At 42.7% G+C, this 106,437-nt stretch overlaps 2 protein-coding genes across 6 annotated transcripts; one reads left to right on the forward strand and one right to left on the reverse strand.

Annotated features, from left to right (window-relative positions):
* The first annotated feature begins 28,870 nt into the window (after nt 1-28,870).
* On the forward strand, nt 28,871-62,498 carry LOC139376873 (mutS homolog 6 (E. coli)). The gene is made up of 20 exons (XM_071119843.1): nt 28,871-29,249; nt 31,271-31,476; nt 32,356-32,534; nt 38,025-38,711; nt 38,975-39,127; nt 39,294-39,491; nt 42,221-42,367; nt 42,812-42,902; nt 43,245-43,504; nt 43,839-44,079; nt 44,215-44,513; nt 44,734-44,936; nt 45,107-45,221; nt 45,404-45,590; nt 56,570-56,859; nt 57,146-57,263; nt 57,566-57,655; nt 57,934-58,088; nt 59,231-59,433; nt 62,206-62,498. Exons 1-20 carry the CDS (start codon nt 28,990-28,992, stop codon nt 62,285-62,287), a joined length of 4,164 nt encoding a protein of 1,387 aa, XP_070975944.1. The 5' UTR covers nt 28,871-28,989; the 3' UTR covers nt 62,288-62,498.
* On the reverse strand, nt 62,460-93,834 carry LOC139376874 (F-box only protein 11-like). 5 transcript variants are annotated; one of them, XM_071119847.1, is made up of 22 exons: nt 93,404-93,705; nt 76,803-76,933; nt 76,209-76,290; nt 75,752-75,893; nt 73,894-74,023; nt 70,568-70,651; nt 70,179-70,311; nt 69,803-69,909; nt 69,396-69,507; nt 68,949-69,055; nt 68,694-68,831; nt 67,521-67,738; nt 67,169-67,349; nt 66,592-66,714; nt 66,378-66,463; nt 66,118-66,194; nt 65,598-65,852; nt 65,142-65,249; nt 64,841-64,949; nt 64,462-64,560; nt 63,998-64,158; nt 62,467-63,631 (listed from the first exon to the last, which is right to left on the reverse strand). In XM_071119847.1, exons 1-21 carry the CDS (start codon nt 93,489-93,491, stop codon nt 64,029-64,031), a joined length of 2,640 nt encoding a protein of 879 aa, XP_070975948.1. In that variant the 5' UTR covers nt 93,492-93,705; the 3' UTR covers nt 62,467-63,631; nt 63,998-64,028. The 5 variants fall into 5 exon arrangements, 4 of the variants coding, with proteins under 4 accessions (XP_070975945.1, XP_070975948.1, XP_070975947.1 ...); XM_071119845.1 differs by having other exon boundaries at nt 62,470-63,631; nt 75,752-75,896; nt 93,404-93,713; XM_071119844.1 differs by having other exon boundaries at nt 62,460-64,158; nt 75,752-75,896; nt 93,404-93,834.
* Between the last annotated feature and the right edge of the window lie 12,603 nt (nt 93,835-106,437).

Consider the following 106,437-nt stretch of genomic DNA (forward strand, 5'->3'; position numbering starts at 1 on the left):
CCCTGTGCACGCCGTAGATAGTCAACCATTAGGGTCAGGGCTAATTAGGGAGGCCACCGCTCAGTCCCCAGTACGGGGTTTCCAGCAACGGTCCCCAGTCCGGAGCCTCTGGCGATGATCCGTAGTCCAGAGCCTCCAGCAATGATCCAAGGTCCGGTTCTACAAAGGCGGAGGGATCAGTGTAACGAGGGGGGGCTGCTTCCAGAACCAGAGTCGCCACCGAGGCCAGATATCTCTGTTTTTTAAATATTTTGGTTAGGTCAGGGTGTGACTAGTGTGGGTATGCTAGTTTTTGTATTGTCTTGGGTTTTTGTATGTCTAGGGTTTTTGTAAGTCTAGGTGAATTTGTATGTCTATAGTGGCCTGATATGGTTCCCAATCCCAATCAGCACTGTTTATCATTGTCTCTGATTGGGGATCATATTTAGGTAGCCATTTACTTTTTGTGTTCGTGGGATCTTGTCTATGTGTAGTTGCCTGTCAGCACTCGTTTGTATAGCTTCATGTTTCGTTTTGTTATTTTCTTAGTTTGTTCAGTGTTAATTCTTTCAATAAATAAGAATGTGCGCAAACCACTCTGCGCCTTGGTCCGATCCTTATAACGAAAGTGACATATATTTTATCTAGTCACTGATTCTGCAGTGATACGCCATCCCATCTGGTTTGCACTTAGTGGGACTAAAATTAGCTTTTCAGCAGGACAACACACCTCCAGGCTGTATAAGGGCTATTTGACCAAGAAGCAGAGTGATGGAGTGCTTTATCAGATGACCTGGCCTCCATAATTACCCGACCTCAACCAAAATTGAGATGGTTTGGGATCAGTTGGACCGCATAGTGAAGGAAAAGCATCCAACAATAGAACTGTTTGACCATAATGACCATTCTTATGTTTGGAGGAAAAAGGGGGAGGCTTGCAAGCCGAAGAACACCATCCCAACCGTGAAGCATGGTGGTGGCAGCATCATGTTGTGAGGGTGCTTTGCTGCAGCAGGGACTGCTGCACTTCACAAAATAGATAGCATCATGATGACGAAAAATTATGTGGATATATCGAAGCAACATCTTAAAACATCAGTCAGGAAGTTAAAGCTTGGTCGCAAATGGGTCTTCCAAATGGACAATGACCCCAAGCATACTTCGAAAGTTGTGGCAAAATGGCTAAAGGACAACAAAGTCAAGGTATTGGAGTGGCCATCACAAAGCCCTGACCTCAAGCCTATAGAAAATGTGTGGGCAGAACTGAAAAAGCGTGTGCGAGCATAGAGGCCTACAAACCTGACTCAGTTACACCAGCTCTGTCAGGAGGAATGGGCCAAATTTCACACAACTTATTATGGGAAGCTTGAGGAAGGCTACCCAAAACTTTTGACCCAAGTTAAACAATTGAAAGGCAATGCTACCAAATACTAATTGAGTGTATGTAAACTTCTGACCCATATTCTTAAAATAAAGAGGTGATCCTAACTGACCTAAGACAGGGGATTGTTACTAGGATTAAATGTCAGGAATTGTGAAAAAACTGAGTTTAAATGTATTTGGCTAAGGTATATGTAAATTTCCGACTTCAACTGTACATGTAATTGAGATGTTGTGTAACTGATCTACACACAATACCCCATAATGTCAACATGGAATTTTGTTTGCATAACATTTTTGAAAGTAATAAAACATTTAAAGCTGAAATGTTGTGAGTAAATAAGTATTCAACCCCTTTGTTAAGCCTAAATAAGTTCAGGAGTAAGAATGTGCTTAACAAAGTGCATTATAGTTGCATGTACTCATTCTGTGTTCAATAATAGTGGTTAACATTATTCTTTTGTAACTACCCCATATCTGTACCCCATATACACAATTTTCTGTAAGGTCCTCAATCGAGTAGTGAATTTCATGCACAGATTCAATCACAAAGACCAGGGAGGTTTTCCAATGCCTCAGAAAAAAGGGCACCGATTGGTAGATGTGAAGAAAAAAAATTATGCTAGTGTACTGTACACCCAATCACTACAAAGATACAGGCGTCCTGCCTAACTCAGTTGCTGGAGAGGAAGGAAACTGCTCAGGGATTTCACAACAAGGCCAATGGTGATTTTACAACAGTTACAGAGTTTAATGGCTGTGATATGAGAAAACTGAAGATGGCTCAACAACATAGTTACTTCAAATTACTAACCAAAATGACAGAGTGAAAAGAAGGAAGGCTGCACAGAATATAAGTATTCTAAAACATGCATCCTGTTTGCAATAAGGCACTAAAGTAACACTGCAAAAAATGTGGCAAATAAATTCACTGTTTGTCCTGAATACGAAGCATTATGTTTGGGTCAAATCCAACACAACACTTCACTAAGTAACAATCTTCATGTTTTCAGGGATGGCAAAATCCTAGAGGAAAATTTGCTTCAGTCTGCTTTCCAACAGAGACTGGGAGACAAATTTATGTTTCAGCAGGACAATAACCTGAAACACAAAGCTAAATCTATGAGTTGCTTCCCAAGACGATACTGAATGTTCCTGAGTGGCCTAGTTATAGTGTTGATTTAAATCAGCTTGAAAATCTACGGCAAGACATGAAAATGGCTGTCTAGCAATGATCAACAATCAACTTGACAGATCTTGAAGAATTTTTTAAAGATAATGGTCAAATATTTTACAATCCGGTTGTGAAAATCTGTAATCTCAGCCAAAGGTGCTTCTAAAAAGTATTGACTCTATGGTGTGAATACCTATGTACATTTGATATTTCTGTATTTCATTTTCAATAAATTAGCAAACATTTCTACAAACATGTTTTCACTTTGCCATTATGGGGTATTGTGTATAGATGCATTTTGAATTCAGGCTGTAACACAACACATTGTGGAATAAATCAAGGTGTATGAATACTTTCTGAAGGCACTGTATTTAGGGATTAGGGTGCCATTTGGGATGCAGCCATATCCAGTCCTTGCATCAGCCTCATTTGCATACAGGCTGTTCCATTTTAGAACATTTTGACAGTCTGATGCTTTAAGCGACAGCCATCGAACTCATTTAGGGAGCAGATAGCTGTACTTGCAATGAGTAGGAACATGCAATCTGCATGTACGGTAAAGCAATGAGAGGCTAGATCTTCTCAATTATCTTTGTATACTGAATATGAAATAGAAATGTACATGGTGATAGGTCTGGGATTAGTAAAGAACACTTAAATCCATGCAAATAGTCAGTGTTTGAATGTGCCAAGCTCTCGGTCACCACAACCTTCATCAGAGCAAGGTTATAACAGGATCTAAACGTCATCATAGTTACAGCAAGCATGCACACACACATACACACACACACACACTCACACTCACATACACATTCAGTAGCTAATTTTGAGTTAGTCGAATCCTGTCACATGACAACAGCATATCCCAGCCAGCCTAATGTCAGACCATGTTTGTCAATCAATCAATCAAACATATTTATTACATGCACTTTTATATCAACAGCAACCCAGCCTAGACGCCAGCAGAAGAGCAAGCTGAAGCAGTGCCAAGAAAGAAACTCCCCAAAAGGAAGAATCAATCATGTTTGTGAATTATTATAACAGTGTATATGCAAAGTAGTTCCCTACCACTGAGTAAAACCATATCTCTACCCTATCATGCATGATATTTAATATGATGTTAATGATATTTCTATCACCCACATACCATATGGTTACCGAGTGGGAGGATGGTAACTTGGCATAACAAGATGTTCAAGGTTAGGTGCTGGCGTGCATCTGGACTGCATAATACAAAACTATATGTCCTACAGTAGGTAGCATCCCAAATGGCACCCTATTCCCCACATGGTGCAGTACCCTATGGGCCCTGATCAAAAGTAGTGCACTACAAACAGTGCTTGACTTGGACGGAAATAGGTTCCGGTACTCATTTTGGGTGCAGGTACAGTTAATATGTAGGTGCAGGAGCTCCACAATGCTTTTGAGCTAATATTCAACAAGAGGAACAGCAGCTCAATCAGGAGAACATTTGAGGTGCCGGTACTCAGTCAAGCACGGACTATAAAGGGAATAGGGTGCCATTTGGGACGCATTCCTTTACTGCAAGAAATGTCCAAGGAAGGTGTTTCATTTCATTGTTTTCTTCAGAGAGAGAGAGAGAGAGAGTACGAGTGCGAGAGAGAGAGAGAGAGGGAGAGAGAGAGAGAGAGAAGAGAGAGAGAGAGAGAGAGAGAGAGAGAGAGAGAGAGAGAGAGAGAGAGAGAGAGAGTGTGTGTGTGTGTGCGTGTGTGCATCCTTCCTCTCTCTCGCTCTCGCTCTCTCTTTCTCTGATTTAATTTCTCACAAATGGATATGGGAGACATTCATTTGGAATGCAAGGCAATCAATCTCAGCACAACATGACTGGAAATATATACATATATACAGCCAGTGGACCATTTAATATTTATCCTCCTATATTGGATTCCTGCAAGTTCTAACATGTTGCACAAAGATTATATGCTGCATGATAGCATGTAGGTTGGAATAAACCACAGGGGTAATTCTATATTTCATTTAACTCTATGGAGGACACTGTGTCTACCTAGGTGTCTGGTTAGACTGTAAACTCTCCTTCCAGACTCATATTAAGCATCTCCAATCCAAAATTAAATCTAGAATCGGCTTGCTATATCGCAACAAAGCATCCTTCCCTCATGCTGCCAAACATACCTTCGTAAAACTGACCATCCTACCGATCCTCGACTTTGGTGATGTCATCTATAAAATAGCCTCCAACACTCTACTCAACAAATTGGATGCAGTCTATCACAGTGCCATCCGTTTTCTCACCAAAGCCCCATACACTACCCATCACTGCGACTTGTACTCTCTCGTTGATTGGCCCTCGCTTCATACTCGTCTCCAAACCCACTGGCTCCAGGTTATCTACAAGTCTCTGCTAGGTAAAACCCCCCTTATCTCAGCTCACTGGTCACCATAGCAGCACCCACAAGTGGCACGCGCTCCAGCAGGTATATCTCACTGGTCACCCCCAAAGCCAATTCCTCCTTTGGTCGCCTCTCCTTCCAGTTCTCTGCTGCCAATGACTGGAACGAACTGGAAAAATCACTGAAGCTGGAGACTCATATCTCCTTCACTAGCTTTAAGCATCAGCTGTCAGAACAGATCACAGATCACTGCACCTGTACATAGCCCATCTGTAAACAGCCCATCTCCATACTGTATTTATTTATTTATCTTGCTCCTTTGCACCCCAGTATCTCTACTTGCACATTAATCTTCTGCACATCTACCATTCCAGTGTTTAATTGCTATATTATAATTACTTTGCCACCATGGCCTATTTATTGCCTTAAAACTTTTTACGGATAGGCGGGATAGTCGCGTCCCACTTGGGAAAAAAATAGGGAAAATGCAGTGTGGCAAATTTTTAAAAATGATATAAAAATCAAACTTTCATTAAATCACACATATAAGATACTCAATTAAAGCTACACTCGTTGTGAATCCAGCCAACATGTCAGATTTTTAAAAGGCTTTTCGGCGAAAGCATAAGAAGCTATTATCTTATGATAGCACAACCAGTAAACAAAGAGGGTAGCATATTTCAACCCTGCAGGCGCTACACAAAACACAGAAATAAAATATAAAACATGCATTACCTTTGACGAGCTTCTTTTTTTGGCACTCCAATATGTCCCATAAACATCACAATTGGTCCTTTTGTTCGATTAATTCCGTCCATATATATCCAAATGTAAATTTATAAAGCGCGTTTGATCCAGAAAAAACAGCTTCCAAAAAACGCAACGTCACTACAAAATATTTCAAAAGTTGCCTATAAACTTTGCCAAAATATTTCAAACTACTTTTGTAATAGAACTTTGGGTATTTTTAAACGTTAATAATCGATCAAATTGTAGACAGGTCTATCTGTGTTCAATACAGGAACACAACAAATCAACGCTACTTTTCACGTCTTGCGCAACTCTCAACAGTGTTACCCAGTTCCTAGTTGGCCTACTTCTTCATTGCACAAATTAATAACCTCAACCAAATTCCAAAGACTGGTGACATCCAGTGGAAGCGGTAGGAACTGTAAACCAGTTCCTAATAAATATTGTTTGCCAACGAGAACTCACTGAACAGACAGAGACCTAAAAAGAAAAAAAATCTGAACGCTTAGTCCTCAGGGTTTTGCCTGCTACTTAAGTTCTGTTATTACACACAGACATGATTCAAACAGTTTTAGAAACTTCAGAGTGTTTTCTATCCAAATATACTAAATATAATATAATATAATATATATAATAATATATAATATATAATATAATAATATGCATATCTTGTATTCTTGGCATGAGAAGCAGGAAGTTGAAATTGGGCACGCTATTTATCCAAAAGTGAAAATGCTGCCCCCTAACCCCAAGAGGTTTTAACTCCCTTATCTTACCTCATTTGCACTTTTTTTCTCCTACTGTATTATTGACTGTGTGTTTTGTTTATTCCATGTGTAACTCTGTGTTGTTGTATGTGTCGAATTGCTATGCTTTATCTTGGCCAGGTCGCAGTTGCAAATTTTAACTTGTTCTCAACTAGCCTACCTGGTTAAATAAAGGTGAAAAAAAACGTCTTTATGTCCCAGTTGTAGAAGAGCCAGGGTATTGAAAATGGTAACCATCAATGATGTGTGACAGAGTTAGATCAGACCAGTAAGCACACTCAACAGCTTGAAATGTTGCCAATGGAGCTGCCTTTTTGGTGGTGCAACTGATTAGAATGGTGTCAAGCAGGTTGGTCACGTGTGCTTCCTAAGCAAAGGACCACTAGTTCCAGTCCCTGTACAGACAGGGGCAGTGGAGTAGCCAAACTGTTAGCACCACAGTATCATTCGTCACATGTGCAATAAGGAGAATGAGATACAGTGGTGATACCTCTTCAAAACTGATAAGGCAACTGTATCAATACAAGCCTCTGCCTTTCTACTGTATCAATACAAGCCTCTTCCTTTCAACTGTATCAATACAAGCCTCTGCCTTTCAACTGTATCAATACAAGCCTCTGCCTTTCAACTGTATCAATACAAGCCTCTGCCTTTCAACTGTATCAATACAAGCCTCTGCCTTTCAACTGTATAAATACTGTCATATACAGTGCCTTGCGAAAGTATTCGGCCCCCTTGAACTTTGCGACCTTTTGCCACATTTCAGGCTTCAAACATAAAGATATAAAACTGTATTTTTTTTGTGAAGAATCAACAACAAGTGGGACACAATCATGAAGTGGAACGACATTTATTGGATATTTCAAACTTTTTTAACAAATCAAAAACTGAAAAATTGGGCGTGCAAAATTATTCAGCCCCTTTACTTTCAGTGCAGCAAACTCTCTCCAGAAGTTCAGTGAGGATCTCTGAATGATCCAATGTTGACCTAAATGACTAATAATGATAAATACAATCCACCTGTGTGTAATCAAGTCTCCGTATAAATGCACCTGCACTGTGATAGTCTCAGAGGTCCGTTAAAAGCGCAGAGAGCATCATGAAGAACAAGGAACACACCAGGCAGGTCCGAGATACTGTTGTGAAGAAGTTTAAAGCCGGATTTGGATACAAAAAGATTTCCCAAGCTTTAAACATCCCAAGGAGCACTGTGCAAGCGATAATATTGAAATGGAAGGAGTATCAGACCACTGCAAATCTACCAAGACCTGGCCGTCCCTCTAAACTTTCAGCTCATACAAGGAGAAGACTGATCAGAGATGCAGCCAAGAGGCCCATGATCACTCTGGATGAACTGCAGAGATCTACAGCTGAGGTGGGAGACTCTGTCCATAGGACAACAATCAGTCGTATATTGCACAAATCTGGCCTTTATGGAAGAGTGGCAAGAAGAAAGCCATTTCTTAAAGATATCCATAAAAAGTGTCGTTTAAAGTTTGCCACAAGCCACCTGGGAGACACACCAAACATGTGGAAGAAGGTGCTCTGGTCAGATGAAACCAATTTTTTTTGGGCAACAATGCAAAACGTTATGTTTGGCGTAAAATTAACACAGCTGAACACACCATCCCCACTGTCAAACATGGTGGTGGCACCATCATGGTTTGGGCCTGCTTTTCTTCAGCAGGGACAGGGAAGATGGTTAAAATTGATGGGAAGATGGATGGAGCCAAATACAGGACCATTCTGGAAGAAAACCTGATGGAGTCTGCAAAAGACCTGAGACTGGGACGGAGATTTGTCTTCCAACAAGACAATGATCCAAAACATAAAGCAAAATCTACAATGGAATGGTTCAAAAATAAACATATCCAGGTGTTAGAATGGCCAAGTCAAAGTCCAGACCTGAATCCAATCGAGAATCTGTGGAAAGAACTGAAAACTGCTGTTCACAAATGCTCTCCATCCAACCTCACTGAGCTCGAGCTGTTTTGCAAGGAGGAATGGGAAAAAATTTCAGTCTCTCGATGTGCAAAACTGATAGAGACATACCCCAAGCGACTTACAGCTGTAATCGCAGCAAAAGGTGGCGCTACAAAGTATTAACTTAAGGGGGCTGAATAATTTTGCACGCCCAATTTTTCAGTTTTTGATTTGTTAAAAAAGTTTGAAATATCCAATAAATGTCGTTCCACTTCATGATTGTGTCCCACTTGTTGTTGATTCTTCACAAAAAAATACAGTTTTATATCTTTATGTTTGAAGCCTGAAATGTGGCAAAAGGTCGCAAAGTTCAAGGGGGCCGAATACTTTCGCAAGGCACTGTAAACTCCCTCTCCGGCCTCTAGGTCAGCAGGCTGCTAACTATCCCGCACACCTGTCACCATCGTCAAGCGCACCAGTGTCTCATGACTCCATCACATCCTTGATTACCTTCCCTATATCTGTCACTCCCCCTGGTTCTTTCCTCAGGTGTTATTGACTCTGTTTCATGTCGGTGTGTTTTTTGTGTTTATTGTTTTGTTTATTTATTAAAACACTCACTCCCTGAACTTGATTCCCGACTCTCAGCGCACATCGTTACAAATACAAGCCTCTGCCTTTCTACTGCATCAATACAAGCCTCTGCCTTTCAACTGCATCAATACAAGCCTCTGCCTTTCTACTGCATCAATACAAGCCTCTGCCTTTCTACTGCATCAATACAAGCCTCTGCCTTTCTACTGCATCAATACAAGCCTCTGCCTTTCTACTGCATCAATACAAGCCTCTGCCTTTCAACTGCATCAATACAAGCCTCTGCCTTTCTACTGTATCAATACAAGCCTCTGCCTTTCTACTGCATCAATACAAGCCTCTGCCTTTCAACTGCATCAATACAAGCCTCTGCCTTTCTACTGCATCAATACAAGCCTCTGCCTTTCAACTGCATCAATAGAAGCTTCTGCCTTTCTACTGCATCAATACAAGCCTCTGCCTTTCTACTGTATCAATACAAGCCTCTGCCTTTCTACTGTATCAATACAAGCCTCTGCCTTTCTACTGCATCAATACAAGCCTCTGCCTTTCTACTGTATCAATACAAGCCTCTGCCTTTCTACTGTATCAATACAAGCCTCTGCCTTTCAACTGTATCAATACAAGCCTCTGCCTTTCTACTGTATCAATACAAGCCTCTGCCTTTCTACTGCATCAATACAAGCCTCTGCCTTTCTACTGTATCAATACAAGCCTCTGCCTTTCTACTGCATCAATTCAAGCCTCTGCCTTTCTACTGTATCAATACAAGCCTCTGCCTTTCTACTGTATCAATACAAGCCTCTGCCTTTCAACTGTATCAATACAAGCTTCTGCCTTTCTATTGTATCAATACAAGCCTCTGCCTTTCTATTGTATGAATACAAGCCTCTGCCTTTCAACTGCATCAATACAAGCCTCTGCCTTTCAACTGTATCAATACAAGCCTCTGCCTTTCAACTGTATCAATACAAGCCTCTGCCTTTCTACTGTATCAATACAAGCCTCTGCCTTTCTACTGCATCAATACAAGCCTCTGCCTTTCTACTGCATCAATACAAGCCTCTGCCTTTCTACTGCATCAATACAAGCCTCTGCCTTTCTACTGCATCAATACAAGCCTCTGCCTTTCAACTGCATCAATACAAGCCTCTGCCTTTCTACTGTATCAATACAAGCCTCTGCCTTTCTACTGCATCAATACAAGCCTCTGCCTTTCAACTGCATCAATACAAGCCTCTGCCTTTCTACTGCATCAATACAAGCCTCTGCCTTTCAACTGCATCAATAGAAGCCTCTGCCTTTCTACTTCATCAATACAAGCCTCTGCCTTTCTACTGTATCAATACAAGCCTCTGCCTTTCTACTGTATCAATACAAGCCTCTGCCTTTCTACTGCATCAATACAAGCCTCTGCCTTTCTACTGTATCAATACAAGCCTCTGCCTTTCTACTGTATCAATACAAGCCTCTGCCTTTCAACTGTATCAATACAAGCCTCTGCCTTTCTACTGTATCAATACAAGCCTCTGCCTTTCTACTGTATCAATACAAGCCTCTGCCTTTCTACTGTATCAATACAAGCCTCTGCCTTTCTACTGCATCAATACAAGCCTCTGCCTTTCTACTGTATCAATACAAGCCTCTGCCTTTCTACTGCATCAATTCAAGCCTCTGCCTTTCTACTGTATCAATACAAGCCTCTGCCTTTCTACTGTATCAATACAAGCCTCTGCCTTTCAACTGTATCAATACAAGCTTCTGCCTTTCTATTGTATCAATACAAGCCTCTGCCTTTCTATTGTATGAATACAAGCCTCTGCCTTTCAACTGCATCAATACAAGCCTCTGCCTTTCAACTGTATCAATACAAGCCTCTGCCTTTCAACTGTATCAATACAAGCCTCTGCCTTTCAACTGTATCAATACAAGCCTCTGCCTTTCAACTGTATCAATACAAGCCTCTGCCTTTCAACTGTATCAATACAAGCCTCTGCCTTTCTACTGTATCAATACAAGCCTCTGCCTTTCTACTGTATCAATACAAGCCTCTGCCTTTCTACTGCATAAATACAAGCCTCTGCCTTTCTACTGTATCAATACAAGCCTCTGCCTTTCAACTGCATCAATACAAGCCTCTGCCTTTCTACTGCATAAATACAAGCCTCTGCCTTTCTACTGTATCAATACAAGCCTCTGCCTTTCAACTGCATAAATACAAGCCTCTGCCTTTCTACTGTATCAATACAAGCCTCTGCCTTTCTACTGCATAAATACAAGCCTCTGCCTTTCTACTGTATCAATACAAGCCTCTGCCTTTCAACTGTATCAATACAAGCCTCTTCCTTTCAACTGTATCAATACAAGCCTCTGCCTTTCTACTGTATCAATACAAGCCTCTGCCTTTCTACTGTATCAATACAAGCCTCTGCCTTTCTACTGCATAAATACAAGCCTCTGCCTTTCTACTGTATCAATACAAGCCTCTGCCTTTCAACTGCATCAATACAAGCCTCTGCCTTTCTACTGCATAAATACACGCCTCTGCCTTTCTACTGTATCAATACAAGCCTCTGCCTTTCAACTGCATAAATTCAAGCCTCTGCCTTTCTACTGTATCAATACAAGCCTCTGCCTTTCTACTGCATAAATACAAGCCTCTGCCTTTCTACTGCATAAATACAAGCCTCTGCCTTTCTACTGCATCAATACAAGCCTCTGCCTTTCAACTGTATCAATACAAGCCTCTGCCTTTCTACTGCATCAATACAAGCCTCTGCCTTTCTACTGCATCAATACAAGCCTCTGCCTTTCTACTGCATCAATACAAGCCTCTGCCTTTCTACTGTATCAATACAAGCCTCTGCCTTTCAACTGCATAAATACAAGCCTCTGCCTTTCTACTGTATCAATACAAGCCTCTGCCTTTCTTCTGCATAAATACAAGCCTCTGCCTTTCTACTGCATAAATACAAGCCTCTGCCTTTCTACTGCATCAATACAAGCCTCTGCCTTTCTACTGTATCAATACAAGCCTCTGCCTTTCTACTGTATCAATACAAGCCTCTGCCTTTCTACTGCATAAATACAAGCCTCTGCCTTTCTACTGCATAAATACAAGCCTCTGCCTTTCAACTGTATCAATACAAGCCTCTGCCTTTCTACTGTATCAATACAAGCCTCTGCCTTTCAACTGCATCAATACAAGCCTCTGCCTTTCAACTGTATCAATACAAGCCTCTGCCTTTCTACTGTATCAATACAAGCCTCTGCCTTTCTACTGCATCAATACAAGCCTCTGCCTTTCTACTGCATCAATACAAGCCTCTGCCTTTCAACTGTATCAATACAAGCCTCTGCCTTTCTACTGTATCAATACACGCCTCTGCCTTTCTACTGCATCAATACAAGCCTCTGCCTTTCTACTGTATCAATACAAGCCTCTGCCTTTCTACTGTATCAATACAAGCCTCTGCCTTTCAACTGTATCAATACAAGCCTCTGCCTTTCTACTGTATCAATACAAGCCTCTGCCTTTCAACTGCATCAATACAAGCCTCTGCCTTTCTACTGTATCAATACAAGCCTCTGCCTTTCTACTGTATCAATACAAGCCTCTGCCTTTCAACTGCATCAATACAAGCCTCTGCCTTTCTACTGCATCAATACAAGCCTCTGCCTTTCTACTGCATCAATACAAGCCTCTGCCTTTCAACTGTATCAATACAAGCCTCTGCCTTTCTACTGTATCAATACAAGCCTCTGCCTTTCAACTGCATCAATACAAGCCTCTGCCTTTCAACTGTATCAATACAAGCCTCTGCCTTTCTACTGTATCAATACAAGCCTCTGCCTTTCAACTGCATCAATACAAGCCTCTGCCTTTCTACTGCATCAATACAAGCCTCTGCCTTTCAACTGCATCAATACAAGCCTCTGCCTTTCTACTGCATCAATACAAGCCTCTGCCTTTCAGCCTCTGCCTTTCTGACTGCATCAATACAAGCCTCTGCCTTTCTACTGCATCAATACAAGCCTCTGCCTTTCAACTGCATCAATACAAGCCTCTGCCTTTCTACTGCATCAATACAAGCCTCTGCCTTTCAACTGTATCAATACAAGCCTCTGCCTTTCTACTGCATAAATACAAGCCTCTGCCTTTCTACTGCATAAATACAAGCCTCTGCCTTTCTACTGCATAAATACAAGCCTCTGCCTTTCTACTGCATCAATACAAGCCTCTGCCTTGTATTGTATCAACTGTCTCAATACAAACCTTTCAACGATATCCTGATCCTGGGCACTTTTATCCAATTAGTGGGAAGGAGGATGTCCCTTTGAGCTTGAAGTGTGTTGAAATTACTTAAATCTGTCTAAAAGGTGAATCCCAACTTCTACTCAAGTCAAATTTTAACTTAGTCTAACATTGACATCAGTGCATTACTGAGTAAAAATAAGACTATTGTGGAAGGTAGGATTCACCATCATCTGAATAACCTGTCCATGTCAACACAAAGGCCATGTGTCTCAGAGACAATTGTCACACACACACACACACACACACACACACACACACACACACACACACACACACACACACACACACACACACACACACACCCTCCCTCTCTCTTTTTCTCTATCTCTCACTCACTCTCTCTCTCTCAAACAAACACACACACACACTTTCTCTCTCTGCAATGTGTCACAGAGATAGTAGTTTATATATCATTAGGAGGATTCCTGACTGGAAACACCACGGTCTGCGATCAGACAGGGTGTGTGTGTGTGTGTGTGTGTGTGTGTGTGTGTAGGAACATCCACCCCTGGCTGTCTAGTGTTCAACATCAGGTTTATCTCCTTGATTCCTGTTCTTATTGCCTCCCACACCTGCACCAGTTCCCCATCAATCACAGCTGTCATGGGCTGCCCCCCAAATAGCACCCAATTCCCTATACAGTGCACTACATTTGGCGCTCCGGTCAAGAGAGGGAGAGTGCACTACTTTTGACCACAGTCCATAGGGTCTATATAGGGAATAGGATGCCGTTAGGGTTATGGTTATAGAGCAGAGTCAGCAGCCTGAATGAAATCTATAATTTATCTGTCGAGCTTCATAACTAGCCAAAGTTAGGGTCAGAGGCTTGGAAAGCAACGTTGGGAAATGGGAGATCAAGGCAATTTCTTTCTATTGCAGTTTTTTTTATGGGGGACTTTGACACCAGTGAAAGTAACGAGAGAAGAGGAGAGGTGTACGGGGGGAGGAGAGGAGGTAATTGAGAAAGGCAAGTGTTACCTTGTAAATTATCATTTTGTTTTATCTCACATTTACATTATCATAAGGCCCTAGTTATAGACGAAAACATCCTCAATGATCCCATTTTTCGAATGATAGACCCTCATAGACTGCTAGAGGGTAGAGTTAATATAGTATTAATGATTGAAGAAAGAGCGAGAGCAAGAGAGAGAGAGAGAGAAAGAGAGGGAGCGAGAGAAAGAGAGAGAGAGAGAGAGACAGAAAGAGAGACAAACACACAGTGATCCAGTTACAGAAGACATGTCTTAATCCTGGGGTTGATATGTCACATTAACTGCAATTACACTTGTTGAGCTTTAATGAGAGTGGAGCTGAGGCAGGGGGCCCTTATGGGCCCTGATCAAAAGTAGTGCACTAAATAGGGAATATGGTGCCATATGGAACATATCCAAGCCCTTATGGAAAAAAAAGTTTTAATGTGATCACATGTGACATCAAATCAAATCAAACGTTATTTGTCACATGCGCCGAATACAGCAAGTGTAGACTTTAACGTGAAATGATTACTTACAAGCCCTTAACCAACAATGCAGTTCAAGAAGATGAAAATATTTACCAAGTAGACTAAAATAAAAAGTAATAATAAAAAGTAACACAATAAGAATAACAATAATGAGGCTATATACAGGGGGCACTAGTACCGAGTCAGTGTGCAGGGGTACAGGTTAGATGAGGTCATTTGTACATGTAGGTGGGGGTGTAAAGCAACATGTGATAACATGTTTTTCACATGATTTAAAAAAAAATTGTGAGGTAGGTCTCTCACTGCTAGTAGCATGTCATTTTCCCTTCACAATGACAACACAACAGCATCTAGCAGCAACAGCATCTAGCACCAACAGCATCTAGCACCAACAGCATCTAGCAGCAACAGCATCTAGCACCAACAGCATCTAGCAGCAACATCTAGCACCAACAGCATTTAGCAGCAACATCTGGCACCAACAGCATCTAGCACCAATAGTATCTAGCAGCAACATCTAGCAGCAACATCTAGCAGCAACATCAACTAGCAGTAGTAGCTCTTTCAGCCCAGCCAATCAACCAAAGATGGAGTTGGTCTCCTCTCCTCTCCTGTGCATACACACCCAAACACACACACGCTTGCACGCACACATGTGCGCACTTACACACTCCCGTCCGTCTCCAGCAGGTCTCATCCAGGATGCGATGCAGTCAAGAAAATGACATGTCAAGTATATGAGGAGGGGGAGGGTGGTATACGTGGAGGGGGGATATATTTGGAGGGGGAGGGGGGGTATTTTAGGAGGGGGGTATATGTGGAGGGGGCGGAAGGGTATATGTGGTGAGGTGGGGTATGTGGAGGTGAAGGGGGGTATATGTGGAGGGGGAGGATAGGGTATATGTGGAGTAGGAGGACAGGGTATATGTGGAGGGGAAGGACAGGGTATATGTGGAGTAGGAAGACAGGTTATATGTGGAGGGGGAGGACAGGGTATAGGTGGAGCGGGAGGACAAGATATATGTGGAGTAGGAGGACAGGTTATATGTGGAGGGGGAGGACAGGGTATATGTGGAGTAGGAGGACAGGGTATATGTGGAGTTGGAGGACAGGGTATATGTGGAGTTGGATGACAGGGTATATGTAGAGTTGGAGGACAGGGTATATGTGGAGGGGGAGGACAGGGTACATGTGGAGGGGGAGGACAGGGTATATGTGGAGTTGGAGGACAGGGTATATGTGGAGGGGGAGGACAGGTTATATGTGGAGTTGGAAGACAGGGTATATGTGGAGTTGGAGGACAGGGTATATGTGGAGTTGGAGGACAGGGTATATGTGGAGGGGGAGGACAGGGTATATGTGGAGTTGGAGGACAGGGTATATGTGGAGGGGGAGGACAGGTTATATGTGGAGTAGGAGGACAGGGTATATGTGGAGGGGGAGGACAGGGTATATGTGGAGTAGGAGGACAGGGTATATGTGGAGCGGGAGGATAGGGTATATGTGGAGTTGGAGGACAGGTTATATGTGGAGGGGGAGGACAGGGTATATGTCGAAGGGGAGGACAGGGTATATGTGGAGTAGGAGAACAGGGTATATGTCGAGGGGGAGGACAGGGTATATGTAGAGGGGGAGGGCAGGGTATATGTCGGGGGAGGACAGGGCATATGAGGAGGGGGAGGACAGGGCATATGTAGAGGGGGAGGACAGGGTATATGTGGAGTGGGAGGACAGGGTATATGTGGAGCGGGAGGACAGGGTATGTGTGGAGCGGGAGGACAGGGTATATGTGGAGTAGGAGGACAGGGTATATGTGGAGGGGGAGGACAGGGTATATGTGGAGTGGGAGGACAGGGTATATGTGGAGGGGGGAGGACAGGGTATAAGTGGAGCGAGAGGACAGGGTATATGTGGAGCGGGAGGACAGGGTATATGTGGAGGACAGGGTATATGTGGAGGGGGAGGGGGGTATATGTGGAGGGGGAGGGGGTATACGTGGAGGTGGAGGGGGGAGTATGTGGAGGGGAAGGGGGTATATGTGGAGGTGGGGGGGATATATGTGGAGGAGAGGTATATGTGGATGGGGGGTATATGTGGAGGGGGGGGACAGGGTATATGTGGAGGGGGGTATATGTGGAGGGGGAGGGGGGAGTATGTGGAGGGGAAGGGGGTATATGTAGAGGGGCAGGGGGGGTATATGTGGAGGGGGGGTTGTATATAGGGAGGGGGGTATATGTGGAGGGGGTATATGTGGAGGAGGAAGTCAGGGTATATGTGGAGTAGGAGGACAGGGTATATGTGGAGGGGGAGGACAGGGTATATGTGGAGTAGGAGGACAGGGTATATGTGGAGGGGGAGGACAGGGTATATGTGGAGGGGGAGGACATATATGTGGAGTGGGAGGACAGGGTATATGTGGAGGGGGGATATGTGGAGGGGGCGGAGGGTATATGTGGAGGGGGAGGGGACATATTTACTTCATAGGAGGAGAGAAAGAGACAGGCATTTACTTCATACAAGGAGAGAAGGAGACAGGCATTTACTTCATACGAGGGAAGGAGACAAGCATTTACTTCACACAAGTAGAGAAGGAGACAGGCATTTACTTCATAGCTCTGGGTGTTTCAGTGCTGCTGCTCAAGCTTTTCTCTCTCTCTCTCTCTCTCTCTCGCTCTCTCTCGCTCTCTCTCTCTCTCACTCTCTCTCTCTCTCTCTATCTCTCTCTCTCTCTCTCTCTCTCTCTCTCTCTCTCTCTCTCTCTCGCTCTACATTTAAGTGATTGAGAGTTTGAATGACAAAGGATTTTCAGTGTGGACAGGAGTTTGTAGTGCTGTCCCAACATAGCAGAGGCCAGTCCAATAACAGTAAACAGGAGAGGGGGGGGGGGGGATAGGAAGAGTGAGAGTAGAGAGAATGAGAGAGAGAGGTGGACAGCGAGAGGATTAGTGAGAGTAGAGAAAGATACATACACAGAGAGGTAGAGAGAGTAAGAGTGAGAGAGAGAAATTAAGAGAGAGACAGGGTGAAAGAAACCGAGACGGAGAAAGAGAGCAGTGCAAATGTATTGCATTGTCAGTATCAACAACAGCTCTGGAGGACTAGCTAATAGTGAGTTTGAGCTCTTTAAGAAGCCACAAAGAGTGGCACCCTGACTGACACACACAGAGAGAGAGACACAGAGAGAGAGAGAGAGAGAGAGAGAGAGAGAGAGAGAGACAGAGACACAGACACAGAGAGAGAGAGAGAGAGAGAGAGAGACACACATAGAGAGACACAGAGAGAGAGACACACAGAGAGAGAGAGAGAGAGAGAGAGATGCTGCCAGATGGAAAAACAACTGTACAGGCCTCATTTGTTTTTTCTCAATACAGCCCACACTGCTACACTGAGTGTACAAAACATTAACAACACCTGCTCTTTCCATGACAGACTGACCAGATGAATCCAGGTGAAAGCTATGATCCCTTATTGATGTCACTTGTTAAATCCACTTCAATCAGTGTAGATGAAGGGAGATTGGTAAATTAAGGATTTTTAAGCCTTGAGACAACTGAGACATGGACTGTGCACTGGTTTGTGTCAAGAACTGCAACGCTGCTGGGTTTTTCACGCTCAACAGTTTCCTGTGTGTATCAAGAATGGTCCACCACCCAAAGGACATCCAGCCAACTTGACACAACTGTGGGAAGCATTGGAGTCAACATGGGCCAGCAACCCTGTGGAACACTTTCTACACCTTGTAGAGTCCATGCCCCGACAAATTGAGGCTATTCTGAGGACATACAGAACCTTTTCTTCTCTAAACATACAGTACCCTTTCCTTTCGTACTGCCCTGCCTGCCGTTTCCGGGATGCCTTCATCCATGGTTGCTTGATTAAATTATGGCTCTGACTTGTACCCAGAGAAAATTGTCTGTCTAATACTTAGAAATATAAACGCTTTTCATCTAAAGCATGTAGGCTGCATTTACACAGGCATCACAATTCTGACCTTTTGCCCAATTATTGGCAAAAGAGCTGATCTGATTGGTCAAAATAGCAATTAGTGGGAAAAAATCTGAATTGGGCTGCCTGTGACAATTAGGCTACCACATTGCATAATTATGTATACTTTTACGGCAGAGAGAGATCTTTTATTTAGTGAATCATTGTTCAATGGAGGTGATAAGGCTGACTCATCACTAGGGCCAGTTGTTTTTGGTTGTTTTTTCTTTGACTGGTAGTTCCAGCATTATCCACTAGGTTTGCTGCAGGTTGAAAATCCTATTGAAAATGTTATTTAATTGACACAAGCTGTCTCCAATCAGTCAATTAATCAATGTCTGCTTGTGCATGAGTGTTTGGTGGGGGGATTGCCTAAGTCAGGGGAGCGATAGCTTTACCAATATTAATTGCACAAAGTCTATTATTCGGCAGGGAAAACTTTTTTCAAGCTGATCCTCTCCAACGGATGAAACCAACCATGGAAGTATATTGTAGCTAACTCGGGGGTAGCCCTGCCCGGGAATCAAACTCTGGTCCAGTGACTTTCAAGCCAACACCTTAACCGTTACACCAAGAGGTCCGAACCTTTTGTCCAGTGCCTTAAAGAGATACTTCAGGATTTTGGCAATGAAGCCCTTTATCTACTTCCTCAGAGTCAGATGAACTCATGGATACCTTTTTAATGTCTCTGCATCCATTATGAAGGAAGTTAGAGGTAGTTTCGCGAGCCAATGCTAACTAGCGTTAATGCAATGACTGGAAGTCTATGGTATCAGCAGTTACCATAGATTTCCAGTCATTGCACTAATGCTAGTTAGCAACTTCCCTCAAACTGCAGTCAGAGACTTGAAAATGGTGCCATGAGTTCATCTGACTCTGGGAAAGTAGATAAAGGGCTTCATTGCCAAAATCCTGAAGTATCCTTTTAACCGTTATGCCAAGAGGCCAAACTGTCAGCATAATAGTCACTGGACCTGGGTTTGAGTACAACGTACTTCTATGGTTGGTTTTATTGGCTCTCCGCTTACACTGCCACTAATTTACCTATTTTTAGCAACAACTTCCGAGTATGTTGGATAGGATTAGCTTGAGCAAAGTGAGGTATAGAATCACTGATCTACAAAACGTATTCCCTGCCAAACAATAGGCTTGGTGCAATTAAGATTTGTAGAGCTTCGCATCCCCTGACTCAGGTAATCCATCCACCAAACACTCACGCACAACCAGACATTGATTGATTGATTTCAGACGGTTTTTGTCCATTAAATACAATTTTCTAGTATTTTCTACCTGCAGCAAACCTAGTGGATAATGCTGGAAGTCAAAGAAAAAACAACCAAAAAAACTGACCCTACCCATCACATACTGTAGGCTGTGTTTACACAAGCATACCAATTCTGATCTTTTTTACCTCTCATTGGTATTTTGACCAATCACATCAGATCTTTTCACATCAGATCTTTTTCAAAATACCAATTAGTAAAAAATAAAATAGTTTTGGGCTGCCTGTGTGACGCAGCCATTGTTACTGTAGTTAGTTTCATGCATACCTGGGCCAAAATACTATTTGAAATCGTTGAAATACTTTGACAGTTTGGTTTAGCCTTCCTGAAGTGCCAGGTGTGTGGGGTTTGAACTTTTGAGGCTTTTCTATTGGTTTCATTGCAACAGGCAAGCTCAATCAAGCTCAATTATTTAAAATAGTATTTGAAACCAGATATGGTTTTATGCACTGTGTTTTACATTGTTAATTTGAGATGACACAGATGTGAGAACACTGAACAGCTAACACGGGACCCAAACCGGCTGCGTGCGTGCGCTATCGTGCACTATCGTGCATAAATTAATTTTGTCCCCCTACACCAAACGCGATCATGACACGCAGGTTAAAATATCAAAACAAACTCTGAACCAATAACATTAATTTGGGGACAGGTTGAAAAGCATTAAACATGTATGGCAATTTAGCTAGTTAGCTTGCTGTTGCTAGCTAATTTGTCCTGGGATATAAACATTGAGTTGTTATTTTACCTGAAATGCACAAGGTCCTCTACACCGACAATTAATCCGCACATAAAATGGCCAATCAAATCGTTTCTAGTCATCTCTCCTCCTTCCAGGCTTTTTCATCTTTGAATTTATATGGTGATTGGCATCTACACTTTCTTAGTATTACCACGACAACCGCCAAAACATTTAATATTTCAATCACCAACTTGCGTATAACCAATGAGGAGATGGCACATGGGTACCTGCTTCTATAAACCAATGAGGAGATGGGGGAGGCAGGACTTGCAGCGCGATCTGCGTCAGAAATAGGAATGACTTCTATTTTAGCCCTTGGCAACACAGACGTTCGTCGGCGCGCGCGAGCAGTGTGGGTGCAATAATGGAATAACATGGATTTCTAAAATGATTTTGTGACGCTCGTGCACGCGACGTGTCCGGTCTGGTCAGCAGGTTGGCTCCAGGGACAAGGGAGCTGGTGTAATTAATAGGTGTAATTTGGTGTAATTATCCAAAATAACTATTAGTTCAGAGTGTTATGAGCAATGATGCCCTCAAACAGAGATGTTCATTATGAGAAATAGTGAGCATTATTTTGGTCTGAGGCTGCATCCTAATTGGCACTCAATTCTCTATACAATGCAATGGTCAAAAGTAGTGCACTGTATAGGGAATAGGGTGCCATTTGGGATGCAGGTTTTGGTCTGAGTGTAGAGATGAATCATGTTCAGGGGGACATCATAATAGTCGTAATAATATAGGAATGGTCTAGACTATGACTTTGACTAGGAGTGTAGAGGGCATTACATAGTAGTAGGCTACAACCCACACACGCAAACAACACACACACACAACACACACACACAACACACACACACACACACACACACACACACACACACACACACACACACACACACACACACACACACACACACACACACACACACACACACACACAAACACACACACAGACCACACTCTGCAATGGTGTTCTTCTAACCTCTACCTTGATACTGGATACTCTCAAATCATCAATATTCACCCCAAAGAGGCAACACTTTCTGTGAGGAAAAACCAAAGTACAAGACTATTGCACCATATTGAGACAGAAATGTCAGCAGAGGAGAGTTGAGTAGAGAAGGGCTAGAACGTCTAAAATGTAGATGTTAGGGGAAAAGCTCTCTCTCTCTCTCTCACACACCAGATTCTTACAGTTTCCAAAGACACCACAGACAGCAAGCATGGGGTTTTGCAAATTAAACCATTTTTTATTATAATTAAATGAATAAACACAGTACAGTTCATAGAGCGGATTACATGAGACTCTGTCAGAGGGGAGATGACAAACATGGGACTTACAGGTTGATACAGGCAATCTGGCAACCTAAGTCCTTTTTTCTCCCACAGAATATCACTACAAACGTCCTCAAATTTGAATCGTTTCAAATTCCACAGCAAACGGTAGCCTATACATCCCTCCCAGGTATAGGGGTTTAAAGCACATCTCAAATACTTTCCACTCAATTATTATGCATGCATAGCAGAGTTTCAATAATCATGCATTCAGTAGGCGCTTCAAAAAGCATGTAATACACAGTCAAGCTAAACACACATGCTCTATGGAGCTACCAAAGAAATTAAACCAGTGAGAAACCAGACTTAGTACGAAGGTTTGGAAGTGAACATTGCTCAACAGTAGAGGTTTAAGGAGTGTTGTGTGATAAACACCTAGAACCTACAAATAGGGAGAAGGGGAGAGGATTAGAACCCTCCAAAAATATGGAGAGAGGTGCAATGAGAAACACATAACCTAAAAATGGGAAGAAAGTCCTACAATATGGAGGAAACACCAAAACCATAGGGGGCACAGTGATTTAATTAATTTGCAGGAGGGAGAGAAGAAGAACAAGAAGTGAGTGGGAGAGACAAATGTGAGAACAAAGCAAGTGAGAACTTACCATGAGAAGACAAATGACTGCAGCTGGGCTGCAACATACTGTAGTAGGCTATTGGCATGGTGCTCACAACACAACATAATGTAGTAGGCTATTGGCATGGTGCTCACAACACAACGCTCACAAAACAAGGCCCAGGTGGACAACTTGCACAACTCGTCCTCTCTCCGCTACACGGGAATTGAACATTGAATTCCATGTAGAGAGGGCGATATTAACAATTTCCTCCTTAGACGAGAATCCTTTTCGATACATTTCCTCAACACTCTGTCTCCAAGTGGTCTAAATGAGAAACAAAATATAAAACATTCTATAAAATTTGTTCTGCTCACAGGGGAACTTTTCCATTTTCCCTATATAATATTGTTTACAAAATGATTGACTCATTTTTTTAATCTATTGTGCTCCAATATCAATAGAAATGGATAAACAAACCAAAATGTATTCACGTCTCCTATGTAATATTTATTATGACGTTAATGTATTATATGTTTTCAGTTGACCGGATGTACATGCCTCTAGAGGTTATTTATGTACAGTAGGTGGGTTTCACAGTATTGTGTGACAGAGGTGGGACCAAGTCACTATAATTCAAGTCTCAAGCAAGTCACAAAGTCCAAGTCTCAAGTCGAGTCCCAAGTAGAATGTGTTAAGTGTCGAGTCAAGTCCAAGTCGTGGATTCTAAGAGCTAGTCAAGACAAGTCTCAAGTCAAGTAAAAACATAACTACAGGCAATGACTTGTTCAACTACAAATCTTTGTCTACTTATTGAGGCTATCAGTCAGCCATTTTCATTATTTTGTCTTCGACACATTTTTATTATGTAGTAACACATTTTAACAACAAATTTCAAATGCAAGCTTCAAAAGCAAATTATCAATTTCAAGCAATTATGACGTACCAAAAGACTAGTAGGCCATTGCTAGTAATTGGTGCCCCATTGCTGTTGTGCTTGCAAAGTAAATGTTTCATATTCTTGATCACCATACTAAACTCAGCAAAAAAAGAAACGTCCTCTCGCTGTCAACAGCGTTTATTTTCAGCAAACTTAACGTGTAAATATTTGAATGAACATAACAAGGTTCCACAACTGAGACATAAACTGAACAAGTTCCACAGACATGTGACTAACAGAAATGGAATAATGTGTCCCTGAACAAAGGGGGGGTCAAAATCAAAAGTAACAGTCAGTATCTGGTGTGGCAACCAGTTGCATTAAGTACTGCTGTGCATCTTCTCCTTATGGACTGCACCAGATTTGACAGTTCTTGCTGTGAGATGTTACCCCACTCTTCCCCCAAGGCACCTGCAAGTTCCCGAACATTTCTGGGTGGAATGGCCCTAGCCCTCACCCTCCGATCCAACAGGTCCCAGACGTGCCCAATGAGATTGAGATCCGGGCTCTTCGCTGGCCATGGCAGAACACTGACATTCCAGTCTTGCAGGAAATCACGCACAGAACGAGCAGTATGGCTTGTGGCATTGTCATGCTGGAGGGTCATGTCAGGATGAGCCTGCAGGAAGGGTACCATATGAGGGAGGAGGATGTCTTCCCTGTAACGCACAGTGTTGAGATTGCCTTCAATGACAACAAGCTCAGTCCGATGATGCTGTGACACACCGCCCCAGCCCATGACGGACCCTCCACCTCCAAATCGATCCCGCTCCAGAGTCCAGGCCTCGGTGTTAATCTCACTCCTTCGACGATAAACGTGAATCCGACCATCACCCCCGGTGAGACAAAACCGTGACTCGTCAGTGAAGAGCACTTTTTGCCAGTCCTGTCTGTTCCAGCGACGGTGGGTCTGATCCTGTGCTGATGTTGTTACACATGGTCTGCCACTGCGAGGACGATCAGCTGTCCGTCCTGTCTCCCTGTTGCGCTGTCTTAGGCGTCTCACAGTACGGACATTGCAATTTAAGGCCTCTTTAGTGTCCTAAGCTTTCATAACTGTGACCTTAATTGCCTCCTGTCTGTAAGCTGTTATTGTCTTAATGACCGTTCCACAGGTGCATGTTCATTAATTGTTTATGGTTCATTGAACAAGCATGGGAAACAGTTTTTAAACACTTTACAATGAAGATCTGTGAGGTTATTTGGATTTTTACGAATTATCTTTGAAAGACAGGGTCCTGAATAGGGACGTTTCTTTTTTTGCTGAGTTTATTTACATAAAATGCGTTTTATGCCTGCATTTTCAGCTGGAAGTCATTCATGTTAGCAGTCAATGTTTACTAGGAATATCATGTCACATTGTCACTTCTCTGGATTCCAGAGCAAGCATGATCCTATCGCTGGGGTGTTGCAGTCTCAGATGGAAAGCATGCTTTGTCTGTAGCCTTTTTTTCTTCCTCACAAATATCCTAGTTAAGTCGCCAGAATGTTACATCTTCATCCCATGAGTATTGCAGGTAGTACGATGTTACAGCTATCTTTAGACATATGCAGTACCACCACGGAGTTATATAATTATAACACACACAAACTAGGCCTATCTGAAATATGAAAATGGTCAATGAAATCACCAGTTAGCCTATTGTGGAAAAGATGCATCCATAGCGGGTTGCTAAACGTTACTTTATATGGAAAATATTAACGTAGGTAAACTACTCTGTTTTTGCCATGCAAAGCGCTTTCTGGTCATTAGAGTTTTTTCCAACTGCTTACACACGTTTTCAAAACTGTCTCCTTTTTTCAAAAGTCTACACACAATTCCCAAAACTGCACACACAAATGCAAAATGCCTCACATCTCCTTCAAAATGTAACACTGCATTCAAAATGCCATAAACACATGTCAGAATGAAGCATTTGCATCAAATGGCAAACACTGCTTTCATAATACTACATGTTTGGATATACCATGTAAACACTGTTGTTCTAAATTGAAAGCTCTTTCATAGGCTTATATCTACATTTCAATACAATGTTCTACAGTGAAAGTAATCTGCTGAGAGGGGTAACAAGTACACTGTAAACACCAATGCAATGTAGAAACAGAAAATATTTATTAGGCCAAACATTACTGTTGTATACATTAGCATACAACAAAACCATAAACATATGTAAACCAAAAGTATATTCTTTAGAATACAGTAAAGATCACAGTTGTGTGTGTGGGGTGGGGGGGGAGGCAGTCACCAGTGCTAAGCTACCCTTCATCTCTTCTCTGGCCTGGGTCTGGCCACAATACTTCGTCCACATCACAAGATACGTTTTCTCTTGCCAAACATCGAGGAAAGTATCTCCTAGCATGGCGTATCCAACCTTGGACAGAGGCAACCTCTATGTCCCCACATGGAGGGAAGTATCTCCTAGCATGGCGTATCCAACCTTGGACAGAGGCAACCTCTATGTCCCCACATGCGTCCTCCATTGCCTGGAGAAGTGGCATGCGGGCATAGGGTTGGCGATCATACACTTTCCAGCGCCAGGCTGAGAAGAATTCCTCTATGAGATTTAGAAAATGTGAATATGGGGGTAGGTACAAAACTACAAATTGTGGATGGGTGGCAAACCAGTTTTGGACCAGAACAGCCCGGTGAAAACTAACATTGTCCCATAAAACCACAAATCTAGCAGGCTCCTGATCTGGATCAGGGACAAGCATTGTGTAAATTGCATCCAGAAAAGTGAGCATATGGCCGGTGTTGTACGGACCCAGTGTGGCATTGTGATGGAAGACCCCATTTTGAGTGATGGCAGCACACATAGTTATACTACCCCCACGCTGTCCAGGGACATTGGTAATTGCCCTCTGTCCTATTACATTTCTTCATCGGCGCCTGGTTTTGGTGAGGTTGAAGCCAACCTCATCCACATAAATAAATTAATGGTGGATTACATGGGCATCCAGCTCCAATACTCTCTGTAAAAGACTAAAGGATATATAGATGAGTAAATATGGTATGTCTGAAGTACTGGAAGTAGTGTTGCGTACATACCTCTACAAAGTCCTGTCGCATATTCTTGACTGTCAGAGTTTCCCTCAAATGGCACCTTGTAAAGTTGTTTCATCGTCACTCGGTGCCGTTGGAGGATGCGTTGTATGGTCGACAGGCTTACAGCATTGATGCTGTTAAATATGGTGTCATTATTCAAGATATGCACTCTTATCTCTCCAGTCCTAATTGCATTGTTGGCCAAAACCATATTTATAATTGCAGTCTCTTGTACATCTGTAAACAAGCGTCCTCGTCCTCCATGATGTCTTTGCCTTTCCACTCTATACAGAATTCAAACACAGTATGTGTTCAGCATAGGAACTGTAAACAATGTACAAATAAATGTAGTACAGCATGATAACCAACCTCATTCATTCAATGCAGTGCAGTAAATGGATGGCTTAGAGTTACAAATGTTTATGCAATACTATGCAGTCATACGTATTTTACAGTACATTACTGTAATGCTAAAAAAAAAAAGTCATTAGATAGTTGCATACCTGTTCTCATTTCTGAAGGTTTGAATTATGGACGCCACTGTAAATCGACTCAAGTTGGGCTGGACTCTCAGTCCAGCCTCTCTCATGGTCAAACCGTGGGTGATCACATGATCAACAAGTGTTGCCGTAATCTCATCAGAGATGGCTCTCCTTCCTTCTCTTCTTTGCCCTCGTCCTCTTCTTCTTCTTACTCCTCTTGCTCTCTGTCCATTGTTGGCATCCATTGTTCAAAACAGGTAATCTGACCTTTGACCTATTTATAGGCCTATACTACAGTAAAGCAGTGATTGGTTAGTGATCAGTTAAGCTATTAGTGTTTGCACATGTGAGGAGTGTGTGTGTGACCTGGTGAATAAGTGTAGCATTTTGATTGGTTGTGTTTGGAAAAGGAAAGCAAGTCAATTCCTGTTAGATTTTTGTGTTTTAGGTAGAGAATTGTGTGTAGTGTTTTGAAAAAAGTGTTTTATGCAAGTGACAACTGGGTCAAAGGCTGAGAAATAGCTTATGGTTTTGGATATTTGGTGTGTAGTTTTGCACTTTGAGTGAGAGGTTTCAAAAATCTGGTGACATGAAAAGATTTTGTGTGTAAGCAGTTGGAAAAAACTGTAATCTGGATACCTGCGACTGCCTTTGCACGCCAATGGTGATTACGCGTCACTGGTCAACAATCAACTTTTTGGTTCTGAAGCACCGATTGATGTCTTTGAAACAATAATTTGGAGCATTTCCATAGGCCTATGTTAGTGACCTGATCAAATAAGCAAAGGTATACATATAAAATATAAATGGTAGGCAACCTATGAAAATTATTCAAATACATATTCAGTTTCATGCTTGCAAGTCCAAATCAAATTTGTGACTCGAGTCAGACTCAAGTCCAAGTCATGTGACTCCAGTGGTTTGACCTGATGATTAAATCACCATGGGAACATACCAGAGTTGTGGACGTTCCTTTTTTTAAAACTTGCTTCTGTTCTGCACCTGTTAAGTTGGATGTGTACATTTTTATATTTTTTATATTCTGACTTAAAAATTCACATTCTCATATATAAAAAATGCATATTCTCATATATATATATATATAGATAGAGAAGAGGGGAGAGATTAGATGTCTCTCTTCACCACTTCTAAAACCAAAGATGTGCCTGGTAAGATATGAAATGTTTTACAAATCTGTGCTGTTTAGTTTGATGGAAGGGTACTCTCAATAAAAAACATATCACCAGATATTTTTTGGGGTGTGGTTAGTTTACACCAGTTTGTTTCCAACAACCAGGTAGAAAAATGAGGGTCCCGGTCCTCATACTGGGGAAGAGTAGAGTGAAAGTGTAGTTATGAAAATATTAGAATGGTAAATCAAAATATAAGGGAAACTCACAGTTTGTGAAATGGGACGAACAATTCACAGGGTGAATTCCAAAGTTATATATGATGAATTACACGTTAGGTTTACATTAGGTTTACACACGTCTCCCATAATCTGTAATCAATTATACAAATACCACGACTGCACTCTGCTGGTGATGTGGATATCGCATAACATAGTCGGTCTGTATCATGATGAAATGTAACTCCTAAATAAATACAAATATGTATTAACTTATTCTTACTCGGGAAGAGAAAATACATGTTTTAATTGTTTGACATGAACCAGTATAAACCCAAAATATTTATTTGATTAATAAATACCAAGAATAAAGATGCTTTGCCATTGGCTGAATTTCCTTGGAGCCACTCCCACATGACCTTTTACCTTCTGAGAATTTCCCGCGAACAGTGCACGAGCACTGATGCCTGCAGACCAGACAGAGTTAGCAGACTCTAAACATTTGATGAACTAAATCACTTTATTATAATTTTTTACATAAACAGGCTTTATGGCGAAGCAAAGCAGCATTTTCAATTTTTTCAATAAGTCTCCGCCACCGGTTCTGAAGGCGAAACCGAGTCCCTCGCCTGCAGAAGCCGACTTGCCATCCTCAGTTCGAAAAAAGAACAGCTCTCCAAAAGAAGAAGCTAAGCATGCATCTCAAACTCCCACCACCAAAAAGACTCCTGCAAAACCCCTTAATGCAAAAGCAAGCAAAGGCGGATTCGGCAAACTCTTTGGGAATAAGACACTAACAATAAAGGAGAGGTAAGACAGGTGGCTCAAATTAGTTAGCTAGCACAAATAACGAGTTGCTTTGTTGTGGCTAGTGGTTTTAGCGGTAGCTAGCCACAGTAGCTAATTATAACTCATGCAGAAATGCTCATTGATTTGTGAAATGGCTAACTCTCGTCTACACAGGACAGACGTTATGTAATGCAATACGATTTAGACAGATTAGTGGCTGGATAAAACTGGCTAACCAGTCAGCGGATTACTTAACTAGTACCGTTAATGTTATTTATCTCAACCCTTCAACACACTTCCTTGTGTATCCGTTGTCTGACAGTGTTGGAGTAATGATACATTTTGATCAAGCATGTCAAAGTGCACAGTAACATGCATGCGTCCTCATTTGGCGGGAGAACGTGTCATGTAATTCAACACTTTCGTGACTGGCATGATGCGGGTGGACGTAGACCCATGGGGACCAATTATATTCAAAGGGGCAAGGCATCATACCATATCTTCAGGTCTATGTGAAACTAGGTTTATTAAGCCTCGATCAGTGTCATTGCATTTTGGAACACCAGAAGTACCAATGATTGTTTTTATAACTGAACCAAGATAGACAATGGGAACAAATTAGTTATAGTGGGCAGAACAAGCAAGGAGATGGACAGAGCCAAGCATGAGTTAGCGAGATCCTATTGACACGTTCTAGCGTGCATCTGCATATTTCCGTTGGGGAAGGCCTACTCTATCAAGTGCGGTGTGCAATAACTGAATTCGCCTTTGCACTCCTACTAAACCACGCGCTTTCTTTTTTTGCAACTTTGGCAAAGGGTAAAGCCTACAAAATGTAGTCCACTCTGTAAATAACATATTTTAGTTTTGGGAACAGAACTGTGTTGAGATCAAATATTTCGATGATGAGAAAGTCTGTCAAAATCCATCTTCTCCCACTGCCAGCCACTGGGCTTCCTCTCACTACCATATTTGGTAGTGAGTGGCAACGCCAAGCAGATGCCTCACATTTATACATCTGGTGAAACATCTGACTCATTGTTCTCATTGTTCTATCTGTGGAAGTAGATTAATTTCCAATGGAACGCTGCGTATGCCCTGCAGCATTGTGTTTAATTTATCGAATGCATTTGTAAAACTATTTGCATAGATGGCTTGACAGAAATGGTAGAGGAAGGTGACTGTTGAACTTTTGTTGCACACACATCCAGATGATGCTGCGTACCATTTTGCGCAAATATGCTGTCGGTGTGAAGGAGGCGTGAGCTGAGTTGATGACAACCGGATGCATCCGCTTTTAACGGATACAGCCAAAGTTGGGCAGGAGCTGCTTTAATATAAATCACCGATCACACTTGTAGGGGACCATTAGACACTATGCGCAGAAACACGTGCAGGCCATCAAATCCAAGGCACTCCTTTGACATGAAGTTGTTTTTGGCAAAAATGTAAACGTGTCAGTTTCACTTTCACAAGGTTGGAGTAATATGTTTAACTACTTAAGACATTTGCTCAAATCTAGGTTGTGCCTTTTTTAGATTTTGAGAATTAACAAGGGAGATTTTTTTATTTATTTTTACTAATCAAAACCCACAACCCGGCCTGGTCTGTTTCACAAGCATTCCCGTAAGTCTCGTGATCTTGCGCCTCTGGGTTTAGAAACTCTGTGATACAGCTTATTCAACCCTATTCAATCTAGATAAATTTTCCGCTGAAAACTGGATATGGAAACGCCGCTCGGGTGTTTTCTTTTACATCTGCTACCTTAGGTTAATGTAAAACAAATGAATGGGACGGATCCATATTTCCTTCAATCTCCCTTTCCTCTTAAAGTGTGCACTCGTTCACTGCTCCCCACATGTAAAAAATAATTGGATTGGAGTAAGCATTGGCTAGAGTAGACAAGGGAGTTACTATACCAGTGATTTCCTTTCAAATCCATAAAGGGAAGTTCAACAAGTAGACACTTGGGTAAACAGGAGAGATTGTTACTAGATAACCTGTTGTCGGATATTTTAATTCTCCATCTTATTTTCTTCCAGTCCAGCACCATGTCCATTCAGTGCCGGAGCCTTGGTGTGGGCCAAGCTAGAGGGGCACCCCTGGTGGCCGTGTATGGTAGCTCCCCAGCCTGTCGGCGGGCAGCAGATGAGGGGTAGGGGTAAAAGCCAGCGCCTGCATGTCCACTTCTTCGATGAGCCACCGACCAGGGGCTGGGTCAGCACCAAATATATCCGCGAGTATCAAGGTGAGAAAGCTATGATTTACCTGTCAAAAACTCCCTTTACTATCTACAGCGTGCTGCGTCACTCACCTAGCCTGTGCAGGTGGACATCTATTGTCTCTCTATTCTTGGTTAGCCAGGTCCCAGATCTGTATGTTCTGTCTTTCCAACTCTTATGTTTGTTGTCATGGAAGACCATGACCATAGGAGTTTGCAAGACGGCACAAGAAAATCTGATATCAGGCTAATTCTAGCTATGCTACAGTTAGTGATGTAAGATGCCAGTTAAGAGGTAAGCTATATTACTACAGCAATAGCTTCTCTAAAAAAGGGTTTTATTGATTCTAAAGCAATGTTTTCGGCACTGAGCAAATTTCAGGTCTGCTGAGAGCAGCTTCCAGCGTGCGTTTACTGTGAACTCTGAGGCTGTACCTGCTTTAGGTTAGTGTTAAGTGGCCATGTAGGCTACTGTGGCTATTTGATCATAACCTACCAGAGTGGCCTTTTCTCTGGAAAATAAACAAAATTGAAACATCTAAAGTGCTCATTGTTTTTGTAATATGTATTCCGCTTAAAATTGTCCTAAAACTGAGCACATTACTTTTTAATGCTTTATATGAAATTAATGTGGGGGGGAAAAGGATCACTGCTTTATTGTTGGGTTTTTTACACAATTGTTGGTGATCCACTATTAATGCCTTGGTGCACTGCTCTAGAAAGTTGAGTGAAGTTCAATCTCGTGCTTCTCTCTGTGGGCTAATATTTCTGCGGACAGTCCAGGGGAGCTGCTCGGCAGTCTCGGAGCTACTGTGAGCGCAGCTTAGACAGAACATTGTTTTCGAGACCTATACACTTTGGAGTGCACTAAAAATAATGTCGCTTCTCACTTGTACTCCATCCCAGGCTCGGACAGCAGTGATGCTAAGACAGGAGGGGTGTTCTTCAGTGGTAAGCCTGTGATCCGCAAGGCCATGGAGCTGGCTGATGCTGCTATGCCAGACAGCCCAGAGACTAGACTGAAGATGCCTGTCTGTATGGACCCATCTGATGCTGAGGAAGACGACGAGGAGGAGGATATGGAGGTGAGAGAATCTTTCCGTTTGTATGTACTGCTGCGAACATTGCATTTCCATTTGATTGATACTTTATTAATCTACAATCTATTTGTCTATCTAGTAGTGGTGCAACGGATCACAAAACTCACGGTTTTGAGTCATGGATCGGATCATTTTTCAGCTCTGCAAAAAAAAGGGAGACAAATAACTTTGCTTTCCATTTATTACTTAAAGAACACTTAAAGCAAGGAACTTTGCAATGTTTAAATAAAATCTTAAAATAAAATATTCAATACTCAATTGTTAAATTAAAGTGCAATATGCGGCATGATGCCTTCTTCCTTTGAACAATAGTGAATGAAAAAATAGCCTGTGTCAACAAAAATAAAAGTTTAAAAAAAGCAAAGCAAACCTGAGCTTATAACTTCTTTTTCAGAAAGATGAGGATGTCTACATTGTCTGGGGAGAGGGTTGACCTCTTTGCATTTAATATGTCCCTTGCAGTGGAAAACACCCTCTTGCTTTGACCTGAAGTGCCAGGTACAGCCAGGTCGTGACTTGCCATCATGGCAATGTGAGGATATTTATACTTATTGCTTTTCCACCATGTCATCCACTGGAATGCTGCTTTCTGCCTTGTAGGATACCACCACCTCTTTGATGGTGTTGGCAAACGTCTTGCCTGTGTCATTGCTCGCAAAAGACTCCCCGAAAAGCTCAGTGGACAAATTATTTTGGCTCTGGCTTGACCCTGCAGAAAAAAGGACTATCTATTAAACTATTTATTTTCAAATTTCATAGAATTATAATTGTGGCAATAACATTTAATAAAAACCATTATTGTTACAACTCAAAAATGGATGATTCTAATAGCAATAGCTATTTTTACCTCTTCAGTGGCTACAATCTCAGTGACAAGGTCACTCACTGTATGTCCTCCAGTGTAGGGCATGGTCTAGGTGAGACGGGTTGAGAGCTTCAAGTTCCTTGGCGTTCACATTAACTTCTTATGGCTAGGGGGCAGCATTTTCACGTTTGGATGAAAAGCGTGCCCAGAGTAAACTGCCTGCTACTCAGTCCCAGTTGCTAATATATGCATATTATTAGTAGATTTGGATAGAAAACAGTTTGAATGATGTCTGAGTATAAAAGAACTCGTATGGCAGGTGAAAACCTAAGAAAAATCCAACCAGTAAGTGGGAAATATGAGTTTTGTAGTTTTTTTTTTTAAACTCTTGGCCTATCGAATACACAGTGTCTATGGAATACACCGTGTCTATAGTGTCATTTTGCACTTCCTACGGCTTCCACTAAATGTCAACAGTCTTTAGAAACTTGTTTGAGGCTTCTACTATAAAGGTGGGGCTCATAAGGAATCTTTGAGTCACTGGTCTGGCAGTGATTAAGTTAATATTTATAATGCTATTTCTGACTTATGTTGACTCAAATGGCGGATATCTTTTTGGGTTGTTTTGGTCTCTGATTGCTGTACTCAGATTATTGCATGTTTTGCTTTTTCTGTAAAGTTTATTTGAAATCTGACAGCGGTTGCGTTGAGAAGTATATCTTTAAATCTGTGAATAACACTTATCTTTTATCAATGTTTATTATTATTTCTGTAATTATGTGGCTCTGTGCAAATTCACAGGATGTTTTGGAGGCAAAGCCAAATGTAAACTGAGTTTTTTTGGATATAAATATGAACTTGATCGAACAAAACATACATGTATTGTGTAACATGTTGTTCCGGGAGTGTCATCTGATGAAGAATATCAAAGGCTAGTGATTCATTTTATCTCTATTTCTGTTTTTTGTGACTCCTCTCTTTGGTTGGAAAATCTCTGTATGCTTTCTGTGACTAGTTGCTGACCTAACATAATGATATGTTCTGCTTGCGTCCCACGTGGCCAATAGCCAGGGAAAATGCAGAGCGCCAAATTCAAATACATTTCTATAAAGATCAAACTTTCATTAAATTACACATGCAAGATAGCAAATTAAAGCTAAACTCGTTGTGAATCCAGCCAACATGTCAGATTTCAAAAAGGCTTTTCGGCGAAAGCATAAGATGTGCTATCATATACTGCACAACAGTAAACAATGAGAGGGTAGCATATTTCAACCCTGCAGGCGCTACACAAAACACAGAAATAAAATATAAATCATGCCTTACCTTTGACAAGCTTCTTTTGTTGGCACTCCTATATGTCTCATAAACATCACAATTGGTCCTTTTGTTCGATTAATTCCGTCGATTATATATCCAAAATGTCCATTTATTTGGCATGTTTGATACAGAATGAAGTGACGTTCGTTCTGAGCAATGGTACTTCTTCATTACACAAAGGAAAAACCTTAACCAATTTCTACAAACTGGTGACATCCAGTGGAAGTGGTAAGAACTGCAGGAAAGTCCCCATGAAAACATATTGAAACGACTGACTTGGAAAAAAAGTCTGAATGGTTTGTCCTCGGGGTTTCGCCTTCTAAATAAGACCTGTTATACTCACAGACATGATTCAAACAGTTTTAGAAACGTCAGAGTGCTTTCTATCCAATACTAATAATAATATGCATATATTAGGATCTGGGACAGAGTAGGAGGCAGTTCAGTTTGGGCACGCTATTTATCCAAAAGTGAAAATGCTGCCCCCTACCCCAAACAGGTTAAAATGGTGTCTAATACTTGTATGTTTGAGAAAATTGAATTGAGATTTCTGTTGATTTTGAATTTGTCGCCCTGCAATTTCATTGGCTGTTGGTGAGGGGTTCCGCTAGCGGAACAGGTTAACAACAAACTAACATGGTCCAAGCACACCAAGACAGTCTTGAAGAGAGCACGACAACCTATTCCCCCTCAGGAGACTGAAAAGATTTGGCATGGGTCCTCAGATCCTCAAAAGGTTTACAGTTGCACCATCGAGAGCATCCTGACGGGTTGCATCACTGCCTGGTATGGCAACTGCTCGGCCTCCGACCGCTAGGCACTACAGAGGATAGTGCTTACGGCCCAGTACATCACCGGGGCCAAGCTCCCTGCCATCCAGGACCTCTATACCAGGCGGTGTCAGAGGAAGGCCCTACAAATTGTCAAGACTTCAGCCACCCTAGTCATAGACTGTTCTCTCTGATACCGCAGGGCAAGCAGTACCGGGGCGCCAAGTCTAGGTCCAAGAGGCTTCTAAACAGCCTCTTCCTCCAAGCTATAAGACTCCTGAACAGCTAATCAAATACTATTTGCCCCACCCCCCCACGCTGCTACTACTCCCTGTTATCTATACATAGCCACTTTAACAACCCTACCTGCATGTACATAATTATCTCAATTACCTCCACTGGTGCCCCCGTTCGTTGACTCTGTATCGGTACCCCCTGTATATAGCCCCGCTGTTGTTTTACTGCTGCTCTTTAAATATTTATTCTTATATTTTCTTAACTGCATCATTGGTTAAGCGCTTGTAAGTAAGCATTTCACCTGTTGTATTTGGCACATGTGACAAATAACATTTGACTTGAACCTTGGATCCAGTGCGGTAGATCTATGAAGGTAGTCCTGTACATTAGGGGGGTATCTGGGGTACCGGTCCTCTAATGGCAGCCTTGACATCTCTAATGATATGGTGCTTTATTCCTTGTTTTCAGAGGTAGGATCATGGACACTGACGATGCAGTTTCGGTGCTCAATAAGGTTGTAACCGTTTTGAGGGGTTTGAGCACCTGGAGGACGACCTCCTGCCACTTTCACAGCTGCCTGCTGCTCAAGATCGAGCTCCAACATGTCATAGGTGGAGTTCCATCTTGTTGTGACATGGTGTATGAGCTTGTGAGTCGGTAGCTGTAGCATTTCTTGCTTGGTGTTAAGTACATGAGTGGCTGTTGTGCTCCGGTGGAAAAAGGAAACCTTCCTGATCTCCCAAGGAGGCGGTCCATCTGGTTTACTGAGATTCCCCTTTGAGATGCTAAATTGATCACATGTGCAATGCAAGCTATCTGTGGCCACAGTCCAGCCTCTATCACTGCATTTACTTAGTTCTTGGCATTATCTGTGGTGATTGGGATATTGCTATTGGGCCTCTCTAGCTTCCACTCTGCTCCTGCTCCTAGCAGTAACTGCGCCAGATTTGTGTTTCTCTCATAGAGGGGGTGTCTATAGCACCAGACTTCACATCTCCCACTCCTCTGGTGTAGTGAGCAGTCACAAAGCTTTCCGTTACCCTGGAGGTCCACCTGTGTGAGGTGAGAGCAACAGAGGATGCCTTGGATATTTCATCGACAATTTAGTTATTTTCCGGTTCCTAAAGATCTGGCATGATCTTCATACTGAAGTGGGTGCCCCAGGGGATTTCGTAGAATGGCTCAAGCACTTTCACCATATTTTGAAACCCTTTGTTTTCCACAACAGAATATGGCCTCATGTCTGCAGAGATAAACATCCCAATAGATTTGGTGATGGCTTTAGCCCGGTCTGATTCTACAGCAACGGGCTGCTTAAATGTTGCGGTGAGAAGTGGTCTCTTGGCTGAGTTGGCTCCCGTCACTTGACACACCAGGGTGATGACGCTTTAAATGTGTGGCCATGCTCAATGTATTTCCATGATCATACGACTTTCTTGTGGCACAATGCCCACACACCGTAATGGTGTTGTCCACCACCCTTCTTCCATCGTCATATTTGACAGGGAGGCCTAAATTCTCCTATCCATGAGACTTAAATGAAGCGGGAGGCTTTTCCTGTTCTTCAGCTCCTCCAACCAGCCATGGCTGTCACTGCTCTTCTTTTCGTAGCTTTTTGCAACGCGAGCATCCAGGATTAATACGTTGGGATTCAACATGCCCCGTTCACGTGAACAGTAAACACAACTGCTTAAAAAAATTATTCAGTCAGGCTTCAGAGCAAAACACAGCACTGTCTTTATCTTTTCACTGCAACTTTGCATCGAGATTTAGGGAATTACTTTAAAAAGTAACAGCGGCAGTAAAACTGTATTTCACACTGATGGTTAAACTTTGCAATTGATCTGCAGTTCACACGCGTGCCGAACCATGGGCGGTTGATCCGTACGGATCAACTACTCTCCTACGATCTCGACACATTTGCATCGAAAAATGTAAGCCAGTATCAAAACTTTCCCATCTTGTAGTGTAGAACATGTTATTTTCAACATTGAACTTACCACTCAATAATGATAAATACTGTATCATTCCTCCGACATATACATATATTACTCTTTGTCTTGTGTGCAAACTGGCATGTGTAAAGCAAATGTGTTGAATATGAAAAATAAAACAACTTTAAAAAACAAACGAACAACACTGGGCCAAATGTGCGCCACCCTATGGGACTTCCAATCACGGCTGGTTTAGATACAGCCTGGATTTTAACCAGGGTGTCTGTAGTGACGCCTCAAGCAGTGAGATGCAGTGCCTTAAATCACTTCACCACTGGGGAGCCCATATAATTTTTTTCTCTCTTGAAAAACTGAAGTACTGTATTTTCATTTGCCTTTCCTCCTACAGCTTGATAAGTCAACATTGACCGACGAAGATTTGACTGAAGAGGAAGATGAGGAGACGGTGAAGTCTAAGCCTAGTCGCCGTTCCTCCCGTGCCACAGCAGAACAGGGCAGCAAGTCCAAGCGTCGCCGCATCGTGGTTGCCTCCGACAGTGAAGGCTCGGGTGACGAATTCAAACCAGAACAGGCCGGATGCAGCAGTGAGGAAGATGAGGAAGAGGTAGTGAACAGTATGTCGGAGGAAGATGTAGAAAGTGAATGTGAGGCTGAACCCGACAGCCCAGTTAAACCGGTGAAACGCAAACGACCCATAGAGAAGCCATCCAGTGCCAAACCAAAACCCAAGACTCCCACTCTTCCAGAAACCGCCAAGAGAGCCCCCTTATCTAGCACCATCACAGCCGACACCAAGTCTCGACTCTCAGCCTTTTCGGCCCCGGAGAGCTTCGACAGCCAGGCGAATGGCTCAGGTGCCGGCGGGCAAGGTGGGGCTACGGTATGGGACCATGAGAAGCTTGATTGGCTACAGGAAGGCCGGAGGAAAGACGCCAAGAGACGGAGACAGTCTGAGGAAGACTACGATCCCACGACTCTGTATGTCCCAGAAGACTTCTTGAACAAAACGACCCCAGGCATGCGGCGCTGGTGGCAGCTCAAGTCGGAGACGTTCGATGCCGTGCTCTTCTTCAAGGTACTATAAATCATTCAAATGCTGTATTTTGGTGGAGGTGCAATGCTTCTTTGTTTAACATTGACTCCCTGGCCAGTTTATTAGGCACCCCCATCTTGTACAGGGTCGGACCCCCCCTTGCCTCCAGAACAGCCTGAAATCTTGGAGAGTCACCTTTGAACATGCTTTTTAGTCTAGGACTAGGCAGAATTTGTGGCTGTGAATCTGGCCTTTAGTGTCCTCATCTATCTTGAAAGGTGCAAGTAAAATGTATTATTACTCAGGTGGGTAAGTTCTATGAGCTGTACCACATGGATGCTGTGATTGGTGTCAACGAGCTGGGGCTGACCTTCATGAAGGGGGCCTGGGCCCACTCTGGCTTCCCCGAGATAGGCTTTGGACGCTTCTCAGATGGACTGGTGCAGAGGGGATACAAGGTGGGGAGCCATTTTGTTTTTAAAAGAAAGCTTAGACTCATCCTTTTTAATAGGCTTAATGTTATCCAAAATAATATTGCGATATGTAACTATTTCCACCCATCACTGCTGTTTTGCTGGCAAACCAATTTCTCCTCAGTCATTAATAAAGTATTTCTTATGTTAGGTGGCACGTGTGGAGCAGACGGAGACTCCAGACATGATGGAGGCTCGCTGTAAGACCATGCTGAAGCCCACCAAGTTTGACCGGGTGGTACAGCGTGAGGTGTGCCGAATCATCACACGGGGAACGCAGACCTACAGCGTGTTGGACGGAGCCCCTTCTGAGACACACAGCAAATACCTCCTCAGCATCAAGGAGAAGGTAGGATGTGTTTTGTGATGCATTGTACAGTATATTCATTTTGTTACCTTATAGCCTTATTCTAAAATGGTTTAAATCATTTATACTTCATAATGACAGAGCAAAAACAGGTTTGTAGACATTTTTGCATATGTATTAAATAAAAAGAACTCACATTTACATAAGTGTTCAGATCCTTTACTCAGTACTTTGTTGAAGCACTTTTGGCAGTGATTACAGCATTGAGACTTCTTGGGTATGACGCTACAAGCTTGGCACACCTGTATTTAGGGAGTTTCTCCCATTCTTCTCTGCAGATGCTCTCAAGCTCTGTCAGGTTGGATGGGGAGCGTTGCTGCACAGCTATTTTCAGGTCTGTCCAGAAATGTTCGATCGGGTTCATGTCCTGGCTCTGGCTGGGCCACTGAAGGACATTTACAGACTAGTCCCGAAACCACTCCTGCATTGTTTTGTCTGTGTGCTTAGGGTTGTTGTCTTGTTGGAAGGTTAATCTTTGCCCCAGTCTGAGGTCCTGAGCGCTCTGGAGCAGGTTTTCATCAAGGATCTCTCTCTACTTTGCTCCATTCATCTTTGCCCCAATCCTAACTAGTCTCCCAGTCTCTGCTGCTGAAAAAAATTTCAACAGCATGCTTCACCATCTGATGAAACCAAGAGTCTTTAGGTGACTTTTGGCAAACTCCAAGCGGGCTGTTATGTGCCTTTTACTGAGGAGTGGTGTCCGTCTGGCCACTCTACCACAAAGGCCTGATTGGTGGAGTGCTGCAGAGGTGGTTGTCCTTATGGAAGTTTCTCCCATCTCCACAAGGGAACTCTGGAGCGCTGTCAGTGACCATCAGGTTCTTGGTCACCTCCCTGACCAAGGCCCTTCTCCCCTGATTGCTCAGTTTGGCCGGGCGGCCAGCTCTAGGAAGAGTCTTGGTGGTTTCAAACTTCTTCCATTTAAGACTGATCGACTCATTTATTTGTAACATGCGCTGGATACAGTAGACCTTACTAGAGGTCAACCGATTATGATTTTTCAACGCCGATACGGATTACTGGAGGACCAAAAAAAAAAAGCCGATACCGATTAATCATTATTTTTAAATGTGTATATATATATATATTTATATGTATGTGTGTAATAATGACAATTACAACAATACTGAATGAACAATGAACACTTTTATAAATCAATTTAGTCTCAAATAATGAAACATGTTCAATTTCGTTTAAATATTCCAAAAACAAAGTGTTGGAGAAGAAAGTAAAAGTGCAATATGTGCCATGTAAGAAAAGATAACGTTTAAGTTCCTTGCTCAGAACATGAGAACATATGAAAACTGGTGGTTCAATATTCCCAGTTAAGAAGTTTTAGGTTGTATTTAATATAGGAATTATGACGCGTCGACTATTTCTCTCTATACCATTTGTATTTCATATACCTTTTGACTGTTGGATGTTCTAATAGTATTTCCAGCCTAATCTCAGGAGTTAAAAGGCTTGAAGTCATAAACCGTGCTGTGAAGCAAGCATTGCTAAGAGCTGCTGGTAAACGCAATAAAGTTTGAATGAATGCTTACGAGCCTGTTGCCACCTACCACCGCTCGGTCAGATAGCTTTATCAAATCATAGACTTAATTATAATAAACAGAAATATGAGCCGTTGGTCATTAACATGGTCAAATCCGGAAACTATCATTTCGAAAACAAACCATTTATTCTTTCAGTGAAATACGGAACCGTTCCGTATTTTATCTAACGGGTGGCATCCCTAAGTCTAAATATTGCTGTTACATTGCCTTCAATGTTATGTCATAATTATGTACAATTATGTCAAATTAGCTCGCAATGAGCCAGACAGCCCAAACTGTTGCATATACCTCTTGTTGCAATTGAACACAAGAAAAGTGACACAATTTCCCTAGTTAATATTGCCTGCTAACACAAATTTATTTTAACTAAAATATGCAGGTTTATTGATTTTAAGGCATTGATGTTTATGGTTAGGTACATTCGTGCAACAATTGTGCTTTTTTTCACGAATGTGCTTTTGTTAAATCATCCCCCGTTTGGCGATGTAGGCTGTGATTCAATGATAAATTAACAGGCACCGCATTGATTATATGCAATGCAGGACAAGCTAGTAAACCTAGTAATATCAACCATGTGTAGTTCATTAGTGATTATGCAAAGATTGATTAGTTTTTTATAAGATAAGTTTAATGCTAGCTAGCAACTTACCTTGGTTCCTTGTTGCACTCGCCTAACAGGTGCTCAGCTTGCAACGCAGTTTCCTCGTGGAATGCAATGTAATCGGCCATAATCGGCGTCCAAAAATGCATATTACCGATTTATGAATCCTTTAAATCGGCCCTAATTAATTGGCCATACCGATTTTTAATCGGTCGACTTCTAATTCAGAGTTTCTCTCGGAATGTTTCGCACAGGGCGCCATTCCTTTGCCGGGCGGGTCGTTTGGGGAAATTCTGGGCAAAATTAGATTACCCACTTTTACCGCTACCAACACACCATTGCGTTCAACTACCACCAAGCTACTGCAAAATATAGTTAAATGACTAGTTGAACTACATGTGTTTTACCACTCCACAACACTGTCCTTTTTACAGGGTTAGTTTATCTAATAATTATGTTTGGGTCAAATTCCTCTAACCTTGAGTTTTCCATATTGTGTGACATGGAGGTTGCAGTAATGTGTTTTGCATCAAAGTATCACCTCTCATCTCAAGGCAGAGGAGGAGAGTTCAGGGCGCTGCAGGACCTATGGGGTCAGCTTCGTGGACACATCTGTAGGGTACTTCTATGTGGGCCAATTCCAGGACGACCGACACTGCTCCCGGCTCCGCACCCTGTTGTCTCACTACACCCCTGCACAGGTCAGTCACTACTTCTACAGCACAGGAGGTTGGTGGCACCTTAATTGGGTAGAATGGCTCATGGTAATAGTTGTCGGTGAATAAGTGGAATGATATCCAATACATCAAACACATGCTTTCCATTCGCTCCGTTCCAGTCATTATGAGCCGTCCTCCCCTCAGCATCCTCCACTGTTCAACAATAACAATTTAAACTTGTTAACTTCGGTCACTACCATAAAAATAGGTTCATGTTTGGACAGCTGAAGCAAGTCACACAATTACACACAATTATTATTTAGGGAAATTACCCTTTCTAGTTTTCACAACACTTACAGCATATCACAATCACCCAACAACAACAAGACACACTACATTGATCTGCTCCATCCTTGTCGTAAAAGTTTTTTTTAGACATAAAGGAAAATGTATATAAAATGCTCCCTTTTATTTCTGTTTACACAGGTGCTCTTTGAGAAGGGGAACCCTTCAGCCGAAACCCGTAAAATCTTCAAGGCTTCTTTGTCCTCTGCTATGCAGGAGGGGCTGACTGCAGGTTCACAGTTCTTTTTCAATACTTTTTTTATTGTGTCAGTCTGTATACATCAATATTTCACTTCATCCACTTTTTAGTACTTTATTTACAATGATACTGATTACAGCTTTACCCCTTCCTCTCCCGTACTTCCAGTGTGTAACGTCAGTGTTTGTTTATGAAAATTGGTTGGGTGTCTGAACTGTACTTTACCAACATTGTTGTTCACTTGCTCTCTCTCGCTCAACTAGTGCGTGAGTAAAACATGGAATGGAATATTGTATATCGGTTATCAATATAATGAAAACATGGACTGGAATAACAGTAATGTTCACTACATTACACCCTCCTCCCTCTCAACAGGCTCCCAGTTCTGGGATGCACAGAAGACCCTGAAGACCCTAGCTGAAGAAGACTACTTTAAAGAGAGTGTGAGGAAGGATGAGGAGTCTGGGAGCAGTGTTCTCCCCTCTGTCCTCAAATCCATGACGTCTGAGAGCGACTCGTTGGGTCTGACCCCTAAGGAGGGGTATGAGTTGGCTCTGTCGGCCCTGGGAGGCTGTATGTTCTACTTAAAGAAATGTCTGGTTGACCAGGAGCTGCTGTCCATGACCAACTTCCAGGTAGGGATGTCAATGGTTAACCAATTAGCCCACCATAATAATTAAGCAATTTAAACCAATTAAGTTATTGGTTTAATGCTTAATTTGTATTATGAACATTTGCTAACCATAAATTAGTGAATGTTGTAGGAAAATAAGTAGTTTGGTTAGTTTGAGCCTTTCAGGCGTAGCCCGGTCCCAGATCGGTTTATGCTTTTGCCTACTCTTTTGTCACTGTCAAACCAAACATGGCAGGACGATTCCATATGGAGTTGTCAAGAGAGCAGAAACAGCCTGGCGCCTAGGCAAGAGGTTCCAGGAGTGCACGAAGTTATGATTTTATCCCAAATTCTAGGAATATATCCCAGTGGACGTGGAGATGGAGAAGGCAGGCGGGCCGACCAGTTTCTTCTCCCAGACCCGTCAGCGTATGGTCCTGGATGGGGTGACCCTAGCCAACCTGGAGATCCTGCAGAATGTGTCGGGGGGTACAGAGGGGACCTTGTTGGAACGCCTGGATACCTGTAGTACTCCATTTGGTAAAAGGTTGCTGAAGCAGTGGCTCTGTTCCCCGCTCTGTAACCCCACATCCATAGGTGAGGGGAACACGTAAATACATTGTTTTGAACCCTTCTTGTTTTCATTGGTTGGTCTGCTATTGTCTTATTTCTTCTGATTTGCTCGGTCATTGAAATGCGCTATATAAACCCCATGTATTATAATGATTATAGGGGAACGCCTGGATGCCCTGGAGGACCTGATGGGAGTGCAGGCCCAGGCTACGGAGGTCTCAGACCTGCTCAAGAAGCTCCCTGATCTGGAGAGGCTCCTTAGTAAGATCCACAGCATCGGTACTCCGAAGGGTCAGGACCACCCAGACAGCAGGGCTGTTCTGTATGAAGAGGTCACCTACAGTAAGAAAAAGATTGTGGACTTCCTCTCGGCTCTGGAGGGCTTCAAGACCATGCAGGAGATTGTGACCATACTAGGACCGGTTGCGGTCGACTTCCGGTCCAGGCTGCTGCGCCAGGTTTGTACACTACACACCACAGCACTACCTGTCACTGTAATTGTGCTTTTTACTATATTAATTCTGTACTTTTTAAATGTCCTGTATTTATTGGTGTTGTCTTGTGATTGTTTTAAATGTTGAGTATTTGTGTTTGTTTTTACTATGGTTGTAACCAAGTATGACAAACTGTTTTCTTCTTGGTGATTTAATAAATTACAATTTCATGTAATCTCATCAGGTGGTCAACCTGAAGGATGACGGTCAGGAGGGCCTCTTCCCTGACCTTTCGGCCGAGCTGAAACGCTGGGACACAGCCTTCGACCACCAGAAGGCCCGCGCCACCGGAGTCATCACCCCTAAGACTGGCTTTGACCCAGAGTTTGACCAGGCTCTCAGTGGCATCAAGGCCTGTGAGAGGGACCTACAGGACTACCTGGACAGGTACCTTAATCTCTTGAGAAACACATTTAGGACACCTTCCCAGGGTCACATTACACTTAGTCCTGGACTAAAAAGCATGCCCAATGGAGAACTGAAATTAGCTTGTTTGCTATATTTTTCTTGGACAAATGCATATGTTAAATGCAGTTAACCAACTTCAATGTTGCCAGGCAGAAGAAGAGGCTGGGCTGCAGGAACCTGACCTACTGGGGGACGGGACGGAACCGCTTTCAGATGGAAGTACCAGACAGTGTCTCGGAGAGGAACATTCCTGAGGAGTACAAGGTCAGAGTGGCTGCTAGCAATGCCATTTTCAGGTGTTTGATTCCCGCTGGGGGCGAAAAAAATAAGCGTCTGCCAAATTAGAAATACTAATTGTGTGTTCCTCAATGTGATTTTTAATCTGTAGTGTGTAAAATATTGTGGAGTGACAGTTTAGCAAACTTTTCTGAACTCTATTTAATCAGGTGAAGTCCACTAAGAAGGGCTGGAAACGCTACTGGACCAGGGAGATAGAGCGTCTGTTCTCAGAGCTCCAGAGTCTTGAGGAGAAGAGAGACGCAGCTCTGAAGGACTGCATGAGAAGACTCTTCTACAACTTTGACAAGAACTATAGGGACTGGCAGACTGGGGTGGAGTGCATGGCTGTGCTAGGTAAGCTTTGATTTATTAGGTTTATTAGTCTTCTGAGTATCCTGGGCAATTGTTGGTTTACATCTGTTGCCTGGTGTAACATTTGTATCTATTTTAAATAGTCAAATCAAATGCACATTGATCAACATCTTCTCATAATCATGTAGGTCTAGTTGAATTCAAAAGAATCAACGATTCCATAAACCTACAGTTTACTCACTGTATTGAGGTGCATTATACTTAATATTGAGTTGCAGCCAGGTACTGCTGGTTACCATAGATACAGTTCATGCACCTGGTGAGCCACAGACATTGGTTTGTCGACAATGCCTGAACACATTTGCCAACTGATATTTTACACCCATTATAAACAGTAGGCTTTATAATCATATTTGGCAGGGGTTTGAACCAAACCAAAAACTGGAAAAGGGAATTTTTTTTCTGCATTGGAACGAAAGTGATCTCTACTGTTCTGGAATAGAACTGTTATTTTAAAAGCATGGGAACTGGTTTATAATTGTATGTTATTTTGCTGGCATTTTTTTCAAAACACCTAAGCAAAGCCCTCACTCAAACCTATTCCAGTGTCTGCCTGCCGCTGAAAATCTTTGCTAGTGTGTGTGTGTGTAAGCTACATGCCCCTCCCCCCTGCGAAGCATAGACGACTAGCCTACTGACTATACAAGCATGATTCAGAAGATGGGGACAGATTTTACAGAAGAATGAATTAACTTTTTCAGTGCTAGTTAAGGATACTTTAGTTATCACATTTCACAATGGATTCATTAACTACAAAAAAAAGAATGTGTTTTTAATTCTGGTGCAGCTCTGCACACACAAGCTTGTTAGCTACCAGTGGTCCAGCGTGAAGTTCAAAGGACATTCAAAGTTTCTCCATAGAAGCTCCAAGGTATAATTGTGTGTATCTAATTCAGATAATGCATGTCATAACAAGATGCCCAGCACTTTAAGCCAAACCTCTCTCTCCACACCCTCAATGTGTGGCATCTCACTCCCTACACTTGTCAGTCCATCATGCATGTAAACAACTAGCTTACCTGCTTCATAGCATGCTGCTCTAGCCGCACTGATGGAATTAATTCAATGAACTGTTTGGTTCTAAACATAGTAAAAACTCAAACAGATAAATAGGAAAAGCTCAAACCCAGTTTATTCCCCACTGGGTGAAACAGCTGCAAAGACATGTTTACACAAGCACATATATTTATACCCTCCTAGGCGGAGTCAGTTTGTTGCACGTCTAGACAGCCAATACATCTGTTGCTAGTCAGGAACTTAAATTGGTTCCTTTCACTGGCATACTCATGGCCCCGCCTCCTGCTAAAACCTGGGAGTGGAAATATGTGTGGTATAGGACTGTTCATCTGACCTGACCTCGGGATGGGTTCCTCGCTCCTCTCTGTAGTATCTGGGATCTACATCTGTTTATATTAGTTACTGTGCTGTTACTAAGCAGTAATGCATTACTGCAGTGTTACGTTACTACACCTAATAGGAAATGCACATGCGCACTGGAATGCCGCGTACTGTAGAGCACGAGGGGTTTTGACTAAACGAAAACTAACTGTACTCCCGTCTCCTGCCTGGTCATTTCTCCACAACACAAATATTACACTCTCCACGCCTGTCCTACCTTATCAGTGACTGAAACCAGACTGTTGCCCTTTGCCTCTTTTAAGAGCCTTGAGATTTAACAATACCATGTTTTAACAGAATGTAAACTTTCTGTACTCCCCCTTCCTCACTCAGTAACTTTCCATACACCTAGTTCTTATCCACCCTCTATTGACCCCAATACATTTCTTACACATGTAAAGTAATCAATATGTTCTAGTATGGTAACATGAATAAGTATATTTCAAGCTAGAATCCAACTTTTTTTTTTTTTTTTTTTTTTTTTATAAACATTTAGCTCTGATTGCACAGGTTAAATAAGGAACTTAAAGGAACAATATAAACCTGTACAGTTTGGGGGGTTCGTACCAGTTCAGAACTCTATTTTTCTGGTTGGAACAGTAGAATGGAACAAGATAAATAGTGGTTCTATTCAGAACGAAACGATTGGAAAAGGATTTAGGTTCCAACCCCTGCTCACTTGGCATGCCTACACTTTTACCACGCCACATTAGCCATACTCAGTTCTGCTCTAATGAAAACAGAAGGGGAAAGGAGATGATTGCATTGTTAATGATTGCGCTCTACTGCAGCAACATAATGTGTTTCACTAACAGCCTTGTCTGGGTCATTACTCTGCTAAGCATGGAATGTTTCCCAAATGGCATCCTATTACCTGTTATAGTGCACTACTTTTGACCATGACTGTTTTTTAAAAAATATATATTTATTTATTTTTCTTCACCTTTATTTAACCAGGTAGACAAGTTCTCATTTACAACTGCGACCTGGCCAAGAATGCAAAGCAGTGCGACAATAAACGAGTTACACATGGGATAAACAAGCGTATAGTCAATAACACAACAGACCAATCTGTATACAGTGTGTGCAAATGAAGTAAGGAGGTAAGGTAATAAATAGGCCAGTAGTGGGGAAGTAATTACAATTTAGCAATTGACACTGGCGTGATATGTGCAACTTGAAATACTGGTGTGCATAAGAGCAGAAAAACAAATATGGGGATGATGTCAGTAGTTGGTTGGATGGGTTATTTACAGATGGGCTGTGTAAGGCTGCAGCGATTGGTAAGCTGCTCTGACAGCTGACGCTTAAAGTTAGTGAGGGAGATATGTCTCCAACTTAAGTGATTTATGCAATTCATTCCAGTCATTGGCAGCAGAACTGGAAGGAAGGTTGGCCAATAGGTGTTGTCTTTAGGGATGACCAGTGATATATACAGTGGGGCAAAAAAAGTATTTAGTCAGCCACCAATTGTGCAAGTTCTCCCACTTAAAAAGATGAGAGAGGCCTGTAATTTTCATCATAGGTAAACTTCAACTATGACAGACAAAATGAGTGAAAAAAATCCAGAAAATCACATTGTAGGATTTTTAATGAATTTATTTGCAAATTATGGTGGAAAATAAGTATTTGGTCACCTACAAACAAGCAAGATTTCTGGCTCTCACAGACCTGTAACTTCTTCTTTAAGAGGCTCCTCTGTCCTCCACTCGTTACCTGTTTGAACTTGTTATCAGTATAAAAGACACCTGTCCACAACCTCAAACAGTCATACTCCAAACTCCACTATGGCCAAGACCAAAGAAAGCTGTTTGAATAATGTATGTGAGTATAACAGAACTGATTTGGCAGGCGAAACCCAGAGCACAATCCATCCAGGGACATTTTTTGGGGGGGGTCAATCTGTTTTCCATGGCAAGCCTGTTTTAATAGAAATATGCTTGCCGTTCCTATGGCTTCCACTAGATGTCAACAGTCTTTAGAAATTAGTTGATGTTTCTCCTTTGAGTAATGAAGAAGTGTCCCTTTCCTTTCTGGGTGTATAGCCAAATGGACTGTTTTGTTTGGGGCGCGTGACCTGGAGCTCGCTCCACTTTCAATTTATCCACTATTGAACACATTTTATCCCGTCTTAAATTTGAACGATTATTGGTTTTAAAATGCCTAAAGTTGGATTAGGAAAGTTGTTTGAAATGTTTGGACCAAGATTACAGGTAATTTATTAGGTACTTTGTAGTCATGTTGGGCGAGTTGGAAGTAGTGTTTTTCTGAATCAAACGCGCCAAAACATTTGGGGATATAAGGATGGAATTAATCGAACAAAAGGACCATTTGTGATCTTTATGGGACATATTGGAGTGCCAACAGAAGATCTTCAATGGTAAGGCATGAATTATATAGTTTTTTTCTGAGTTTTGTGTCGTGCCTGGCGGGTTCAAATATAAATGTATGTGTTTGTTTGATGGGGTGCTGTCCTCAGATAATAGCATGGTTTGCTTTCGCCGTAAAGCCTGTTTGAAATCTGACACGGTGGCTGGATTAACAAGAAGTTAAGCTTTATTTTGGTGTATTGCACTTGTGATTGTATGAAAGTTAAATATTTCTAATTTAATTTGAATTTGGCTTTCTGCAATTTCACCGGATGTTGTCAAATCGATCCCGCTAACGGGATTTGATCCATAAAAAGTTAACATTGTCCAAAGAAGGCCCAGATGTATACAAAATGGAGTCGTCTGCGGAGAGGTGGATCAAAGAATCACCCGCCGCAAGAGCGACATCATTGATGTATACAGAGAAAAGAGTCGGCCCGAGAATTGAACCCTGTGGCACCCCCATAGAAACTGCCAGAGGTCCGGACAACAGGCCCTCCGATTTGACACACTGAACTCTGTCTGAGAAGTAGTTAGTGAACCAGGCGAGGCAGTCATTTGAGAAACCAGGGCTATCGAGTCTGCCGATAAGAATACGGTGATTGACAGAGTCGAAAGCCTTGGCCAGGTTGATGAAGACAGCTGCGCAGTAGTCTTTTATCGATGGCGGTTATGATATCGTTTAGGACCTTGAGCGTGGCTGAGGTGCACCTGTGACCAGCTCGGAAACAAGATTTCATAGCGGAGAAGGTACGGTGGGATTTGAAATGGTCGGTGATCTGTTTGTTCACTTGGCTTTAGAAAGGCAGGGCAGGATAGATATTGGTCTGTAGGTCAATATCCTCCCAGGATACCCGGGCCAGGTCGATTTAGAAAGGCCCGCTCGCAGAAGTGTTTTAGGGAGTGCTTGACCGTGATGAGTGGCGGTCGTTTCACCGCGGACCCATAATTGACACAGGCAATGAGACAGTGATCGCCGAGATCCGGGTTGAAAACAGCAGAGGTGTATTTAGAGGGCAAGTTGGTTAGGATGATATCTATGAGGGTGCCCGTGTTTACGGATTTGAGGTTGTACCTGGTAAATTCCTTGATAATTTGTGTGAGATTGAGGGCATCTAGTTTAGATTGTAGGACGGCCGGGGTGTTAAGCATATCCCAATTTAGGTCACCTAGCAGTATGAACTCTGAAGATAGATGGGGGACAATCAATTCACATATGGTGTCCAGGGCACAGCTGGGTGCTGAGGGGGGTCTATAACAAGCGGAAACCGTGAAGGTCTTGTTTATAGAGAGATGGATGTTTAAAAGTAGAAGCTCGATCTGTTTGGGCATAGACCTGGATAGTATGACAGAACTCTGCAGGCTATCTCTACAGTAGATTGCAATTCCGCCCCCTTTAGCAGTTCTGTCTTGGAGGATTCTGGATTCAGACACGACTAGGATGTCAGGGTTGGCAGAGTGTGCTAAAGCAGTTAATAAAGCAAACTTAGGGAAGAGGCTTCTGATGTTAACATGCATGAACCCAAAGATTTTTTTGGTTGCAGAAGTCAACAATTGAGAGCGCCTGGGGGGGGGGGGGGGGGGGGGGGCAGGGCCTGGGTTAACCTCTTCATCACCAGAGGAACAGAGTAGGATGAGGGTACGGCTAAAGGCTATAAGACCTGTCCGTCTAGTGCTTTGGAATAGAGAATTAAAGGAGCAGATTTCTGGGTCTGGTAGGAAAGATTCAGAGCATAGTGTACAGACAAGGGTATGGTAGGGTGCGAGTACAGTGGGGGTAAACCTAGGTGTTGAGTGACGATAAGAGAGGTTTTATCTCTGGAGGCGCCAGTTAAGCTAGGTGCGGTCTCCGCATGTATGGTGGGTGGGACAAGGGGGGCTTTCTGAGGCATGTTGAGCAGGACTAGGGGCTCCGCAGTAAAATAAAACTGAGAGCTGCCCTAAACAACAGTATACAAGGCATATTGATATTTAGAGAAAGGCATAAAGCAATCACAGGTGTTGATTGGGAGAGCTGAGACAGCAATGGGTAAACAGCTAGGACAACAACGGGTAAATGGTGATGAATGGGCAGAGAGGGTCAGTTAGCGACACACAGGGCCTGAGTTCGAGGCTGGGGCCGACAGATAAACAAAATTAAGTGTTAATGAACAGTCCAGCAGGCATCAGCTCTGTAGCTGAGAGATCATAGAGTCCAATGAGCAGTAAAGCTGAAACGGAGCCGTTCGGTAGTCGATTACTATGCAAGGCGAGCTGGAGACGCAGCGTTCGGGAAGCTAGCAGGCCGAGGCTAGCAGATGGATCAACACCAACATCCACAATGCAGAGGCCGGTTGAGAGCACATCGGCTGAAGTTACGTCCGCAGACCAGTTGTGATGGATCGGCGGGTCTCCGTGTCGACAAAGGGTCCAGTCCAATTGGCAAGAGCGGTATTGTAGTTGGTGTACTTTGTTTGCTAGCCGGGAAATGGGCCTAGCTCGAGGCTAGCTGGTGCATGCTTCTGGACAAGGGCGTTAGCCACAATAGCCACTCGGTAGCAACTAGCTAGCTGCAAAGATCCGGTGGAATGGTCTAGAGCAGGGGTGTCAAAGTCAAATGGACGGAGGGCCAAATAAAAAAATCAGCTACAAGACGAGGGCCGGACTGTTCGAATGTTCATTGAAAAATTTTTAAATGACGCATATAGTCTAGTGAACCTAATTGAACCTACTGAAAACCTAACAAATATATTACAATATGATCAGATAAATAAAGCAATATTTTCTTATGGCTCTGTCAGTAATCTTTAATTTTCAACAGACACAAAAGACAAATTTCCTTTATATAAATATCCCCATAACATGAACATTAAATGAAAGAAACCGGTATTCAAGGCACCATCAGTAGACTATATTTTCTATTTTAGCAAAAGTGGGCTAAATTTACTTCAAAGAAAAAACAATAATAGCAATTTTCTATCATCCACTCAACTGAAATATTTTTAAAATATAATTGGATTGAAATACAAAAAAATAAAGTGCAAAAATCTATTAATCAAAAACAACACTTTGTTTAAGGAGAAGTAACATGCAGTGAAAACAAATATTAAATTTTAACTTTTAAACTTGAACTGAGTAAAAACTCTAAATATGTGATTGCACAGTAATGTTCACTTGTTTGAGGTTGAGGGTGATACTTGGTGGTGTCCCATCTTTTCCACAAGTTCATCAATGTTCGGGGTAAGGCTCTGAGCTGAAGAAATCCTCAGAATTGAGTGGAGGTGTTCAGCAGTAAGTCGACTTCTGTGTGATGTTTTGTTCAGGTTCATCAAAGAAAACAGTTGTTCACACAGGTATGTGCTGCCAAACATAGACAACGTTTGAGCAGCCTGGATGCGCAGCTGGGGCATTGTGCCGGGGAGGAAACGGGCGAACTCCGCAGCACCCACTGCCGCATATTTTGCCCTCAGTGCATCATTGCATTGGAGGTCAATCAACTCCATTTGGAGGTTTGGTGGTGAGCTTTCCACGTCAACAGCAAATGGGTTACCGAGCAGTTCCAACCTGCTTTTTTGTGCTTCAAAGTCAGCAAATCGGCGTCGAAAGTCAGCGGCAAGCATACCTATTTTATCAGCCAACTGTGTGCTCGGGAACGCACTGGTAGAGAGCTTCTCTTTCATGGTCTGGCAGCTGGGAAAGTGGCTCAAATTTTCTTTCCGCATCTGCGTCTCCCACAGAGTCAGTTTGGTTTTAAATGCCTTCACTGTACTGTACATATCAGAGATGACACGATCCCGACCCTGCAGCTGCAAGTTTATTGCATTCAGATGACTCGTAATGTCACACAGAAAAGCCATTTCACACAGAAACATTTCGTCTCGGAGTTGTGTTGTGTCTTTCCCTTTGCTGTCCAAGAACAGACAAATCTCCTCACGAAGCTCGAAACATCTTTGAAGCACCTTTCCCTGGCTTAGCCATCGCACCTCTGTGTGATAAGGCAAATCACCATGCTCCGTTTCTAACTCCGTCAGAAATGCCTTGAACTGGCGGTGATTCAAACCTTTGGCTCTGATAAAGTTAACTGTGCGCGTGATGATGCTCATTACATGCTCCATTTTCAAGGCTTTACCGCACAACGCTTCCTGGTGTATGATACAATGATAAGCTGTCAGCTCACCTGTCGCGTTTTCCTCTTGCATCTTTTCCCGTATCTTCGCCACCAGTCCGCTCCTGTGTCCACACATCGCAGGTGCTCCGTCGGTTGTCAAACCCACGAGTTTTTCCCAAGGCAGCTCCATCTCATTTACACGTCTTGACACCTCTTCATACAAATCATGCCCCGTAGTTGTGCCATGCATAGGACGTAAAGCCAAAAACTCCTCTGTCACGCTTAGGTTGGAGTCCACTCCGCGGATGAAAATTGACAACTGGGCAATGTCAGAAATGTCGGTGCTCTCATCCACAGCCAAGGAATATGCAATAAAATCTTTTCCCTTTTTCACAAGCTGCTCTTTTAGATTGATGGACAACTGGTCTACTCTCTCGGCAATGGTGTTTCTGCTCAGACTCACATTTAAAAAGAGTTGCCTTTTTTCTGGGCAAACTTCGTCACAAACTTTAATCATGCAGTTTTTGATGAAATCCCCCTCCGTAAATGGCCGGGCTGATTTAGCGATCTCTTCTGCCAAAATAAAACTGGCCTTGACAGCAGCCTGGCCTTGTGATTTGGCTTTTTTGAACAGAGCCTGTCGAGATTTGAGGCCTCGTTTTAATTCCTCTGCCTTTTGTAGCCTTTGTTCCATGTCCATATTCTTGTTTTTGTCCGCGTGTTTCGTTTCATAATGTCGTCTCAGATTATACTCTTTCAGTACCGCCACACTTTCTCCACACAGAAGACACACAGGTTTTCCAGCTACCTTCGTGAACATATACTCCGACTCCCACCTTGTTTGAAACCCCCGGTTCTCAGTATCCACCTTCCGTTTTGCCATTTTTGATGGGTATCTGAAAGTTAATTTTACTGTGATGCTGACGACTGCTGTGCCAATAAATATTGAAATGAAGCAGCCTACTGCTCGGTGCGTCACCTTTGCATTGTGGGAAATGTAGTATTGGTGCGTGTAAAAGATCTGCGGGCTGCCGGCTTGCTGCGGGCCGGTTCTAATAATAAATCAAGATCATCCCAGGGGCCGTAAAAAACCTTCTTGCGGGCCGGATGTGGCCCGCGGGCCTTGACTCTGACATATGTGGTCTAGAGCTTGCGGCACGAATCCGGTGATGTAGTAAAGGGGAAAAAGCAGTCCGATATGCTCAGGGCTGATATCGTGCTGTGCAGACTGGCAGGTAATTATCCGGGCTAAAGCGGCTGGAGTCCGACCTAAAGGTAAAGACCGCTAGCAGTGGTTAACAATGACTAAAAAGCTAGTAGCTAATTAGCTGGCTAGCCTCTGATGGAGGTTCCAGTTATAAGGTCAAAAAGTAGCAGATCCGTACCACATTGGGTGAGGCAGGTTGCAGGAAGGTATGTTTAATTTGAAAATGGAAAAAAGAGATTGAAATGTATACAAAAGACAATATTTACATGGGACGAAAACAAACATGTCTTACTGCTCCGCTATCTTGGTCTATTGGGTCAAAAGTAGTGCACTATATAGGGAATAGGGTGCCATTTGGGACACTTCCAGTGTGTGTATAGAGCTACGCTGCTAAAAACAACCCTATAAAATATTGATGAACCTAATGAGGACAGAACACTCTGCCAGTGTTGGTCTAAAGGAGAGGATGATGTGGATGGGGATTTATTGGGCTTGGATGGTTGCCTTGAAGCCAATGTGGTCAATAAGAGGCTATCACAATTAGGGTTGGAAACTTTCCAGGAAAATTTCCAGAATTTTTCCATGGGAAGTTAAGCCTGGGAATTTTGCTTAAATTCATCAAAAAAGTTATAAGCTAACAGTTAACCTTTTTTTGTGGGATACACAAGGCAATTCCAGGTCTTGTGGCATATTTTGGTTAAACTACCCCCAATTCAATGGAATTGCAACCATCTGCATACACAGTGCTTTCTTCCATCACGTGTACAGCTGATTCTCAAGATCTTGCACACTGCCTGAAGCCCAAACACGCCGCAGCATACATGTTGGACCCCAAGTATGCTGGCAAGCTCATCCTGTCTGGTGCAGAGATCATCAAGGCCTACGGTGTCATCACTACCGTGTCTCGCCACCTTGGCTTGGATGAGGGCAAGGTTCTTGGCAGTCTGGCGAAGTACACATCCAAGCAAGCGCTTTGGGATGGAGATGCAATATGGCAGTCGTGCCAACACATCTCATCAGCCACCTGGTGGAAGGGACTTTGTGGATTGGAGGCTCTTTCCCCTGTTGCCTCCATCATCCTCCAAATCCCACCAACATCAGCCACCTCAGAGTGCAACTGGTCCTTGTTTGGGAACACACACCAAAGCATGCAACAAGCTGACCAATACAAGGGTTTAAAAATTGGTGGCCATCTGGGCAAATTTGAGGCTTTTTGAGCCTGACAATGAGCCATCCTCAACAAGGGGGGAAGTGACAGTGAAAATGAGGCCTCAGTCTGATGTTCAAGAGGTGGACATTGAGGAGGTCCAGGGAGAAGACATGGAAGCCTGAGAGGAAGACAACCAAAGCTTTAGTTTCTAGACTATCATTTTACAGATGTTGAAAACGTTTTTGGGAGATGCGATGGATCATTCGATATTCCCTTTTGTTGTTTAGTGAAATCATCCGATGTGAAGAGTCAACTCATTTAATTAAAGTTCAATTCGTAACTAAATAGTCTTTTTTTTCTTATTGGAAGGATTTAATCATTTGTCTACTTATAAGGTAAAATGTTTGTTTCTGTCTCCATATGTTATGGTGAATATATCCAACACAATAAAAACATCTACATTTAAATGGTATTAATTTGCATATTTCAGTTAATTCCCATATATTCCCGTTAATTCCCACGGAAAGTTTCCATCTCTGAATATTCCCCAAAATGTGCAACTCCAATCACAATATTAAATGCATTTGACATTTGGTCTATATTTTATGTTATCGTCATGTGTGTTTTAAATACTATTTTGTAGGACGTAACTAACTTCACATGCATTTATACACAAACAACACATCTACATATATCGAAAACAAAATGCATGTTTATATACTAAGTTAGGGTCTGCTTTTACCTGTGTAGATGTGTTACTGAGTCTGACACGGTACAGCCAGGGGGGTGATGGAGGACCAATGGCACGGCCTCAAGTACTACTTCCTGGTGACATCAGCCAATCAGCAGCCTTCCTGGACTTGAGGGGCTCCCGCCACCCCTGTGTCACCAAAACCTTCTTCGGTGATGACTTCATCCCTAATGACATTGCTATTGGGTGCCCTGGCGGCGAGGAGGAGGGCCAGGAGGATAAAGGACATGCACCCTGCGTGCTGGTCACTGGGCCTAACATGGGAGGAAAGTCGACTCTTATGAGACAGGTATGGGTTTTTCTTTCAACTTTGTTTTTCCCAGAGAGAAAGTGGTTGTGCTGCAAGATCACACATTAAAGACAACAAATAAACATTTAACGGGAATGGCAGTTGATCTTGAACCTCACCTAGGTCATGTGTGTACTTTTGCTTCTCCTGTAGTTGTTGGCTTGAAGTTGTTAGATTTCCATCTGTGGTGGTTCTGTGTTCCTGGCACAGTCTGGACTAATATGATTCTGGATTTCCTTGGTCCTGATGTGTAATTATTTCCTGTGCTTGGTCACTCCTCCCGCAGTGTGGTCTGGTGGTGGTCTTGGCCCAGTTGGGTTGCTATGTTCCTGCTGAGAGCCTGTCCTTTACCCCTGTGGACAGAGTCTTCACCCGGTTGGGAGCTTCGGACCGTATCATGGCTGGTAAGGACTCGTACCCCACTCCCCAGCAAGTGAATGGGTGTGTCCCAATTCTTCTGAAGTGTGGACTTGTGCACTGCTCCCTGTGCATTTTAAAAGTATTTGATTGGTGTAAGCATGGGCAACTGAGAGTTTTGACCATATTTATTCCACCTTTCCTATTAAGTGTGACGTGAACAAGTACAGTACACACTTGGGGCATAAGGGTTGAGAATTGGGATACATAAGTGTTTCCCCGAGTCCCAGGAGTTCCTTAAGATGTCCTCCTGAACTAAGTGAATGTAACCCTGGCCTGTGTGTTCCAGGGGAGAGCACCTTCTTTGTAGAGCTCAGTGAGACTGCAAGTATCCTCCACCATGGGACCAAGCACTCCCTGGTGCTGCTGGATGAACTGGGTAAACAACACATCTCTTATCTATTTGTCTGTCTTAAATCTTTGTGTTGAATTCAACATGGTGTGGGTACTACAAGAAGATGTAGCTTTAGGGTTCATCCTCCACTTCTGAGGCATAGTTCTTTGGCCAGTTTGAGACCCAGAACTAGTTTGGAACTTAAAAGCATGATCAATGGAGATTCTCTTTTGAACATGTTTTTAAGTCAAAGACTTAATCTGTGTCTGGGAAATTGGCCCATAAAGTTTAAGTGAGAAAGAAACTGATCTGTTGTGTTACAGGAAGGGGCACAGCCACATATGACGGCACAGCGATAGCCAGTGCTGTGGTGAACGAGCTGGCGAAAAGGATCTGCTGTCGGACCCTCTTCTCCACACATTACCACTCCTTAGTAGAAGACTACACCAACAACCCTGCTGTACGGCTCGGACACATGGTGAGGAGACGGCACACACACAAGCAAGCTCAATGATAATCAATACAGGACACGGACATAACAATTCAATGACATATTGTGCCTTCGGATTTTATACAGCTGGACACGTTATTTTCAGCTCTGTCAATCAATCACAAATTGTAGACTGTTTTATAGCCATATCAAATAATTCTGGGTAACAATTACGTACTTCTCTAACCAGGTTTCCAGCTAAACTTTTTATGCGAATAAAGTACGGATAACAAATGGCAGGACTGATGGAAACTTTCCAAATGTCCACAAAACACATTCGCTAGACAATGTGGGATCTTTTTGTGTCGGTAAAATCAGTTATGATGAACTTCATAGACTGGTGAAAGTGCAAGGTGAGGAGCTTGATGCTCCTTTCCAATAAGGAGGATCTTATTCTATTCACATGATGATTGATGCTTGGCTGTCGTTTGACAAATAAAAAAATGATTGCTCGTTTGTCCATAACAAATTCATGAAGGCTGTACGTGTGTTCTAGCCAACTGCACGTATATAGCGTTATTCATTGGCTAGACTAGAACGAACCTGCCAGTATCAGAGTGGGCACACTGGCTATATAATGCAAGAAAAATGCAATGGAAACCTATTTGACTTGTATTTTTTTTTATTTGGTACTTACGAATTTAACCGCAATCTATTTTTGTGTCCTACGTCATCACACATCCTTTTAAATGCAACAAGTACATTTTCTGGAAACACATCTCTGGAAGGAACATTTGAATATAGTTTAATGATTCGTTTTTAAAAAATATTTGCGTGATAATCTGTCGCCAATTGGATAAAAACCTAACTACTGTAATAGATTTCCATTTTTAAAATGGCCAAAAATTGCTTTTTAGCTAAACTTATTCTCAAGCAACAATTTTCCTAGGACTGTCTGGGAGGAGAAACTGAGAACTAGCTGTTATTAGCAGAGCAGTTTGGAACTCTTTGCTAATAGTCTATTAAGCAAACAGCAAACATAATTGACTGCACTGGGCCTTTAATCAACCAGTCAGTCTTCCCCTATCAGGCTTGTATTGTGGAGAAAGAAAGAAATGAGGACCCTAGCCAGGAGACCATCACCTTCCTCTAAGTTAAAGCAATTAACCTATCACTCTGTCCCCCCTCAGGCCTGTATGGTGGAGAATGAGGGAGATGAGGACCCTAGTCAGGAGACCATCACCTTCCTCTACAAGTTTATCGCGGGAGCTTGTCCTAAAAGCTACGGTTTCAACGCTGCTCGCCTCGCCAACCTGCCTGAGGATGTTATACAATCAGGCCACAAGAAGGCCAAGGAGTTTGAGAGGAGCACCATTTCCCTACGAGTCTTCAAGTATGTGTTAAACTGTAGTTAGTGAAGTCGGAAGTTTACATACACAGCCAAATACATTTAAACTGTTTTTCACAATTCCTGACATTTAATCCTAGTAAAAAATTCCCTGTCTTAGGATCACCACTTTTATTTTAAGAATGTGAAATGTCAGAATAATGTTAGTGATTTATTTAAGCTTTATTACTTTAATCACCTTCCCAAATGTGGAAGTATGCTTGGGGTCATTGTCAATTTGGAAGACCCATTTGGACCAAGCTTTAACTTCCTGCCTGACTGATGTCTTGAGATGTTGCTTCAATATATCCACATAATTTTCCATCCACATGATGCCATCTAGTTTGAAGTGCACCAGTCCCTCCTGCAGCAAAGCACCCCCAAAACATGATGCTGCCACCCCCGTGCTTCATGGTTGGGATGGCGTTCTTCGGCTTGCAAGCTTCCCCCTTTTTCCTCCAAACATAACGATGGTCATTATGGCCAAACAGTTCTATTTTTGTTTCATCAGACCAGAGGATATTTCTCAAAAAAATACGGTCTTTGTCCCCATGTGCAGTTGCAAACCGTAGTCTGGCGGTTTTGGAGCAGTGGCTTCTTCCTTGCTGAGCGGCCTTTCAGGTTGTCGATATAGGACTCGTTTTACTGTGGATATAGATACTTTAGGGTGAAAAGTACAAATAAAAAAGTTTGTTCATCTCTAGGAGACAGAACGCGTCTCCTTCCTGAGCGGTATGACGGCTGAGTGGTCCCATGGTGTTTATACTTGCGTACTATTGTTTGTACAGATGAACGTGGTACCTTCAGGCATTTGGAAATTGCTCCCAAGGATGAACCAGACTTGTGGAGGTCTACAATTTGTTTTCTGATATCTTGGCTGAGTTCTGTTGATTTCCCCATTGTGTCAAGCAAAAAGGCACTGAGTATGAAAGTAGGCCTGGAAATACATCCACAGGTACACCTCCAATTGACTGAAATTATGTCAATCAGCCTGTCAGAAGCTTCTAAAGCCATGACAATTTTCTGGAATTTTCCAAGCTGTTTAAAAGGCAGTCAACTTAGTGTATGTCAACTTCTGAACCACTGGAGTTGTGATAGTGAATTCATCTGTAAACAATTACTTGTCATGCACGAAGTAGATTTCTTAATCGACTTGACAAAACTATAGTTTGTTAACAAGAAATCTGTGGAGTGGTTGAAAAACGAGTTTGATGCCAACCTAAGTGTATGTAAACTTCCGACTTCAACTGTACATGTAGAAGTAAACTGAGTATACCAAACATTAGGAACACCATAATATTGAGTTGCCCACTCTGCCTTTTTGCCCTCAGAACAGTTTAAATTTGTTGAGGCATGAACTCTACAAGATGTCGAAAGCGTTCCACAAGGATGCTGGCCCGATGCTTCCCATAGTTGTCAAGTTGGCTGGATGTCATTTCGGTTGTGGACCATTCTTAATACACACAGGAGACTGTTGTGTGTGTGAAACCCAGCAGCGTTGCAGTTCTTGACAAACTGGTGCGCGTGGCACTGACATTTCTTGTCTTGCCCATTCACTCTCTGAATGGCACACATACATACACAATTCATGTCTTAATCTGTCTCCTCCCCTTCATGAACACTGAACAAAAATATAAACACAACATGTAAAGTGTTGGTCCCGTGTTTCATGAGCTGAAATAAAAGATCCCAGAAATGTTCCATACGCACAAAGCTTATTTCTCTCAAATTTTGGGCAAAATGTGTTTACATCCCTGTTAGTGAGCATTTCTCCTTTGCCAAGATAATCCATCCACCTCACAGGTGTGGCATATCAAGAAGCTGATTAAACAGCATGATCATGTGCTGGGAACAATTAAAAGGCCACTCTAAAATGTGCAGTTTTGTTACGCAACACAATGCCACAGATGTCTCAAGTGGCGTACAATTGGCATGCTGACTGCAGGAATGTCCACCAGAGCTGTTGCCAGAGAATTAATTGTTTTAAACAATGTGGCAGTATGTCCAACTGGCCTCACAACTGCAGACTGTGAAACCATACAAGCCCAGGATCTCCCCATCCAGCTTCTTCTCCTGCGGGATTGTCTGAGACCTGCCACCCTGACAAAACTGTGTTTGCAAACTGTCAGAAATCGTCTCGGGGAAGCTCATCTTTGCTCGTCATCCTCACCAGGGTCTTGACTTGACTGTAGTTCGTCGTAATAGACTTCAGTGGGCATATTGCTCACCTTCGATGGCCGCTGGCATGCTGGAGAAGTGTGCTCTTCACGGTTGAATCCCGACAATTTGATTGCACAGAGACCTGTACATAATTTCTGGAAGCTGAAACTGTCCCTGTTTTTCCATGGCCGTCATACTCATCCGGAAATGTCATCCATTGATCATATTTGGGATGCTCTGGATCGGCATGTATGGCAGCGTGTTCCTGCTTCTGTCCAGCAACTTTGCATAGCCATTGAAGCGTGGAACAACATTCTACAGGCCACAATCAACTCTATGCAAAGATGTCGCTGCCTGAGCCAGTCAGTATCTGGTGTTTCTGATCCACACCCCTTAAAATGTTTTTTTACGGTATCTATTCCCAGTCATGTGGAATTTATTTCAATTGACTATTTCTTTATGAACTGTAACTCAGTAAAATTAAGTTTGTGTTCAGTCTACATTGATTTAACAAGTGACCATAGGGTTCACCTGGTCAGTCTGTCAGAGAAAGAGCAGGTTTTCTATACACAAGTCTTCAAGTAACTAGTGTTATTTTTCCATCTTTTTGCTCCACAGGAAGCTGTGTTTGTATGCTGAAGACCCCACAGCAGCCAGCACACAGTTTGCCTTGCTCCTCCGGATGATCAGCAACCTGTGAAGATGAAGCCGTTTTGTTTTTTGGGCCTGTTCAAGAGAACGTTACATTTCTAATTTGAGTGTTGTATCGAGTAGAATAGGAAACTGTCTTCAGTCTATTTGCAACATTTAAAACCTCTCATCCATTTTGTTCTTTGTAGTTTGCTCCTCTCCCCTTTCCATCATCACATCACTACTGTATTATGATCAAATAAAGTTTATTTAAAAAAGACCACTTTCCTCTCTAGGAAATTAAACCCTTTTAATTCACACTAGCATCTACAAAATGGTTATTGAATACTCCACAATATATTAAGTCTAGATGTTATGGTACATGCATACAATTCTGGCTGTTTGAGAACCCACAGTCACCGAAACACATGAATGGGAAAGCAACCATATACTGGTTATATTTAAGAGCTTTACTTTAGAAAAGGATCTCTGGCAATGCTTTACTCCAATGTGAAAATATTTGCCTTAACCTGGGCTCAGATCGGTTTGTGTGGCATTGCCAACAGGAAATGACATAACCAGAGGTGTTTGCAAGACCGCTCTGGGACCAGGCTAGAAAAGCTGTGAGTTCACAAGACTTAGGGCTGGATTCAGTCAGTATCGCAGAAGATCTGCATTATATAGCTCAATTTAAATTTTAAAGGCAATGTCATAGGTAAACGCTGCAGGTCGGCTCAGTCAAATGTCCTTTACATTTTAACGCATAAGATACCGATTGAATCCAGTCCTTAATACTTTTGTCATTTATACAGAGGTTTACCTCCAGTGTGGTCCAAATAATAGGAAATATGTAGCGAAGCATTCATGGTTCCTTATCTCCATATTGCAGACAAATGTATTTGGGTGTTCAAAGAGTCAAAACAAAAATGGCCACAGTTCTAGATCAATTCTAAAGGTTAACAAGACCAATGTATTTTTCGCATCTTTTCTTAAAATAGTCAACATTGCTGGAGAAAATGTTGCTTTGTTTTCTTTCACAGAAAGAATGTAGATACTGCGACATTCCACTTACACCAAGTTCATGGGAGGTAAAACCAAAAAAAAAAAACTAAGACATTCAAGTACAAAACTACATGAGAAAAGCATTTTAAAATATTTTTTTTGTAAAAAACCCCCGAAGTGCTAGGTCATTTTTTTTCTGTAACCATACATACCAGCTGCCTCCTCGTATGGCTCTGTACAATAACTGCAGTCTGACTTCACTTGCCCACTTTGCCAAGAAAGGGAGGGGCATTAAAATGTCTAGCGTCCATCCACAACTCCACTATAAAGCTGAAATGCTTCCCATGAATTCTCCAACATGACACACTATTCAGTTCATAGGGTACTTTTGACTAGGACCCTAATACTGGCCCTGGTCAAAAGTAGTGCCTTATGAAGGGAATAAGAATACCCATTCATCACCGACCAAGTCCCATTGCCTCCTCGTCATGTTGCTGGGAAGGAAAATAAAAAGGGAGAAGCTGTGCAGGCAGTCAGTGCATCCACAGCAGAAATGTCATGTCTCCTTTCAGCTTGTCTTTGTCCATCGCGACATCAATTTATTTACATTGTGATATTTATAAGTTTGTATTTTTCATCCTCTCCATAGGTGGACTAGTTAGCTGAGCAAACAGGAGTCTCTGTCCAAAATGACACCCTATTCCCTACAGTGCACTAGTTTTGACCAGGGCCAGCATAGGGTTTGAGTCAAAAGTAGTGCACTATATAGAGAAAAGGCCTGGAAGGGTCTGGGGGGGGGGGGGTCCAGCTCAGTTGTGTTGCAGCGTATTGGACTCTATAGGAGGGGCTGAGTCGTACAGTGTGTCTGTGTCATGCGTGGGCTCTCCGGCTAGCGTGCATGGGTTTGACAACGTCCCGGCTCCACAGTCACAGAAAAATCTACAGTGAAGACAAAAGAAAGAATTATGCTGGAAATGACGTGGAAGACTAAACTACCAACTGATCAGGTAGCCACTGAAATACTAGCAGACATCCAGTTGGATCTGTAGACTACATTTTTAAAAATTAAAGTCAATTACTGACGATATACTAACACGTTTGAATGCAACATTTCATTTGGCACAAGAGGAAGAGGTTCTGCAACAAAACCAGATATAATCTACAAAGTAATTTAGAATGAAGTATCGCTGTAAAATACAGTACGTGTGTATGGGTCTTATTAACAAGAGAAGAGTAACGTACCTATCATGCCTAATGAACTCGACGTCGTGCCCCTGGTGGCACTTCTTGATGCAGTTCACACAGATGGCGTTGCGGTCTGTTGTGTTACAGGTGTGACACCTGACCACATGGAGGGACAGAACAAAGAAACAGGTGATGAGCCAAACGAGTTGTCCAGGTTACATCAATTAAAGTGGACAGCTGGGATCAATGAGTTAGCCAGCTAACTGTCCAACATTGCTTGAAATAATGTTATCTTCAGAACATAGTGTTCTCAAATCAACCAGAAAGTGAAGAGTTAATTGGCTGTTTATCAAAGTTTAAATGGCTAATTTAATAATCCTGCTTTCTGGAAAATCCCACTGGTAGAAGTTAGATATATAAAGTAAGAAATTATTACCTGTAAAAATCGTGCATTGGATAGCTGGTGTAACTTGAAATCTTGTACAGGCACTGACCTCTGCTCACAGCTTTTTCAATGGCATCTTGATTGTTCATTATTTTGTTATCTGGGGAGACAGGAGGTCAGGTGTAGTTGGATCAGTCCAGGTACAGAGAAGAAAAAGTAATGAGGCAATTTAAGATAATTCAATTTTGACAAAGACTAACTGATGTAAGTAGATCCTACAATGCTAGATTCCAGGAATAAAACATCCACAAATCACATCATGGTGACACATTGTCCCCCTCCCCCCTCTTACCTTTCATTGTAACGTTGACACCAGATGCGAGAAACAACCCTCCAAAGCGGTTATTGAAGATCTGATTGCCCTCCAGGGTTGCCGTGGCATGATTGGTGATCTCAATACCTGGTGGACAGAGACAGGTCAGGATCAGCGTGGAGGAAGTGGAGATTCAGGCCTGACCCCTAAGCCCTATACACTTGTGGAGATCCAAGAGGATTTGATTGGTATAAGCAACATGGTGAAACTTCCACATTTTGGATTGGGCCTCACTCTACTATTAATCAAAAGGATACAAAGCAAAATACTGCTAGGCTGTGTTCATTAGGGCACACAATGGAAAACAGAACATTTGGATTTCTTATTGGACAAATCCACGTAGTCCCTCCCTCTCATTTCATTCCACTTTCCACCATATGGTGCCTAATGAACAGACCTGGATTGAACCCTGCTTTCTAGAATTACATAATGCACCTGCAGCGAAGCCGTCAAATATCCTGTTCTTCCTCAGGACGGGGTGGCTGTTGGTGCTGATGAGAACCCCTGCTTGGGCGTTCCTGAAGATATCGTTCTCCTCCAGTAAACCTCGTCCTCCGTTGAATATACAGATGCCTCCGTCTCTCCCGTCGTGGATCTTATTCCTTCGGAGAGTGGGGTTGCTGTCAGTCTTTATCCACACCCCCGCCATGGCGTTGTCAAAGATCTCATTGTCCTCGATGAAGCCCAAACCTGAAACAGAGTCAATATATCAGCCAATGGGTCTCCCTTTCATTTATCCTGGTTAGAAGGTTCATGAGGGAGCATCTGAATTACACAGGATATTGATTGGTCCACTTCACTCAGAACCTGTGAGTCCAGGGTGTCTTCACTGTTCTGCACATGAATTTAAAATGTAGAAAGGTACACGTGTGCTTGCTTCACCCCTATCCAGACAAGATCAAGCAGTGTGAGAGGAGGATGGATAAAGACAGAATAAAAGATACTGGTTTCTCACCTGAGTTGTAAACCAGAATGCCTCCATTTTGACCTCCCCAGATCTTGTTCCGTCTGATTTTGGGATTGCTGCCAGTTCTGTTACAGTGGAAAACATTAACCATCAATCAATCAATGCATATAATAAAACATTGATAGTGCTATTACAAAGCTCATATCACTGTGATGTATTACAACATGCACTACATGATCTACACAGGTTGCCATTAGATCCCATTGTATGGTTGGCCATTCATTTTGAGTTCCTGCTCTATCACTGACCTGATTTGAACTCCGGAGTACATGTGGTTGTAGATATCATTGTCCTCCAACACCCCATGGCCGTTGTCATAGAAGTAGACACCAACCTGTATGACCCACAAGGCCAAGTGTTTAGTTTGCAGGTTATGGTCAAATTTCATTCATTCATCTGTAAGAGATGAGTAGCCCATAGAGCCATCTGAACAGACAGACGGGTCTCTCTCCATCTCCGTACCTGTTTCCCACTGTGTATCCGGTTCCTCCTGAGGACAGGTGTGCTTCCTGTAGTCACCCAGACTCCTGCCAGCGTGTTGCTGTACACCTCGTTCTCCTCTATCACCCCCTGTCCCTTTTCATGCTACAGGGGAGACACACAGATTCATTACATTACTAATACCCTTATCCAAAGAGAACTGCCCGTCTTTCAGAGTCCACTGACTACAAGATGGCTCTGTATCAATTTACATTGTCGTCATTTAGCAGACAGACACTCTTATCCAGAGCGACTTACAGGAGCAATTAGGTGTAAGTACCTTGCTCAAGGGCACATGGGCCGATTTTTCACCTAGTTGGCTGGGGATTAAAACCAGCAACCTTCGGTGTCTGACCCAACGCTCTTAGCCGCTTGGCTACCTGCCTAGCGTTTTAGAGCATTTTATTTACAGACACTAATAAGGTGGGCTAGTAGTTAAAGATGCTAAAGGATTGCAAATAAACCACAGCTAAATGTCTCATAAGTATTTGCTACGTATTTGACTACACGTTTTCTTTAAATACACATTTTTTAAAAGTTAGAAGAAAGCCCTACTTACCACATAGATGCCCCCATGCTGTCCGTCGTGGATCTTGTTGTGTCGTACGATGGGGCAGCTGTTTGTCCTGATCTGGATCCCTGCCAAGGCGTTACCGTAGATGTCGTTCCCCTCGATGAGGCCTCGCCCATCACCGAATATGTAAACTCCACCCTGGTTACCGTTGAAGATTGCGTTGCCCCTGTGATTGACACAACGTGGAAAAATTTCATCAGAGTATCCATTTACACATCAGAATCAATATAAATGAATATCGGTTGTATAACAGACAACAGCGCAAGTGATATAAAAAGTGGGAAAGAGAAGGGAGGAGAGGGCGATAGAAAGTGTTTGACTTTAAAACCCCACTGACCTTATTGTAGGATCACTATTGGAGGTGATCCACACTCCAGCAAAGTTGTTTGCATAGATCTTGTTCTCGATGAACTGTCCTCGGCCCTTCTCGTGCACGTAGATCCCTCCCGTCTGTCCGTGGTGGATCTCACAGCGCACCACCGTGGGGTTGGCGTACGCCTTCACCTCGAAGCCAGCTATGCGGTTCCTGTGGATGTTGCAGCTCTCAAAATAGCCCTGCAGGGGGTGACAGTCAGTCAGTCAAAATAATTAGAATGCCAAGGCTCTTTCTCAATTCTCTCTCCTTGCCTCCTTTTCCAAAAGCATTGGAGAAGATGGTCAGTGAGGAGGAACCTTGGACCTTCTCTAATACGTTTCAGAAGAGCAAGGTGCTAAACGGTTCTTTCCTCTTGAGAAAAGTACCTCAATCCGATGTCTTATGTAACTAAGCTACCGTGTGAGTAGGAACACATTTACATGTTTTAAAAAAGGGAAAAGCTGTGGATTAAGGCTTATGTAACTAAAATCAGTGGTGCGTCTCTAAAACCTACACATGGATCAAACTGCAAGCCAACGCTTCTCTTGAAGAAGAAACGGCTGCAGACTGAGGTTCTACAGTACACTAAGGTTTTCCTCAATTCTTCTTTCCTTGTTACCTCGCATCCTCTCCTTCTCAAAACACATTGGAGAAGAAGGTCAGAGGGGAGAGACCTTGGATTTTATCTTGCAATAGGTGAGAGGATGCAAGAGATGGTAAGATGAATTGAGATGGCGCCTTAAGGTTAGGTCACTACAGTAGACAATGAGCTGGCCACAATTTACCAATATGGAGTGTCATCTCAGTGGTAGCCAGACCAGACCAAGAGACCAGACCAATATGGTGTGTCATCTCGGTGGTAGCCAGATCAGACCAATAGAGACCAGACCAATATGGAGTGTCATCTCGGTGGTAGCCAGACCAGACCAATAGAGACCAGACCAATATGGCGTGTCATCTCGGTGGTAGCCAGACCAGACCAATAGAGACCATACCAATATGGCGTGTCATCTCAGTGGTAGCCAGATCAGACCAACAGAGACCAGACCAATATGACGTGTCATCTCAGTGGTAGCCAGACCAGACCAATAGAGACCAGACCAATATGGAGTGTCATCTCGGTGGTAGCCAGACCAATATGGAGTGTCATCTCACCATGCCGTGGTCGAAAGTGAAGACGCCCACGTCTCTGCCATGGTGGATGTGGTTCCGTCTGATGATGGGGTTGCCATGGTTTTTCACCCAGATCCCAGCCAGAGCGTTGTTGGAGATCTCGTTGTCCTCATAGATACCCTGGAAACAGAGTGTCAGTTTCACAGCAGAATCTTGGAAATGGGATTATTTGAGTTATCAAGTGCCATAAGGAAAGAGAGGTGTGTGTGTATGTGTGTGTGTGTTTGCATTACCTACCTGTGCATGGTCGGTAATGTAAAGCCCCACGTTCTCACAGTCGCTGATGTTGCAGTGTTTAATGGTGGGACAAGCTCCCTGGCCGCTCACACAGACCGCTGAGCCCACTGAAATAAACAGGTGTAGAGCCAGCAAGGTCAGCATGCTAGAGACACGTGAATCGACTAAGTTAGACTTCTCAGACAGATACCAACTGTCTCAATTGAATGTGTTGAAGACACTGAAAATAGCTAGCATCGCTCCAGCATTATTTTAAAGAGTAGAAGCCTATGTGCTATGATAATTATTATGCATTTGGGAGTCAAAATGCAATCCAAAATGAAAAGGCCCTATAAATAACCAAATCAATCAATTCCCCATAATTGGACTGCACTAAGTAGGTCAGAGGGTAATACTATGTTTTATGAAAGGCATGTAGGTCTGGGGAGACATTGTGTTGTAAGGTACCTGTGCAAGTGCTGCGTATGATACAGTGGTCAATGCTGGGGCTGCAGTTGACTGTAATCTCCAGACAGTGGTGGGCGTTGTGGTGCTGGGCAGACTTATCGTCAGGATTAAACTAAAGGACCACAAACATACGGGAGTTAGACAAGTTAATTACATGACTAAGATATTACTAAGACATGACAAACGTCAGGCTAAAAGTCCATAAAAGCTTCTGCTAAATGGCATATATTATATTACTAAGATATGAGTCATGTTCATAACATATGACTAACAACCACAACTGATATGTCAAGACTGCCCTTTGTTTCAGACCAGCTGTATTTATAATGACATGTGGACCACTAATGTACAGAGTTCCTGCATACAGTCAGGCAGCTAGGCTAGAGCCATATTACATAATAGCTCACCTTGATGGTCATGTAGCCAACGTACGCGTCCTCTGAGCCCTCCATGAAGACAAACGTGGAGTCTCTGGTGTTCTCAATGATCACTTTGTCCGCTACTTTACCAGGTGCTGTTGACAAATGAACGTCGTTAGGATTAAAAGGGCGAGGTTAGGAAGACAACATCGAGCTAAAAGGTGTCCAGCAATGACAATCAATTAACCTAGTTAACAGGTCAAGTGGTATAACTCAGTGGGGGTACTTGAGAAGACTCCTGAGACCACAGGCCTACAAGCAGAGCAAAATGTATTTGGTGGTACAGTAACCCAAAAAGGTTGGGAACCACTGGTACAGATAGACAACGAACAGACAGTAGGGCAACTCAATAATGAATACGTGCCAGCTCCGATCATTGTGATGGGTGATTCTATGTAGATCCACTCGTCAGTGTAGACCCCTGAGTGGACGAATATGAGGCCGTCAAAGTGGGCCTCCTGAACACCCCCCAGTGCATCCTCTATGGTGTCATAGTACTGAGGAAGAGGCAGAACAGAGAAGTGTGTTAAAGCCAAGTCACAGTGAACACATGATGACAAATCACTCAATAACAACCTTAAAACAAACAGAACTCTCTGGGCCAGTTTCCCAGATTAAGAAGCCTAAACTAAAAAGTTAGGCCAATATAAATTTACATTCTTCAATCAGTGTGCATTTTAGTACAGGACTAGGCTCAATCTGTGTCAAGGAAACTGGTCCTTAAACTCTCTGAAACAAACAAACAACTCTTACAAGCATGTTCTCTCTTCCTTTGTATCTGGCAGGATTACTGTAGAAGTGTTCTGCGAAGCCCGTCTTCACATGTGCTCCTTTATACTGAAAGCAGAAAAAGAATAAATCTAGCCATTGCTATTATTACACAGTAATACTTATGGTGAGATTCCTTCTAGAATCACAGCAACCTCAAGTGATATTAGACTCCACTGGGACTACTTGCGCCATAGAATTACTGGGACTCTGTTCTTGCATGCATACGTCTGTACAAACCATTGACAGCACGTTTTAGCCGCAGCAGTATCTACAATGCATTCAGAAAGTATTTAGACCCCTTCACCTTTTTCACATTTGTTACAGCCTTATTCTAAAATGGATTAAATACACAATTTCCCTCAATCTACACACAATACTACAAAATGACAAGATTTTTTTGCAAATGTACTACAACCCCCCCCCCCCCCCCCCCGAAATACCTTATTTTCATATTCAGACCCTTTCCTATGAGACTCGAAATTGAGCTCAGGTGCATCCTGTTTCCATTGAGCATCCTTGAGATGTTTCTACAACTTGATTGGAGACCACCTGTGGTAAATTCAATTGATTGGACATGATTTGGAAAGGCACACACCTGTCTATATAAACTCCCAGTTGACAGTGCATGTCAGAGCAAAAACCAAGCCATGAGGTTGAAGGAATTTTCCATAGAGTTCTGAGACAGGATTGTGTGGAGGTACAGATCTGAGGAAGGGTACCAAAATATTTCTGCAACATTGAAGGTCCACAAGAACACAGTGGCCTCCCATCATTCTGAAATGGAATAAGTTAGGAACCACCAAGAGTCTTCCTAGAGCTATCCGCCCGGCCAAACTGAGCAATCGGAGAAGGGCCTTGGTCAGGGAGGTGACCAAGAGCCCGATGGCCACTCTGTCAGAGCTTCAGAGTTCCTCTGTGGAGATGGGAGAACCTTCCAGAAGGACAACCTTCCAGAAGGACAACCATCTCTGCAGCACTCCACCAATCAGGCCTTTTACGGAAGCCACTCCTCAGTAAAAGGCACATGACAGCTCGCTTGGAGTTTGCCAAAAGTCACCTAAAGGACTCCAAGGCCATGAGAATTTTCTGGTCTGATAAAACCAAGATTGAACTCTTTGGGCTGAATGCCAAGCGTAATGTCTGGAGGAAACCTGGCACCATCCCTACGGTGAAGCATGGTGGTGGTAGCATCATGCTGTGGGGATGTTTTTCAGCGGCAGGGACTTGGAGACTAGTCAGTACAGAGAGATCCTTGATGAAAACCTGCTCCAGAGCTCTCCGGACCTCAGACTGGGGTGAAGGTTCCCCTTCCAACAGGACAACGACCTTAAGCACACAGCCAAGACAACGCAGGTGTGGCTTTGGGACAAGTCTCTGAATGTCCTTGATTGGCCCAGCCAGAGCCTGGACTTGAACATCTCTGGAGAGACCTGAAAATAGCTGTGCAGCAACGCTCCCCATCCAACCTGACAGAGCTTAAGAGGATCTCCAGAGAAGAATGGGAGAAACTCCCCAAATACAGTTGTGCCAAGCTTGTAGCATCATACCCAAGAAGACTTGAGGCTGTAGTCACTGCCAAAGGTGCTTCAACAAGGTACCGAGTAAAATGTGATATTTCAGTTTTTATTTTGAATACATTTGCAAATTTTGCTTTGTCATTATGGGGTATTCTGTGTAAATTGATGAGGATAAATTTTTTTTTTTTAAATACATTTTTTAGAATAAGGCTGTAACAAATCAATTTGTATTTGTCACATGCGCCAAATACAACAGTGAAATGTCTACTTACAAGCCCTTAAGAAAAAAAGTGTTAACTCTATTGTTAGTTAAGAAAGTATTTACTGAAATATACTGAAGTAAAAAATAAATAGATAAAATAAAAAATAATTAAGGAGCAACAATAAAATAACAGTAGTGAGGCTATACAGGGGATACCGGTACAGAGTCAATGTGCGGAGGGGGCACCGGTTAGTCCAGGTAATATGTAGGTAGAGGTAAAGTGACTATGCATGGATAATAAACAGAGTAGCAGAGTAACAGAGTAAAAATGGGGATGGGGACAATGCAAATAGTCCGGGTAGCCATTTGATTAAGTGTTCAGCAGTCTTACGGCTTGGGGGTAGAAGCTGTTAAGAAGCCTTTTGGACCTACACTTGGCCCTCCGGTACTGCTTGCCGTGAAGTAGCAGAGAGCAGTCTATGACTAGGGTGGCTTGAGTCTTTGGCAATTTTTGTGACACAGCCTGGTATAGAAGTCCTGGATGGCAGGAACCTTGGCCCCAGTGATGTACTGGGCCGTACACACTACCCTCTGTAGTGCCTTGCGGTCGGAGGCAGAGCAGTTGCCATACCAGGCGGTGATGCAACCAGTCAGAATGCTGGTGGTGCAGCTATAGAACGTTTTGAGGATCTGAGGACCCAAATCTTTTCACTCTCCTGCGGGGGAATAGGTTTGTCGTGCCCTCTTCACAACTGTCTTGGTGTATTTGGAACATGACAGTATGTTGGTGATGTGGACACCAAGGAACTTGAAGCTCTCAACCTGCTCCACTACAACCCCGTAGATGACAATGGGGGCGTGCTCGCTCCTCTGTTATCCTGGCACCACACTGCCAGGTCTTTGACCTCCTCCCTATAGGCTGTCTCATCGTTGTCGGTGATCAGGCCTACCACCGTTTTGGCGTCGGCAAACTTAATGATGGTGTTGGAGTCGTGTTTGGCCAGGCAGTCATGGGTGAACAGATAGTACAGGAGGGGACGGAGCACGCACCCCTGAGGGGCCCGTGTTGAGAATCAGCGTGGCAGATGTGTTGTTACCTACCCTTACCACCTGGGGGCGGCCCGTCAGGAAGTCCAGGATCCAGTTGCAGAGGGAGGTGTTTAGTTCCAGGGTCCTTAGCTTAGTGATGAGCTTTGAGGGCACTATGGTTTTGAATGTTGAGCTGTTGTCAATGAATAGCATTCTCACATAGATGTTCCTTTTGTCTAGGTGGGAAAAGGCAGTGTGGAGTGCAATAGAAATTGCATCATCTGTTGGGGTGGTATCCAAATTGGAGTGGGTCTAGAGTTTTTGGGATAATGGTGTTGATGTGAGCCATGACCAGCCTTTCAAAGCACTTCATGGCTACAGACCTGGGGTCTGAATACTTTCTGAATGGACTGTATATGGTTGAGTAACAGTGAAGGTAGAGGTCAGAGGTAATTGTTTGTAAACAATCACTGTCCTGAGAGCAGAGGTAACAGTGAGAGTATAGAGGACAGAGGTGAGTAACAATTAGGACAGTTGGGGTATAGAGGTCATAGTCCTACCAGCTGCTGAAAGCTCTCTTTCCATGGGTTGGGCTGCTCGTACTCCTCTGGGTTAATCTGGAAGAACTTCCCCGCCTCAGGGTGCATCATGGGACGCGTGTACTCAAACACATCCACGTACAGCCTCTTCCTGTGAAGCAAAGCAAGGCACACAGACAGACACCATCAGACAGGGTTACTTCACTATGTGATCTAGATTAGATTTTGTGCATCGGCTTGCTGAAACTGCTGATTAACTGAGTGGTGCGGGAGGGACTTGAATGGGGATGTCCATTCTATTGCTATGGTCTCACCATCCATCCATCCAGTCAGAACGAATGGCAGTGTGTCTCACCATCCAGACACACACAACCAGTCAAACCAGGCTGGTCTTGGCTCACTTCAACACCATCATCCCGGAAACTTTAGATCCACTACAAATCGCATACCGCTCCAACAGATCCACAGGTGGCATAATCTCAATCCACACTGCCCTTTCCCATCTGGACAAAAATAACACCTATGTGAGAATGCTATTCATTGACTACAGCTCAGCATTCAACACCATAGTGCCCACAAAGTGCATTACTAAGCTAAGGACCCTGGGACTAAACACCTCCCTCTGCAACTGGATCCTGGACTTCCTGACGGGCTGCCCTCAGGTGGTAAGGGTAGGCAACGACACATCTGCCACGCTGACCCACAACACAGGGGCCCCTAGGGATGCGTGCTCAGTCCCCTCCTGTACTCCCTGTTCACCCATGACTGCGTGGCCAAGCATAACTCCAACACCATCATTAGGTTTGCTGACGACACAACAGTGGTAGGCCTGATCACCGACAACGATGAGACCGCCTATAGGGAGGAGGTCAGAGACCTGGCAGTGTGGTGCCAGGACAACCACCTCTCCCTCAATGTGAGCAAGACAATGGAGCTGATCGTGGACTACAGGAAAAGGAGGGCCGAACAGGCCCACATTAACATGACAGGGCTGAAGTGAAGTGGGTTGAGAGTTTCAAGTTCATTGGTGTCCACATCACCACCAAACTACCATAGTCCAAACTCACCAAGACAGTCGTGAAGAGGGCACGACAACACATTTTCCCCCTCAGGACACTGAAGAGATTTGGCATGGGTCCCCAGATCCTCAAAAGGTTCTACAGAGGCACCATTGAGAGATTCCCGAATGGTTGCATCACCGCCTGGTATGGCAACTGTTCAGCATCTGACCATAAGGCTCTACAGAGGGTAGTGTGTATGGACCAGTACATCACTGGGGCCAAGCGTTCTGCCATGCAGGACCTATATACTAGGCGGTGTCAGAGGAAGGCCCAAAAAATTGCCAGAGACTCCAGTCACCCAAGTCATAGATTGTTCTCTCTGCTACCGCACGGCAAGCGGTACCGGAGCGCCAAGTCTAAATCCAAAAGGATCATTAACAGCTTTTACCCCCAAGCCATAAGACTGGTGAACAATTAATCAAATGGCCACCCGGACTATTTACATTGAAACCCCCCCCCCGCCCGTTTTTACACTGCTGCTACTCGCTGTTTATTATCTATGCATAGTCATTTTATCCCTACTTACATGTACAAATTATCTCAACTAACCTGTACCCCCCACACATTGACTCGGTACCGGTACCCCCTGTAACAGCCTCATTGTTATTTTGTGTTTCTTTTTATGAAATTTGTTTGTTTATTTAGTAAATATTGTCTTAACTATTTCTTGAACTGCAAAGTTGGTTAAGGGCTTGTAAGTAAGCATTTCATGCTAAGATCTACACCGGTTGTATTCTGTGCATGTGACAAATACAATTGAATTTGAAACAGACAGGCAACCAGACAGAGACACAGGGACAGCTGAACCAGCCACTCACCAGAGGATGGGGTCATTGGCCAGTTCACTGAAGCGTTTGCAGACACATGCTGCGCGACACAGGTCCTGCTCCAGCAGGTAGGAGAAGATCTTCAGAACCACCTCGTCTGGCAGCTTCTCCTCGAGGTAGTGCTCCGCAGGCGCTGCTAGTGGTGAAAGCAACGAGATGGACACTTTATTAATGGAGGTTTTTACACATCCAAAGTAATAACAGGAGCGGGACAGAAAGAATGTCCAACACAGAGCAGGGTCATTTTTAACCTCCAATTCTCATAACACGTTAACCAACATCTTCAACAACTCTCCAAAACCTTTGTCGTTGGTTTTACTCTATTGTGTATGTCATTGTGGTCTTTTAAAGTTTTTTTGTAAGATTAGCCAGAGGTGAGAAGTGACAGGACAATGATTCTAATAAATCAAAATTCAACAAAAAGTTAAAGATCAACGTATTATTTTACCTGGTAAATCTTGAGACTTTCCTGACACTCGGGCACGTTTTGCCCGATGGCCAAAGTCTTCTGTGGCTGAAGTGGAAGCACCCTGCGCATTAAAAATAAAAAGATGGTTATAAGCCTTGATAGCTTTGACACGTTTTGATAGAACAGACAGTGGTCATCTGCTTAAAACGACTGTATCAATTTTTCAGCATTGTTTTTAATAAATCAAATTCTTCAATTAATCACTACCACTAGTGAAATACTAATCAATTATGCAAAGACAAAAGATGAATTATCAAATTCAGCCCGTGGGTGAAAGGATGACATGCTAAAGACACCTTTGTGGGTGGAATGCATTTCCCACTGATATTGCTCAACAGTCTAGGTTATATTGTCTGCAATATGTCTTTATAACCAGTGGCACTCAACAGCCCGAGTTAAGTGAGCTGATTCATTATGGCAGATCCATGTTCAGCAGGCAAACAGATAGAAATGTCATGAGTAGAGCTAAAATTAGTCATTATTCTACATGTCAGAGGCATCATGTTTGTTTTACATAACACATGTGCACTATATAGGCAGCCATTTGGGACACATTCCATTCTAATGACTCACCTCCATGTTAGTCTTTGCTGGACACGCTGCTGTTCTCTTGGGTAGTAGAGACTTTCTTCGAAGTTGGTACGGACTATTCTGAGCTCCTGGACCTGATTCTTCTGCAACCATATCTGCAGGGACGTCCTCATCTGGAGAGGAAGAGAGGACACAGTCAAAACAACCATATCTGCAGGGACGTCCTCATCTGGAGAGGAAGAGAGGACACAGTCAAAACAACCATATCTGCAGGGACGTCCTCATCTGGATGAGAGGAAGACAGTCAAAACCCTCTTAGCTTAAGCTACGACAAGTAGAAATGTTACGGCTGCACCGTAGTGAGCTACATTTCCTCTGCACAGCGCTAAAATCTTTCACAGAGTACAGTTTTAGAAGTCGGCATGCCTCTCAGATCGCTGACTGACAGCAGAGTATTCGCCTTCATTCCGGTCAGTATCTTCTAAATAAAAGAGGAATACGTGAAGAATGAAGTAGCTAAGAGAAAACATTTCATGTAGTCCAAGGTCCCCTAGGAAACACTGCTTCCTACCCTGTCACAAGGTCTCCTAGGAAACACTGCTTCCTACCCTGTCACAAGGTCTCCTAGGAAACACTGCTTCCTACCCTGTCACAAGGTCCCCTAGGAAACACTGCTTCCTACCCTGTCACAAGGTCCCCTAGGAAACACTGCTTCCTACCCTGTCACAATAACTGCTCCTTGGCATTTTCATTTGTTGTCATGTCAAACACTGTATTCAAAGAACTATAGATTTAGAATAATCATTCTATTTCCATGATTCCAACAGTTCACCAAAGAGTTGTGCTCAAAATCACAAGTCAATCGCAAGTGCAACATTTTGGTAGAAAATAATGCCTAGACTGTTTGCCCATATCGTGTAGCCCTATGTGGCAGTGTGGAAATGACCTCAAATTAAAACTGTTTTATACTATTCAATTCAACCAAAAACTATCAGAATGGAGAAAGACCCATTGAAATCACTTATAATATGTGTGATGTAGGGTTGGCCCCATTTAGTCGACCAGTCGCAATTATTTGTATTCATTTTTTATGGTGCACAAGACACCTATCTGACTTGCGCCTGACTGAGTGGACTAATCCATTGCAGAGGCCATGTGGATGGCACAGTCCACCACTAAGACGTGATACTGAAATTGTATATGGTTATATTATATAAAAAAATGATGGTGCATCACTAATAAATCTAATATTATTTTATAACAAATGCACTCTCCCACATTGGATACAGTCGCTGTCCGCGGTTCTGAAACAATCTTCAGAGCACCGTAGAATTTGCGCCTTTCCCTATGTTGCTATGTGCATAATAGCAAAGTTAACCAGCATATTGAGATTGAGAACAATGCGGTGGAGGCAGCAGCAGCAGAGATAAGTAAACAGCCCTTGCATTAGCCTAATTGTCTAAGAAAAGTGAGGAGAGAAGAAATCAACTTAATTAGGTCTATAATCAATAACCCAACTTAAATGTGCCTGGCTTTATAAATCATCCCTATACAGTGGGGCAAAAAAGTATTTAGTCAGCCACCAATTGCAAGTTCTCCCACTTAAAAAGATGAGAGAGGCCTGTAATTTTCATCATATGTACACTTCAACTATGACAGACAAAATTAGAAAAAAAAATCCAGAAAATCACATTGTAGGATTTATTTGCAAATTATGGTGGAAAATATTTGGTCACCTACAAACAAGCAAGATTTCTGGCTCTCACAGACCTGTAACTTCTTCTTTAAGAGGCTCCTCTGTCCTCCACTCGTTACCTGTATTAATGGCACCTGTTTGAACTTGTTATCAGTATAAAAGACACCTGTCCACAACCTCAAACAGTCACACTCCAAACTCCACTATGGCCAAGACCAAAGAGCTGTCAAAGGACACCAGAAACAAAATTGTAGACCTGCACCAGGCTGGGAAGACTGAATCTGCAATAGGTAAGCAGCTTGGTTTGAAGAAATCAACTGTGGGAGCAATTATTAGGAAATGGAAGACATACAAGACCACTGATAATCTCCCTCGATCTGGGGCTCCACGCAAGATCTCACCCCGTGGGGTCAAAATGATCACAAGAACGGTGAGCAAAAATCCCAGAACCACACGGGGGGACCTAGTGAATGACCTGTAGAGAGCTGGGACCAAAGTAACAAAGCCTACCATCAGTAACACACTACGCCGCCAGGGACTCAAATCCTGCAGTGCCAGACGTGTCCCCCTGCTTAAGCTAGTACATATCCAGGCCCGTCTGAAGATTGCTAGAGTGCATTTGGATGATCCAGAAGAAGATTGGGAGAATGTCATATGGTCAGATGAAACCAAAATATAACTTTTTGGTAAAAACTCAACTCGTTGTGTTTGGAGGACAAAGAATGCTGAGTTGCATCCAAAGAACACCATACCTACTGTGAAGCATGGGGGTGGAAACATCATGCTTTGGGGCTGTTTTTCTGCAAAGGGACCAGGACGACTGATCCGTGTAAAGGAAAGAATGAATGGGGACATGTATCGTGAGATTTTGAGTGAAAACCTCCTTTCATCAGCAAGGGCATTGAAGATGAAACGTGGCTGGTTCTTTCAGCATGACAATGATCCCAAACACACCGCCCGGGCAACGAAGGAGTGGCTTCGTAAGAAGCATTTCAAATCAAATCAAATTTTATTTGTCACATACACATGGTTAGCAGATGTTAATGCGAGTGTAGCGAAATGCTTGTGCTTCTAGTTCCGACAATGCAGTAATAACCAACAAGTAATCTAACTAACAATTCCAAAACCACTGTCTTGTACACAGTGTAAGGGGATAAAGAATATGTACATAAGGATATATGAATGAGTGATGGTACAGAGCAGCATAGGCAAGATACAGTAGATGGTATCGAGTACAGTATATACATATGAGATGAGTATGTAAACAAAGTGGCATAGTTAAAGTGGCTAGTGATACATGTATTACATAAGGATACAGTCGATGATATAGAGTACAGTATATACGTATGCATATGAGATGAATAATGTAGGGTAAGTAACATTATATAAGGTAGCATTGTTTAAAGTGGCTAGTGATATATTTACATCATTTCCCATCAATTCCCATTATTAAAGTGGCTGGAGTTGAGTCAGTGTCAGTGTGTTGGCAGCAGCCACTCATTGTTAGTGGTGGCTGTTTAACAGTCTGATGGCCTTGAGATAGAAGCTGTTTTTCAGTCTCTCGGTCCCAGCTTTGATGCACCTGTACTGGCCTCGCCTTCTGGATGATAGCGGGGTGAACAGGCAGTGGCTCGGGTGGTTGATGTCCTTGATGATCTTTATGGCCTTCCTGTGACATCGGGTGGTGTAGGTGTCCTGGAGGGCAGGTAGTTTGCCCCCGGTGATGCGTTGTGCAGACCTCACTACCCTCTGGAGAGCCTTACGGTTGAGGGCGGAGCAGTTGCCGTACCAGGCGGTGATACAGCCCGCCAGGATGCTCTCGATTGTGCATCTGTAGAAGTTTGTGAGTGCTTTTGGTGACAAGCCAAATTTCTTCAGCCTCCTGAGGTTGAAGAGGCGCTGCTGCGCCTTCTTCACAATGCTGTCTGTGTGAGTGGACCAATTCAGTTTGTCTGTGATGTGTATGCCGAGGAACTTAAAACTTGCTACCCTCTCCACTACTGTTCCATCGATGTGGATAGGGGGGTGTTCCCTCTGCTGTTTTCTGAAGTCCACAATCATCTCCTTAGTTTTGTTGACGTTGAGTGTGAGGTTATTTCAAGGTCCTGGAGTGGCCTAGCCAGTCTCCAGATCTCAACCCCATAGAAAATCTTTGGAGGGAGTTGAAAGTCCGTGTTGCCCAGCAACAGCCCCAAAACATCACTGTTCTAGAGGAGATCTGCATGGAGGAATGGGCCAAAATACCAGCAACAGTGTGTGAAAACCTTGTGAAGACTTACTGAAAACATTTGACCTCTGTCATTGCCAACAAAGGGTATATCACAAAGTATTGAGATAAACTTTTGTTGTTGACCAAATACTTATTTTCCACCATAATTTGCAAATAAATTCATTAAAAATCCTACAATGTGATTTTCTGGATTTTTTTTCAAATTTTGTCTGTCATAGTTGAAGTGTACCTATGATGAAAATTACAGGCCTCTCTCATCTTTTTAAGTGGGAGAACTTGCAATTGGTGGCTGACTAAATACTTTTTTGCCCCACTGTATATCTACATAAATAAGACAGATCCTGCTTCTGTTGCCAGTTTGTTTGTTTAATAGCCTACTGATTCCATGAGCACCAAGCCTCATGCAACAGCAAATGTCAGATAAAGCAATTTCAATGATTGAGCTGTTTCTAATCTTTGCTAGGCTGTAATAAAGGCTTGACACATTTTTTACATTAGAACAGACTGGTATTACTTAACATTTATTCAGTGTTGTTTACACTGTTCCAAACAGGCAGACAAATAACTAATCTAACATCTGCACGCAGCTCTCGCTCCTACCCTCTTCTTATTGTTATTATTACAATCATCATTATAATAATGTAATGTTGTTATCAGTAGGCTTAGTATAGCAGCCTTGTGTAACCACCATCGAGCTGTCGGCCTAAGAGCACATCCTGTTTAGTCTTAATTCCGTAACTTATTGGGCCTATATTTCAATATATAGGCTACAATATCAATCAATCATTCATTCCATCACACAGCATACGAGACATTCATGCTTTGAAATGCAATCCAGGATTGTAGTTTAAAAATTAAACAAAAATGGAGCTTTGAATAATTAGCCTAAACAATAAATCAACCGCAATTCACGAATGCATGCAACCAATGTTATGCCGCTGTAATAAAAGGTTGATATATATAAAATAATATTAAAAATAAAACAATTAAGTTAAAACAGACTGTCTGATACACTTAATTAGTGTTGTTTACACTGTTTAAAAAAAATAGATTGTAATCTAACAGCAACTGTTTGGGCACAATACTCTAGGAATGCGTGATCCTATACTCTCGTTTATCTGGATTTCCAGTAGTTTCCACAACTAAGTCAAATGTCTTCCACAGATCTGACTTCCTTTTTCCCTCCTGGGCAACCAGTAAACATTCACCCGTTTCGAGTTTCTTTTTCACATGCGCCACATCCATTTTGCTGTCATGTGTTACTGTGTTTGTTATAACCAATTTATTGAGGTGATTATGATAGGCTTTAGCTCAGGCCATATTGTTCACATGCATGCGATGCTTACATGTTTCACATAAAGAGAGCTAGGGTTGAGCGAATAGGGAATGTTTTTCCTAAACAAATTAGGGATTTCAGTAACAGAACTTTTCAGTCAAACAAGTAAGTAACCAAATGGCTGAAATGATGTAGAGGCTTCAGCACGGACAGCACAATAAACACTTGCTGTGGTGCCTTTTCGCTGCAGTAGGGAGGAGATAGAGACAACGTGCACCAGTCACACACTGTCATTTGTTCTTTAAACAGTGTGACCATCAGGCTCTTTGAGTAATTTGTGAGTCTTTATTATCTAATCAAACAGTGTGCTTAAAGCATTAGACAAGGTCAGTGGGGCGGCAGGTAGCCTAGTGGTTAGAGCGTTGGGCCAGTAACTGAAAAGTTGCTAGATCAAATCCCCGAGCTGACAAGGCAGAAAACCCACTGTTCCTAGGCTTTCATTGAAAATAAGAATTTGTTCTTAATTGACTTGCTTAGTTAAATAAAAGGTCAAATAAATAAATAAATAAATAAAAGTACATACAGTGCCTTGCGAAAGTATTCGGCCCACTTGAACTTTGCGACCTTTTGCCACATTTCAGGCTTCAAACATAAAGATATAAAACTGTATTTTTTTGTGAAGAATCAACAACAAGTGGGACACAATCATGAAGTGGAACGACATTTATTGGATATTTAAAACTTTTTTAACATACAAAAACTGAAAAATTGGGCGTGCAAAATTATTCAGCCCCCTTAAGTTAATACTTTGTAGCGCCACCTTTTGCTGCGATTACAGCTGTAAGTCGCTTGGGGTATGTCTCTATCAGTTTTGCACATCGAGAGACTGACATTTTTTCCCATTCCTCCTTGCAAAACAGCTCGAGCTCAGTGAGGTTGGATGGAGAGCATTTGTGAACAGCAGTTTTCAGTTCTTTCCACAGATTCTCGATTGGATTCAGGTCTGGACTTTGACTTGGCCATTCTAACACCTGGATATGTTTATTTTTGAACCATTCCATTGTAGATTTTGCTTTATGTTTTGGATCATTGTCTTGTCGTCCCAGTCTCAGGTCTTTTGCAGACTCCATCAGGTTTTCTTCCAGAATGGTCCTGTATTTGGCTCCATCCATCTTCCCATCAATTTTAACCATCTTCCCTGTCCCTGCTGAAGAAAAGCAGGCCCAAACCATGATGCTGCCACCACCATGTTTGACAGTGGGGATGGTGTGTTCAGGGTGATGCGCAGTGTTGCTTTTACGCCAAACATAACGTTTTGCATTGTTGCCAAAAAGTTCAATTTTGGTTTCATCTGACCAGAGCACCTTCTTCCACATGTTTGGCGTGTCTCCCAGGTGGCTTGTGGCAAACTTCAAACGACACTTTTTATGGATATCTTTAAGAAATGGCTTTCTTCTTGCCACTCTTCCATAAAGGCCAGATTTGTGCAATATACTGTTGTCCTATGGACAGAGTCTCCCACCTCAGCTGTAGATCTCTGCAGTTCATCCAGAGTGATCATGGGCCTCTTGGCTGCATCTCTGATCAGTCTTCTCCTTGTATGAGCTGAAAGTTTAGAGGGACGGCCAGGTCTTGGTAGATTTGCAGTGGTCTGATACTCCTTCCATTTCAATATTATCGCTTGCACAGTGCTCCTTGGGATGTTTAAAGCTTGGGAAATCTTTTTGTATCCAAATCCGGCTTTAAACTTCTTCACAACAGTATCTCGGACCTGCCTGGTGTGTTCCTTGTTCTTCATGATGCTCTCTGCGCTTTTAACAGACCTCTGAGACTATCACAGTGCAGGTGCATTTCTACGGAGACCTGATTACACACAGGTGGATTGTATTTATCATCATTAGTCATTTAGGTCAACATTGGATCATTCAGAGATCCTCACTGAACTTCTGGAGAGAGTTTGCTGCACTGAAAGTAAAGGGGCTGAATAATTTTGCACGCCCAATTTTTCAGTTTTTGATTTGTTTAAAAAAGTTTGAAATATCCAATAAATGTCGTTCCACTTCATTCACTTGTGTCCCACTTGTTGTTGATTCTTCACAAAAAAATACAGTTTTATATCTTTATGTTTGAAGCCTGAAATGTGGTAAAAATGTCGCAAAGTTCAAGGGGGCCGAATACTTTCGCAAGGCACTGTATATACAATTTAAAATATTACATGACATTACATTTCCTAACACTTTACCCAATACATTTAGTGTGTTCTCTCAGACCACTACTCCACTATGTGGCGGAGGAATCAGAATTAGTTGGGTAACATAGATAAATAAGATGTTTTATTCATCTAATATGCTTATGTGAGATACTTGTCATTAGAATGTATCCTTTTGAACTATAGTGTTGGCAGTTGCACTTTTTTCTAAGCTGGGGCTCAGTCATTTGGGGCCCAGAGAGGGGAGAGGTCAGGCTTGTCGTTTACATGTCTCTGGTGCTATGCAGAATATCAGAAAGGGAAGAGGACTGGATGGAACCTTGCCTTCACATGTGAATGTATCTGTTAAACCATGTGAAGGGATGGCGTGATTAAGGGGGGAACCAATTAAGTCACTCCCCTCAGTGAGCTTGTCCAGGAGTGGGGAGAAGAGGGGGTTTACTTGAGATGGGAGTATATAGAGTTGACAATTGAGTTATGGCTTGGATGAGGTAATGTTTTGGTACTATAAAGTACCAGGAATGAGATTAGAACCTCGTTTTAGAGACCAAACTGAGAGATAATTATAGTGAATGCAATCTGGCTAAGGGATACTCCTTTCTCAAGTAAAAGGCCCTTTGTGAAGAGTTCCTAAGATCTGTGGTTCTTCATGTACAGTGAGGGAAAAAAGTATTTGACCCCTCTGCAAAACATGACTTAGTACTTGATGGCAAACCCTTGTTGGCAATCAGAGGTCAGACGTTTCTTGTAGTTGGCCACCAGGTTTGCACACATCTCAGGAGGGATTTTGTCCCACTCCTCTTTGCAGATCTTCTCCAAGTCATTAAGGTTTCGAGGCTGACGTTTGGCAACTTGAACCTTCAGCTCCCTCCACAGATCTTCTATGGGATTAAGGTCTGGAGACTGGCTAGGCCACTCCAGGACCTTCATTTTCTTCTTCTTGAGCCACTCCTTTGTTGCCTTGGTCGTGTGTTTTGGGTCATTGTCATGCTGGAATACCCATCCACGACCCATTTTCAATGCCCTGGCTGAGGGAAGGAGGTTCTCACCCAAGATTTGACGGTACATGGCCCTGTCCATCGTACCTTTGATGCGGTGAAGTTGTCATGTCTCCTTAGCAGAAAAACACCCCCAAAGCATAATGTTTCCACCTCCATGTTTGACGGTGGGGATGGTGTTCTTGGGGTCATAGGCAGCATTGCTCCTCCTCCAAACACGGCGAGTTGAGTTGATGCCAAAGAGCTCCATTTTGGTCTCATCTGACCACAACACTTTCACCCAGTTGTCCTCTGAATCATTCAGATGTTAATTGGCAAACTTCAGACGGGCATGTATATGTGCTTTCTTGAGTAGCGGGACCTTGCGGGCGCTGCATGATTTCAGTCCTTCACTGCGTAGTACGTTACCAATAGTTTTCTTGGTGACTATGGTCCCAGCTGCCTTGAGATCATTGACAAGCTCCTCCTGTGTAGTTCTGGGCTGATTCCTCACCGTTCTCATGATCATTGCAACTCCACGAGGTGAGATCTTGTATGGAGCCCCAGGCCGAGGGAAATTGACAGTTCTTTTGTGTTTCTTCCATTTGCGAATAATCGCACCAACTGTTGTCACCTTCTCACCAAGCTGCTTGGCGATGGTCTTGTAGCCCATTCCAGCATTGTGTAGGTCTACAATCTTGTCCCTGACATCCTTGGAGAGCTCTTTGGTCTTGGCCATGGTGGAGAGTTTGGAATCTGATTGATTGATTGCTTCTGTGGACAGGTGTCTTTTATACAGGTAACACGCTGAGATTAGGAGCACTCCCTTTAAGAGTGTGCTCCTAATCTCAGCTCGTTACCTGTATAAAAGACACCTGGGAGCCAGAACACTTTCTGATTGAGTGGGGGTCAAATACTTATTTCCCTCATTAAAATGCAAATCAATTTATAACATTTTTGACATATGTTTTTCTGGATTTTGTTGTTATTCTGTCTCTCACTGTTCAAATAAACCTACCATTAAAATTATAGGCTGATCATTTCTTTGACAGTGGGCAAATGTACAAAGTCAGCGGGTGATCAAATACTTTTTTCCCTCACTTTAAGTTGAGAGGGGTGTATCTTTGCTATAAAAGATCTCAGTTGCCATTATGTTGGGACTCAACAATTCATTATAGATAGTGAGGTGTTGAAAGTCAAAGGGCTATTGTAAAGCTCATATCATTAAATATTAAGTTTAAGTATAACTCTGACTGGTGTGTGGTTTGTAACTCTCCTCATTTGGTAAAACAGGAAATTGCCACGACAACTATCACATACAGTTGAAATCGGAAGTTTACATACACTTAGGTTGGAGCCATTAAAACTCGTTTTTCAACCACTTCACACATTTCTTGTTAACAAACTATAGTTTTGGCAAGTCGGTTAGGACATCTACTTTGTGCATGACACAGGTACTTTTTCCAACAATTGTTAAAAGACAGATTATTTCACTCACTGTATCACAATTTCAGTGGGTCAGAAGTCAACATACACTAAGTTAACTGTGCCTTTAAACAGCTTGGGAAATTCCAGAAAATTATGACATGGCTTTAGAAGCTTCTGACAGGCTAGAGTCAATTGGAGGTGTACCTGTGGAGGTATTTCAAGGCCTACCTTCAAATTCAGTGCCTCTTTGCTTGACATCATGGGAAAATCAAAAGAAATCAGCCAAGACCCCAGAAAAAAAATTGTAGACCTCCACAAGTCTGGTTCATCTTTGGGAGCAATTTCCAAACGCCTGAAGGTACCACATTCATCTGTACAAACAATAGTACGCAAGTATAAACACCATGGGACCACGCAGCCGTCATACCGCTCAGGAAGGAAACATGTTCTGTCTCCTAGAGATGAACGTACTTGGTGCGAAAAGTGCAAATCAATCCCAGAACAACAGCAAAGGACCTTTTGTAGCTGTTTCCTCCAGCATCTTCACAAGTATCTATATCCACAGTAAAACGAGTCCTATATCGGCATAACCTGAAAGGCCGCTCAGCAAGGAAGAAGCCACTGCTCCAAAACCGCCATAAAAAAGCCAGACTACGGTTTGCAACTGCACATGGGGACAAAGATCGTACTTTTTGGAGAAATGTCCTTTGGTCTGATGAAACAAAAATAGAACTGTTTGGCCATAATTACCATAGTTATGTTTGGAGGAAGAAGGGGGGTGCTTGCAAGCCGAAGATTACCATCCCAACTGTGAAGCACGGGGGTGGCAGCATCATGTTGTGGGGGTGCTTTGCTGCAAGAGGGACTGGTGCACTTCATAAAATAGATGGAATCATGAGGTAGGAAGATTATGTGGATATATTAAAGTAACATCTCAAGACAGTCAGAAAGTTAAAGCTTGGATGCAAATGGTCTTCCAAATGGACAATGACCCCAAGCATACTTCAAAGTTGTGGCAAAATGGGACAAAAAAAAGGACAATGAAGTCAAGGTATTGAAGTGGCCATCACAAAGAAATACAACCTGACATAAATAATTCTCTCTAGTATTATTCTGACATTTTACATTCTTAAAATAAAGTGGTGATCCTAACTGACCTAAAACAGGGAATTTTTACTAGGATTAAATGTCAGGAATTGTGAGAGAAAAAAAACGGAGTTTAAATGTATTTGGCTAACGTGTATAAACTTCAGACATCAACTGTATGTATTAAAACGTTCAAGTTTCAAACGATGAAGTATGTTTTCAAAATGCATAACCTACTACCTCCAGCTCATTGCAAAGTGGTGTGTGACATGCTGATGAAGCCTGCCTTCTGTTGCCGTTTGAGATGCTGCAGTATCTGCTCTCGCACTGTGACAGATACAGAGCAGAGAATCTATCTGTATGCTATGCTGTGTGATAAGATACAATATTTTAATTATGTACGCACGCGGCAATTTAATTCCACTAAGTTAACCAATAAGCATGTATTTCCATCAATTAATACGCTAAAAAGCATTATTTCACAATATAATTTCTCTCTTCTCCTTGACAATTGGCCGGGCTCAATTTTATTCATTGGCTTAACCATTTTTTTTTAAAAATAGTCCTAAAACCAGTTATTACCGCGTAACCAAAACCTGGTTAGAGAGAGAATAAATACAAGGATATTGGCCAGCGAAGCTAGCTGCTGGATGAGAACCCCTCCTGACAGAAAGGAAATGAGTAGTGAATTAAGTAACCCCACAACAGCTTGCTCACATCTGGGCACAGCCCTTTTGCCCACAAGGAGGAGGCTTAAACACATTTAGATGGGTTACAAAGATCTCCCTAGAGTGTAGCAACAACAACAGAGCCAGCCTCGATCCTATCATGTCTCTGTGCCAGCAGCAGCTTTATGACTATTTAACTCTCCTGATGAGAGGTCAGATTCTAGGCCTCGATCAGGAGCAACAAAAATGAAGAGCCGTTTGGGAAAGTAGGTTAATTGTAACACAAACAATAAAGAACATCGATCCCAGACCAGTCCTCCCACTACTAAACGTGTAATTTGTGACCTCCACTAGGTCTGAAAGACCATAAAAAGAAAACCACATCGTAGGTTCAGAAGCAGCAGGTCAGAACGTACCCCTGGAAAAGCCAAAAGGGTTATGCCTGGAAGACATAGGACAAATTATTTACATCAACATGACATTTATAGGAGCCTAAACGTCCTGTTGTACAAACAAGATATGTCAAATCAACTGGCTTGGTGAACTAGGCTACCTCTCAGGTCATCAGGGTCAGAAGAACTTCCATGTGTGTGTACATTGTGTAATTGTGTCACACAGAGACCCCCTAAAACCTTCCCTGTCAGATTGTATCAAGCCTAACCATAGGCACAAAAAATAGCTACATCATATGATAGGCCAATAATCAGCCATACATACATACATGTGGCTCTGGGCAAATATATATATATTTTACACAAAGAACAAAAATATAAACGCAACATGCAACAATTTCAAAGATTTTACTGAGTTACAGTTCATATAAAGAAATTGTCAATTTAAATCAATTCATTAGGCCCTAATCTACAGATTTCACAGGGGCATAGGCCCAGGGGGCCAAGGCCCACCCACTGGGGAGCCAGGCCCAGCCAATCAGAATGGGCTTTTCCCCATAAAACGGCTTTAGTACAGACAGAAATACTCCTCAGTTTCATCAGCTGTCTGGGTGGCTTGTCTCAGATGATCCCGCAGGTGAAGAATGTCCATTTCTTGTGTTTCTTGCCCAAGCAAGTCTCTTCTCATTATCAGTGTCCTTTAGTAGTGGTTAATTTGCAGCAATTTGACCTTGAAGGCCTGATTCACAGTCGTCTCCTCTGAACAGTTGATGTTGAGATGTGTCTGTTACTTGAACTCTCTCTTTATAGCACTTGATAATTTTTGCGACTGCACTTGAAGAAACTTTCAAAGTTATTGAAATGTTCCAGATTGACTGACCTTCATGTCTTAAAGTAATGATGGACTGTTGTTTCTCTTTGCTTATTTGATCTGTTGTCATAATATGGACTTTGTCTTATACTGAAGATGGCACTGTTTGGTAAACCACCGCTACCTTGTCACAACACCACTGATTGGTTCAAACGTATTAAGGAAAGAAATTCCACAAATTAACTTTTAACAAGGCACACCTGTTAATTGAAATGTATTTCAGGTGTCTACCTCCTCATGAAGCTGGTTGAGAGAATGCCAAGAGTGTGCAAAGCTGTCATCAATGCCAAGGGTGGCTAGTTTGAAGAATCTGAAATATTTTTTTGATTTGTGTAACACTTTTTTGGTTACTACATGATTCCATATGTGTTATTTCATAATTTTTATGTTTTCACTATTATTCCACAATGTAGAAAATAGTAAAAAAAATAAACAAAAACCCTGGAATGAGAAGGTGTGTCCAAACTTTTGACTGGTAACATATATAGAATTGAGACAGTCTGCTGTTCCCTGAGGAGGGAATGAATCCTATGACAACATTTGGGAGGGCTGCAACAGATGAAAAAAGTTCAGTCCCTTGTAGAAATGTTGCAGCCTTCTGGCAATTTTGCACAGAGCCTTCTAACAAGGCAGAGTAGGATATTTTCATTGGCTAAAACTTTCAAGCAGCTGTGTGGTGCTACTGAGCTTTCCCTCTGATTAGATTGTGTCACATGTAAAGCGCAATGCAGTCCATTGGGAGAACCATTCAAACTACATAGGCCTATACATGAAACACAGAATAAAATGAATGTCCCATAAAAAAGCTGACAGACCATATATTACAAATTGTGAAGATCAATTTCTGAAACGTATCGACCACTGTCTGCACAATCTAATGTGTTTGTTTATGACAAAAGACTGTTAACCTTTGACCATATTTGTAGACACACTCTTTACATCTCCTGCAATGACTGCAGACCGTTTACCTTCACCAGGTGAATAACAAAAGGTCCATTCTGCCTGGAGGATCCATAACGTATGAATCCATAGGCTAACTGTTGCCAATCAAAACCACCCAAGCTGGGAGCTCCTAGCTCCAGCAAACTGTCTGTTGCTCTGGTAGCAAGGCTGCTCTCCCAGGCTACTAGTCCAGTAACCACTACAAACACCGTCTCTGCTTAGCTCACTACAACATCATCTCTAGTCTTCTACAACAAGTGCATCCCAAACACAAGTGGCACTAAAGCAACTAACTCATTAGGCCTAAAAGCCGTACATACAGTCTATTCAAAACACAGTACACAGAAAAGCCAACAGATTCCCTGCTGTTGACAAACAACCATTACAAAGGACATAGTGTGTCGCATTGCACTCCACTTTTGTTTTAGCACAAAAAAATGCATCCTTGCTGGAAAAAAAACAAGACCAGAGTTCGGATCATGGGGATGGTGGGGAGGAGACAGTAAAGACCTCATCAGGAAGAAACAGGGTTCACTTAATCAAGACAGCCTAACGAAAGAGTATAGCTGCATTGTTCCTGTGCCCCACTAGTTAGTAATCAAACTGATCAATGGATATGGGCAGTAGGGCCAGGACAATACCAGTATTGTAATATTTTTTCCATGGCAAAAATGAAGACGTGAAGCACACTAAACTCTTCGGTCCTTTAAAAACCTGCTGTATGTAAAATAGTGTGCTATAGCTTGGAAAATAAATACATGTGACTTTAGATGACAACATAATGATGTTTGTTTCCAACATTAAGTCCGCTTCTTGTTTTGTTTCCTTGCCGAGTATCACGATACTGGCATCATCCCGACCCTGTTTTAAAGACTTTGCCAAATTGTGATAAATAACATTTCAGGTTTTTAGGGTACAAAAACAAAGGCGGCTCTAATTTAATAGGATACCATGGATTGGGAACAGTTTAAGAGGTGGCAGCATGACCAAAAACAAAACAGTGTTCCTCTCTTTCAGGCCGATGAAGAATGCAAATGTCTATATGTAGGCCTGTAATCTGTAGTATTGAGAGCTCAGATCACAAGTGACAGCATCAAACACTCTTATTGCACTTCATAGCTGTGTTTCCCTAAGGCTGCTTTTAGACAGGCAGACTAATTCTGATTTTTTTTTTCACTCATTGTTCAAAAGACCAATCAGATCAGCTCTGAAAAGATCTGATGCGATTGGTCAAAATATCAATTAGCAGGAAAAAATATAAGAATTGGCTGCATGTCTAAACACCCTAAATACTTAATTAGGAAAATACACATTAGTACAGAGTGCCCTCTTTTCTAACAATTGGAGGTAGTCGTATTAAAAAAGGATGTGGTAGTACCTCTCTGCTTGGTCATGCTGTCACATGATGAGTACCCCATAACTTATACCCAATTTATTTTAGATGTCATTTTGACCAATCAGATCAGCGCCTTTGCCAATAATTGGCCAACGCAGCCAATATAGCCTAGCTAGCATTACATGTACCTCTTCACTTCGGAGGCCTCAAACCATCATGTGAACAGCTGCCTTGACTATTTTGAAGCCTCCTCAACCACCGTGACTTGTATGGCTTATCCTATTACTGATCATACTTACACGTTAATGTTCACAAAAACGTAGCTGGCAAATTGACTCAAATCTAATTAGACCAAGAAAAATGAGAATCATCTAGCTAACGTTCGCACCAAAATAGAGAGGAGTATGTTAGCACTCAAAAAGCTCTGACGGTCGGTCCCAAGTGAATTTCCCCTGCTTTTGTGAATTAGCTCGCTTTGTCTAACCATCAGCTGTCAACGTACCAGTAACTAGACGATTGCTGTCATCGGTGATTGTCGCACATAGAACCTAAACGTTGTTTACATTTGAAAGGTTAGCTTTCGTAAGAGTGCCTGGTTACCCCATTGTGTGCCTCGGTACAACGCCGGTGGGTGTCCTCAGACATAGATACTAATCCTAACACAACCAGGCCTTGGTTAAGGTGTTGAGACGCCGGCACAGACAAATGTGTTAGTTACTTTAGATGCGTCAAGCGAATTTAGCACGCTACTAACGTTAGCTGTCTACGCCAACGAGAGTAGCTAGCCTTAGCCACAGCTAAAACGTGATTTATTCATCTAGTTATTTTCTCTACAATTTGTGACCAGCAACAGTAGCTAGCTGCATTGGCTAGATGGTTAATGTTAGCTAGCTAACCAGCCAACAAATCACAACTCTAGAGAACGCAACATTGTTTAAACTAGTAACGGGGAATACGTAATGACAGGAAACTAAAATTGTCCTCTACATAATGTGCAAATAACAATTAAGTAATGTTCACTTCGACAATTTCCTAATTGTTATTTAAACAAAGGCGTAGCTACTAGCTAGTTGGCTAGCTAGCCGTCTACCGATAACGTCCGTCATGTGTTGCCAATTTGCTCGTTACGTTAACGTACTACTAGTTCACTTAGCTGGCTAACTTTATACCAGTAAAAACTAACGTTAGCGAGACTAGAAAGACTAAGACATCTACAAGAGACTGACTAACCATTATTTACAATGTGTTTGAGTATTCTCTTCTACGATCTGTAGCTAGTCAAGATCAGCAAGGACTAGTTTAGGTCTAGGAACAAACCAAACAAAGCGCGGCCTTAAGGATTGCGGACAGAGCAAGATGCCTCGATGTTTCCTACCGTCTCAACCAAAACGGAAATGTTTTCAACCCTAATTTTGAAAATCAACCTGACAACACGCAATCGTTCAACTTGAGTCAACAAGTCACGTAATTAACGTGTCTGTAAAGGTTTGAAATGGGCCCAATTAGCTTAGCGACTACATTAAATGCATTACCTCTTTCCTGGTTGTTCCTTTCCGGCTGTACCGGGCGCGGCCTCGACACTCGCCTGGGTCTTCTGCTGGTTGCTCTGACGGAGTTCATTTGGGGTATTTAGAATTTAAAAGAAAAACCGAACCCTTCGCTGCAGTTGGAACGACGTCTAAGCACGCAATCTAAAATGTTTTTTTCTTAAACATTGCTCAATAAGTCACCCCTTTCCTGCGGCTTGAGAAAAAAATGTATATATTTGCGTTGCCCCTGCAACCCTTGCTCAGCTGCGTTTTGCTATTGCAGGAGGAGCCATTAGCGCAGAGACCGTCCGACAACAAGAAAATTGAACATCAATCACATGGGAAGAACTTCCACCAATAGCACATCGTAGTTCGACGTTTTTTCTTGCCACTGCAAACATGAATGTGTGTCTGAAAATGGCTGAGAATGAAACAAAGTATATTATGGGCTCACGTTACCTCTAAACTATTATTAGCCTACTGTAGCCTAATAATCACTATTATGTGTGATAGTTCTAGGCTGGAACCAAACCCGACACACCCTGTGAGTCTCCTGTTCAGAACAGCCTTTCGAGATATATAGACATTATTCAGTACAGGGGGCTAGTAACCCACAATAGGGATTGAAGAACATATGGCTAAAGAAGCCCACTCCATTTCAAAGTATTATTTGCCAATTCATCTATCGGAAAATAGAATTGGTCAATGTGGGTTCCTTGTGTTGTCTGAAGTAGAAGCCAGTATAGATTTATTATTACAGTCCTGACATATCTGGCACAATGCCTTGCATAACGATGTCTAAACAAGCATCTAATTGACTCCTGTAGGATAGACTGGATTACCCTTTTCTTTCCCCCCTGACAACACAGGATTGTGCACAGGGTTTGGATAACAGGTGGGCTAGAGGGGTCATCAAATCAGGGCCCCTCAGAAGAATTTTAATACCAATATGCCCCCCCCCACAATTTTCAAAGATATCAATGTGTGGGACCCATAAGACACCTCGTCGTGCACCCCAAGAGTCAATGTGCAATTCAAACCCTGAGTTTGTGTGCCACTGCCAGTGATTGACTCAGTGCTTAGAAGGAACAAATAAGCCTACAGACAGACATCACTACTCCTGTACATGGTCTTTCTCACAGCTCAGCTGTCTATGTAAATCACTGTAATAAAAACATACTTTATCAATCACCAGTGCTGAACTTCACCTCACAGCTGAGGTCTTCTCCTTTGTGGTCAGCTGTCATTAATTTTAGTTCCTGACTGACAGCTGTATAGACCACATGTTGTGTGGTTGGTGGCTGGATGATTGTGACCCAAATGGCACTCTATTCCCTATTTAGTGCACTACTTTTAAACAGGGCTCATAGGTCATTTGGGATGCAGGCACTGATGCCCATGGCAAATAGTGTCTGTTAAGTCATTGGCATCATTGAACTACAACAAGAGGTGGCCACATTTTATGCATAGGGATTGATGGGTCTCTCTGACTGAGCATATCCAGCAGTAGGCCGTCCTGCTACTAATTCTGAGCTCTAGTGTTAATTATTGAGAGAATGCTCAGGTCTCATTGAATGCTCTTTGTACTTGTGTATTTGTCATAGTATGGTAAACATTCTGAGAGTTAGATATTGAGTTTCAATGCCTTTATTCAATGGGCAGTTTATTTGTGAAATTTCTGAACAAAGCTCATTCATGATTAAATATTTCAGTGAAATAGTGATCATTCAAGTGTTAATGTGTGGGACCTTGAATGCAGTGTTTCTCCTATATTAATTTAGCAGTGGCGGGCCGCCGCAAAATGTTTAGGATTGCAGGAAATTATGAGCTTTGAAACTGCATTTAAAAAAAAAAAATCAGCCCCGTGGCAAAATGTGTAGGAATGCAGGAAACAAGCAACATTTTGTCTCTGAGACCAAGAGGTGAGCCTCTAAAATCTTTGGTCGGAAGCCGCGCAATTGGCCATGCCCGCCCTGCGCTAACTTTGCCACCGCTGCTGAAAAAAGTCCTAGGGGAAACACTGGAATGGCATCATGAATAATATACATTTGACTGAGAGGAGGTAGCCTATCTATTCATGTAATCTAGTCTAGTGAATGTTCACTCACAGATGGAGCCATATTGAGGCATCATGCTCTGATTTCCTCATTGCGAAGGGTTAGTAATGTCACGTAGGAAAGAACGCCATCTGTTGGGAGGTAATGATGATGCCACGTAAACCTCAAACCTAGGACTGCCCCCTGTGGTGTATTCATTAGTCAGACAATGTTGCTAACAGTTGCAAACTTTTGCAATGGAAGCTGTTTACTCCAAACCAAAAGATCAGGGGTGTATTCATTATGGAAACCGTATACCATTTAAGAAGCAAACGATACGGGGAGGAACCTACCTGAATTTGTTCAATAAAAACTCTTGTTTACATTTTCCTTTGGAGTAAACGGTCTCTGTTGAAAAACTTTTTGCAACAGAATCTGTGTAATGATTACACCCCAGATGTCATATAATGAAAAGAGGTACATATCACAGATGGATGCAAATCTTCTACTGATTTGTTTTTTTCTAATTGTTCAATCCTTTATGGGCTGTGGGAAGAGACTACTAATTGTTCCAGTCTCAGTCAGCTCCCTCTTTGACAACAGCAATATCAACAGCACCATCAACAAACTACAGCAGCAGTGAGATACCCACTCTGCTCAAAGGCCCAGTGCAGTCAAAACCTTGATTACTTGGGTTTTATATTTCCATACTATGAGGTTGGAATCATACTGTGAAATTGTGCTGTTTGAAAAGACCGCCTGAAATGTCAGCCTGTTTTGGTGGGAAGGAGTTTTGGCCTTCCATGGTGACATCACCATGCAGTAAATTAGTTAATAGACCAATAAGAAAGAGTTCCAAATTTCTCAGCTAATTTTCTGTTTTCTCCTCACCACTCAAACCACTCCCAGACAGTCCTAGCAAAATTCTTGCTTGAGAAATTGCTCTTAGCTTAGAAACTATTTTTGTTTGTTTTTGACCATTTTAATGGAAAACAATCACAGTAAGGTACTTAATTGATACCCAGCAATGATTTGATATTAAGATAAAACGGCTGCATTGAACCTTTAATCACCATCAAATGCACATCACACTACTGCTCCCGGGTGGCACAGCGGTCTAAGGCCCTGCATCTCAGTGTTAGAGGTGTCACTACAGACCCTGGTTCAGCGGTCTGAGGCACTGCATCTCAGTGTTAGAGGTGTCACTACAGACCCTGGTTCAGCGGTCTAAGGCCCTGCATCTCAGTGTTAGAGGTGTCACTACAGACCCTGGTTCAGCGGTCTAAGGCACTGCATCTCAGTGTTAGAGGTGTCACTAGACCCTGGTTCAGCGGTCTAAGGCACTGCATCTCAGTGTTAGAGCTGTCACTACAGACCCTGGTTCAGCGGTCTAAGGCCCTGCATCTCAGTGTTAGAGCTGTCACTACAGACCTTGGTTCAGCGGTCTAAGGCACTGCATCTCAGTGTTAGAGGTGTCACTACAGACCCTGGTTCAGCGGTCTAAGGCACTGCATCTCAGTGTTAGAGGTGTCACTACAGACCCTGGTACAGCAGTCTGAGGCACTGCATCTCAGTGTTAGAGGTGTCACTACAGACCCTGGTTCAGCGGTCTAAGGCACTCCATCTCAGTGCTTGAGGCGTCACTACAAACACCCTGGTTTGATTCCTGGCTGTATCACAACTAGCTGTGAATGGGAGTCCCATAGGGGGGTGCACAATTGGCACGGGTTTGGCCGGTGTAGGCCATCATTGTAAATAACAATTTGTTCTTTAACTGCCTTGCCTAGTTAAATAAAGGTTCAATAAAAAATTGCTGTGTATTTCTTACATAATCTTATCTCTTTGCTGTAGTGTATAGCCATTAAATAATATTTTGTAAGAGAGGGCATTCCTTCATTCCTTGCATGTTCCCTGTGTGTGTGTGTGTGTGTGTGTGTGTGTGTGTGTGTGTTGTCCTGTCACACACACAATACACAACCTTAGAACACAATGTCAGTCTGTATTGCAATACCGTTTTACACCGGGGCCCAATGCTGGACATGATAACTTAAAACCCACTAGAGTCGATGTCCGCACCCCCACTGAAATTTAATTAGCATAATAACAAAATCCCCATTAAAATATGTCAGTTTAAGCTAGAGATAAGCTAGAGAAGCCAGCAGAACATCCCACCTCAGATCCTGACCATAGCCTCGACATCACAGCAGGACAGATAAATGAAGAACCCCAAGCCCAGGGGACCCCACGCCCTCCTAGCACCCCCCCCCCCCCCCCCCCGTCAAACAAGCCACAGATCATCAAACAAGAAATATATACAAGAAAATACACTTTTTCCCAAACACACAGTGTCTAAACTCTAGTGTCCAAACACCCAGCGTGCCCTAGACCTTCTGTATGAGGACCAATTAGGGTCACCCAGCCAAATAATGATAAACACAGGCACAGCACTCAAGGGAGTGATTGAAAAGGCTTCTACTACATTCCTCCACGCACAAGTGGTTATCTCAACCCTGCTACCACAAAAAGACTTCTACCCTGCTACCATGCAGCGGGTAAACGCAAGTATTTCCCGTGACTGTGCCTCAAAATCTAATGTTTACCTGGCTCACCACTCCACCCTGGACTTGAACAGCCTTTATGACCAGGTCTACCTATACAAGGCAGCAGTGCCCACCTTCACCAGGACCCTAAAGGACATCGCCCTCAACCGCAGCCCTAACAACTCACACAGGAGCAACAGTTCAACGGACACCCCGCCCAGACCAGCGAGACACTCTCCCAGACCTGCAGGACCCCCCAGGACCTACACCTAGAGGATCAACGCTGAGAGGACCTACATCCAGACCACAGCACCACCAGCCACATCCACACCCCCACCCAGACCAATCAATACTCCCCCAAACCAACCATGCCCACACCCCATGCCCACACCTCTCCTCAGGCCCACTCAGATCAGACCTATGCCCCTCCTGCCCCCCAACTCTGCAAAGAGGGCCTCAACATGAAAATCACACATACGCCCAGGCCGTGAGCAGGCAAACAGAAGCAACCCCACTCTTACACTAGCCCAAGCCATTGGCATGTATCAGATGCTCAGCAGGCTCTGCTCATACTTACTGGTCTGAGGCCAAACCACAGGACTAACAACATTGGATACTTTATGGAACACAAACCTTCACTATCTCATCCTGGAATATCCAAGGCCTAAAGAGCAGGAACCTGGAATTCACTAAAAAATTAGAAATACAGACATTGTCATCCTACAAGAAACATGGTATAGAGGAGACGGACCCACTGGTTGCCCTCTAGGTTACAGAGAGCTGGTAGTTCCATCTACCAAACTACCAGGTGCGAAACAGGGAAGGTACTCAGGGGGGTATGCTAATCTGGTATAGAAAAGACCTAACTCATCTATTATTTATTTATTTATTTTATTTCACCTTCATTTAACCAGGTAGGCCAGTTGAGAACAAGTTCTCATTTAAAACTGTGACCTGGCCAAGATAAAGCAAAGCAGTGCGACAAAAATAACTACACAGAGTTACACATAAACAAACGTACAGTCAATAACACAAAATAAAATTTAAAAAAGAACAATTATTACATGAACTATTACATTAATCAAAACAGAAACATTTGGCTTGAAATTCAAAAGGGCATTTAATTTTTTTAACTAGGAAAGTCAGTTAACAACTAATTCTTATTTACAATGACGGCCTACCCCGGCCAAACCCAGATGACACTGGGCCAATTGTGCACCACCTTATGGGACTCCCAATCACAGCCAGATGTGATGCAGTCTGGATTCGAAACAGGGACTGCAGGGATGCCTCTTGCACTGAGATGCACTGCCTTAGACTGCTACGCTACTCGGGAGCCCAATGATCTCAACAGAGAAAAATGTCCTCCTGTGTGCTACCTATAGTCCCCCCATTAGAATCCCCATACCTTAATGAAGACAGCTTCTCCATCCTAGACGAGGACATCAATCCTTTCCAGGGACATCTACTAGTCTGTGGTGACCTAAATGCCAGAACTGGACAAAAACCTGACACCCTTAACACACAGGGGGACAAACGCATACCTGGAGGTGACAGCATTCCCTCCCACATATGCCCCACCCCCCTTAGACACAACTACGACAACATAACCAGCAAAAACAGGTCACAACTCTTGCAGCTTTGTTGCACGCTGGGTAAGTGCATAGTCAACGGTAGGCTTCGAGGGGACTCCTACGGTAGGTACACCTATAGCTCATCTCTTGGCAGTAGTATTGTAGACTACGTTATCCCCGACCTCAACCCAGAGTCTCTCAGAGCGTTTACAGTCAGCCCACTGACACTCTCATCAGATCACAGCAAAATCACAATCTACTTGAACGGAGTAAGAATCAAGCATGAGGCATCAAAGCCGAACAAACAACATACTATTAAGAAATTGTATAGATGGATGGAGGGTAGTGTATTAACCTATCAACAAACAATTGGCCAACAACATAACTTAGAAGTAGAAAGCCTGAACAATATATTTGACCTTTCAGGTGACATATCAAACGTAAGTTCTGGCAGAAAACCTAAGACAACTAACAATGAGAAATGGTTTGATGAAAAATGTAAAAACCTAAGAAAGAAATTGATTAAACCTATCCAACCAAAAACACAGAGAACCAGAAAACCTTAGCTTACGCCTTCACTATGGTGGAACACAAAAACAATACGGAAATACACAAAGAAAAAAGGAACAGAATGACAGAAAACAGCTCATTGTGATTGAGGAATCCATATAATCAAATCACTTCCTGGAAAATTGGAACACACTAAACAAACAACACAAAGAGCTATCTATCCAAAATGGAGATGTATGGATAAACCACTTCTCCAACCTTTTCGGCCATATAACAAAGAACCAAGGGCAAAAAACATATAGCAGTGCATTCAGAAAGTATTCAGACCCCTTGACGTTTTCCACATTTTGTTACGTTACAGCCTTATTCTAAAATGGATCAAATCAAATATATTCCTCATCAATCTACACACAATACCCCATAATGACAAAGCGAAAATAGTTTTTTTGAAATGTTTGCTAATTTATTAAATGTAAAAAACAGAAATACCTTATTTACATAAGTATTCAGATCCTTTGCTATGAGACTCAAAATTGAGCTCAGATGCAGCCTGTTTCCATTGATCATCCTTGAGATGTTCCTACAACTTGATTGGAGTTCACCTGTGGTAAATTCAATTGATTGGACATGATTTGGAAAGGCACACACCTGTCTATATAAACTCCCACAGTTGACAGTGCATGTCAGAGCAAAAACCAAGCCATGAGGTCAAAGGAATTGTCCATAGAACTCCGAGACATGATTGTGTCGAGGCACAGATCTGGGGAAGGGTACCAAAAAATGTCTGCAGCATTGACGGTCCCCAAAACATAGTGGCCTCCATCATTCTTAAATGGAATAAGTTAGGAACCACCAAGACTCTTCCTAGAGCTATCCACCCGGCCAAACTGAGCAATCGAGGGAGAAGGGCCTTGGTCAGGGAGGTGACCAAGAATCCGATGGTCACTCTGACAGAGCTCCAGAGTTTCTATGTGGAGATGGGAGAACATTTCAGAAGGACAACCATCTCTGCAGCACTCCACCAATCAGGCCTTTATGGTAGAGTGGCCAGACGGAAGCCACTCCTCAGTAAAACGCACATGACAGCCCACTTGTAGTTTGCCAAAAGGCACCTAAAGACTCTCAGACCCTGATAAACAAGATTCTCTGCTCTGATGAAACCAAGATTGAACTCTTTGGCCTGAATGCCAAGCGGAGGAAGGAGGAAACCTGGCACCATCCTTACAGTGAAGCATGGTGGTGTTAGCATCCTGTTGTGGGGAAGCTTTTCAGCGGCAGGGACTGGGAGATTGGTCAGGAGCAAAGAAAAGATTAACGGAGCAAAGTACTGAGAGATTCTTGATGAAAACTTGCTCCAGAGCGCTCAGGACCTCATTCTGGGGTGAAGGTTGATCATCCAATAGGACAACGACCCTAAGCACACAGCCAAGACAACGCAGGAGTGGCTTCGGGACAAGTCTCTGAATGTCCTTGAGTGGTCCAGACAGAGCCTGGACTTGAACCCAATCAAACATCTGGAGAGACCTGAAAATAGCTGTGCAGCAACACTCCCCATCCAACCCGACAGAGCTTGAGAGGATCTGCAGAGAAGAATGGGAGAAACTCCCCAAATACAGGTGTGCCAAGCTTGTAGCGTCATACCCAAGAAGACTTGAGGCTGGAATCGCTGTCTAAGGTGCTTCAACAAAGTACTGAGTAAAGGGTCTGAATACTTATGTAAATGTAATATTTCAGCTTTGTATTTTTTATGAATTTGTTCAAATTTCTTAACCTGTTTTTGCTTTGTCATTATGGGGTATTGTGTGTAGATTGATGAGGGGGGGAAAAAACGATTTAATACATTTACGAATAAGGCGTAACGCAACAAAATGTGGAAAAAGGCCAGGGGTCTGAATACTTTCCGAATACACTATACATGACAATTTACAAAACTTAGAATCAGCTATTAAAGACTAGCAGAACCCACTGGACTCTCCAATTACATTGGTTGAGCTACAGGATAAAATGCAAACCCTCCAACTCAAAAAGGCCCGTGGTGTTGATGGTATACTAAACAATATTCAAATGGGCAATTCTTAAACTCTTCAACATCATCCTCAGCTCTGGCATATTCTCTAATATTTAGAACCCCAATCCACAAAACTGGAGACAAATTTGACCTCAATAATTACCTTGAACTATGCGTCAGCACCAATATCAGAAACAATCCTCTGCAGTATCATCAAATCAACATTTATTTGTCACGTGTGCCGAATACAACAGGTGTAGACCTACAGTGAAATGCTTACTTACAGGCAGGCTCTAACCAATAATGCAAAAAAGGTATTAGGTGAACAATAGGTAAGTAAAGAAATAAAACAGTAAAAAGACCGTTTAAAACAGTAGAGAGGCTATATACAGTAGAGAGGCTATATACAGTAGCGAGGCTATATACAGTAGAGAGGCTATATACAGTAGCGAGGCTATATACAGTAGAGAGGCTATATACAGTAGAGAGGCTATATACAGTAGAGAGGCTATATACAGTAGAGAGGCTATATAGAGAGGCTATGTACAGTAGTGAGGCTATATACAGTAGAGAGGCTATATACAGTAGAGAGGCTATATACAGTAGAGAGGCTATATACAGTAGAGAGGCTATATACAGTAGAGAGGCTATATACAGTAGAGAGGCTATATACAGTAGTGAGGCTATTACAGTAGAGAGGCTATATACAGTAGAGAGGCTATTACAGTAGAGAGGCTATATACAGTAGAGAGGCTATTACAGTAGAGAGGCTATTACAGTAGCGAGGCTATATACAGTAGAGAGGCTATTACAGTAGCGAGGCTATATACAGTAGAGAGGCTATATACAGTAGAGAGGCTATATACAGAAGTGCGGCTATTACAGTAGAGAGGCTATATACAGTAGAGAGGCTATATACAGTAGTGAGGCTACATGCAGACACCGGTTAGTCAGGCTGATTGGAGGAGTATGTACATGTATACATGGTTAAAGTGACTATGCATATATGATGAACAGAGAGTAGCAGTAGCATATAGAGGGGTTGGCGGGTAGTGGGACACAATGCAGATAGCCTGGTTAGCCAATGTGCGGGAGCACTGGTTGGTCGGGCCAATTGATGTAGTATGTACATATGTACATCAACAGCAGACTCCAACATTTTCTCAGTGAAAACAATGTCCTGAGCAAATGTCAAATTTGCTTCTTACCAAAATACCGCACAATAGACCACGTGTACACTCTGCATACCCTTATTAACAAACAAACAAAAGTAAAGTCTTCTCATGCTTTGTTGATTTCAAAAAAGCTTTTGGCTCAATTTGGCAAGAGGGTCTGCTATACAAATTGATGGAAAGCGGTGTTGGGGGGAAAGCATATGACATTATAAAATCAATGTACACAAACAACAAGTGTGCAGTTGAAATGGGCAATAAACACACAGATGTCTTTCCTCAGGGCAGTGGGGTGAGACAGGGATGCAGCTTGAGCCCCACCCTCTTCAGCATGTATATCAATGAATTGGCGAGGCCTCTAGAACAGTCTGCAGCACCTGCCCTCACCCTACTGGATTCATAAATCAAATGTGTACTGTTTGCAGATGATCTGGTGGTTCTGTCCCCAACCAAGGAGGGCCTACAGCAGCACCTAGATCTTCTGCCCAGATTCTGTCAGACTTGGGCCCTGACAGTGAATCTCAGTAAGACAAAAATAATTGTGTTCCAAAAAAGGTCCAGTAGCCAGGCAACATACAAATTCTATCTAGCCACTGTTGCCCTAGAGCCCACACCTACCTCAGCTTATACATCAACACCACAGGTAACTTCCACAAGGCTGTGAAAGATCTAAGAGACAAGGCAAGAAGGACCTTCTATGCCATCAAAAAGGAACATAAAACTCAACATCCCAATTAGGATCTGGCTAAAAGTACTTCAATCAGTTATCAAACCCATTGCCTTCTATCCCTTCTTGAAATGGGACAAACACCCAATTGAAAAAATATACTTAGTGTACAACGCAAAACCCCAAACAATCCATGCAGAGCATAATTTGGACAATACCCGCTAGTTATCAAAATCCAGAAAAGAGCTGTTAAATTCTACAACCACCTAAAAGGAAGCGATGCCCACACATTCCACAATAATGCCATCAGCTACAGAGATATGAACCGAGAGAAGTGTCCCCTCAGCCAGGTGATTCTGGGGCTCTATTCAGAAATGCAAATAGACCCTACAGCCTCAGGACAGAAACACATTTCGACCAACCAAATTATAAGGAAGCAAAAACATAACTATTTGACACACTGGAAAGAATCAATCAAATAACAGAGGAAATGTGAATACTATCTGACCCTGAACAGAGTACACAGTGACAGAATACCTGACCAATGTGACTGACCCCAAATTTATGAAAATTTGTACAGACTGAGTGAGCATAGCCTTGCTATTGAGAGAGGCCGCCAGAGGCAGAAGACAGGCTATGTGCCCACAAAATAAGGTGCACTTGCTAAACTCCTGCCAAATTTATGACCACTTTAGAGATATATATTTCCCACAGATCACACAGACCCACAAAGAATTTCAAAACAAATCAAACATTGATAAACTCCCATATTTGTTAGGCGAAATACCGCAGTGTGCAATCACAGCAGCATGATTTGTGGCCCGTTGCCATGAGAAAAGGGCAACCAGTGAAGAACTATCAACATTGTAAATACCACCTGTATTCATCTGTTTATTTATTTTCCCTTCCAAACTTCAACTACATTCACATTGTTACAACACTGTACATAGCCAATAATATAACATTTAAAATGTCGATATTCTTTAAAAACTTTTGTGAGTGTTTACTGATGTTTCTCGTTTATTTCCCTTTTGTTTACTGTCTATCCATTTGCTTTGGCAATGTAAACATATGTTTTCCATGCCAATAAAGCCGTTTGAATTGAATTGATATGTTTTTCTGCATTGGATGCGTCTCAATCCACTGCCTCCTCCGATGTCGCTCATCCGCACCTGCGGTGAAAGGTGACAGAGCTAGAGCAATGTTAGTCAAACCATGAGACATCCAAAAACAATCGTCCTTCTCACAATCGTCTGTAGCGTCTGAACGTTTGTCTATAACCTATTATGAACCCTCTGGAAAGTTGAGACTCTCACGAACACCATGGTGTTGCTCAATGACCCCAACAAGCATCTTGGGACTCTAAAGTCGACACAGCCGATCTGTCGACTTCTGTCTGTAGCGTCCGAACAGTTGGGGCTACACACTAATATAATCCCTCAGTGTAAAGGTGAGACTCTCACGAACAGGGCTTAGACTGTAATGGGTTATTAACCAGGAAAATACTAATTAGACATGAATAAAACAGATTTATCTGTGTTACATCACCAAGTTTAGAAGTAAACTCATTGATAAAAGAACATTTCACTACTAGAGGATGCTACTGTATTATCTAGGTCTAAGACTATAATTATATATCAGCTAAGACTTGTTCAAATCCCCTAAAGTCAATGTCCGTGCCCCAGCGGAAATCTAATTAGCATAATAATCGATCTCAAACCACCGCATGCGGCTATGTAACACTTTTAACCTTAAACGAGGCAAGTCAGTTGAGAACAAATTCTTATTTCCAATAATGGCCTACACCGGCCAAACTCAGACAACGCTGGGCCAATTGTGCGCCGCCTTACGGGACTCCCAATCACGTCCGGTTGTGATACTGCCTGGATTCAAACCAGGGTATCTGTAGTGACACCACTAGCACCGAAATGCAGTGCCTTAGACTGCTGCGCCACTCGAAAGCCCTTAAAACATATAGCTTAGTAGAACCCCACGGCATAGACAGGATTGACTGTTTAGTGCATCTCTCAGATATAGGACAGACACTTTTTTTGTGGGGCATATAGTTGTTCCATGTATTGAATCTGTTATTCAGTGCATTTGTATGGGCTAATAGCAGTCAGGCCAAAAATAATTCCTCATCAAATATTATTTTTGATACTTCAAGGGGTCTTAAAATTAGAACCATCACAAAAAAAGTAGTTACCTCCTTAGTTTAGAAATTAATTATTTTGACCGTTTTAACCACATTAGCACTCTGTTTTGAAGTAAGAAATAAAAATGTGTTTCATATTTTAAAGGAGAATGACACAAAAAAATAATTTTGGGACAAAGGGACCTATAATTATTTGCATTTCAACAGTCACTTCTGACTTCCATTACGTTTTACTTTTTAGTGATTGCCTCCTCTAAACAGCAGGTGGCGATGTTGATCACCATTTTATTACTAAAGCAGGATCCCTTCACTTTCGGGTTTCATAACCAATGACTGATGGCTGAGCTTACACAGGCAGACCAATGACTGATGGCT

This window comes from Oncorhynchus clarkii, chromosome 20 (assembly GCF_045791955.1).
Source record: "Oncorhynchus clarkii lewisi isolate Uvic-CL-2024 chromosome 20, UVic_Ocla_1.0, whole genome shotgun sequence".
Lineage (NCBI taxonomy): Eukaryota > Metazoa > Chordata > Actinopteri > Salmoniformes > Salmonidae > Oncorhynchus > Oncorhynchus clarkii.

Coding starts and splice junctions, on each gene's coding strand:
- LOC139376874 (XM_071119844.1), bottom strand. CDS start 93,491: ATGAACTCCGTCAGAGCAACCAGCAGAAGACCCAGGCGAGTGTCGAGG. Junction 69,910..70,178: donor CATCACAATGATCGGAGCTG/GCACGTATTCAT, acceptor ATTTGTCAACAG/CACCTGGTAAAGTAGCGGAC. Junction 66,195..66,377: donor TACTCCGGAGTTCAAATCAG/GTCAGTGATAGA, acceptor CCACTGTAACAG/AACTGGCAGCAATCCCAAAA.
- LOC139376873 (XM_071119843.1), top strand. CDS start 28,990: ATGGCGAAGCAAAGCAGCATTTTCAATTTTTTCAATAAGTCTCCGCCA. Junction 31,477..32,355: donor ATATATCCGCGAGTATCAAG/GTGAGAAAGCTA, acceptor ACTCCATCCCAG/GCTCGGACAGCAGTGATGCT. Junction 56,860..57,145: donor AGTCGACTCTTATGAGACAG/GTATGGGTTTTT, acceptor CTCCTCCCGCAG/TGTGGTCTGGTGGTGGTCTT.